General features: G+C 52.5%; 4 protein-coding genes across 6 annotated transcripts in view; 3 read left to right on the top strand and 1 right to left on the bottom strand.

Annotated features, from left to right (window-relative positions):
* Positions 1 to 25,314: 25,314 nt before the first annotated feature.
* On the top strand, positions 25,315 to 39,182 carry ARHGEF37 (Rho guanine nucleotide exchange factor 37). The gene is made up of 12 exons (XM_067305065.1): positions 25,315 to 25,641; positions 26,657 to 26,780; positions 27,502 to 27,649; positions 28,583 to 28,782; positions 29,922 to 30,052; positions 30,747 to 30,851; positions 33,288 to 33,398; positions 34,638 to 34,967; positions 36,071 to 36,199; positions 36,573 to 36,768; positions 37,258 to 37,430; positions 38,061 to 39,182. The coding sequence occupies exons 1-12, from the start codon at positions 25,315 to 25,317 to the stop codon at positions 38,268 to 38,270; spliced, it is 2,184 nt and encodes a 727-aa protein (XP_067161166.1). The 3' UTR covers positions 38,271 to 39,182.
* Positions 39,183 to 51,442: 12,260 nt separating this feature from the next.
* CD74 (CD74 molecule) lies at positions 51,443 to 59,134 on the top strand. Of its 2 annotated transcripts, XM_067305053.1 has the most exons (9): positions 51,443 to 51,568; positions 53,957 to 54,132; positions 54,390 to 54,481; positions 54,575 to 54,637; positions 54,894 to 54,989; positions 55,240 to 55,330; positions 56,424 to 56,612; positions 57,422 to 57,496; positions 57,963 to 59,134. In XM_067305053.1, the coding sequence occupies exons 1-9, from the start codon at positions 51,492 to 51,494 to the stop codon at positions 57,971 to 57,973; spliced, it is 870 nt and encodes a 289-aa protein (XP_067161154.1). In that variant the 5' UTR covers positions 51,443 to 51,491; the 3' UTR covers positions 57,974 to 59,134. The 2 variants fall into 2 exon arrangements, with proteins under 2 accessions (XP_067161154.1, XP_067161155.1); XM_067305054.1 differs by lacking the exon at positions 56,424 to 56,612 and having other exon boundaries at positions 51,445 to 51,568.
* Positions 59,135 to 60,372: 1,238 nt separating this feature from the next.
* Positions 60,373 to 83,622, bottom strand: TCOF1 (treacle ribosome biogenesis factor 1). 2 transcript variants are annotated; one of them, XM_067305050.1, is made up of 18 exons: positions 83,469 to 83,622; positions 82,934 to 82,989; positions 79,914 to 80,056; positions 78,328 to 78,431; positions 77,703 to 78,048; positions 76,740 to 76,834; positions 75,997 to 76,221; positions 75,120 to 75,389; positions 70,060 to 70,234; positions 69,744 to 69,892; positions 67,804 to 67,977; positions 67,032 to 67,281; positions 66,643 to 66,728; positions 65,662 to 65,890; positions 63,955 to 64,521; positions 62,067 to 62,170; positions 61,414 to 61,453; positions 60,373 to 60,954 (listed from the first exon to the last, which is right to left on the bottom strand). In XM_067305050.1, exons 1-17 carry the CDS (start codon positions 83,580 to 83,582, stop codon positions 61,418 to 61,420), a joined length of 3,123 nt encoding a protein of 1,040 aa, XP_067161151.1. In that variant the 5' UTR covers positions 83,583 to 83,622; the 3' UTR covers positions 60,373 to 60,954; positions 61,414 to 61,417. The 2 variants fall into 2 exon arrangements, with proteins under 2 accessions (XP_067161151.1, XP_067161153.1); XM_067305052.1 differs by having other exon boundaries at positions 66,643 to 66,725.
* Positions 83,623 to 111,838: 28,216 nt separating this feature from the next.
* The window catches only part of ARSI (arylsulfatase family member I), a 4,248-nt gene continuing 3,056 nt past the window's right edge, over positions 111,839 to 113,030 (top strand). The window contains exon 1 of the mRNA XM_067304891.1: positions 111,839 to 113,000. Coding sequence (XP_067160992.1) covers positions 112,681 to 113,000 — 320 coding nt within the window. The 5' untranslated portion in view covers positions 111,839 to 112,680. The remainder of the gene's footprint in view (positions 113,001 to 113,030) is intronic.

The following is a 113,030-nucleotide window of genomic DNA, read 5'->3' as shown; positions in this document are numbered from 1 at the left end:
CCATAGATTCCGATTACGTCAGTCCTCAATTTCTCCTTGCTAACCTAAACAGGCTGAGTTTTCTTGAGTCATTCGCAAAAGGCTTTCCAATCCTTTAGTCATCCTCACAGATTTTCTCTGGACTCTCTCCTTTGTCATGATCAGTCTTGAGCTGTGCAACCCCAAACCAGGAAATACTGCGCAAATTTGAGGGCCTGTATTTAAGAGTTAGCATAAATGGTCCCATTCCTATTGAAAGCGGTGAGCTGTGATTTCTTACGCAACTGAACCTGGTCTTTTCATAAGTGGGTAGATCTCCTTTAGAGCCTCTCTGGAGCAGGACTGCAAATGCTATGGTGTCTCTAAAGTGTCCATCTGGGATTTAGAAACATTAAATAATGCTCTGGAGTCAAAGTCACCACGCTGACACACATCTCACGCCACTTTTTATATGACCCAAATGGGATTGTATCCGTGCCTGGCTGACAATGTTTCCAGGCTTGTATCAAATCCAAAAAACCACTACCTACACAAATGTTAGTTGTCTGTTCTTTTTCCCTATAAACAATGAATTCACAATAGCATGTGTCTCTCTCGTCCTCCTGCTGCTCCAAGGCCCTGCAGTGTCTAAGGCACAGCAGCACGATGGGATGGGCTGAGGGCTAAGTGGAGTTTTCCCTAGCTTTTGTGAATGCACAACATCTGCTTCATTATCCTTCCCTGCTAGGTCTGACATGATTTGATTTATCCTTCTAACCTTCAGCCTTGGTCTATTCGGTTTGTAATGTGCAGCACTAGAAATCCTGGACAGGCCTCACACAGTTCTCCTGGGAGTTTTCCAAGCCAGATGTGAATCTACAAGGAGTCTAAGGGGGCTCTAGCCCCCCTCATTAGGACCACACAGCACAATAGGCAGAGTCACCTGAAATGGCCACAGCTCCTCAGCTCTGCGGCCCCCGCATTCATGTGGCAGTTACACCCAGCTCCTCTTCAAAAGTTTGCTTTGATTCAGCAACTTGTGTTCCAGAACCTGTGTTTCTTGCTGCCTTTTAAAAATGATCTTTCCTCCTTTGTCCTCTCACTGCGAGTTTTTTCTTTGCAGGAACACAAAACTGTGAATTCCCAGTGACTCATCATCACTCACTGTCAGAGTGGTTTCTTCTGCTGTGCAAGCCTACACTTGGGAAATGATTCAGTCCTCAAGAGAAAGAAAGCACCTACAGTAATGAAGCTAATGTATGTAGAAGGGAAGCCCACAACAGATGCCAGCTCAGGATGTCTACTTTTAATGGGGGCAGTCAGAGAAGCTGCTTTCCAGCTTACCTGCGGCACTCGAAACAACGGCAATGATGAAAAGTTTGTTTTTAATATCTGGTCTATGCGCTGATTTGTTTAGATAGTTAACTGTTTTGGAGAAAAGTGAGATCTGGGTAAGGACACTCTATGTCAGTAGAAAGTTGTTCATATAAAAGTATAGGAATCCTCTTAACATAACAGCATCTACACGGTGATAAAGACTTTTATTGCACTCACCATGTTGCTTTCTGACTCGGTAAAGTTACTGTGGTACAAACACTTTCTGTCTGCACAAGTGTAAAAAATTCCTGGCTTGTGTCCATGTGGCTGTTACACAGAGAGGGAAGTCTGTGATTTGCCTGTATGGTGGACTCTGTTAGCCACAAGAGGACTCCATAGTAGGAGCAATGAAGAGGGGGGGACTGACAGTCAGCAGTGCCCTGAACTGTGAATTTCAAGTCCAAATTCCCCATTTGTTTCAGGGAATTCAGATCCAAGGTTTTACTACAGGTCCCTCCACATCTCTAATGAAATTGAAATGGAGAGGATTCAAAACCAGTCACATCCCAGACTATGCTAGGTTCCCCAGAATAAAAAGGATAGTCAAAGAGCAAGTTAACCTCCATCTCATTCCTACCTCGATACTGTAAAGGAGCATTTGTGCAAGCAAGCATATCTGCATTCATGTCACTCAAAGTGAATGTGGATCTTGTGTGGAGGAGCTCAGATACATATGAACGCTCTAAATACAAAACCTTTATGTCCTCAGTTGCCCTCACATTACTGTTAATCGTGATGTGCAAACAGCTTAGGACTGATGTGCACTTAGAGCCCTTTGGGGTTTAGTTGTTGTTAATGGTTGCTTTGGATGGGATTTGAGCAGTTTGGAAGGTTTGGGCTTGAGTCACGTATCCTTGGAGGAACTGGAAAAACAGGTCTGCAGCTCTTGGCCAATAAACACACCATGCATGGGTATGCAGGAGAGCAGGATCTCCTGGGCTATGCAATGCTGCCACCTCCTGCCTGCTGCGGGACATCTCTGTGTCCACGGGACACTGCCAGTGCCTGGGGCCTGGGGACATCACTCAGGGTGGCATCTGGCTGAGCCAAGCCTTGTACAAAACACACCAAGGCACACATCTTCCCCCAAATGTCTGCAGTCTAATTGGGCATTGTGCAAAAGAAATGATCAGCAATCTGTGGACAGGTGTTTGATATTTTTGTCCTGGTCATTTTAAACACGCACCCGCTATTAGGTTCTGCAACAGGGATAGGAACTGAGAGATGCAAAGGAGGATCAGTCAAGGGACTGGGAAGGGGAGCAGGACAAATTGGAGAATAGCAGAGAGATGGGAGAAATGAGCCAGCATAAACCAGGATAAAACCAGAACATGGAACAGAAGAAAGACCTACCAGCACAGCCATAGTTCATCCATCACCCCTGGCCAGGAGCAATGATGGTTCTTGTGAACACTCTCCTGCACTGGGACCAGGAGTGTGGGGAAAACCTCCACCCCATCTCCAGCACTGGCTGCTCCAGGTGACCTGCCTATTCCTAGTGATTACGCGATAGGTGGAGGAGTGGCTGAAGAGCCCTGGGTGCCAGCATCCCACCGCACATGGCACTGAGATGGCCTCAACCCATTTCCTGTTTCCTCACTCCTCTGTGGTTGCAGACTACATCTGTTCATGGGCTGGGCTGCCCTTTTTGGAGACCACCTTTCAGATTTAAGTCTTGGCTACTCCAGAGCTCTGTTTATGTCTCTACAGTAACAAGGAGGGGGTTATTTATTTTGACAAAGAGGAAAGGCACATGCATATTTCTGGGTGGGCAGAATTTCAACCTAGTGAATGAACAGCACTACTCAGAGCATGAGGCTGGAGGAGACTCGTAGACTGAAAGATCTTAGATGTCCATCAGACGTATGGGCCTATCCAGCCCAGAATCCATCTCTGTCTTAAAGCCATTCAGATGCAGAGCTGGGTCTAATCTGGTGTTTTGCCCCCTGTTGTATCAGGACGAATCCAAAGTCTGCCTGTGTAAGATCTTTTGCTCTCTTTTCATTTTGGCCTACAGATCTGTGCTATCTTCTTCATTATCCCAGAGGAAACCTGCAATACCACAGTGTAGTAAAATTCCCCTCTCAGCCCCTCTCAGAAAACCAAATCCTATGCCACCAAGTTTGTGTTTTGACTTGCTGAACAATGAAGATACTGACAGTCCAAAAGCACTCCTGGCCCTGTAAAAATCCTACCACAGCCTCTGTGTTGAGGTTTGTGTCCTGAATCTTTAGGAAAACACAGAAGTTGGTGAAGACAAACAGAAACAATATCAAGATCTGCATGAGCACAAAAGCCACAGAGGTACTGATCAGATTTTAAATGATACAAATTAACAACACTGCAAATATAAGTTAGGAGAATTTTAGGCTGTGGTTTCACAACAGCTGGCCTGATCTAATGGTTCACTGCTGGTGAAACAGGGTAGGCTCACTTCTGTGTCTTTTTCCCTTCCTACTCACCCTGCTCCTCATGCCTAGTTCTGTCTGCTCATGAGACCCTCTGCGGGTCAGTTCGACTCACCCAATCTTTAGAAAATTGTCCAAATGTTTTCTGTGGGTGTTTTCTCTGGGTTAGTATTCTGCTAGACTAGTGACTTGAACTGGCTCAAGGAGCTCCAGAGAGCTCCAGGGACAGTGGAAGGGTTGTCCCCTTTTGGCAATGGCATGTTGTCAGCCAAAACATCAGACAGGAGTGTTCACACTGGAAAACTGAAGAAACACCCACTGCTGTCCAGAAAGGTGCTCTGCAAACACTCAGGAGAGAACACCGGAATTGTGAAAAGGCGGGGTGAACCTGGCTGCTAGAGCATCCTGCAAGCAATTCATTAGCTCCAGTTCTTTATTATTTTTCGTGTCTTTCAGGGACACTAAAGCAATGAAAACATGTTTATGCATCACTTGATAAAATGAAAGGAATAAATCCCCTTTCTTCTCTTTCCCAAAGCTAGACCAGAAGTCTCCAGTGTTATTAGCCTTCCTTGATCGCAGCATTGGTCATCTTTTATTTCTTCCTGCTTTGCAACTGAGCATCCCCAAACCTCTTAATTTGATCCCAGCAAGGGAGGGGAGTGTTTGCAGCTTAATAAAACAGCTGTTTGATGCAGCACTGATGGAGCAGTATCCTCTTTGCATGCCTGTAACAGTGCCAGCAAATATGTGTGGCTGTGAAGTTGGAGCATGAGAGAACTGCTTATCCTCCTGGAGAGCAGAGATTTCCCAGGCTCCTGTCAAAAGGCTCCTGGGGAGGGAGGAAACTTGAAATGACAAGCTAAGCAAAGCCATGGTTGGAAAAGTCAAAGGGCATCCAGTGTCTCTCCTCCAGAGCAGTCAGCTCATGTTCAGTTCAAGTCATAATTTCATAGTGTCTCCAGAGTGGGGCTGCCATCTCCCAGGGCTTTCCTTGCACTGGTGTGGGTAGGACCTAGGAATGCAGGGAAATGCCCCTCCTGAGTGCTGCTGGAGTACCAGTCGCAAAGGGCAAAGTTACGTGTTGCATCTAAGCTGAGCTGACAGGTCCATTGCCCTGCCCAGCTGTAAAGCCCTTTTCATTCCTTTTCAACAGCTCTGGCAGATTAGGCCCCACTCTGAGCTGATTCAACTTCCTAACCTGGCAGAAGACAATTCACTTGTTTCGCTGGGCTAGTTTTCTGATGCTGTAAGGAATCAAGTTATCTCATGGCAGGATCCAACAAAAACTGAAGCTGATGCAAAGGAAAAAGAGGAGTGGGATCACTTCATCTTGGCAGCCAAAAATCTGCAGAAATAAAACTGGTGTCCTCTGTCTTCTGACTCCTCCTTCCAGCCATCTAGCATCAACCCCTCTCCAGGGAGGCATGTTCACCCTATGTGCCCTGTGTTGCCAACAAGGAGTGAGGCCCTCTTCTCTCCAACCCAGGGTCCAATCTGCTCTCTGAAGTGTTTATTTTCTCAGAGATATAGGGAGCCTAAGGCAATTCGCCCCCAAATTTCCATGTAGGCAGGCAAAATCTTGGTGCAGATGAACAAATTGAGACATCATCAACAGGTTTCACTAAGTCCTGGGCAGCCAAAGTCATCTTAGTATTTCTTAGCTCTTTGGAAGTAAGAGCAAGTAGGTTTCTGGCACAGCTGAGGGATTTATGTATAAAATCAGATCTGGATTACACGTTTGTAGACACAGCAGATGATTGCTTGTCTCAGGGCACCCATTCTGCTCTAGCATCTCCTCATGCTGCCCCTGCCCATGCTGTTGTCAGCAGCGTGCCCTTCACACAAGGGTATATGCCCTCCCTTCTGAGTGCTGGGCTACAGCTTTGCTCTGACCTTAGCTGACTCTCGACTGGGCTATTTTTAGCAGGGCTTATGGCGTTTGGGAAAATGACTAGGGAAGAGCAGCTTGTGCCAGCAGGAGCCAAATCGGGCTTGTGTTGGCGAGGCCATGGGACCCTGCCTGAGGTATCTCTATTCCTCTGTGCAACCGATCACCTCCAAATGCCGGGCTCCTGAAGCTACTGGCCGTCAGAGCAGCGCTCAGCACCAGCTCCTGCAGAGCCGATTTGTCACTGCCAGTGGATCTGTCCTCAGTCGCCCTGCACAGTGCGAGTCTCTGCTGCCTTTGGAGAACATTGCCATGTCTCAGACAGCTCAAGAGGAAGACAGTGAAGAGGAAGAAGACTTGGGGGACATCTTTCCCTCTCCATCACCTTCCTAGTGAACCAGAACTTCCCCCTCTCCTTCACCCCCAAATCAACCCCAGTCTCCATGTCCCCCTTCAGACGATCCTGTCTGGGCCTGCTGAGGACACCTCACAAGAAGGCTTTGCCACCCTGCTGCCCGTGCAGGCGCCTCTCGCAGATGGGTGCTGCGGGCTCAGCAGGCATGGGATGGTGTGGCTGGACTGCAGCTAGTGTCCAGGCACGGGACTTCCAGTGGCTTTGCTGAGGATGTAGATCCAGGACACATACACCTGACTAACAGCCCCAAAGCTTGTCTCCACAGCAGAGTTGCAGCGGGATCAGGAGGTGTCTGGTCCCTCCGCATTCCTTGGGCGATGGCCTGCTACACATGCCAAGAGCATCCACAGGAATGACAGAAGTGGTCCTGTCCTCCCTTGCCAGGGACCACTTGTTCCTGCCCTCGTGCTGCTCCCTCCCTTGTGCTGGCACCGCCGGTCATGGGGATGTGGGGAGCCAGTGCAGGGAACTGGTCCAGATTGAAAATAACTCTGTTTTTCCGGAGCAGTCTGACACAGGCTGTGTTTGCCAGGCTGGCTCTCAGCACAATGCATCAATGCCAGTGTTGGCACAAGGGAAGAGGCGCCATTATTTTTGGCAACAGTGCCTGCTTCAAGTGTTAGTAACCTTCAGAAAATTCACTTCCCTTTTAGTCCAAGGTTACTTCCCAGCATAGACAAGCCCTTTATTGCATCGTAAAAAGATATGAAGAGCCACATGCCTGTTATTTCATCTATGGCAGTGTCCAGTGGCAGAGGTTTAGGGAAAGGATAGGAGACAAAGGGCAAGGCTAGGGAGAGCCTTCCCACCTTCTGGCAAACCCTTGCATTTGACCACATCTAGAGTCCCAGTGCAGACTTACCTTCCTCCTATGCTCATCCTCCGACAGGGAAAGCCTGTCACCCATCCTGATCATGCATGCCAGAGGAGACCAAAGCATCACAGTACCGTTGTGGACACTGCCCCTTTCAGTTGTGTTTTGGGTCAGGGACAAAGTGAGTAGCAGGTGGCTAGTGCAGATCCCCTGCCACCCCAGCAACATGAGGAATGGGCAGCCATGAGCAAGATAACAGCAGCTGCATTTGTGACAAACAAGATAAAGCTATCAGGTGCTTTTCAGAGCAGAAGCCAAAGCCTCACAGCTTCTTTCCCTTCCTGCCAGGTGGGAAAACACAAGCATTGTGATAAAACCCAGCCCAGGAGCATTTATGTTACTGCAGCATCAGCTGAGGAGCTTTTGGTTATTGCGGGAACAGGAGAAGCAATGTTGTCTCAGATACAAGACAGTGAGGCCTGGTAAAGCCCTATGTGTCCAGGATCAATAATGCTTAGTTGGGTTTTAATTTTCCTGAGGAAAATGAGGTTGCCAAAATTGGCATGAGGAACAAAACTGAGACTGAGCAATTGCAGTTCCATAGCACTGTGGCATGGTTCTGTCAGGTTGAATAAAGCCCAGAACAGGGCTGGGTTAATGAGACAGAGAGCATTAGTGCTCAAATCCCATTTTTGCAGTGCTTGAGTATAACCAAAGGTATCTGGGTCCAGGGAGAACATGTCCATGAACTGCCAGTACCATTTCCAATCTTTGCAAGAAGTTGGATGGGAAATTCAGCAGTCTGGGACGTTCTTGGCTGTTTGAAGTGCGGTGATGCAGAATATCTGCTGCAACATCAGTGCAAAAGCCTGGATGGCAAGATGTGGCTGGCCGCTTAATGCAGGCTTTGGCTGTACAGTGTGGACACTGCTGCTCTCCCATGGCAGGAGCCAACCTGAGCACAATTTGTCCCAGCAGGTCCCCATAACCCTCTTATTTGGGCAGTCTGGATTTCTTTGCACGTTTTGGGAGAAATGATACTGAGCTGCAAGCACTGATTAAATGCCACCCAGCTCTCCAGGCCCCTTTGGACCAGCAATGTTCCCCTCTGCCTCCCATCCCTTGAATCTTAAAACACTTTCCAGAATGTCTCTGCATGAAGAGTTAGCACTCCAGCAGATTGCAGAGGGACCAAAATGAGGACTGCTGAGTCTGATGATTTTATCACTAGCAGCACATCATGCGGTGTTTTTTATTAACTCCTCCTGATAGGTCAGAGCATGGAGTCAGTCCTATGGAGTCAAGACATTACAGTTATTTTTGTTTTTTTAAAGCAAGCTGCTTCCTCCCAAGATTGAAAAGAAAAATGTGATTGAGAGAACCCTGGAGAGCCTGGAAAGCAAGGTGCAGCAGAAGGGAGTCCCTGTCCTTCAAGTGGGCTGTTTGTAAAAATCTCTGTGATTCTTAAATATGATATTTCTTAGGCTAACCTCCTGATTTCTAAATCCTAAGGAAGATCAAGAGACCACAGAAGCTTGCTCAGTGCTTCACACACCTTCAACAGCACTAGGATTATTGTAAGGATTATTGTAAGATCTTCCCCTAATCCTGGGCTGTAACTGTTAGTCTAGCCCAGGGAGGAGTTTATGTGGTCACTGCAACATGAGATCTTGTGCTTGTGCAGTAAATGCACTCCTGGATGTCAGAAAGATTTCAAGAGCAGATTTACTTTTCGTTTGGCCCCTGTTCTCCAAGAATGAGAAAAGCCACATAAGAAGACACCACAGGCTGACCCAGGAGTGGCCTGAAACTGTGTCTACTGGCTGTGCCACACAGCCTCAGGGGCTCAGAGACTACCACAGCCCTGCCTTGGGATGAAGCTGCTGAGGCCACCAGTGCTTGCGTTGATGTACCCAGGCCAGCCCCATCCCACCTGGCTTTCTCTTAGGAATGCCAGAAACACCAAACTGCAAATCCCCCTTCACAGGCTTGTTTTGAGATGAACAAGCTAAACCTAACTATTCCCAGCTTAGCCACACGGAGCAGTTCAGCCATGGATGGACAGCACACTGGTCTGATCCTTCCATACTAGGGCTAAATGCTGTGTCCCTCTGCCGTGGCAATCCCATGCCCTCTGCCAGAAGCAGGGTGGACATCAGTTCCCTGACCTTCCATGACCAGAGTCCCAGGGTAGTGGCTAGTTCAACTTCACTCCTGTTACCGTGTTCCTGGTGTGGAGCATCCCAGCACAGTCAGCGATGACTCCAGGTAACAACAACAGCTTCTGTCTCCCACTCCCCAGCCCAGGCAATCCCAGAGACTGTAGATATGCCAGGATCACAGGGGCAAACACACCACTGTCTGGGGATGACTGTATTGCACCACTCAGCTGGGATGAGATTCTGCTTCTCCAGCAAGTCCAGTCTCCAGGCAGGAAAAGTTTTTTGAGTAGTGAGGGCTTACAGCTCTCTTTCCTGCATACATGGAGTTTATAGGAGTACAAGAAATACTTTGGGCTGCTTTTCATTAGAAAAATCCATGTCTCTGTATGGGAACACAAAGGCATCAGCAATGGAAAGGATTCATACTCTGCAGAAAGAGCTTTGATATCTGGAAACCTCCATTGCTTGGGTGGCCATCCAGAGAACAGTGACCAAGTCCTGAGTTACACTGATGCTAGAAGGAAAAATTGCTCCGTCACACCCATGGCAGTGAGGACGTCTGGCACATTTGAGAGGGGAACTGGTGCATCTGAAGAGCCCTCTCAGCCCAGGAATCAGGCACACTGGCTGGAGACTGCACTGATTCTTAGTCTAATCATCTTGCAGGGTTTCCTTTGTCATGAGCAGACCAGCTCCTGAGGGATGTTGAGTGCTGGCACGTCTCCTGGATGCCACGTACAAGGGCATGGCACAGCAATGGGACACTACTGGGAGAAGAGTGGCAGGATTTGGACACAGGCTGGAACACCTGTGGCTCCAGCCCCTTTATGAGCTCCTCCCAGGGAGAGGATCCAGCTGTGTCTTGTCCCTTCCAACAGTCAGGCCTGAACATCTTCTCTACTCAGTGGAGTAGCTTTTCATACCATTCAAAAGCTGATTCTTATTGAAGCTGATTCTTATTCTTTAGTGGTGCCGAGCGACACTTCCATCTTAACATGAGGAAAAACTTTTTCACTGTGAGGGTGACAGAGCACTGGAACAGGTTGCCCCGAGAGGTGGTGGAGTCTCCTTCTCTGGAGATATTCAAAAGCCGCCTGGATGCAATCCTGTGCAATGTGCTCTAGGTGACCCTGCTTGAGCAGGGGGGTTGGACTAGATGATCTCCAGAGGTCCCTTCCAACCTCAGTGATTCTGTGATTCTGTGATTGAGATCAGAAGAACATAGGCGGAAAGATGCTGTTTGATTATGCTTGAATTTTTTCTCTCCCCTCCTCCAAAGATCATCACGAGCTCCAGTTCATTAGTGTTTGTAAAAAGCTCAGGGTGGAAAGTGCCAGATAAGGCGAAAGGCACATCACATGTTATTGTTGCCGCAGTAGAGGAAATATCACTAGAAAATCAATCTGCCCCTTGATGTGCAAAGCCCTATTCCACATCTCTGGAGCAGCAGTCACACCATGTGGGTACCACTTTATAGTCTGAGGAGCTGAGCGAGCAGATGAAAAGGATGCAGGCTGTCCCACTTTGATGCTTTTCAGAGAGAGCTCTTTCAAGAGCTCCTTTATTGATGAGCCTTCAGCTAATTTTAACACCAATGAACAGCAGCTTAACACAGCTCAGGGGAGCAGGGGCCATGGTTTTCAAAAGCAGGTGTCCGTATTAGACACTCAAGTCAACATTTAGGCAGCCACAGAAGTGGCTATGTGGGATCTTGCATGCAGCCCTAAGCTTGCTGTGCCCATATTCCAAACCAGCCGGACACATGGCAGCTCTAATCCCAGAGCTCATTGGCGCTGAGACCCTGTGGGGACATCTTAACTCTGGCTCTGTGACACAGTAATACAGCTTTTGGCCACTGTGTCTTCTGGCAATACTCTGAATTACTGTCTGCTGCTCCGAGGCACAGAGACAGTCATTTGACAGTCCTGGAAAGTGGCTGGATGCCTTGAAGAACTGGGCACTTTGTGGAGGTCCTCATTTCAGACTAGGAAGCAGCACCAGCTAGGGGCAATCCTCGCCCCCGCCCTGCAAGAGTGCAGCTCTGGCGTGAGCAGCACAGCCCCCTCCCTTCTGCCAGAGGGAAGTGGATGCTAGCTAGGACAGGTCTGTGCTGCAGAGCACAAGGGCACATCCGTCAGTGCTGGACCCTCCTCAGAGTTGGCTAGCCAGTCAGCTGCAACACAGTTTCATGGTGGGAACACAGCTCTGCTAGTTGCTGCTCTGTGTCTGGTCTTGTTTTCGTTGAGACTGAGTGAAATGACAGGCATTTTTATTTATCACTGCATGAGGCTCCAGGTACTGGGTGCAGACTTCTCATGTTCATGCTCTTTGCTGTAGCTGTTTCCTTCGATTCTCCAAGGCCATGTTTGTGTGGTGGTGACTGACACCTGATATAGGAATGTCACACAGCAAGGATCAGTTCACCCTGATTACAGGTGCTTCTGGTCTGATCCACAGCACAGTAGTAGCTGGGAACAGATTAAAATCTAGGTGTGACTCAGACACAAGACTTGTCACCTCTCTCCCAAGTGATGCAGTTCCTATGCTGTCACAAGATCTCTTCAGATCTGACTTCCACCTAGATGCAGGAGTCCTCCAGAGTTTCTAAACGAGAAAGAAGGAATGCAGTGGCTGATCAGTGACTCCCCAGAGCAAACCACCTGCTGCACAGACTGAAGCAGCAAGACTGCTTAGGACTGACACTGCATCTTCCTTCTGAGAAAAGTAATTTGGGTCAATCTGAAGCATCTCCAGAAAATTCAGAAATGTGGGACCTGCTTCCCCTCTGGAGGGAGGGAGAAGAGAAAAGCTCAGAAGCCATAGGGGAAGAAATGAGTGTTTGACATTCACCCAAGGGTGGACCTGCCGCGGCCTCTGGGTGCAGCAGGTGCCAGCGTTCTTTTGCCCTGTGTCACCACTGGCCGAAAGATGTGAAATGTATCCAGGGCATCCCTTGGGATGAACAGCAGCAATGCACAAAGTCAAAACAAAAACCAGGGTTCCTACCAGGAGCTGTCTGTCAGCCTCCATTCTGGGTATCCCCAGCCCTTTCGGTGCTGCTGTACCAGAATGATTTCTTGTGGCAGACTGGAGCAGATGGACCAAAACCAATCATTCCCCCTGGTTACACAGGCACCTCCCTTAGGCACAAGTAGCTACAAGAGTGAGCTGCACTGAAATTGGTGTGTTCAGTATTTGGAGCACATGAAGCCCTGTCAGTCACATCTTTGAAAAATTATCCTGAAAACAAATGATCCTAAAAATGGAAGTTTCTCCTTCTTCTACCTCTGCTGGCCCCTCTCCCAAACAGCACAGAAGACAGGCCAGGGACAGATCCTTCTATTAAAACTGGCAGAGTCACATCTCTGTACCCAACAGCTTGTACCCAACTGCTGAGAACTGGTGCATTGCGGGAAACTCCAGACAAATGAAACCATCTCTCTGCATGCTCTTATTCTGAGGTTTGTTTTATGACCCTTGGGGAACTGGAGATTATGTTCTGAGATCTTGAAACTCAGATTTACCTTACTGAGTTCAGCAGGGTAGGACCGCAGAGACAGACCATATCCTCAGACCCCTGTGACAGCAGGCAAGCAGAAGACACTGGAGTTAGCAGCCACTTCAGGATAGCCAGCTCTTGTCACATATGAGCTGATTAAAACTATTGCAAGCCTCAAGTGGTGCAGCAGACACATGAACCCAGAAGTGCAGGCTGGTGACAGAGTCTGTATTAAATACTAGGAAAAGAACTTTTTAAAAACCATTTTTGTGACAAGAATGTGGATTGTGGTTTCTGCGAATTCCCAGACTCTTTCCCCCTCCTCTATCCCAAGGACATCACAAGATGACAGTTAACAGCAGAAGTATTTGCTTTTGTTAGACTCTATGTTGCCTGAAAATCCACAGGAAATAGCACAGAGGGATACTCCCTTTCGTGAGGCATTCCAAAAAAACACTTCAAGAAAAATAATGAGCTCCAGTTGATTATTATCAATTATTCTGTTAAAACCAAAGGGAATGAAAACATCTTGTCCTCTTGGAGTACAAGTGTCGCACTGATGGTCTAGGGTGCAGCCCAAGTAGGGCTGAGCTCACACAATGTGGAACGGCCTAACTGCAGCAAATGTGACTAGAAACACCCAGATACTTCCCCAACACCAGGAAGCTGGTGTGCAATATTCCCGGGAAGTTGCCTAGCGTGTGACTTCATCTCATTGCAGCAGTTTGACGAAATGTAAAAGCTACTGTGACAGCTCATCCAGACTAACATCCTGGCTCCAGTTGTGGCCAGCCACAAACATTTACAGAGGAACAGAGTAAGGGCATAGCAGTGCTTCCCAAATATAGTCTCCCAGCTTCCAACAGTCCTCCAGCTGTAAGGAAGAGATGGTGGTTCTTTGTATTTAATAGCCCAGTAGATTTTTCTTCCATTAATTCATCCAGTCCCTGTTTAAATGCTTTGCCTCTGTCACATCCTGTGGCGAGGCGTTCCACAGTTTAACTGCACCTTGCACAGAGAACCACTTCCTTTTCTGTGTTTTGAACCTGCCTCCAGCTAGTTGTATTTGATGCCCATACTCCTGTGTTGAAAGAGATAGAGAGTAGTCACTCCCTCCACACCCTTACATGCCACCCAAGAGCGGGCAGGTCTGTACCATACTTCAGTCATCCCTTTTCCCAGCCCTTGTCCATTGAGTCATTCCTCACACGGAGGCTATTCCACAGCTGTGATCATTTTTGCTAGCATTCTTTGAACCTCTTCCATATCCATTTTGGGATGGAGGAAATGAGAGGAGCCAAAACTGCACCCAGCATCCTAAACGTAGGAGCATTGCTGACATATGCAGTGGCACACTATTTCCTGTCTTGTTCTTTCCTCATTCTTGACATTCAATTTTCTACTTTGTCTGCTCCAGACATTTCTGAAGCAGTGCCTAACCCTACCCCCAACACCTCATTCTTGAGAGGAGCAGACAGATCAGAGACCATCACTGTTTTATCAAAGTTAGGACTGTTTTACCATGTCTGGTTGTTCTGCATTTGCCTGCCTGGAGTTTTGTTTGCTGCCTTCCTGTCCCCTGCCCAGCATGAGTCCTCCTGAAGCTCTTTGCAGCCTGCCCTCATCTCTTCTACTCTGAATGGTTCAGTGCTGTTGGCAAACATGGTCACTTCACTATTCCCCTCCTTTTCCAGATCATTTCTGGATATACTGAGTGGTACATGCCCCAGGACTCCACTGGTAACGTCCCTTCACTGCAAAGACAGACCAGTTAGTTCAACTCTCTTTTCTGTCTGTAACAAGTTATCTGTCCATGCAAGGGATGCAGTGGGATTTCCTCTCATCCCATGACAGCACAGTTTTTCTAAGGGCCTTTGGTAGACTGCCTTGCTGAATGTCTCTTTGGAAATCCCAGTAGACCACATGCACCAGATCTCCTTTCCCCATATCCTTGTTGGATCCTTCTAAGGATTCCAGTAGTTTTCTGTCATAGGAATTTCCTTCACAATAATGACACTGCTTCTTACTAATATCTTCTATTTACCCAAGTGTCCCCTAATACTATTTGGAATAATTTCAACTGACTTGCCTGGTGCAGATAGCAAGCTCATGGACCTGATCTCCCGAACTCCTGAAACCTTCTTTAAAAATTGACATCATATCTGCTGTTAAGTACCCACTTGCCTGCAAATGGCTTCCTATTTCCTCTGCCACTTTTCATTTCTTGCTGACAACTTCATCAATCTAAGGTTGCTCTTCTTTTTTGAAATCAAGCATGTTTTTGCCTTCATTGCCTGCAATGATGGGGCTCTGGGAATTCCTCTTAATCAGTGGCTTTCCAACAGTAACTGATTAGGCCAGGCTCTGTGCACTGCTCATGGCTGAATCAGCAATTGCTCTTCCTCTTGTGTACTGCTGACTACCTGCTCCTTCAAACAGTCATTTTCAATGCCTAAAAATATGATCTCAGCACTGTCTGCCAATGTGACATTCACCAGCTGCTACGGGAGAGCTGAGGGTTCCCATTATCATCGCGTTTCCTCCCTGTGTAGGCTCTGATCCCTCACACCACACTCACTGCCATCACGCAGATGGTGTGGTCAGTAAGACCAACCCAGTACTGTGCTTATCCTGTTTGGGCCTGAAATTTCTAACCACAGTGTTTCTATAATGACTTGTTGACACAGGTAAATTGTTAATGTGATTTGACTCCAAGGTCTCTTTAGCACATAGCATCAATCCTCCAGTAATGGAGGCAGCAGTGCAAGAGAAAGGAGTTGCTGCTTACACCCCTTACAGAGAAGATTTCAGCTGCAGTCAGGAACATGAGCCTAAGCATGAGGCGCTCTTCCAGGCTGGGAGCCAATAAAACCTATCAACTTGCAGTCCAGTCTGTTCTAGACACTCCTCTCATCCCTGTTTGTGCTGAAAGTTGGCTGTTTAAAGCCTAGAGCTTTTCTCAAACTGTCACTTCCAAGCAAACTCCTCACTAGGTTCTCTGGCACTTCCTTAATGTCTCAGCACGGCTGGGGACAGCATGCAAGTGGGAGGCTCTGAGAACGCAGCGCGGCGGTATGAACGCACCTCTGCGCCCAAAGAACACGTGGTACAGAAGCCACCAGCCGCCAGGAGAAAAGAGAAATGGAGAAAGCTTCCTTGTGCTGGTTGTTCAAAGTGTGTCAGCTCTCAGGTTACGTACTTATGAAAGCTGCGTGAGCAGTTTCTTTTTACTGGTTAAGGAAACTGCATGTTTTCCTCCAAGTATGTCCTGTAGCAACTAGGATAATGAACAGAAAGAAAACGTATCCCTCTTTTTAGATCAGGACATGTAGGCTACCTCCTACAATGCTTGATGGCAGACAGGTACATCCTTTGCCAAATACCCCCTTTCCCCAAAATCTGACATTCTGGGCCTCCTATTAGCTTTGGGGCGGCTTGCACAACTGGAGAGCTCCTACGAGGTTGTCCTGTGAGCAATACCAAGGCACTGGTGCCAGTCTGCCTCAGGCACAGTCCCATGCTGGCAGAAACTGTGTACAGTATGAGTTTTCTTCTCCTTCTCGGCCCAGGCAGAAGCCTTGGGGATACTGGAGACTCCTGCATGGCTATCCACCATCATGGCCTCGCTCTCCTGAGGATGAGACCTGCAGCCAGCACTGCTATGTAGTCTGGTGAGCCAACAGAGGTGGAAGAGCCAGAGCTGGGATCTCATCTACACAGATTAATAATGGAGACATCCCCTCTGACGCTGCAGTCATCCTGCGGCTAGAGGGAAGGAGATGAAATAATTGCTACTGACGCACAGTGGAGCTCTTCTCCACTTGCCTGGCGGAGCATGCCCATGTCAGGGACTAGCTGCTTTGACAGGAAACCCCACATTGTCGGAGCTGGGATAATGTGACATGTATGAAGGGAGGCTGAGCTTTACGGGAACCCCCAGGTCCAGGACTCTTGCAGCTCTGGGGAAGCTGCAGGCAGGGTAGCGCCAGGTCAGACTAGGAGACTCCCCTCTCTCAGCTGCCAGACCGCAATGCCACCAGCATGTGAGACTCTTGGCCATCATTTTATGTTCTGTGGTATTAGCTGCTATTTGTTTTTCACAGCAGATTCTTCCCTAGTAAAACATCTGATGCTCCCTTCCTCCTTGCTAAGATGTGAGGAGGTGGGTAGAAGAAGACACACTGACTGCACTGTGAGCTGGTCCTCTGCCTCCCTCAACCTCTTCCACCCCCTCTGGGTTTGCTCTCCCCCATCTCTCTGTCTCCTCAGCCTTGGCATGCAGCAGCCCCACTAGCACTGTCCTGTCATGGATCTGCCGTGAGACCTCCCTTAACGCCAGGCAGCTATCCACCTCCAGCTCCCACCTCTCAGCAGCCTGTAGCAGAAATGCCCAGTTCTCCCTGGCTGTTTATCTTCCTCATGAAATGAAGGGGAAACCCAGGTGTCAGATTATTCCCCTGGAAGGACTCTTGGCCATGGGCTTCCCCACCCCATTGCAATTCCTTCAATGTCTCCTGACCAGGGAGCAGTCGTTTTGGTGACTCCAGAAAAAACACTCTTGCAGGAATTTGCCTGGAGGAGCAGATCCTGGTGGGATTCCAGAGGTAACTAATACTGAAGTGGAAGGTGAGTCTCTAGGGGAAGTGCCTCGACTTATCTTCTCGCGCCCTCACCTTGTGCAGGAGAGCAACTGCACCCTGGGGTGGAGGGTGCCTGCAGCAGGGCACGTGGGTGCGTGGGCGTGTGGGTGGCCTGGGGTGAATGCATGGTGTGCTGTTGGGAGGAGGTGGTGATCATGTGGAGCTCCACCTCTGCGGGGTGGGCGGTTAAAATGACTCAGGCAGGGAGAAGGCACTGGTTTAATTGGTGTAAATGACTAAGCAGTATAAATGACCAGAGTTTTCTGAACTCTTCTTACCTTTCTCATGTCTCTGTAGGATCAGAGGCAAATAGAAGCTGTGTTTTGTTGTTCAAGAAGTTACTGTAGAGGCCAAGAAAAGTAGCAGGTATCTTCCCTAGTTCTCACATTTACAGGAATTCTGTCTCTGGGATTTTAGACTATGCATGTGTCCAGACCCACAGCCATTTCAGTAGCTGGTATCACTGTCCTGCCTAGCAAGGGGTATTGCCCGGCACTTTATGAATTTTATGGGTCTGACCTCCTGATATCTCTCCACTCAGAGCAAAAGTGCAGTGGTCCTCGCTGGGATGGAACGCCTGTCTTATGAGACATGTCTCGCTAGGACCATGGTTGCTGCCAGTGTCCCATGCCAGAGCATATCGGTGACCCAGACGAAAGGCCGGTTGGAACTGGGCTGGGTCCTGAGACATCTGTCCTTCCTCCTAGAGCTGCAAGGTGCAGCAAAGGCCCCTCTGTCCATGGGGGACCTCTCCTCTGCCTGGAGCCATGTAGATTGTACACAGTTCTGTGTGCTTCCCAGCCCCCAGCTTTCCAGCCCCGCTCATGAGACTAGGCCAGAGGAAGATGCTATGCGCTATCCTGCAAACACGTCTGCACACAGGTATGGAGACACTAGAAACCTTGATGGGCAGGGGCGGGGGTTCTTGCAAACCATGGCCCTTATGTAATAATCAGTTTGCCAATTAGCTAATTGTGCTCTCCAGCAGACTGTTATCCTTTACCAGCAGCGATACCAGAGAAAGCAGCCACCACCATCTCCTCACCAATGAGAGGAAGGAAAGAAAATAAATAGCAATATTGTTTAGTTCATTGAACAAGAGATTAAACAGGGATCCCAGCAGAACATTGATCTGCCCTGATCCCAAGAGAGTGAACAACACTCTGTCTGAACGGAAAAGCAGACACCTCAGTGTTCGCTGGACTCTAACCTGCATCTGGCTTTTTCCTCAAGCCATCATTCACCACCAGCTGGCCCAGCTGATAACAGGGCTTGGGCCAGATGAGCGAAGGGCCCTGAGTCACCAGCCCTGGGAGAGTGCTTGGAGATCTCGGGGTAGGAAAAGCAACACAAAGCCAGCAGGGTCTTAGTGGGGAGAGGAGAGGACCCCAGAGACTGGGAGACGTGAAGCTTATAGCCCTAAAACATGGATACAGGAGACATGAGCTGCTGTAGCCTTGGAGGGGCAGAGAGGGGCTGAAGCCTTGCTCCTCCACGAAGGAGGTCTGTTTTTCCTTCACCTTTCTAAGAAGGGTCAGTCTTTCCATCAGCATTATCTGCTGTGGGGAGGGAAAAGCCCACGGAAAGGAAGGTGAGGAAGAACGGGAGCAAGAAGAATGGCTGCTGTATGGTGGGAGCAGCACCACCTCCCACGTGGGGCCGCACGGACCGGCTGCCCAGCACCTGCCCCAGCAACTCCACTCATGCATCCCACGGGCAGGTCGCCCGGGAGGAGGCAGGAGGGGCAGCGGCAGAGGTCTGCACGAAGAGAATGGCTACCTGAAGTTTTAATTTGACTTCATGTCTCTTTTCACGGCAGGGAGGGATGGGGGAAAGGGCTTGTGCTGTAACAAAGTGACACCATGGAGGTGACAGCACAATTAGAGAGGAGATTGGCCAAAACAGTGAAAGTGATGTTCTGCCACGTCTTACACTGTTCACCAAAGAGACCATTATGCAGTGAAAAGAGGGAATATATCACACGGCTAAGCCAAATGCAAGCATAGAGGCCATAAATAAACCCCTTAGAAATAAAGAGCTGACACTTAATTTATTCTGCTTGGATCAAATTCTATCTGCTTATTTTTAGCATCTCCTCTGCCTTGTGGTGGAAGCAGTGCCCCCATAGCAATGAGACTGGAGCCTGCAGCTCCTTGCAGACCAGTGGAGCTGTAGCGATTTCTGCCTGTTTAGGACCAGGCTCTCAGTATAGCCCTGATAAAGTAGGTGGGAGTAATTATCACAGGTGGGTATGTACAACCCCCCTTCCCTCCCACGGTGGACTTAAGCATGGGTTACACTAGCTGACAGAAGAAGATGGAGAAATTGGAATGACATCTATGTGGATTTTCAGGAGTTGCATATACTGATGACCATCTCTGATATGAAGAACTTACATTTCACTGGCTTTTTCCTCCTTTTCCTAGCACCTTAGCTCAAATGCTCTTGCTTTACACAGCGCTATAGCCAGTACAGCACACAAAAGCAATGGTGTTTGAGGCAAAGTCCACTTCCTAATGCTGCAGCGTGGGAGGAAGTTTTGCAATTAGGATGCACCTGCAAGCACATTCTTGAGCAGCTATTTTTTTTACACGTTTTCATTTCTAACATGAATGGCTGATAGCGGTGTGTGGTCATAAAGTCCTTTTAAGAGGGGAAAGAAATCCAAAGAACAATAATAATGGAAATGATTAAATAAAGGAAACATAACTTGGCTGTGCAAACATGTAGCTCTAAGAAGAACCACCCCCCCCAACAATTATGAGGCAAATCCAGAACTGTTGCACTTTGCATGGCTGGAAGTTGTGTTTATTTTCTGAGCAAGCTCTGACTAACTCAAAGCATATCTGATGTGTTCCCAGAGAGCCCCCTGATGGCTTTAGCTTTCATCTATATGGTTTGATCCTCTAGGTTTTGAGCATTTGGGAGAATCCCTGTGCTCTGGACTGTTCACAGAAAACAGCTTCTCAGGGACAGAGCAGAAGTCTGGGGTGAGACGGAGGAAGGCGGCAAGCAGGTCCTTGGCAGGGGTGGCACTGTTTCCTCAGCCAGCTCCCAGGCGCGCTCCGGGCAGCCTGCGCATTCCTGGGTGAGCTCAGCTCTCGCAGCAGAGACACGTCAGCCTCCCGCATGGAAAATCTGCCTCTCTCATGCTGATGCTTTTATTGCGATACCTATTTTGAGCCAGAGCCCAGTGCCATCCATGAGAAGTTTCTCCAGCCTTTGGACTGGGCCTGTGGCAAGACCGTCACACAAGAAATGTCATGGGGGGACCGTGTCTTGCCAGCAGCTTGGGTTTTTTTTGAAAAACTGCCAGAAGACAGCTCACGGAGCCCTTTTTCTACAAGCTAAGCAGTGGTGGATCTTAACAAGGCTGGATCGTCACATAAAGGCATCTCAAGTAAGTCTGGGAGAAGCTTCCTGCGAGAACAGTTTTGCAATGAAGTTACACAAATAAAGGTCTGTTGCGAAAAAAGCAGTCCTGCCTTCCTCTCGCCCTCCTCAACGGCCACATGGTCCCATGCACCTCCCTGGCTGTGCCATTACTTGACGGTTTTCGTTTTTGCAGGGCCCGAGGTCTGGCTGACCACAGGGCTACGCTGTTGCCAACGCCAAGGGTAACAGCAGACAGGACCACCGCATTTGGTCACTCTAGCCTGGCTTAACCTGAGTATAAAATCTCAGCCTGCAATGCAAACAATTGTGCTTGACCAGCCCACACCTATTTATTTGCTTTTCTCTTGTAACTCGAGCTCGACAGTGGCAGCCAGCCTGCTCTCACGCTTTGCTGACTTTGGTGTCCCTGGAGAGCCCTGGGATAGCGACAGTGCTGTGGCACTGCCCATGCCTGGACCCCCAAACTGCCCCGGGAGAGCCGCAGCCGCAGCAGCCCCACCGCCGTGGCTGGTGGCCGGAGCCGGGTGGAAGGAGCGCAGGACCAGCAAGCGGGAGGGAGGCGAGTGGGGGCAGGAAGGAAACTACTCAGACCAGGGCGAAAGGAGGCTTTAGCTGTTCCTCCGGAGGACTCGACAGGAAGGCTGTCTTGCAAGAAAATCACCGAAGCCTTTTAAAATCCAGATTTGAATTAAAAATGTGCCTGAGGCAACGCCCCTGCCGGGGCGGAGCGGGCGACCTGGAGCTCCTTCCCGCCCGGCGCTGCGGGCTTCATTAGCCCCGGCAGGGCCAGGCAAGCGCTCGGAGAAGGAGCTCTTGCCCCGACGTGAGGCCTGAAGTGATGCTGATGGGCACAAAGAAGCGGTGATGCAGGCAGCGTGCTCCGATGGGAGACGGCTACACTGGTGCTCCAGGGATGCTGAGGCCGGGGAGCGGTAAGAACATCTGCCTGCGGATGGAGCCGGGACACTTCTGACGTCTCTGCAGTGCCAGGCCGAAGGCAACGCGCTCAGGCTTTTCGCTGCTTGGGAAAATACCTGGGCAAGGCTTGACTCGCTGCTGCCAGAAAGGAAAATATCGGTGTCCCCAAAGGCCCCGGCCAGGTAAACCCCTCGCTGCTGGCCACGTGCGGATTGCTTGCACCCCCCGGCCTGGGCTGCCGCGGGGCTCGCTGGGTGCGGGGCCTCCCGCCAGCACACGCCGCTTGCGCGATACCGAGTGGCTGCATCTGTGCAACCGGTGCCGGCTCGCTCCGGCGCTCCTCCCTGCCGCGCCGGCGCGGTGCAGCGCGGCTCTGCTCATCCCTCGGGCAGGAGCTCTCCGCGATGGGTACGGAGCGGGCTCGGAGGTCGCACGACGTGCAGTCAAGCACATGCCAAGCAGTAAAACAATTCTCAGTCTCTCCAACACATCCCTCCCTAAGTCCGTGCGGCACAGGCCAGCCTGGGAAAGTGCTTCCCACCGTTTTCCTATGGCGGCTTCACGCCCGGCCGCCAGCCCTGCCCGGGGACCTCGCTGCCGCTCAGCTGCTTCCCCACGCACCTGACTTTCCGTGCGCCCTGTCTTTTCACACCCCTTGCAGGAGGCTGCTGTACTCCTATTTCTGCATTTCTGCCCTGCTTAGTCATCCTTAAAAGTACCTGCTTCCCGTAGCATCTCCCTTATCGTAGGTATGTGTGAGGGCGACGTGCTTTTGGCCGAGTCTGGCGGCTCCAGCCCCTCCTTGCCTCGCTGGAGACGTTATGGAGAAGCCGGCAGGGAAGGCAGCGGGCATGTCCCTGGGGAAGTCCAGCACCGGGGCGGGAGCCAGCGAGGGACACACGTGCGTCCCCCCCCGAGCTCTCCTGTCCCCCAGGGCCAGACCCCGCACCTCTGCCTGGAGGCCGGGCTGGCACGAGGCGGCCGCACCGGAGGCAGAGCCGGAGGGAAACGCCGTGCTTGAAAGCTCTTCCTGACATTTAGAGAGGTTTGGGTCTAGGTTTCAGGCGCTGTTTGTGACCTGCACGAGTCACTAAAACGCCCAGAGTCCTTTTGGCTGTGCCACTCTCTGGACACTACGGGTCAGCCTGGAAAAATCCAGGGCGCCGCTGTCACCTCCCTGCGGCCGGAGCGGGGACGAGTCCCCCGAGGAGCTGCGAGAGCTGGTTGTAAATCAGGCTCCGTACTCTCCACAGCTTGTTTATAGGGATGCAAACACCTCACAAGCCAAAAAAAAAGATCACACCAAAAAGCCCAGTGGAGTAATGTGTTTAACCACTTCCTCAGTTAAATCTGCTTTTTTGATTCTGTTCGCTCGGGACCCTCGTCTGTGCCGAGTGCGCAGGGCACGATGGCAGAGGAGAGCAGCCGCCCCGGGCGCCGGGCACGTCCGCCCGTGGGGCGATGGGGGGAGACGCCCGGCTGTCAGGGGCGCGTGAGGCTGGAGCCGGCGTGGGGGAGCGAGCCGGGATGGGAACACGCCGGAGGCATAGCCAGGCCGTAAAAAGACATAGCGGACCAGGCTGGCCCTCCGCGTTTACTTACGGTGGGAGAGAGGCCGCGCTTCCTCTGCTCCCCAGCCGGAGCTGGTGCACAGCGGGGGCCACAAGGACGGGCTGGACCCGCCGGCTGCAGCATCCGAGGGCAGAGCAGCATCCAGCTGGGGCAGGGGGGGCCGGACGCAGCCGCAGCGCCGGGGGCCCCGCTGCTGTTGCAGCCGGCCGCAGCAATGGCCCTGCCACCTGCTTTTTCCCTGTCATCAGGTTTGGTTGCCTTGGGAGGCAGTGAGAAACCTGCTCCTAGCCTGGCACAGCGGCTGGCCTGCTGCCAGCGCACTGGCTGCCCGGGCTGGGCTTGCGCAGGCAGCGCAGCGGCAGCGGCGGCGGCAGCTCGCCCCCGCGGCCGCGTCCCCGTCCCCGTCCCCGTCCCCGTCCCCGCGCCCGGCAGGATGGCAGGGGCCGAGGGCAGCCGCCGCTGTGGCGCAGCAGGTTGATCATTAACTTCCTCCGCCGCTGCCGCCCGGCGAAGCTCCCCGGAGCCGGCTCCGGCCTCCCTGGCAGGTGAGAGCTGCCCGGCGGCTATTTCGGGGGGGCCGGGGCCGCGCGGGGGTGGCCGAGGGGCCGGGGCGGCGGGCAGGGAGCCGGCAGCCGGCCTGGCTGGGCAGACGGGGATGCTGCGGGCCGCCGGCAGGGAGGAGAGTCCGGGAACGGCGCGTGCCGCTGCGGCCGGCGCTGCTGCCCGCGATGGGCAGCGGGGCAGAGCTGCTCGCGGCCGGGCGCACGGCGGGTGTCAGCCCCGGCGCGGCTGCGTGGGCCCCGGTGCTGCTCTCCCTGCCCGGTCCGAGCCTGCCCAGGACTGCTGTTTTTTTACCGTTTTGCTCAGTTCCCTGGTTTCTGCGACGTTTCAGGCGTGGGGGGGTGGTGAGCTCGGCCTCTCGGTTATTAGGCTGATTCCTGAAGCGGAGGCTGTGGCTTGTCCCGCGGGACCTCGCTCCTGGCATCCCGCCGCGGGAGCCCAGGGCTGCGGACCCCTAACGAGGCGCCTCGCTTTAAGTGGTTTGACTTTACTGCTGGTTAGCTTTGGCCAGGCAGGAGGCTGAGGGCACGTGCAAAGCTAGCTTTGCCTTGCAGCTGGTGCTGCTCCCTCTCTTCTACCTTGCCAAGACCTCCTGGCCCTACCTTCGTTCTCTACCTCCTCCGCATCCCTCTCTCCTACGGAGGACACCCGGCCGGCATCCCTCCCCCTCGGGCCCGGGGCTTTCATCCTCCTCGCCAAGTCTGTGGGATTTGGGTCCAGCAGAGCTGTGCGTGGAAAGCCGGGGCTGGCGTGGGCTGTGCTCTGTTTCTCTCTCTCAAGGCCTCCCGCCTTGGACTGCCAGGGCAGAGTGCTATCTTTGCTGCTTTGAGCACTGCTCCGTCCTCTTCAGCACCAACATGAGCAAGGGATATTTCCAGGAAGGAAAGGAAATGAATTAGCTTAGGTTTTTCATGTTCTCCTCGTGCAAACAGCAAATCAGAACAGGCTCAGCTGTGAAAAGCGAGTGCGTTGTGGATCAGTGGCCGCCAGTGTCTCTGATAAAGGTGCCCACAGCTGCTCCCGTTTCTTTTTTTCCCCACCCATCTTTTTTTTGTCAGCTCTCCCTACCACAGAAACGCCTGTTGTTCACACACTGGAAAGATACTCTTTGTACTTTGAATGGGACTTTTAAACACCAGGCAATAATCCAGGCGCTGAAAGCCAAGTTAGAAAGAGCAACAGCGACCAGCCCAAGCACAGCAGAAGAGGAGCAGGGAGCGGTGGGAGGCAAAGCCTCTCCTCCTCTGCTGCCCTGCAGTGGAAGCGTTCCCGGCGCAGAGGCGGCTCCCAGGCAGCGCTGCTCCCTTTTCCCGTGCGCCTTTGGGTCCGGTGCCCGTGCACGGGGCTGAGCTGCCCTCGCGCAAGTCCTGCTGCGTGTGCAGCCGGTGGAATTTGTGTATCCGTGTTCAGCGCGTCCCCGCCTGCCTATCATAGGCACGTGTCCGCCCTCTAGAACAAGCTGGCAGTAAAGGACTTGGAGCAATCAGCATTTTATGACCGTGTCCATACTGTAGCGGTAACTGCTAAGCCGTGCTTGTAAATCACTGGTGCTGGATGGCCTGTGCATCTCCCAGAGCAAGCGTGCATCGTGGAGACCCTGCACGCGTGATGCCCCTGCTGGGCCCGGGGTCCTGCCCCCCTGCCCCACGCAACAGTGACACAACGCATGGCGTTGCCTCCTTCGGGAAGGCTGCAGAGCGGGCATGGGGCGGGAGAAGGCGATCCCAGAGCGCAGGTCCCAGAGGCTGCCCGTATTGCACAAAGCTGCGGAGGTGATTCAGTCGCAGACTCATCCTAACCCTGCCCTTCCAGGGCTGCCTGCCGGCATGGCAAGCTCCCACGCGGGTGAGTCGTGCGCGGCGGCGGCGGCAGAGCCTGAATGCTCCATCTCTGAAGAGGTGCTCCCCGACGAGAGGATGGAGCACAGCCAGAGGCTGGCCGTGGAGGAGCTCATCACCACGGAGGCCAGCTACGTTCACAACCTCCAGCTGTGCGTGTCGGACGTCCGAGCACACCTCCAGGAGAAGCAGGTAGAGAGAGACTCTCATCTGCTAGTGCGGAGGCTGGGGGGGGCCCTGCTGCCTGGGTCTGAGGAGAGGGGGACTGTGCCATCTTCCACCTCCTTTGCCGGGCAGTCCGGTTATCCTATACAACAGCGCAGCCTTTCCAAGGAGAGGTGTCTGCTCCTAAGAGACTGGCATCTTAGCTCCAGCCCCCTAAAATCCACCTCAGTGGGGATGGTTACCCCAAGGGACATCCACCCTCCTATGGCATGAGGGTCTGGTCCCTAAAGAGATCCAGTACAGCTGCACTTGGGTGGGTTTTTTTAAACCATTGGGGTTTTCAACTTTATGGCACCCAGATGTTCACGGCTGTGCTCCTGGATGGGCTGAGAGAGGGCTGGAAGGGGCAGGCCTGGGCGACCGTGCCTGTATCGTATCTCAGAACCTTTCCCTACTGGTTTGGCAAAAACCAGATGCTTTGGGGAAAGCTATTGATTCCCACCACACAATGTTTCTTTGCTGGTAACTGTAATGCTGGACTAAGATATGAGAGGGACCAAGTCCCCTTTCCAAACTGGGCTGAGCTGCTGAGAACCGTTCAGCAATGGTTAGGTGAGTCTGTAGGGTTAGGTGAATCTCTCCAGAGCTGTGAAACACTCAAATCCTCGGCAGCGCCCGGGCTGAGGATTGCTGGGAAAACAGTATGTACTCACCCTGTTCTTCCGTCTTCCCCAGCTCCCATGACCAGCCACAGTCCTGGGTTGTACAGACACTTGGTCTGACCCAGTACGGTTGTCCTAATACTTTTACCTCTACTTCTGTAGCATTAGAAAGGCCTCATTATCCTGCACAGGAGCAGAGCCAGGTCTCAGTATCTCCAAATGCCTCCTGAAATGGAGTCTTGCTCCCAGCCAGCTCCTCAGGTAACATGGGAGGCAGGTGGAAGGACACTAGGACATGAGGGTGTGAGTGACTCCAGGAAGCATGTTCCACCTCCTTCTAATTTATGAGGCTTTTTCTGGGGTATCTTTATTCCTTTTAGCTGCCTGATCTTGACCTGGAAGGACTCTTCTCGAACACTGATGACATCCTCCAAGTCTCCAGACGGTTCCTGGAAGGCCTCGAGGCCACGGCTAACCAGGAGTCCGAGCAGCTGCTCTGCATCAGTAAGTGGAGCAGTGCCAAGAACCGACTGATGCCAGTGGCTCCTTAGCAGAGGCATCCCTTCGCTTGGCCTTGCTGCTGCCCCAGCACTGCACACGGCAGGGCTCCTGCTGGGGCTCCAGCGCCGTGCCCAAGGTAGCAGCCTCCAGCCCACAGACTGCGCATCCTCCCGCATCTCCCCAGCTCCCAGGCCGGAGGGAAAGCACGGCTGGCCTTGTGCGCACCGCTGTCTCCAGGAAACCACTCAGACACTAGCCCTGCGGGACTCTCACACAGCGAGGCATGAGACAAACCTGCCCAGCCTGTGGAAAGTAAGGTTTAGCGGGCATAGCGTCAGGCCCAGTTTAGCTGGAGGTGCCTGAGGGACTGCAGAGCTTGCTGCCCTGGCATGTTTGGTTGGCACTGCGCTGCCTGCTTCAATTCCTGTCTGCTCTATTTCCCCATTTCCAGCAGGGTGGGGAGAAGCCTCCAAATTGCCCATGCTTGCCTGCTGGGGAGAGCAGAGCCCTCCATCTCTGCTCTGTCCTTCAGAGACAACAGGGCCCACCTCAGCTGGGCAGCCCGGCATGGCGAGTGAAGGACGAGAAGCTGCTCCATCACTCACCAGGCCCATCCTGCCCTGCCTTCTCCCCCAGGCCAGGACCACACTGGCGCCATGTGCTGTGGGAAGGCTCCTTCCCATATGAATGGACTGAGTTTTGCAGCCTCACTCTCCTTCCCCAGGTGCCCTATTCCAGGAATTCAAGGAGGAGATGGAGACGGTCTATAAGATCTACTGCGCTAGCTACGAGCATGCCCTCCTACTGGTGGAAAGCTACCGGAAGGATCCGAGGCTGCAAGAAGAGATTTTGGAGACCCTGAAAACAATAGTGTAGGTACCTAATGCTGAGACCACCTGGCTCCAACTCTGTTTTACACACTGGGCTTGTCCTTCTCTAGACAAGCTGACTGCATGGGTGCATGCCCCCAGGCACCTGGCCGAATCAGATATCGTGGCCATCACTTCACAGTGATGGCAGTGTAGCTCCTAGCAGCCTGCCCTGCTCCATATCCATCCTCTGAGCTGCCTGCCAAAGCAGCACGACAGACTGGCAGTTTTTTACGGTGGACCCCAAAGCAAGGAATGGGGTGGCAACCACAGCCCTGCCTCCTCCTCACCCCCAGCAGGCAGCAAGGAAAGCATCGCTCACAAGCCACAGAGGCTGTGCCCATGGTGGGAAGTGTTCCCCAGCTTGATGAGAGCAAAGGGCTGGCTCCTGGGGACCCATCGGACCCCTGCTGTCCTATTAGCTGAGTCACAAACGGGTGATTTGAGCCAGGAGAAGCAGGAATGGCAGCGGGAGAACTGCTGGGATTTCCTGCTCTCTGTTTCTGGGCACCGCAAATGCGACTCCCAGACGACATGGGAAGGAGAGGACTCGGGGTGCCTGCGCTCTGCTCGCAGCCTCCCTCCCCGCTGCCCCCCGAGCAAGCGCCAGTCCCAAGGCTGTTAGCTGAACAAACGCAGCACTGTTCGGTGAGGCGGGCGCCCACGCCGGGGCTGGCACTGCCTTTCGGGGGCTGGCAGGGATGGCACCTCCCTGCCAGCGCTGCCCCAGAGGCGCTGACACCATGGCTGCGCAGATGGCCAAAAGCAGGGATTCATAGCCAGAAATCCCCATCACAGCCCTGGACACGGCATCATAGCTGGAGAGAGGCTGGTACCTCACCCAGAAGCTTGCAGAGAAGTTGGGAGAAGCAGAGAAATGCCAGGGCAGGAGAAGCATCCTCCACACCACCCCCATGCTATTCCTCTCTCCCTCAGGCCTCACACGGGGGCATCAGACCTCAGCTTCTTCCTGGTGATACCAGTCCAGCGGATCACCAGGTACCCGCTGCTGCTGCAGAAGATCCTGGAGAACACCCCTGCCAGTGCCAGCGCCTACCTGGCCCTGCGGAGCGCACTCAGCGCCATGGCCGAGGTCAACACCAACATCAACGAGTACAAACGGCGCAAAGAAGTAGGTGAGCGGGCAGGTGGGCAGGGTGCAGACAGGAGGACCCAGTGCCTGGGAAGCCCCAGAGCGACTCCGGTTGTCTCCCTTCAGTGTCACACTAATTCCTGTTTAAGTCAGTTTCAAGATCTTCCGTTCCCCCTTCCTCCGTCTGCCTGGTCCGGTGGAACTGCAAACCCTCCAGACAGGGAATGCCTCTGAGCAATTCCTGGCACTGCCTCTGACCTTGGACAGGGTTGCAAGGCACAGCTCTCCTACTCCTAATGCAAATGTCATTCTGGGAAAGAAGCAAATGCTGCAGTAGCAGGGTGGCATGGAGGGGGGGGGGCTGAAAATAAAACTGGTTTGTCTGCATTCCCAGAGCTGAGGAGTCAGGAGGAACAGTCCTGCCCTTGGGACAGGAGAAATCAGGCTCTCCACAAACAGGAGTTTGCTCTTCTTTTTGGTTTTAACAGTTTTCCTGTGATTAACTGATCCTTCTTTGATGTGGGTTACGCTTACTCTGTTGATCATGATTTCTAAACTCTTGGCCTCAGCGCTGTTCGCAGCCTCACTGTTTCTCTGTTTTGGCTGTTCAGGCTGCCGAGGATTCTGCGTTTAGGTTTATTCAGCCGCTTCTCTTGTTTTGCCACGCCAGCTTCCTTACTGTCCTTCACAGCACTTAGGCACCGAGGTCATTCACGCTGCGAGGCAGGGGCTCGCTAAGAGTCACGTATCTGCCTGGCAGAGAAAAGTGTGCGAAACCTGGCAGACAGCCAGGAAACATGTGCTGCCTGCACATGTGCGTGTCAAAGTCAGCGTGCCCCACACACGCATGCTGCAGCACACGCAGCGGGAGTCCCGAGTGAGCCAGATTTGCTGCACTCTGTGTCTGATCTGTATTTGCAAGGGGCTGCGGCCAGGATTTCTGGACACCAGGAGCAGAACCCAAGAGCCCTGCTGTCATATAAATGACGGGCAAAAAATCCTTAGGGTCAGGAAGATGCTTAATGGGGAAAGAAGTAGTGTGAGCAGGCTCTTTGCCTTTCTCCTATGGGGACAGTGCTGTGCATGTGGGGATCTCATGGATTCCCGTGGCCCCGAGAGGGGTTCCTCTCCCCTCACCGGCTTCTTTTCCTCCCCACCTTCTGTGCCCTGCACCTGAGGCAGCAACCAAATACAACAAGGCCGAGCACCTGACACTGCGGGACCGCTTTGCTCGCCTCAACACGCACTCCATCGCCAAGAAGACCACGCGGCTGAGTCGGCTCTTCATGCACGAGACTGGCATTGCGTCCAAGGTAGGGAGCTTGATCTCATCTGGCCACCCCACAGCCCATACCATGGGCCACTCCTGCTCCCCTCACATGGTCTTTCCTCTGGCGTGTTACTGCTGCCTCCCACACCCTGGAGACACCTTGCAAGGAAAACGGAGCTGAGCTGAGTGGAGGCCACGCAGCCAACGCTGACACCCAGTGGTCCATGCTGTCATATGGCAGCACGTTCCCATTTTCAAGCAATCTAGCAATGGCTCACGGTCCCTGATTTCAAGGACTGGTGGGGTAGTGGGGGCTCAGGTGTGGACCTTGCTCCCTTTCTTCCTGTTTTGGTGAGTGCTGGGGGCATTACGGGGGAACACGTTGGCCCCCAAAGGCCCTACAGGATCCTTGGGCATCCCAACAAAAGGAGACAAACCTGGTGAAGTGGACCATTTCTTGAGGCTATGCCTGGGGTATTTTCCCAAGCTCCACATGCCCTTTTAATGCCCTATTTCTGCATGCATCCCAAATACCCTCAGTCTTGGCCCTTTTGAAGTCAAAGTCCTGAAGCCTCTCAGGTTCTCCCCCTCCCTGTCCCCCAGCACTGAGTCTCAAGCAGGCACCTGGCTTCATTTTACGTTATCATCCAGTGAGGGGCATTGCCCCCACCCAAACTATTCTCTGGCCTGTCTGTGGCTCCCCGAGTCTGTGGGATAACTTGGCCCTTGCCTTGCAGACAGAGGACAAGGAATATGATGACCTGGAAGAGAAGTTCCAGTGTGTGGCATCCAGCGTGACCGCACTGAAGGAGAATGTGGTGTCCTATCTGAAACATTTAGAGGTAAAAACCTGACCACTTGCAGGGCAGTGGCCCCATCCAGGCCTCAGGACCCATTTTGTGGGGTTGCAGAATACTTTCAAGCCCCCATGAGATCAATAGCAGTTGGCAGTGTTCAGGGGCTTGCTTCTCACAGCTAAAACGTATCCCTGTGCCCAGGACTTGCACAACATCCGAGGATCACTCAAGTCCAGGGGAGATTGAAACAAAGCCTGGACTTCATCCACACAGTCTGCACTGGGTGTCACATGAGAAGAATCAGTTCTTAAATCAGTCATTATTTTAAGGCACTAAATAGTCAGACAGCTAAAAAGGCTAATTGTTGTTTGGTCTGGGAAATTCTCATATTAACAGGTATTATAAGGCAGAGATGTCCCCTGATCAGGCCTGATGCAATGAGCTTTCCTCCTGAGATGATCTGAGTCAGTAACTGCTACAATTTTCTCATGGAAATCCCAAAAGACATCTGGGGGAATGAAACCATGAGTGATGACAAAACTTGCAAATCCTGGACAGCATATTATCAGGACAGTCTCACCAAACTGCTGAGGGTTCAGATAGCAGCAATTCAATGGCTGGGAAAACTTGAGTCGTGAAAAGCACTGAGAAGGCATCTCCATGTTGGATTGGAAGGAGGAAGAGGTGGCTGAAAGACTCCCTGTAATCCAAAGAATGGGTAAAATAGGATAAGAATTAGGAAAAAAAAAAAACAAGAAACATACATGACAATGGCAGCCTGGATCTACTGTTTGCCAGTGAGATGTGGCGTCATTTAGGGGAACAGGGGATATCTGTTACTTGGGACATTGGGTGCTCCCGGAGACCTGTCTGCCACTGCCCCCTTGAGGAGCTGCATCTCTGTAAGCCAGCTCCTTGTTTTCAGCCAGGACATTAAGTGTCGATAAATAGACACAGCAGCCTAAATAATAAGCTGTGGTTAGGAGTCATGCTGGGGCTTGGATGCAGCTTCAGAGGAGCTGCTTGCAGGAGAAGATGCCTGCAGTGTTCATGCCCTGTCTCTTTCCTCCGAAATCCTCTTGTAGCTGTCCCAGGAAGCTTATAAAGATGTGTTCCCGTGGGAGATAGAAGGCCTGACCTCTCAGTGCACCAGCTGGGAGTTCTGCCCTTGCTGTCATTCATCTGGTGCCTCCACTGCAAGCAGAGGCAACTCTGGGTTCATACAACATTAGTATGGTCACCTCTGCTTGTGCAGCAGCCTCTGTAGGGCTAGGGAGCAACACACAGGTGTGCTCAGAGCTGCTGCCCTTGGTCAAAGGGTCAGTCCCTTTCCACCTTTTATATTTCTGGCCTAAAGATGACCACAGGCGGAAAAAAGACAGGATTTAGGATATAAATAGGGCATTTCTTGGGAAAGACCCTTGGCAACTGTGGTTGGTAGTAATCAAGGACAGAAACTGCTCCTGTTGCTCCATGCCTGGCTTCAGGAGTGCTGCTCCAAGCGGGAAGCAAAGCTGAGCCCAGGGAGGAGGAAGAGGCTGGGCTTCCTCTGGCACTGCCAGCAGGTAGGGGATCTTGGAGCTCTGCGTGCTCTTCTCTGGGTCTAGAGGTTGTGGGTAAAAATCCTGGCCGATCCTCATCAGGAGGTGAATGAAAGCTGTTACCCATCGGTTTAACATTACAGCAAAGCCTCTTAGAGCAGAGAAAGGTCTCTACCAGCCTCTTTTTCTCCAGGGTGCTTTCCTTTCCGACCAGTCTCATTCTGCATGCAGACAGAGATAGGGAAGTTTTTGTACGGTAAATAAATACTTCTCAGGGCTGCTGGAGCACCAAACACAAATGTCAAAGCACCAGGGAACATCAAACCTCTCCAAGCCTTCTGCTGCTGGGAGGCAGTGCTGGCCCAGGAAACTTGGCCACAGCTTGAGGTCAATCTATACCAGACAAGGGCAGGCTCCTTGCAGCCACAGGACAGCCTTGGCCACCTTGCCAGGGAGGATTACTTTAGCAAGCCAGTGCATGACCTCTGCTTGAGGAGAGAGATCTGGATGAGCTCCCCACCTTGCTGACAAGTAGCCAGGAGCATTGGTCCCACTGGGCTGCTAGCGTAGAGCTACCAGGCTTGGCACATTGGTTTGTCTTGGGGGAACACAGGAATCGGTTATTAAAAGTTAGCCAGTGTGTTGGGCAGCTGAAATTTTTTGATTCAGGAAAAAGAAAGAAGTGATGATTATTTGAGTGTCAGGGCATCTGACACTCAAAAGAAAGGAAGTCCCAACAGGGCTGCCAGAAATGAGCAGGTCCCATTCCAGTATCTGCAGTGGCAGAAGCCTGGGAGAGCCTTGCACCACCAGCCCAGAGTGCCAGCTTCCCCAGGGCACCTTCCCAGGAAGGGTGCCCCAGACCCCATCTCCCCAGCAGCACCGTACCAGGACAGTTTCTACAATTCTTAGGCCCAATTTCTTTCTTTGTTTCCTTCAGGTGTTCCTGTTGTCCACCCCACACAAGCATGAGCTGCAGATTGATGAGGGAACTGCCCAGCAATACCGCCACTTTGCAGAATGCCTCCATCGCAGTGTCCTCCCAGAGTTTGTGAGTGCCCCTTCCCCTCCTTGAGGTCTCCTCAAGGATCACTGCCAAGCATTGCTCTCGCACCTTCTGTCAGGGCACAGCAAAGGCCAGCTGTTTCCCGAGAACAGGAGAGCCAAGGGTAACGACCGCACAGGCAGTGCCTCAGTGGCAGGCACAGTCCCACAGGGTGGCAGGAAGAGCCAGCTGCTGGTCACAGGGTTTATCAGCAGCCCCAGACATGGCAAGCAACAAACCAGGTCCAGAGTCCATCCAGGGAGTGTGGTCAGGAGCAAAAGGAGATAGGGAGAGGGCAGGAGGCAAGCTACCACATCCATCCAAGGGGTCCATCCAAGGATCAGATCCAGGGTTAGAGATAGACACAGCTGCAACATAGCTCAAAAAGAGACTGAAAGTCCAGAGCTGAGCTTAAATGAAGCTCCTGGGCCATGGGCAGGGGGTGTGGGTGGAGGCCCCAGGTGAGACTGGTCAGGGCTATTAAGGCCTATTAGTGCACTCAGGCCCTGATACACTGATGGTCACCATGGGATGGTGGGAAAATCAAGTGTACTGTTTATTTGACTCAAACAATGTATTTGCAGCCATGTTTGAGCCAAACCTACCCATGCTTTGTGGGCATCCGGGGTCGTCTTTGGGAACCTGGAGCCCCCCACCTGTTTCCTTCCACAGCCCCTGCTTTATTCTCCAGGACTCCCTCTTAGGTGGTGTCTGCCATCAGACGCAGTTATGGTAAACACAGTCAAGGAGGTTTTCTGAGCAGTGAGGAGTGTGTGCAGGATAGCTAGACCACCAGACATGAGTGCCAATATAGCCAGGGAGTGCCAGTCCTTCCCATGCCTCTCTGCCATACCGAGAGGGTAGCTATGTGGACTAAAAGCACAGCTCATAAGCTGAGGACCTCCATCAAACTAAGATGTTATGGTCTGCTAGGAGACTTGCTGCACCAATCCCCCCGAGCCTGTGGGACATCGCACGTGAGGGCAGTCCTACCCGTTCATTTGCTGGGTCAGCATGAAGCCCAAGTTCTGAATCATGGCACACATGACTCTACCAAGAGTTTACTTTGGCTGGGAGCTGGTATCCCATATGCCTCCAGGGAAAGATGCCTCAGATGCCCCCCACTCCACACATGCCCTTCAACATGTCCCTGACCTTCCTGTCATGGTAACCCAGTGCCCATGCAGACAGCTGGGCCTGTCTGGGGGCGGTTTCAAGTAAAGATTTGGGTCTGTCATCCCACAGAGGCGACGGCTGGACAGGCTGGTCTGCCAGCCCCTCTGCAGCCTCTCAGACATGCTGGTGGGGCCACAGCAGCTGGTCAAGAAGCGCCTGGACAAGCTGCTGGACTACGAGGAGATCCAAGAGCGTAAGAGCGAGGTGGGCAGTGTGACGTACGACGAGGAGGCAGCCATGAACACCTACCTCGCTATCAACGCTCTGCTCATGGCTGAACTCCCACGGTTCAACCAGGTGGCTCTGCAGCTGCTGGGACAAATACTGTGCTCCCTCACTGTCCTTCAACGGGACTTGGCCACACAGGTCTTGCAAGAGGCAGAAAAGGAGCTAGAGCAGGTGAGAGTGACCCCTTGGTTTGTGTGCCCAAACTGGTGTGCAAGATTGAGCCAGATCACAGCCTGCCTTTTTCAGGCTTGAGACATTTCTCAGACATCAGGGCACTGTGGAAGATTTCCTGTATCCTGAGCCTCCCCTTGCAGACACACAGCTCTATGGTCTAGCATTTGTAAGTGATCTCTCCTCCCCTTTGACCAGGAAAGGCCAAATTTCCATTTCTTCATTGGCAGGGATTGTCCTGTTTTCTCTTTGAGGAGTACCACATGTATTTTAGTGATGGGGTGCCCGAGAGATCAGTGTTAACTCTGAGCTCCAGTGAGCTCTGTGTCAGGCAGGTAGGGAAGAAAAAGACACTTCCTGGCCCAAGGAATGAACATCACTCAAACCACAATCTCCTGGGAGGCGTCTCTCAGGACGCCTCGCTACACAGACACTTTCTAAGCTTGATGTTTGCAAACATGAGGATAATAGTTCAGGTCCTTGCCTGACCTGTGACCAAATGAGAACATCATGCAACCACATAAAGATATCCTCTCACATATTGTAAGTATCTAGTCATGAGGGCTGGATTCCTCCTGCTCGGTTTGAGATCCTTACGATGCAGATGTCTACTCCTGAGCTAGATCCCCCTGTCTTCCTTTACAGTCAGCTGGACTATGAGGGACTAATTCTTCTGCCCTGTTTTAGATGCAGGCTTTAGGAGGAGACAGATCCATTCCGTGTTTCACTGACTGAACCAGCCAGGTCTCCCCAGCTCTAAAGGGAGCCCAGGACACCTGGCTTAAGTTGATAATCCCACTCATGTTGTGGGAAGGGCTGCAGGATCCATGGCCAGGACAGCAGGACCCAGCAACTGCTCATGTGGGCTGGGTCCAGCCCAAGAGCTGTTCCTTTGACTGCCCTGCTCCAGAGCACGTGGCTCAAAGTCAGAGAGGGGCAACTTTTGTAGCCAAAAGGGACTGGATCTTAGATGCAAAGTGCATCTTTAGAGGCAAGGCTCGTTCTTTTGCTTTCTCACCCCTTTTCTTCCTGCTCTTTCTCTTTTGACCCTATTCACAGCTCTTCCCTAAGGACCTCTCTAATCTCAGGGTCTGTCTTCACAGATGCCCCATAGCCACATGCCTCTGCCTAGTTTCTGGAAGATGATGGAAGACACTTTGCAGCAGTCTGGAGCTCAGCTCCGTACCTTCTGCCAGAAGTTTGAAACGGTCATGCCAAGCCCTGTGTCACAGGTAAGAGCTGGAAAGGGGGTTTCTCGCAGGCCAGCTAGATGAAGAGGCAGGACTGAGGTCTCCTAGCACAGGAGAACATATCCTTGGAGGGGAGGCTGGCTCGGAGATAGGGACATGGAGGGGTTTGCCACAGCTATAGTATTGCCTCTGACCTTTGACAGTGGCTGGCAGGGAATAATGGTGAACCAGGCATGAAGCACCCTTAACTCTTCTAGTTCTGGAAACTTGTCTCCAAACCCTGAGGATAGTTAGCATGAAGGAGTTTCTACTCCAAAAGCCCACTGGGATGTGATCCCTCAGAAAGGAATACATGGAGGGCTTCAGTCTCCTGTGTTTCCAATCAAGTGCTCCTTTGTCTCTTGCTCTCCATTAGCCTCTGAACCCTGCTGAGGAGCGGAAGGTCCTTTCCCTTGTGAGCAGACACGGCCCAGACAAACTTTACCAAGTGACAAGCAACATCAGTGGCAACAAAGATTTGGACCTGACCTTGCAAAGGGGACAGATTGTAGCTCTGCTGCAAAGTGCGGACACTAAGGGGAACACGAGCAGATGGCTGGTGGATGCTGGAGGTACTGTGAGGGCTTCAGGGAGGCTTTGCCTGCCTCAGCATGAGGGTCAGAAACAAAACCTGAACTACATATTCATCTTGGAGTCTATGGATGGGTTTGGATGAAACAGCAGGCCATTTCCCTCTGGGTCTTCCCTCTACAGGGTTTGCTCAGTTAAAACCCACCTCTGCTTTGCCAACTACACCTGTAGATGTTAGATTGCCATTGGTTGTTAGATGCCATTAGATGCTCAGGTTTCCCCATTCACTCCCTGTGGGAGTGCTTGTGAAGAATTATGGCTGGGAAAGGGGAATCCCCTGCACACAGAAACACCTTGAAACCCCTTTGCTGGGTTTTGCTGCTGGATGTCCCCTAACAAAGGAGTGGTTTGAACAGGGCTCCTGTGCCTTGCTAGGCAGTAGCCAAGTTAGCATTCCTCTCTCCTCCAACCAACCCTAAATGTGCCAGGCAGCTGGGACCCCATGAACCGTGTGTGTGCCTGTCCTCCAGGTCCCCGAGGGTTTGTCCCTGCTGGAAAACTCCAGCCCTATTGTCCAGTACAAAGCCAGCAGCCTGGGATGCAGGTGACAGCCCTGGAGTGTGGGACGGAGAGGAGGCGACATTCATATGCACTACCTGAAGCTCCCAAGCCTCAGGTATCCACGTTCACCCCAGCTTTCCAGGTGAGAATGTGAGACACCCCAAGGTTCATTCCTAGCAGCCCTGTCAGCTCAAATGCTAGTCCCTGTGTGTGCAGAGTATGGGTGGATGTATGGACCTGTTTTTCCAGCACACGCGTGGTCGTACATGTGCTGCTGTGTGCTCCACCCATGCCTAGCAGAGAAGTGTGGCACCAGCCTGGCTCAGTGCCCTGCAAGGCTGGTATTTGCCCTGCTGGGAGCTGGTGCTGACGGAATGGGAGGAACCATCCTGAAGCACAAGGGCACTTTGGAGAGTGCTGCAGGGAGTGAGGGATGGGCCTTTCCGTCTCCTGCTGGGACGAAAGGGGGGATCAGCAAAGGGCAGCAATTTGCGGGTGTCAGAAACACCATGCTGCCTGTGTGCTGTGCCATTTCCATGTCTGTCTGGCTAGAAGGGTCAGTAAATCGCTCCAGGGAATTGTGCTTAGTGACACAAGCAGTCACCAGTCTCCCTGCATTGATGGCAATACTGTGCTGTCCTCCTGGAAATGACCTCAGTGAGTGAGACCTTACATGTCTCCTCTAGCTCCTGCCCTGCTGTGCATGCCCTTTCCCCCTTTGACTCCTATTTCCAGTAAGGGCTTCCTCTCCTTCTTCTCCTGCCTTTCCCAGGTGGTTGCAGGTTTCTCCTTCGCAGCCAGGAGTCCCCAGGAGGTCAGCATCCAAGCCGGGCAGCCAGTGTTGCTGCTGGAACCACACGACAAGAAGGGAAGCAAGGAGTGGAGCCTGGTAGATGTGAATGGCCAGAAGGGCTATGTGCCCTCCAGTTACCTGGTGACAGTCCCTGTGCAGGAACCCCTGGGCTGGAGCTTACCTGTGTGACCACCACCAACCCAGCACCCAAGGGCATGGGCTTCATGCTGGTCTCAGAAGAGAGCCATCCGCTTGGCACCCAAGTTGCTCACCGTGGGAAACGCTGGAGAGGGAGGCAGCGTGGCAGGGCCCCGGACAGGGAAGGCAATGGGAAGCAGCTGGCAGAATATTGCCCAGAGGACGCGGCTGCAAGGGGCGGAGGTCGGGAGATGCGTTTTGTGCTGACACACGCAAGGGCAGGAAGGCGCGAGGCTGTGATGTCCCATATGTGTTGGCTTACTGTTAGGCACCACGAAGGAAAGGCTCATGAGGAAGAGAAGGCAGGTGGGCTGCCGTTTTTGCAGGGATTTATAAAAATTCCTATTGGTGAGAAAAGTGTCCCTGGGACAAGGAGGCAGAATCTGTCCCCAATTAGATCAGGTCCAAGCTGCAAAGGGGGTCTTTAGCCTGGCACAGAGCTACTGGGGCTCCTGGAAATGTGCCTTTAGGGCAGTGCCCACAGACAACCCCCTCATCCAAAAGGGAGACGCTGGCGTGAGTGCAGAGAGACGAGGAGCCCTAGAGACACAGCTCCCTGCTCCTTACAGGGGAAGGGTGTCTGCATGGGCACCATCCATGAAGCGCCACTTCGGCCCCTTTGGCAGCACAACCTTCACGTCTCACAGAAAGGGCACGGCAGCATCAGGCTGCATTCACCCAAATTATCAGTGATGCCTAGTGGGCAGAGCATTGGGCTGAGATTCCCGAGGCTTGGGTTCCTCTCCTGGCTCTCCTGGCGACCATGCGCCACCCCTGGCCTCAGTTTCCCCCTCCATACAGTGAGGCTAATGCTACTGATGTCTTTGTTAAGCACTTTGCACTCTCGTGATGAGAAGCACTCTGTACGTGACAGGTACAACTGACCAATGTTATTTAATGTGACTAATGTGCTGACGTTGTAATATATCTCCACCCACGCAGACAGCTCGGTGCTGCGGAGTTTCGGCTCCCCACTCTCGCCTGGTGCCGGGTCGGTGGGGCTCTGGGGCGGGCAGGGCACCGGCGCATTGCCGGGCTGCACGGGCAGCTCTGCATGGCCCTGGCGCGGCGGCAGCACGGCCACGAGATGGCAGAGCCCCCCTGCACACCGCCGCACGCCTGGGCCTGCTGGGCCACCTGCATCCCAGTTAGCAGTGAACTGGGGGCACTGGGGGCACTGGTTTCCAGGCCACCCTACTCTGCTCGGGGGACAGCAGGGGGGGGTTTCGCTGCTGCGTGCCCAGCAGCGGTGGATTTTGCTCGTCCGTGGCCAGCAGGGCCCGGAGGGTGGCGTGGGGACACCCCGAGGTGTCACGGCTGGCAGTGTCCCAGGGCACAGTCCGGGTCCCCGCCGGGCTCTCACAAGTACGTTGCACAGCCGGAGCGGTGACGGAGGCCCTGTGATTCAGCAGACGGGGTGGCGCAGGGCTTTGGGGGCTTGGGAAAGCTCGCTGAGTCGCAGGAGAGCAGCCAAGGCGAGGGCAGAGCGAACAGCCAGGCAGGACTGCACCATCGCCGCTGAGATGGGACTCCCCAGGCACCTTGGAGCCGGCGTCGTTTCGGGCTGCCACTGGCCCATTCTGCGGTGAATCCCCTAGCTCCCCTCTGAACCCACGGATGCTTTTGGTCCCCACGACATCCTGCGGCAGGGAGTCCTCCATTTCGTTGCGTGTGCTAGGATCTCACCGCTACGCGAACGTGTCTTTGGCAAGGGACTGCGAAAGCGACGGCAGGAGGGGCGTCCTGACGGGCGGCCGAGACCCCTTGTCCTCATGCACATATGAGGGGTGAAGCTAAAGGCAGCATAAGGTTAGGTCAGAGACGTCACACTCCCTCCCACCACTACCTGAGGTGTCCCCACCCCGTGCCTCAGTTTCCCCATAGCTTGCTCTGGTGCTCTCGGTGGGGTCCCGGGCAGCTCCGAGAAGGGAAGGGCCACCCCGAGGTGCTCCTGGGGCAGCGATCCAGGGCAGTCCGCACAGCTTCTAGCAGAACAAGCAAAGGAGAGGGCATGCTGGAAAAACCAAAGGGAACCTTTGTGGTAAGTGCCAAGAGCCGTGGCTTTTGCCCCGGGGATGTGAAGAGGTGGAGGTCACTGGGTGAGAGAGAGTGTTTCTAACAATCCTCAGAAGATCACATCTCCTTATACTTCACATATAAACATCATTGTGCCTGATGGAAGTAATCCATTTCTAGTTCAAAAGCTCGTTTCTGTGTTACTAATAGAAAAGCACATTTGTGAATGGTATCAAGCCTTGATAAATGAACCTAAGAACCATACAAAAATTTAGCTTTCTCTGCAGTAGGATTTTATTAATGGAAATGACTATTTTCCAAAGGAAGTAACATAAGACTGGTAAAAACTATCCTTCAGCAGCACTAACTACCACAACTGAGGTGTCTACAGGTTATCTTAATGGAGTAATCAACACTCAACAGCTCGAAATTTTTATTTTTTGGCTTTTTGCCTGGTTTGTCTGCAGAAGCAATTGAAGTAATTTAAATGTATGGACTATTAGCACATATTCTTTGTATCAGTTACTCAATTGTTCACGTAACAGTTCAGACAGGTCGATCAGAGAGGCCTATGCTATGCTCCCCCTGCCCCACACCACCAACATAGTACTGCCAAAACTACAACAGCTGAAAATTATTACTACATAATAAGCACTAATATGAAAACAAATGAAAATCTCAAAATGGTTTGGCATATCATCTTACCATCATTTTTTTCAAAGAGATCCATAACTTCTTTTTCTGGTAAGTTCATGCAACGTTCAGCAACGAGCGGCTGGGCAACTGGAGTTCACTGACAGAGGCTTGAGAGTCGATGGGATGTTGACTGAGAGGTTTCTCTCTTTTCACTCCTGATTTTCTAAAGCTTGTTATTCTGTCACGCTGCAAAGCTATCCATTTAAAAATAAGCCCGTACAAGTAGAAACGCAGGAAAGCAGATATGTTAACTCAATTGCATGGCAGTAATACAAACTGTTCTTAAAGTTAATACAAGCAGCAGCATTAAAACTCAGAAACTGTACTGTAAGCAAAAATATTTTTACATACAGAGATTACATTTCATAGAAAGACATCATTTCAGGTAGATTCGTGACAAGTATGTAACTATCTTTCAGGCTCAAAAGTATACCAATTATGTCAAATTCTTTTCAAGATCTTGAGTTGATCTTCTCACACTACTCCCTAACGGTCCTTGTAGTGAATAAATACGGTACCACAAAGATAATGTCAAGCTCTCCTTAACATGAAGAGCTGCAGGTCTTTGAGGATATTATATAATGCTGTAAAGGCGGTACCCAAACTTATCCAATATATATCAAATGCAATTTTTTTCACTTATATTAAAATACTCTCTTGGCAATCATTAAAAAGGGCATTTAAGATCAATTTCACTATAATCTGTTTCAAGTATGCCTTATTAAAAACAAATTTGTTTAATCAGATTGTGATGGCAAGATCACTTTCAAGCCATAAATGAAGCTTAGACATGGTTACTCTATACAATTTCTTCATCTCAGACAGACAAGTGATGATTAACTAGATAGCCAGTGAGTAGCCAGCATAGCTTAACTATCACGTCTAGAAAGCCAAAGTCAGTAATTTCACTACAATCAATTTTGAAACAATTAAATAGTGTACAGTTTACAAAAAATACTTGGCAACAAGTTTCAAAGTATTCAAAATTATCAAGTTAGTGCTACTGAATACAGACTTGTTGTTTGACATACAGTACATGGTTATTAGCCAAAATAGTTCCATTTGAATCATTTAGCAACTGACTTTGAAAAACAACTGCAGATCCTTTACTGTCAAAAAAAAGAAATAACATTCCTAACAGTTTGAACATATCTACAGTGTTTACTCAAATATTTCTGCAGTTAAAGAAGCTTCTCCAGATTGAGATCATTACTTTTCTTTAACTGAAGTTACAAATGAAGTTCTTTAAGTATAGAAACTCAAAAATTTTCTGAAGTCTAATTCTTAATATCCTTGTAAGAACACGTCACATTGTTCACAGCACTTGGAGTCAAACAGCATACAGTGCGGGGTTACCATTACAAAACAAGATGTCATGAAGACCTCACCACATCATCTGCCAAAGATTTTATTTGAATATTCTATTAAAAAAAAAAGAAAAAAGGCAGTTACCTATTGTTTCAAAACAATAGTCTACGTTTTATACATTCTATCACTAAAAATCACTTACAATTTCAGTAACTGTTCTGTTTTCCCCAACCACTTCCTTGTAAACAAAAACAACAACAAAACCACTAAACACTCATTCCTACCTCCAGTCCCTGTGCCAGAACAAAATGATGTGGGAAAAAAGATGAACCCACTTCTTTCAGCAGCAGTGATGTGTCAAGGTGCTCAAACTAGGACATTAAATCCCAGAAAAACCTTCCAGTTTATACATTATCAGGATAAAGACCGGCACTAAATTCTGATTGCACAGTCTGTCAAGCTCAACATATTATATTAAACCTGAGAGACTCTCAAAATGACCCAAAGCAAAAAATATTGAATCAGGAGTTCTAATACAGACTGCCTCCACATTTTTTGTGTGCATGCATAAACTTCGACCTAAGAACTGTCTTATAGAAAACCATTTCTAGCACAAATTCTCTCTCTGCAGCCTGGTCTTACTTCCTGTCAATCAGGGAATAAATGCTAGCTATCAAATCCGGCTCCACTCCTTAAAAAATAGTGACCCTGCCTATGGAAGAAGCCCCTTTGCTCCCATGGGCCCAGCACCACTGCCCACCCCTTAATTTCGGATAGAGGGGGAAGGGAACCAAAAGACCTCTGCTGCCTTCACCTGGAAGCTCCCTTTCTCCAAAACGATTTTAGCTGTCAGCTCCCTCTGATCTGGAGCCATTTTAAGTCTATCATCAGCTGAAAATCAGCCCCCTAGCCTTCTTCCCAACGACTTACTTAAGTTTAGCTTCTTTGCCAGGTACTAAAAATGTATATTCCGTTATACATAGCTGCACACCCTCTCCCACAAAGTCCTGTTCAGTACTGTACTTGATGTAGTGAAATAAATTAAGTTATGGAAAAGAGACATACTGCCATCAGCACACTATGAGAGTTCTTTGATGAATTTTATGTAGCAAATTGAAGAAGTGATTTTGATTCATCTACCTAACTTAATTGTAACTTGGTGAATCATAAGTTGTGAAGCTGAACCAAAAAAATCTCCATACCAAACTCTTCACATGCTTTCTGTAGAAACGCAGTGACAATTTCACACTTGTACAAAAACCAAGGATTTTCTTACAGAAGTCCCAAAGACTCCCTTAATCTTATCTGTACAGTAAAGAGAACTGGGATGAGGCACAAGCAAGGTTACTTTCCAAGTACCTAAAGAGATTGCTAGCCTCAGCTGAACAAATTGCACATTCTAAACTAAAGCCAGGAAAATTTAACAAGATTATTCTTTTACATTATGGATGAAGCCTTGCCCCGATTACAGTCTTGTTCTTCCCTTGGAAGAAGATAGCAAGAACTGATACACCTGGCTGTCCACTCACTCACTCCGCCTCGAGAGACTCTATCTTCTTGGAGAGAGACTCTATTTCACTTAAGTTTTATACAGAATTTGTGTAGAGCATGTCCAAAATAGATCTACTTTCCCAGTCAACACATTCACTCAATTATATAATCAGAGGGTAGTCACTTTATCTCAGGCCAGGGTCATCTTTCAGAAGGTATCTAATTCAAACAGTGTACTGCTATTCAAATCCATGCTCTCGTTGGGCTGTAATGATTTCCTCAAGACATAAAAGCAGGTATGACTGCATGAGAACTCAAGTATTACTCTAATATATTTTCTCACTAAATGTAACAAAAAAAAATTAAGTCTACTCTAGTGATTCTAGAATGACTGAAGAGAACACACAGTGGAAATAGTTGGCCTGCTCAATGCAATTTTGAGCTCATTTCACGCTTGATTTTTAAAATTGGATAGTTATTACATAACAAAGTGCTGTCCTCTGCTAGAAGGGAATTCAGATTTGTGTCCATGGCTTCAAATAGAAGCACTTTCCTGTGTCCGCACACTACACACAAGATTTTTTCAACGACTTCTCTGTGGGCATCTTCAACTAGCTTTCCTTGCTAGTTTAGCTGTAAGAAGTTTGTTTATATTATCACTGTGCAAGAAAGTATGAGTTTGTTTGCAATAAGACCATAAAACAAAGTAAAACATCATGTTTGATTATGTTTGGTTAAGATATACATGGTCACTTTTAATATAAGCAGATCTTAACTTACTCAGTATTCTGGCTTTCTGTCATCCTCGTAAATAACTGGCACTTTCAGCAGCTTTTTTATGCCTCATACATGACCAATTTAATATTAAGATATTACTTGCTATTGAACAGTTGGTGAGCTGCCTAGGTGTTGCTATGAAAACACATTAGGCTGATTTTTTTGTCCCCACTTCTCATCATAATGAAAACAAGACATAAGTAGTCATGCCTCCCTTAGCATAAAAATAATGCAGTGTGTGTGTGTGTAAACTTCCTACCAATCCATTAAGTGAGCTTGAACGAGCTGAGACCTGGCATGTTGTAATCTTTGCTAGAAGTATTTTTCTATGACGTGTGTTGATTGCCTAATAAAAATTTCAGGTTCAGGTTAAAGCTCTAATGATGTATGAAACTACATAGGGCTTGGAATCTTCTAACTTGATAATGTGACAAGTGATTATTATTAATTTGGAACTTAGGCACAGAGGTGCATCGAATCTCTTGGCTTTACTGATATGACAGTATATGGGGAATGTGCTTAAAAGATTTGGCCTCCTGAAGAAGACAGTAACAAACCAAAATCAAAATGCTAGGAATAGAAACGATTTTCACAAATCCTAGAAAAGCAGTATTGTAGCCGCCTAGGCAGTGTTTAAGGTTGCTATTGTCTATTGCATTAGAAAACACATATATCATGGGACACAATCTACTAAATCTTACCTCCAAGCAATTTCTGAACAGAATTTGCGGCTTCAATATATTTTAAAAGAATGTGCATGCCTTAAACTTCCAAATTCCAAGTTTAAGATGAAAACAGAAAAGCACTGGATGTCATCGCTCCTTCCTCATGCAGTAGTATTTTAACAGGCTCCAACATAAAACATCACTTGATGAGAGAACTGCAGCATTTTTCAATAGTTTCAGCACCTATGTTGTCCCATGTAAATGAGTGATGGCTTTAAAAAGGCTTAATTAGGAAAGCATTTTCTGAGCAGAATCATGAAAGGTTCAGGCTTGTAATGGTGAATTACAGTAACCGTGTGAAGTAGTGTGGATTTGGGAATGTGATGTTTCCCTCTACTGGCTGACCCACAGAGACTCAGAGAGTATTACATGGGGAAGCATGCAACAATAATATTTTTTAAAGCAGCCTATGCTTAGGACTGAAGTAAGAGGATTCTAATTACAGTCTCTCGCACAGGAAGGATTAAGTCCCTTGCCTGCATCACAAAATAGCTTTCTCTTAAAAAGTGACTAAAATCACATCAGTCAGGTTTGGGAAAGTGAAAGGGTGCTAAACCCATTAATATTTTAAGCCACTTCATGTCTACTAATAACATTGCCACTAAGTATTAGCAGTACATTACAAAGAGCATGCAATCAAGTTCCTGAATATTGCAAGGAAGACATTTACCCAGGGCAGGACCCATGATCCGTATAGCCTTCTGAACGACATTTAAAACTGGCTTATCTTTCAGACTAACTTTTGAGAGTTTAAGTGCTCAGTTAATGTCAAAGGAGAATTTCTGGGCATAGAAGCTCATTCTGTGAGGTAGCCCAGAACCATACAAACTCTAAAGGCAGCCTGAGCGGGTAATCGAGCTCAGCTTCCTGATCAGTCACAGTATGTAAAATAACAGGAAAAAGTGCTTAGCATCTGTTTACGTTACTCATATTTGTATTCTAATTAATAAGAGCTCTCACGTACACTTCGTCTAATTTAAGACTGCCTTGTATATGAGAGCCTCTTACTGTCAAAGCACTTGTGTAGCTTAGGCTGTTCTTTCAAGTGTTGAAAAGACTTCTGTGTTTATTCTTCCTTCCTTCCTTAAATGATGCCATTTTGCCTCTATCATGTCTACTGTCAGAGGACGCAGGTCCTTCACCCTTCTAGCTACAGATAAATAGCTCGGCGGGAGACCTCTTCTTATGTCTTAAATTGTAAGTTCTTACAGTAAATCAGTCTTAGCTGACACGCTGGCTCACCCGAGATGCAGAGAGGCTGAAGGTCCCCACCAGGGCTCGAGGTTCAGCCGCATCCGCTGCACGGTCCTTGCGTCACTGCTGCCCTGCAGGGCATTCCTGCCCCGCCAGCCGCGCCGTGTGGGCTCGCCGCGCCGTTAACAGCAACACTGCTTTTGGTTTTCTGCTGAACTGACTTCTTTGGAACGACCCCCTGCATTGCATCGGCGTGAAACCCCCCAGGGCGGAAATGGCGAATGAGGAATAGAAACAGGGCAGCCAGACAGTTCCCTTTTCAGAGGGGGCTACACAGCGTGCGCCCCGGGGGCCGGGTAGGTGGGAGGTGGAGGGGAAGATCACCTGGGCCTTCCAGAGAGAGAGGCTTGCCTGGATGGCTAGCACGGACGTAGTTCTGGGCCTCGGTGGGATTTTGGCCAAAGCCTGCTTGACGGCACACATGAGGAAGTGGGTGACTGCTCAGCACAGGGCATCTGGGCTCTCTGCCTGCTCTGCTGAGCGAATTCGGGGAAACTGCTGCCCTCTGTGCCTCATCATGGGCGCCCTTTCTCTCAAACGCTCGGTTAACGAAGAGTTTCACGTTTGCTGCCTCTTCCTGCTGCCCTTCAAAGTCGGCTGTCTGGTCTCGTGCAGCCACGGGAGCGATCCACTGGCCTGCAAAAATAACCCACCGCAACAGTGGTGATTCCTCCCCAGCTGGATGAGTTTGCACTTGGCCGTACTGATGCAACGGAGGAAGGATGTGTGGGTGGTGGGTGTGCATGGCTGGCAGTGAAAGGTTGGTGCTGTTTAACCTAACCCTCCCCTGAAGAAAGACCTGCCCTGCCAGAGGGCACAGCGGTGCTCCTGAGCTGCTTGGGGTGCAGCATCCCAGCCCCAGCCCTGCGCTCCCCGCCGCTGACCCCCGTGTCCTTGTGTGTCCCCACAGAGGGAGAGGAACCCTTGCTCCAAGCTGTCCAAAGCAACTTTAGCTGTGGTGTGTCGCTGCAGGGTTTGGGTTTTGTTGCAAGAGCAATACCCGCAGCATGATGAAACCCAAACGCGCACTGCCTGAGGGTAAGATCGAAAAATAAATCACGGCAACACAGTTCTATGTGCCCCAGATAGCTGCCTGGTGGCAGCTGGTGCTTTGCTGCCCTGTCACGAAGTGGGACATCACTCTGCAGCAGACTCTGCCTTAGCAGTAGGGAAAGGTCTGAACCAAACTCCTTGCCTCTGTCCTGCAAAAAAAGGAAGTTTGAGTTTTGTCCTGGAATCATCAAGCAAAGTCTATTTCTGGGCTTGCTGAGAATGGGCGAATGGTGTAAGGCACAAGGTGGGAACGGATCTGCTGGTAAATCTTGTGGCTTTGTGGTTATACTTGGATTTGCTCTGCAATCGCTTTGCAGCAGAGCCCCTCGAGGAGAGCTGATCCCATCCTGCAGAATAGGACGTCGTGTTGCAGGCAGCGAGAAATACGTGTTTCTTCAGCTGCGCACTGGGAACTGTGGGCTGAGGACTGCGAAACGGAGGCTTTGCTTGGTAACAAATGACATCACGTGGATGCCCGCAGGGTTATTTCCAACTCCACGCCTGAAATAATAGCTCTGTCTGCTTGGGTCAAGGTCTCCGTGTAACAGGCAAGTCTGAACGAAGTCTCCCTAAGACTGTACTCCTTCTCTCAGATATTAAGGTGGTTCGGTTCCCCCTCAAAAAGACAGCCAGTTCCCCAGCCTCCTATAATCAAGATTTACCATATTATCAAGAGTTTCATGGGTAGGACAAAATGTGCCTGTCCTGACTCCTGCGCATCTGAAGCCTGGGGGGCAACAGTGTGGTGATGAACATACATTTGGGGCCAATTTATGGATGCCTCTGAACAGGGCCATGAGGGGGAAGGCTCTGTTTCTGCTTCTTCAGAGGAACAGGCCCTCCGAGACCCCAGCTGGAGCCCTTGCGTGTGCTGCAGAGGTGCAGGGACTTGGTTTCCACCCCAGCCGTCTGGGTCCAAGTACTACCCTGAGGAGGTGGAAGAAACAGCTGGGAAAAAGGAGGGCTGAAAGCTGCTATGAAAGGAAAACTTCTTTGGAAAACTGATTTACAGACCTAAAACGCATCAAACGTCACTGCCCTGTGCTGAAAGGTGTAGTGTGATGTACTGGAAAAGTTGATAGAAAAGAGATGTCTGAATCCAGAGCAAACAGTTGATTCTGTGGTGAAAATCCCTGAGCTGGGCTTGATTACGGGGGTGACCCCCACATAGGAGCAGCCCTGCTGCCTCCTTCGGCTCGTGTAGGGATGAGCATGAGTCTTCTCCCCCTGCCCCCATAGCCAAATTTGCAGAATTGGACACATTTCCAGATAAATCACTGTCGGTTTCATTTGCTGAGTTCCTATTAAGACTTTCCGTAGTTCCCCTTTCGGACTGAGGTCAGTCACGGAAACGTGCCTGGCTCTCGCTGGGCTCTGGGGGTCCTTTCCAGCCGCCTGCTCGGAGAGGTCAGCTGCGACCATGCATCCATGAGAAGTGACTTGTCTTCAAAATAGCCTCTGGGGCTGCCCGCAAGGCAGGGTGCTGGCGGGGACGGGCGTTTGCAGCCGAGCTCGGAGTGCGGCAGCTGCGAAGCTCTGTCCCCCCCGGGGCCGAGCGGGGACGTCTCCGCACCACCACGGTTCCTCGCTTGCGTGTTGACGCCGTGCTGCGACGCGGTGCGGGGCCAGCCTGAACGCGCCGCACACGCTGTCCACGGGAGCAAGACCCGGGCAGGATGCGCTCCGCAGATCTCCAGTGCTCAGGGGCGGAGCGGGGACGCGGAGGTGCAGCTGCACGTGGGAAAAGGCTAACAGATATCCACATCGTCCGTGGACACCTGCAGCAGGTGGTCTTGCTCACGCAGATGGTTCTGGGCATCCCCAGGGCTTCCCCGGTGCGTCGCTCCAGTCGTGCTGGTCTGGGTGTGCAGCGCTGGGCCCATGCCTCCCGCCGTGCCAGGCGTGCCGCTCCCCTCCGCCAGCGCTCCCAGGGCAGGCTCCAGGCAGGAGCCGGCCTGAGGAGCCTGAGCACGGGCCAGGCTGGACTGGCATCTCCTCCAGAAACAGCAGCTCCCGAGGGATTCTGCCTGAGTCTCCGTAAATGCTTTTTCATTTTTCCTTAAACCTGATTTCTCAGCTGACTGGATGCCTGGAAAAAACTCAATACTGAGGTTAGGTAAGAGAAGCGAGGTGTTTCTGTAGCGCCAGCTCAAACGGCTGTTTTAGAAGTAAAAGGCTGCAAATACATATGACCTGCAGGCTGGGGACTAGCATGGGGGCTCCCCAGCTACCCTCGGTGAAGGCGTGCTCCTCGCCTGGTCTGGGGGAGATCATTCATACAGGAAAACGTGGGGAGTGGGCACCCAGGAAGGTCTCCGTGCCAGGCGCAGCCTCGACACCCAGGGCTGGGCAGAGCAAACGCGGAGGTTTGCCTGGCCATGGGGCGGTGGTGGCACTTCCAGGTGCATCCGGGAGGATGAGCCAGTCTGTATAGATTTGGCAGGGCAAGACCCAAGTGCTGGGAGTGAGCCTGGACCAGGTCACCTCATCTCCATCCCCGCGGCTTGGGGAATTTCAGGTCCCAGCCTGGCTGACAAGCATAGCAGGGGAATGGGGCTCCCTGAGGACAAAATGGGCAGGGGATGGAGAGCGCTCCGGCATTGCTGTGCTGCCTCTGGGATTGATCTAGGCAGATCAGGATAAGGCTGCACCCAAAACCAGAGCTGGGCTCATTATATTTAACTCAGCAGGAATCATTGCCTGATTTATGCCAGCTGGGTGAGGACACCTTGAAGGGCTTTCCAGGCATATGGCTCCCAGCCTTGGCACCCCTGTTCCCCCAGGGTGAGCGCAAGCTGGGGAGGGAGCAGCCGGGCTGCGTGCTGGAGCTGCCGCCAGCTTTGCAGCTCAATCCTTGCCAGCTAAAGAGCTCTAGAGCTGAGCTAGCAAAACTCATGTAACAGTTAAAGAAGTCTTCCTGCGCTCGTTCCAGCTCCCGAGTTAAAACTTTATGGGCTGCGAGCCGTGAGCGCGGAGCTTTGCCTAGTAACCAGTGACGCCAGCAAATGCCCGGGCAGGTGGTTTTTAATGTCACACCCAGACTATTGCTTCTGGCTGAACTGTGACCAAGGTCACGCTGGGTCCCAACGCTGGAGACGGCAGCGCCAGGCTCCTCTGCGCGCCGGGCAGTGGGGGGACCCTGGTGGCACCCCGTGAGGGAGGCGAGGGGGCAACCCGAGCGTGGGGCACCCAGCCCTGCGGGGAGCCCCAGCTGCATTTCTCCCACCACTGCTTAGCAAAACCCGGACGGCTGCCTCTTGGGGCTGCTTCTCCTCTCGTTTTTTCGAGGTGGAGGCAGGGCTGCCTGACGCGCTTGGGGCCCCAACCCTGGCCATGGCAAGCGATAAGTGCCCAAGAGGGCCTGAAAACACTTGACAGTCCTTTAAGTGTTACCCCTTCGTGCTGGTGAAACACGCCGCAGCAACATGTGGATTTTCCAGCCCGAGGGTGACCCCGAAGCCCTCGAGATGGGGGCCTCTTGAAGCGCAGCACGTTTGCACACAAAAAATAAAATAAAATAAAAATAAAGCAGCTTTTCCCTGGCACCAAAGGCAAGCGGGGAACAGGCCTTTGCACGGGGGGTCCTGCGCGGCGTACGGGAGCGCACCCTGCCGCCTGCCGCCTCCCGCATGCCACCCCCGCGCGGGGCACCGAGCCCCTCGCCCGCGGCCCTCGGGCCGCCCGGGGCCGCGGCGCCGGGGCAGAACGCGCGCCATCAGCGGAGCGGAGACCTGGCGCGCGGAGGTCTGCCTGGCAACAGGCGACGCGGCCCGCGGCAGCCAATGGGGCTTTTCCCTGGCGCCCCGGGGCGGTGGGGCCGGGGTATTTCCCGGCGCGGCGGCCCCGGTGCCCATTTCCCCGGCGGCGGCGGCGGTGCGGGCACGGCGGAGCCATGGCCGAGGACCAGCGGGACCTGATCTCCACCTCCGACCGCGGCAGCGCCGTGGTGCGCGTCGCCGAGCCCCAGAGGTGCGGGGGGAGGCACGTGTGTGGTTGTGGGGCCACGTGGGGCACAGCTGGGCCAAGGGGGACACGTCGTGGCTGTGGGGTGGAAGGGGGCAGGTTGGGCCAAATGGGGCATGGTTGGGCCAAGGGGCGCACGGTAGGTCTATGGGGTGGAAGGGGGCAGGTTGGGCCGAATGGGGCCTGGCTGGGCCAAGGGGCGCACGGTAGGTCTATGGGGTGGAAGGGGGCAGGTTGGGCCGAATGGGGCATGGTTGGGCCAAGGGGCGCACGGTAGGTCTATGGGGTGGAAGGGGGCAGGTTGGGCCGAATGGGGCCCGGCTGGGCCAAGGGGCGCACGGTAGGTCTATGGGGTGGAAGGGGGCAGGTTGGGCCGAATGGGGCATGGTTGGGCCAAGGGGCGCACGGTAGGTCTATGGGGTGGAAGGGGGCAGGTTGGGCCGAATGGGGCCCGGCTGGGCCAAGGGGCGCACGGTAGGTCTATGGGGTGGAAGGGGGCAGGTTGGGCCGAATGGGGCATGGTTGGGCCAAGGGGTGCACGGCGTGCCTATGGGGCTGCATGGGGCACAGTTGGGCTGAGCAGAGCATGGCGTGGCTATGGGGTGGAAGGAGGCAAGTTGGGCCAAGGAGGGCTTGGCGTGGCTGCGCAGCCAGATGCGGTCCAGTTGGGTCAAAGGGGGCTCGGTGTGGCTATGGGGCCGAGGGGACATGGCGTAGCTGCAGAGCACAGGGGTGGCCATGGGGTGGCCGTGGGCATGGCATGGACACGGGGACCCCCGGCGATGTAGGGCTGCTCCCCATTCCCGGTCATCCCCTATCTCCCAGGGTCATCTCTTATCTCCCAGCCACCTTCCTCCACCCTGGGGGGGAGGGGAGGGACAAGCACCCCAGCCAATCAGGCGCCTGGGAACTGCTGACATCAGGAGTAGCCGGGCAGACGAGCCGGCGGCAAGGCTGGATCCTGCAGCGGCGGAGCCAGCCCGAGGCTCCTCTGGGCGCTGCCTTTCCTGCCGCTTCCCTGGGGAAAGGCGGCTTCTGAGACCGCTCTGCCAGGGCAGAGAGCTTGAAAGCGCGTCAGAGAATCTGCCCCAAAGTGCTATTTTTAACTCTCTTATTTTCTGGAGGAAAAAAGCATCTATCAGTTCTGATTAATAGAACAGGCAAATCGAATGAGCCCATAGGACACACTGCTCAAAAAAAATCCTTGCACAGAAGAAAAGAGCAAGAGAAAGGGAGTCAGACTGCACGGACAGGGAGTAGGAGGGGACCGTAAGGATTTTCCCATTGCTCTGGCATCAGGTGCTCCTGAGCCACTGCCAAGTGCTGCTGCTGCCACCTGTGGAGCTGCGTAGGCCCCTCCCAAGCGAACCGATCTGTTCCCCCACCCCTGCCAGGTTGAATTTGGCTCCTGAGAGCCTGGTGCTTCCTTCCTCTGTTTGCATTTCTTCGGCACCTGTTTGCAATTTGTAGTCTCGCTGCCAGCAGGCTCAGGTCAAAGACCTGCCAGCGCCTGCGTGGCCAGCCCCACTCGTGTGCTTGGGACCTTGCCGCTGCCGGCGGCATGCGAAGAAGTGCCAAGTCTGCCTTGGCACCTGTGTGTGTTGCTGGCCAGGTACCTGCTTCACCCTTATGTAGCCGCGGGACCTCTTTTGCATGAGTTTTGCTTTGGATGGCAGTGGGGTGCCTTGTTCATGTGCCTTCTCTTTACTTTTTAAAAGTACGTACAAGCCGGCATCCCTTGGGATATGTCCTCTGCCTGTGGGGACCCACGGTCTTTCCCAGCTGGTTGCACCCTGTGCTGAGGGGCTCCAGCAGAAGGGGGTGCCCCAGCTGGGCTGTTGTCCCCACAGCCGTGTGACGTGTCCTGAAACCCCCTTGCAGCACGCTGGCACTCAGCCTGTGGCCGCTGCCGTGCTCCTGTGCCCATGCGCTTCTGGCTGCCCCCTCTGTGCGTGTCCCACCTACGCCAAGCAGGTTTCAGTTCCCCTGAATGTGCAGAAGTAACCTTAACACTGAAATTTCACTTCTGCATGCTGCCGGCAGCCAGCGCCTGCTCCCCCACTGGCCTGCCGGAGCTGGTGGTGCTTAAAAAGTGCCTTTGTTTGGCTGCAGAGTTGACAGAGGTTATTTAGGGTGGTCCATAGGCTAGCGTGAGGATTTCGTGGGGCAGAGATTGAAGAGTACAAGTGTGTTTCCTACAGCCTGTGGCGCCACCTCCTCGGGGTGTTAATTGGAAATCCCCGTGCTTGGGTTATTGACGTAAAGGTTGGGCGAAGCACCGGGAACGCAGTTCCCACATCTCTGCCTCAGCACCCTTACGGCAGAGTTTAGTGAACATTTCCAGCTTCCAGGAGACCAGAGTGGGGCCTGAGCTCCCTCCCTCATGTCTTGCAGATCTGCGTTTGGCCGCAAAGCCGCCTTCTCTGCGCTGTCCATCCTGGTGGCCCTGCTGATCGCCAGCCAGGCCGTGACCGTCTACTTTGTCTACCAGCAGAGCGGGCAGATCAACAAGCTGACCAAGACCTCACAGACCCTGCAGCTGGAGTCGCTGCAGAGGAAGCTGCCCCCAAGTCAGTAGCTCACGTGGTGGTGGTGGGAGGTGGCCAGGGAAATGCAGCAGGTCTTGCTTGACCACCAAAACCACGGGCAGCAGAGGGAGATACCTAGGAGCGGGCCTGGCTTTCTGGGCAGTGGCAGCTCCCCAGGGCTGTTGGGGACCTTCCCCCGGTGGAGTTGTCTTGCAGAACATGACTGTGCAGGAGAGGGTTGGGGGAGAGGGGGATGGTCCCTTTTCTTGATCCCCCTCCCGTTGCTTCTTTCTCGGCAGGTGCCAAGCCAATGAACAAGATGCGGATGGCCATGGTGAACATGCCCCTGGTCATGAGGAACCTGCCGCTTGCCCCCTCTTCGGAAGGGATGGTAAGAGGTGCCCACCCCTGCCTTGCACTGGCTGCTGCCTCATGGCCTGCTGCCAGGCCTTGGACTGACTCTTCCCATTTGAATTTTCTTTAGCCTATGGAGGCCATGGGGCCCCTCAGCAACAAAACGGAGGACCAAGTCAAACACCTGCTGCTGGTAAGGTTCTCATTGTGTCCTCTGGTGTGCAGGCACCCCACAGCTACCCTCTGTGCTGCCGAAGGCAGTGGGACCCCATGCTTTGAGCTGTCCCTTGGCTGGATGGGCATCACTGGGGGTTCCCCTCCTGCACCCTTGGGGTCTCAGAGCTGGTGGGAGCTCCTGGACTCCTGTAATATCACTCTGGTTGATGAGAGCTTCATCCCATCCCTCCTTCTTTCTTTGCCCTGTCTCGCTCTGGTGGTCACCTCTGCAGCAAGCAGACCCAAAGAAAATGTTCCCAGAGCTGAAGGACAACCTGATGGACAACCTGAAGCGCCTGAAGAAGTCAATGACTGATGCAGATTGGAAGGTCGGTGTGTGGCTGCTGTCCTGCCCTGCCCCTTTCAGAAGCACCCTGCTTTTCCCTTGGGATGGACTGGTGTGTCTGCACCTGGAAATGCAAAACCCTTATTGTGCCAGGCTTGCATTTCTCCCACCCCAAGGGAGGGGACGTGCACGTGGCTGTCGCTGCTCTGAGCTGGAGCTTGCAGCAGGGTACGCGTCCTCATCGTGCACGCTCCTTTCTCCTGATTACCTTGTGCTGTTTCCCCTTCTTGCAGTCCTTTGAATCCTGGATGCACAAGTGGCTGCTGTTTGAACTGGCCAAAACCCCCCAGAAAGATGAGAAGAAGGCGATCCCAGCGGAGAAAGGTATCACAGATGGGGGCTACTAAATTAAGGGAGGGTTAGGACTAACCCTTCAGTAACAATTGCATCCCAAGAGGGTACAGCACGAGAGCACCCCAGAGGCAACTGAGGCTCTGGCCCAGCAGCTAGGAACCTCTTCCTTCCTGGAAGGACCTCCTGGTGTCCAGCCAGGAGCCTCCATCTGGAGCTGTTAGGGCAGGGCATGGGTCCAGGGCAGCATCTGGGGCACTGCTGGGCTGGAGAGAGGAGTTCAGGCAACTGCTCTCCCCAGCTGTCAGGATTTCCACTTTTGCAGAGGTATTGAAATGCCAGCCTTAACAGCAAGGCTGACAGCAGTGCTGGTCTTCAGCGCCTTTGGTGCCTCTGATCTGCACCAATAAAGCCAAACTCATAGGGAAAGGAACAGCCCTTGGGGCTTTGTAGAGGAGCTGTTTGTTTGTTGGACTGAGGCTGAGGTCAACCAGGACTTCCTGAAGGAAAACCCACGGTCCCAGAAAGGGCCAGCCATGGAGGTGCTGCCTGTTATCTGCGAGCAGATACAGAAGTGTTGGAAAAGAGTGAACATCTGGAAAAACAGACCACCACTTCAAATCCTCTATCTTTGGTTAGAGGGAGAGCTTTTAAAAAAAAAAAAAAAAATCCCTGGGGTGGGGTTTGTTCTTCCTCCTTTTAAATTTTATTTAGCTGCTTCTGGATAAAAGCTCAGTGCCCAGAACTTCACATCAATTGGTTCCCTAGCCCTGGTCCGACCAACCCCACTTAACAAAATTCATGTTGATGTGGTCTCCATTAAGTAGAGTCGTTACTGTTTGCTATCATTAGGGTAAATGGGTTTTCCCAGGAGAAATCCCAATAAGGCAGCTGTTCCAATGAAGTTAGGATTTTGTTTGTTTCCAAAACAAGCATTTTCCAGTTGCTTCCCTGCTGGTGTAGCGTCAAGGGGCTGGCCCAGCGTTTCCGAAACCCTGTTGGGTGATGCATCCTTTGGCCAGTTGTTGGCAGGACCATCCTCTGGGCTGAGCGATGCTGTAAGGCTCCTGGGCAGTAGATGGCCCGAGGTGCTCATGGTGTATTCTGTTTGTTTTTATTGCCCTAGTGCAAACTAAGTGCCAGGTGGAGGCCAGTTTTGGTGGTGTCCATCTGGGTCGCTTCCGCCCCCAGTGCGATGAGAATGGAGACTACCTTCCCAAGCAGTGCGATGCCAGCACAGGCTACTGCTGGTGCTCCTACAAAAATGGCACCAGGATTGAGGGCACTGAGACTCGGGAAAAGCTGGATTGCCCTGGTAGGTCACCAGGGTGGGGAAGGAGGAGAGGAACAAGCAGCACCTCCAATCACGGTCCCTGGTTTCTCTTGAGCTCAGTAAGGAGCAGAACCAGCCAGGAGCTGAGAGGGTGCCCAGCACCACTTGAGCTGCTCAGTGCATTGCAGGATCAGGCAGTGCCCCATTAGGGAGAGCCTAGGTGCCCCAGGGTGAGGTGGCACAGGTGGCCAGCAAAGGAAGAGGTTCCCAGAGGCAGCAGCAACCTGCCACCTTTGTGCCTGTGGGGCCCACCCTGAGGACATGCCATGGGGGCTGGCCCTTCCCTGCCCCTTCAGCACCACCACACCATGCAGTGCCATTGTGTTACAGCCACTCTCTGAAGGGGACCCTGAAAAACATAGGAACGGGGGTTTTAGCCCTTGCCTAGTTGCAGCTGGAGCTAAGGCCCTGAGTCCTGCCCCTCCCATCTCTGGTTTGAGGTCTGAGGTTATCTGAAGTCCCAATGAAGCCCCTCAAAACAGAGTAGAAAGGCCCCTGCTTTTACAGGCAGGGGAAAACATTCAAGAGAGTCCTTGCTTTCCTCTTCCACTGCATTGCTCAACCTGCCCCTTGGCACGCACTCGATTCCACCATGTCAGCGTTCGGCTGAGCTTGAGCTGTGCTTCATGGCTTGGCCGTGCTGGCAAGGGAATCCTCGAAGGGCAGAAGGGCCCTTTGCAGTGACCGCAGTAGCAGCAATACAGGCCACCAGCATGGCAGCAGCAGAGAGGGTGGCACAGGGCAGCATGCCTTTGTTGTCCCAATGCCGAAGTACTTTGTGTCCTCTGCAGCTGTGCCCAGAACCATGGAGCCAGAGGAGATGATCTTTTCCGGGGTGGATTTTCTCAAGCTGGATGCTGAGAAAGGTGAGTGGCTCAGGACAGTCACGGTGGCAGGGTGGCCACCTCCAAGTCAGTCACCTGGACCCAGGGCAGGGTGGTGTTAGCTCAGTGGGCTGGGAGGAAACCCATGGGTCTTTGGGGGCAGAGGGGGTGCAATACAGGTCCAACCCCTCCAAGCGTCCCTGCATCAGCAGTATCACCAGTGGCAAGACTGGGGTTGCCAGGTCCATGCAGTGACCAGGACATGTGCTGTGTGCTGCGATACAGAACCAGCCCTGGGCTGGGTCCAGCCAAGGAGCAGCAGGGAGAAGCCTTGCTGGTGCTGCGTAGCGAGGCCAGGAAGCATGCATGGTCTCCTTCATGCGCCCTGAGTGGCAGCAGTGCCTGGCAGCTGCAGCCACAGGGAACAGGGCAGCTCCTGCTGAAACCCATGTCCTGTGTGCTGGGCCTGGAGCCATCTTACTAATTTCCTTCTCTCTTTTCCTCAAAGGAAACAAGTAGAAGAGGATGCCTGCAGATACCTTGTCCCATCTTCGGCATCCCCACTCACGTTTTTGCTCTATTTCATTTGTGCTTTTATATTGCTCTCCCAAAGACTATTAATAGCAGGTAATCCTGAGCACTTCTGCCCAGGCGTTAATTCTCTTCCCCTACTGCAAGGCATGAAAGTGGGTTGATCGTATGTTGTTTGCAGGCTGTCTCCTGCCCTGTGTTAGCACAATAGTAGGAGCATCCCCTTTGCTAGATACAAAATGTTCCCTTACAGGTATGTCTGGTAGAGCAGGCTGGAAAATTATTATTTCAACTGCATCAGACCCATAGTTTCCCCCTTTTGCTAATCAGGTATGAGCTGCTGAGTAAGGAGCTCCTGGGCAGTATTGTTTGAGGGGAGCCCAGTGGGGTCCCACTGTGGGGCTTGTTAGCTCTGCACTAGGGAGTCCCACTGACTCCTCTGCGTTTGGTGACTCCCCCAGCAGTTTCTCCACAAAGTGCCTTCTCTGCCCTCTCCAAGGTTCATAAGCAGGACTCTGCCCCAGACCCCAGAATGCCTCTCCTCTTCAGGAGCTCTTCAGGAAGATGCTGTTGGTGAGAACAGCTTTCCCACTCGCAACCAGTCCTGTAGCAATTTCCAGCACCCTGGCCACAGGCAAACAGCAACAGGGCCCAGGCAAGCGTAGGGATCACCCATGCTGAAGAATGAGCCGCTAATGCTTTGTTGTACTGAATGAACATTAAAAGACAGCAGCAAAATGGACAAGCTTCCACAAGCTTCTTAACTGAACCCTGTAGGTTGGAGTCATGTGTGACTACTAGATGTTAGACTACTGAAGCATCTTTCCTATTTTTTTTTGTAAACTTAAGTTTTGTAGGGATAGATGCTCACCTGCAGCTTTTCCCTTCAGCTCTGAGACCAGCCAAGTAGTGGGTACTAGCCAAAACAGGAACTAATGCTGGAGATAGAGGGTTTTTAATTTTTTTGAACATATCTTTCCTTTATAAATGGGCTCACAAGCAAATCATTTCAAATAAACTTTTGAATAAGAAAGCCTTGTAGCAATTCTGGCAGGGCAAGAGATGCAATCATTTTGCAGCTATCCCATCTTAAAAAAAATAAATAAAACCTCACAGGAAAAAAAATAAATAAAATATACTCCCTCCAGAGAGCTGCTTCTAATCAGATACTGTTCAGGCATCTGTGCCTTGTTCCTGTGCCTGTTTTCACTCATGCTTGCACAGTGAGGGAAGGTGCACAGGTGGCAGGGGTGCATGGTGCTGCCGGAGTGGCCACAGGGACACTGCAAGAGGATGTTGGGGGCAAGCTGCTGCTGCTCTCTCCCATCACGCAGGTGGGGACTGAGGGTACCAAGCATTCTCACCTTATGGAGGAAAAGCATCTTTCCCCCTGCCATGGAGGCTGGTGGAGCTGAAGGACCACCCAGTCATGGTGGCAGGTGCACAGGGGTTGCATCTCCAAGTGGCGGGGTGAGAACACCCCTGTGGCTTTGGCTCGCTACAAAGCCCTGGGGCCAACACTGACAGTGGTTCTGATCTTGCCTCATGCTTGAGCTCCAACACCAGGGCTGGCATTTAAGGCTCCCTGCTCTGTGCAGCCCCAAACATGCCAGGGCCTGCTTAGCTCGAGCACTGGGGCTCCAGGCAAAGATCTGTGCTCTGGTCCCCCTCTCCAGGAGCTTCAGGCCTGCTGAAACCCAAGGCCTCCCAGTAGGAGGATTTTAATCCTCTGCTCTCTAGCTTACAGTCCCTGCCCCAGACCACCCTCCTTCACCCCACTCTCACCTCCAGCTCCACAACAGCCACTGGACCTTGTATCTTGATGTGCTGAGGGCTGTGCTGGAAGGAGGAGCAGGAGGGTAGCCCTCCTATTTTCCTCACATCCTAACCACTAGGGCAGGGAACGAAGAGATGAAGCTAGGCACAAGGCCAGCACAAGCTGCAGGTAGCTGCCTGAGAGGCAAGCAGGCTGGAAATAGAGAATAGGCACTGTCGGAGGGCAACGCATTTAAACCTGGCCCAAACCAGGCTGCTCTCAGCACCTGCCCCCACAGCAGTGTAGCATTTTAGTAATAAAAAAACCCAAAGCAAAACAAACCCCCACAACTGCTGTGCCAGGAACATGCATTCAAAGCCCAGGAACACAGGCACAAAGCAACTACTTTTCCCCTGAGGGGGTCAAGCTGGTCCTAGAACCCAGCAGAAGCTGGGCTCTGCTCCTACATGCAACATCCTCCAGACATCGACAAGCCCTTCCTGCCCCAACCAGCCCTCCACGCTCCCCCCAGTGCCAGCCCTGCCTCCACTACAGCCAGGAGTGGTTCAAGGGCCAAACCCAGGCCTGAGGGCTTCTCACCCCTTCCCTTCAGAGCAGCTCAAGCAAAGTCTCACCGTTTCTCTTTTATTTTGTTTTCCATAAAAAACCCCCACAAAAAATTTTGTAGCCTTGGCTGAGAACAGCTGCTGGGCACAGCTGGGCAGCACAACTCCAGGGATGGGATAATCGTTGTTGTCAGTGTCAGAATAAAAAGTAAACCCAAGAGCTCTCTTCCATAGGTAGCAAAAAGACCGACACCACAAATCACAGAAAGAAGGGGAAAAAAAAAAAAGAGTAAAAGTTCCTCTTAAAAATATAGCTCTGTGAAGAGAGAGAAAAAGAGATGGCTGGGTGTCAACTAGGAGGAAAGCAGTTTATGCAAGCTGGCTCTTCTCTGGTCAAACTGCCTCCTTTAGTTCAGTTATAGTGCAACAGGCGAGCCGTCGGGAGGGGCGATAAAACACTTCTCCAGGCCCCAGCAGGACAGGAGGAGGCAGAAAGTTACACCACTCTGCTCTAAAAGTCACAGTTAAAAGAAGGAGTTATAAATTACTATTAAAAAAAAAAAAGTTGGAATTCTCCTGATGGGCTTCCTTTTCCTCTCTTCTGCTTGATCTTCACTCATAAATCCTTATTCACAGGGCCACGGTACCTTTGAGGAAAGGAGTTAAGAGTTAGGGAGAGGGAGGAAAGGAACGGCCTACAGCTGAGCAGAGTGGGAGCAGATTCATCTGGTCCACTTCCAGGTGGCTACAAAATCACCATCTAATCCACATTACTTTTCCAAGCTCCCTGTGGTCAGCGGGGACTGACAGACACTGTCAGAGGTCACTTATCTCTGCTGATGGCAGAGGACATCAACATCTAGGCTGGATATCCAGTTTGCAGCAGCTAAAGAGAACAACCACATCAACAGAAGCCAGCACACCGCTGATTGACTCTCCTTACACTGCTCCACTCCCTGTCCCTCTCACATAAGGCCAAGTTGATTCACACAGTGGTTGTTTAGCAGGTAGACTGTGTTCCTGGGGCTGGCCCAGGAGTACCGAATTTGGCAAAGGTTACTGCTGTTCAGAGAGGTACCAACTGACAGTTTCCACAGGCCATGTACCTTCTCACAACAATTCTTGAGACTCAGCTGTTTTCTTCTTCTGAAAAGAAAGGGGAGAAAAATAAATCAGTATCATCTGCACCCCAAACATGCAGAACCCAGCAGAGTCACAAGCCTTTAGAGGCTTCTTTGCTGCCATCTCCACAGGGACAAAGTCCATAACAAGGAACACATCTTATTTTCTCCCTCTGGCCCTTTCCTAGCCCTGGGAATGGGATGCAATAGCCTGCTCAGCCCCCAGGAGCTCCAGTTTCTGCTGAAAACACCACTAGATGAATAAGAGGTAGCAGGGGAAGAACCCTCACTCCTTGGGCAGGTTCTCTGCCAGCAAACCCAGCCACCGAGTGTGACCCTCCCAGTGAAAGGCTGCAAGAGCTCTGAAGGGATCTCTCCTGGGGGAAAATACAGGAACAAGCCCTTCTTCGAGCCTCCCCAATCCCAAACAACCCACAGTCAGGGAGCATCTTGAGAACAGGTCCACAACCATCTGCAGCCTCCTCTGTACTGCCCACAAGGCGAGGACACAGCTCCGTTCCTCTCTCCAGCCCCACATCTCTAAGGGACCAACCAGCTGCACTGCAGGGACGAGCCCCATAAGCACTACTCAGAATGGCTCTCCCCTGTGGTAGCCTGTTCCAGGGTCCTGCACATACCTTCTTCTTCTTCTTGTGAACTTCAGCAGAGCCATCTGCTATTGGTTCCCCTTCTGAAGATGCTTTTTTGCTCCTCTTCTTCTTTTCTTTTCCATTCTTTTTTTCTAGGCAAGGGAAAAGTAGTTAATTAAGAGAGCAAATCTGCTAAAGCCAGTGCCTGAGAAGCATTTAGCTTCACCTTACACTGGAGGAAACTCTTGGTTAGAAAGGGGGCATCCCCAGCAGGTCCTTGCCCACATTAAAGCTTTACAGAGCAGTAACTCTAGGTGACACCAGAGTCCTGCCACAAGGCAGCTGTCCTCAAGGCTGTTTCTCCAGTACCCTTGAGCCAGAGTGGTTTGATCTCACCACACATGCACAGTGTGGGCAGAATCAGACAGGATCCCCTTCTTCCCACCTCCCGCTGTCCAGCCACTCTGAGGAACCGCTGCAGTGCTACAGTAGCTGGGCACATGTAAGAAATCAGAGCAAGGGGAGCTACTGACACAGGATGGACACACGACTCAGCTCAGCACAACCGCTCCAAGAGGCTCCAGCTCACCTCTGTGCAACAGCCCGCACAAGGACTGATGGACAAGTCCGTGTCTCCTCCAAAATGAAGGGCTGCATCTCTGCAGAACAGAAACCCCAGCAGTTCTGGCCCACCCATTCCATCTTCTCTCTTTTATTTTGGGTAGCAAAAGCCTGCAAGAGCCAGCACAGAACCAGCTCTAATTTGCAAATGCAGTCTGCACTGCGAAGGAAAAAAATTTCCTTTGCATTAGGGCAGCAAACAGCATTACACAGAGGCGTGCAGGGGCAGCAAGCACTCTTAATTAGGAGCAGTGAGCAAGAGGCTGGTACTATCCTCCCCTTTCTCCTGGGGTTTGAAAGCAGCAGTAATAACCCTGAGTCAAATCCCTCAAATGCGTGGCTCACCGTGTTGCAACAGGAGGCACTGTGATCAGGCAGGGCCAGGGAAGGGGCTCTGTCGCCCTACGGGGAACAGGCTGACAGGACAGATGACAGCATGGATTTCAAGGCTGATCTTTTTTGAAGAGGCTGCCAGCAAGGAGCCATGTTCAGGCAGCTCTAACACAAAACCCTGTGCATATGAATGCTGGGCTTCATCTACCATGCCCACAGCTCGTCAGGACCAAGGAAGGAGATGGCAATCTTCTGCCTGCCTTCCCCAGCTACGCTGCAGCTTGGCTCTCCGCTAGCACGCGTTGCATTTGCCACGCAGGAGCCAGTACAGGCAACGGGTTTAGCACAGCCGTTCTGCACTGCAGACACAGAGCAGGGCATCATGCAGAGCCCCAGCGTTTCCCCAGAGCAGGCAGAAACCAGCCTCGAGGCTTCGTGGCTTGCAACTAGTGAGAACTGGCCCCAAGCACAGCACAGATGGTGGACAGTCCACATGTGGAGGGCAAACAGGCCTCAGGAGCCTTCACGTAGACATGCTCAAACCACTGCCTGCCCAGAGCCAGAGAGCCACTTCCAGCCACGGTAAAGGCCAGGAAAGGAGAAAGCCCTAGAGGAACAGGTCATGCCACTGAAGATGCACAGGGACATGAGCTTGTTCTGCAAGCAGCAAGGATCAGTAGGACAACAAGTATGAGCATTATGCAGTTCCCACTGTGCTGGGCACAGGACAGAGAGGGGCAGAGGAGTCAAGCTTGCTGCCTGCAACACAGCTTGGTGATGAGACTGCAGAAACACACCGAAGTGAGGGTTTGAAAATCTGCCACTGGCTTTGGGGGGGGCCAAGAGGGCAGCAGGCAAGCAGGAAGTTAATGGGAAAGCAGGTGCTGTTTACATGGCCCTGCACCTGAGGCTGAACATGCAACAGCAGCAAAAACCTATTGCAAATGCAGCCCTGAGTGATGGATAGTGCTCACATGCTTACTTTTATTGGATTTTTTCTTCTCCTTGCTCCCTGGTAGCTTCTCCAGGTCACCGGCCGCTTTCTTTTTTCTCTTTTTGGGCACTTCTTCACTAGCTTGCCCTTTCCGCTTCTTCTCTTTGGGCTGCCCAACAGCTCCATCCTCTCCTGGCAGTTTCCGCTTCTGAGAGGCTTTCTGCTTCTTGTTCTCTTTGTCTTTGCTCTTGGGTGTTTTCACAGCCTTGTCTGCCTTGGAGGAGGGTTTCTTCTTTTCCTTCTTTTCTTTTTTCTCCTTCTTTTTTTTCTTCTTCTCTTCCAACCCTCCCAGTGTTTGCACTGCAGGGATTTTGGCAGCAGTGGTAACCTCGCTTTCACTCCCTGAACTTGACTCCTCTGACTCTGGGATGGAGAGCAGCGTGTATGCCAACGGGGTCGCTTGCGTCCCTTTTGCCCCAACATCATTCTGCTTCACTGTTAGAGCTTTCTTGACTGGGGAAGCTTTGAGGTTGGCATGACTCGGTGCTGTCTTCCCTGCTGCCTTCTCTTTGCCAGAAGGTCCTGTGGCTTCCTGCCCTGGAGGGGGTTTGTCTTCTGCAGAAACAGTGATGAGAGAGATGACAAATTCAGGGAGTTTTAAACACACACACAACCCCCCCCCCCCAAAAAAAAAACCACACAGAACACACAGTTACCAGAGCGTTTAAAGAGGAGCATGCAGTTCTCCCCCAAAAGTAAAATCTGCTTGCTATCCCGTCTACAGCAGAGAAAGATGCCTTGGCCCTAACATTAAGTATCTGGGGAGGGAAGCGGGTGACAACAGGCAGAACAGCTTCGGCCACGTTCGAGAAAAACAGGGACTAGGCTAGTGGGAAATGAAGCATAAGAAGGGTGAGCATAGAGCAGTCCTTCCCCAGGATGTCAGGGACTTCAAGGCAGAGGTGGTATCCACATGACCATGTTTAACAGGCACCAATGGCTTATCTGCCAGCACCTGGGCCTTCCTGAAGCTATTTATACTTCACACCTACTCAGCAGCTTGTTCCACAACTTGATGATGTGCCTGCTGAAAGGCTAACCAACCCGTTTAAGCCTCAAGAGTGGGCCAGAGCTCAGAGCCCAGCCAGAGCTCATCTGGAGGTATCAGGGTTGCACCAGAGCAGAAACATCTTCCAGCTCTGAATTCTACAGTTCACCAACAACTGGGGAGGCAGAGGAATGGCAGGACATCTCATTTTGCTACAGGCCTTCCCATTCACTTCCTTTTCTCTGCCCTGCAGACATGCAACAGGAACAGAGCACAGAAAGACCACAGGGAGACTTGACACCAGCACTGTATAGCAGAGGAGGTTCTTAAGCCAGTGTTTAAAAGCTCACTAGGAGCCGTTGCTACTGCAGCACACTGACACCACGAGCACAGGTTGCAGGGAGAACCCTGTCTGCTCCCATTAGTTACAGTAATTACTGCAGCTACAGCAGGACTTGGAAGAGGCAAGGGCACGGGGCAAGAGCTGCAGGCCGGCCCTCGCAAGGTGGCTAGTGAAAGAGGGTGTGCGAGGAGAAGGCCATGTCATGGCTAGAGGAAGCCAGCAGACGGCAGCAGCGTTCCACGGCCAGGCTCTGCAGCAGAGACACACAGGGAATAGGCCCCGTTCCAGTGTCACACTCCTGCTCCCTTTCCAGCATGGCTTTGCTCCTGGCCAAGGAGATTTCTGGCCTTGCCAAAGGACCCACCTGCTTTGTGGACTGCAGGCACCTGCTCAGCATCTGTGTCGGAGTCACTGCTGTCACTGCTGGAGCTGTCGCCTGGGGCTGCTGTTACAGAAGCCTGGGCGAGGGGGTTAGCAGCAGGCACTGCTGCTTTCCCTTGCCCTGCTTTGCCTACAGGCAAGGAGGGAACCGTCTTTGGTATCTGAGGTGCTGTTGGGACCTTGGAGACGCCCAGATAGCCTGTGAGGAGGGACTGAAGAAAGCACAGTCACAGCAGGGCAGTCTCTTACGCACCAGACACACAGTTCTGTCCCTGCTATTGCCCCTATACTCCAAGCGAAGGGCCCACCTTCGGCCACCCATGGGCTGACCCAAGCACCGTTCAGCCAGCCACCAGCCCTGCGGAGAGGGCAGGGCAAGGCAGGGCTACCAGCAGAAGGGGTCGGCACCAACAGGCGCTGGCTGAGCTTACAACAGCAAGAGCTGATGGCGACAGGGTCGCTCCTTTGTTCTCGCCCAGTTAAGCAGACTTGGGGGAGGCTCCTGGCCATTAGCAAGCACCCACGCACAGCTAATGCACTGCAGATGTGCTGCACGCCCTGCACATTACTTACAAAGGGAGTTTAATGGCTTGGACAAGGGTTAAGTTACAAATAAAAGCAGGGGAAAAAACCCTGCTGCTATTGGCACTGCACGCCAGTTCTGGTTTAACTCTTGCAAGGCACTGCCTCCTCCCATCCTTTCGTTCAATAGCGGAAGGTACAAGCCCTGCACCTAAGGTCTGGCTGCCTAGGGAAGCGTTCCTAAGAGCCTGGATTCAAAAGCTTTTCTCTCCCCCACCACAAGGCCCTACTCTACAGTACTGCACTGTGGAGCCCCCGCTTCCATGCTGGCAAACTCACTGAGCACCCCGCTTGCTCTGGCTGGGAACGCAACCCTCTCTCTGTCCTGCTTTGGGGCCAGATGCAGGACCCGAGAGGATCCCAGCCTGCTCAGGCATAGTACCTGTGATGCTGTCCCTTCTTCCTCGCTGGACTCTGAGGAAGAGCTGTGGGCTGGCTCAGTCCCTCCTGGTTTCTGCAGCACACCTGCTGGAGGAGCAGAGTTCATCCTATCAGACCCAGCACTGCCTCTTGGGGCAGAATTCATCCACCCAGCACACAGGCATTGCTGCCCAGGGGACTTCTGCCTCCAAAGAAAGGGGAGCACTCTGCAGAGCTGGACAGCAGAAACCCCTTTCCAACCACTATGTGAAGGTGACACCTCCCATGGGGTAAAAAACGTCACCCCCACTCTGGCCAGGGTGCTGCCAGCCAGGCTAAGGCTGTGCACGAGCACCTAAGGCTGTGCACCTCTTGGCATGACACAGACAGCATATCCTCAGGAGAACTGACCAGGTTTGGGGAGCTGCTTGGGTCTCTCCTCCTCGTCGCTGTCGGAGGAACTACTGCTGTCCGAGGTCTCCTCTGCTTGGGTGGGCAGCGCGGCCTGGCTCAGCTTGGTGTCCTGGGCAGGCTGCAGACCTGGCTTCCTCAGCACGCCAGTGGGATTTCTCAGGACCGAAGCAGCCTGTGGAGCAGCAGTGTTGGTTGGAGGCACTTTGCCCGTGGGAGCTGTCCGCTTCAGGCATGGAGGAGGAAGGACCTAGGGAGAGGAAGAATGTATCTGAAAGGAGGAGTAACTGCTCATTCCCATGAACTATAGAAAGCAGCCCCAGATAGGTGGGCTTGGACCACCTGGGCTCTCCTTCAGCCACACCGCTCCAGTTCCTGTCCAGGTTAGCCCAGCACCTTCCATGCAGGGAGATGAGACTCCCAACTTCCCCTGACCCACAGACAAAGCAGGGAGCTGTGGCCTGGGAGGCAACTCCTGACTGTACAGCCCACTGCTATCGCCAAAGGAGGAGGGAAAAAGAGTCAGCCAGCTGGGAGGCAGGAACAGCAGCAAAGGTGACAGGGTTATCCCTCCCCTCATCTGCTTCACCTTATGAGAATATTGTTTAAAACAACTACTCCCCCTCTTCCACCCCCTCCCCAGGCCCCCACACATGCTCCCTCAGAGGGGGATACTTCACTAGCAGCCTGCACACCTCAGACACCCGCACACCCACCCTGTCTGCCCACTCTCCCCAGGGAGACTCCCCACAGATGCCTGCTCCGCCATTACCTCTCCCACAAGCACATCGCTCTCCGAGGAATCGCTGCTCGAGCTCTCGGATACTCTGCAAGCTGGTGGGACAGCAGGTGCTTTTATCCCCTTCCCCGAAGGCAGTGAGGCATTAGCCTTGGCAGCCGCTGTACTTACAACCTTGGTTGGTTTGATGTTCTGCTGTGACAGACTCTAAGGCAGATATGAAAAAGTCAGGACAGAGCACACCTTGAGAGGGAAAGCTGAAATGTGACACACTCACAGCCAGCCAGATACCTATCCACTGCAGCACCAGGAGGACAGCAAGATGTAAGTTGCAAATGCTATTTTGCCACATGGGGATTCAGGCTCCAGGATGACTCCTACACTCAGATATTGCACAAGGGTTAATTGGCTACACAGACAAAGCAGGGACACCAACCGTACGGCACATTTGTCCTCAGGTTCACAAGCAAGTCATGGATTAGATAGCAAGTTAACAAGAAGCAGTTGTGTTTCCTGACACTTGAAGTGTCCCATCAAACTAAATAAAGAGGGGTTAAAACCAGAAGAGCCAGGAGCAGGGATGAAGGAAAATCAGACACTGACATCAAGTCCAAGGCACAAATGCCAGCAGAGGAGGGAGCAGGAGCGATGGAGGAGTGCTCAGCCTCCTGGTTTGTATTACAAACAAGGCTACGTGAGCAGCCATCCCTCCCCAGATCTCTGACAAGCTGGGCCTTTGTGGGCTGACATTTCTCGCACACAACATCTGGCCTTCAGAAAGGAAAGCAATGCTCCATGATGCAGAGAGCCGCCAATCCAACATGCGCTTTCAGTCGTCTTGCACACAGCTCAAGTTACAGCAACTGCGTTATTTTATACAATCTCAGTATTACAAACAAGCTTTAATCAAGGACTGCTCAGGCTGGCTGCCTGCCCACCAGCTGGGGAGAAGGCAGCCTGTTGATCAACCACAGCATCAGGCCAACACGGGGAAGGGCTTCCTTGAATGCACATAATCCCCCTCTCCCAACAAGGGCGTTGACCAGAAAGGGGATGCATATGCGTGGGAAGAGAAGTGCACTTGGCCACTAAGCCCTGGGCTCAGAGCACCTGTCCCTTTAGCAATGGAGAAACCACCACCAAGTAGGAACAGCAGCCACACTCCCCAGTCAAGGCTTCCTCATGTGATTTCTTTCCTGGGTTCAAACCACAGTAGAGGTGCAGAGACATCAAGAGAATCAAGTGAGAGAGCTGGGATCGACTCCACAATACTCAGATCACCCCCACTGTGTGGGATCAGAGATCACTTGTGAGCAAGACCCAGCTGTCAGCTCCAGGGCTGAGATGGAGGTCAGGCTGAGCGCCACACTGAGCAGGGATCAGTGCAATGTAGTGCTCCTCACACCGACATGGGGTCACCTCCATTCTCTAAGGCAAGAGTCTGACTCCTTTTCTGGCTGAAAGGCAGCACAACCACTGTGTTACTCTTTAGAGCAAATCCCACCAGCCTCCTGTGGGTGATAGAGTGGGAGACCAGAGTTCTCCAGCTGTACCCCACACCAAGGAGGGGCTGGGAGAAGGCAGGGTACAGGTTGCCTTGGAGCTACCTAGCTCATGGAAGGACTGTCCATAACGATTTGGCTGCTTTTCCGGCCCATTTAATTTCTAGGGCTAGGGCAAAGGGGACAGAGTCCAGGAGCTCTGGGCTTGTGTGTTTAGTCATGTTCCTGTCAAAACAGTCGCACCTTCCCCTGCTCACACACAGCAAGCTTGCTGAGGCCGAAACATGCATCCAGAACTGGGGTCACTGAGACCCAGGAATGCTGCCAAGAAGCCTTGATCCAGCCAACAGGAGGAGTCTTCTCTCTATCATTCATCACCCACCCAACTATCATCTTGCAAGTCCTGAGATGAGTTATCTCATGAGTGTGGGGCAAACAGCGCCTGTGCCCAGCAGGTCAGCAACTCCTTACCTGTGAAGGGGGGATTATTTCCTCCTCTGAATCTGACTCCTCACTGGAATCATCACTACTCTCTGCAGGTGGAGGGGCTGCGGCTGGCACCGGGACTGGAGCTTGTGCCTTCTTCACACTTGCCGGCTTGGGCACAGCATTGGTTTTCACTGCAGGAGAAGCATGAGAGATTGTCACCGTAAGCAAGAGTTGCTCTCCTTGGCTGTCCAGAACAGGAACTATCACAACAGCCAGGGCAGCTCTGCAGGCAGGGCAGAGAAGGAAACCCAGGATGAAGAGGGCAAGAGTTCCTGACCACTACCAGAAGGGGCCTTACCAGCTGGTGGAGGCTGTTTCTGTGCCACGGGGGTCTCTTCTTCACTGTCAGATGAGTCACTGCTCCCACTCTCTGAGGTCTGGCTTTTCAAGGTGCCTCCCACTGCCTTTTCAGGCCCGCCAACTTTAGCAGCCTGGCTCAGGTTGGGAACGTGTCCAGGCTGTTCTGTTAATCTCTTAACAAAAAAAGAAATACAGACCCAGAAATGCAGTGTTACTATAGGTTTTGTTTAGGGGTTTAAGTGCAGTTTCAGCTCAAGCTAGGTTTTGTTTTGCCCCAACACAGCTGTGGCTAACACTCACTTCATCCTCAGCATATCAAGATTGGAAATGGCTTCAGTTACTGCCTGGACTGAGCTGCTGAAAATGCATACCACTGCATTTAGCAACGCGTCTTTGACAGGAAGCCCAAATGCATTTTATCTCACGAGTGTGCAGGGCTAACAGCACTCATAAATCTCGCTGCAACAAGACTTCAGGAGGAGCCTTCTAGCAGAGGGGCAGGCAGGTCAGCCAGGACAGCTGCTGCCTCAGGGCAGCTGGGAGCACAGTCCCTCTGTACCTCAGCCTCTCCAGCTCCCAGATCAAGCCCTCACCCACCAGTTACAGTAGCGCAGCAGACTGAGCTGGTGATACGTGCTGGCTCAGACCCCACTCCAGGGCTGGGAACAGCAGGCAGCCAGGAACGGGAACAGCTTAACCCAGGGCAGCAGGTTGGCCACAGAGTCAAGTCTTTCAAGTGACTGTCCTGGGCTACCTACCGCAGCTCAGCTAAGATGCAGCAAGTCAAAGCCCAAAGGGACTGAGTAAAGTCCCATGATATCAGGGAGCTAACAAACCCACTCCTCAAAGATTGTCATGGGGGTCAATACCTCATTTTCACCTCACCCAGCAGTACCTCAGGCAGCCTTGCAGTTCCTTAATGAAGCTGAGACGGGCTGGATAGTAGTCTGAAGGGAAGAGTAGCACCCCAACCCCCAAGCCCCCATTCCAAAGAAGCCTCTCATTTGAGCACAATCTCTTCCTAGCTTGGGGAATCAGTAGGAACCAGAAAGCCTTGTGCCAAAACATTTGCAAGATGCAAAGAAGGTATCAGAGCAGTTACTTCCTAGAGCTGCTGCAGAGCTCAGCGTAGAGACAGGCTGCCACAGGAGTTTGGGAATGTGAAAGGCAGGCAGAAACAGACCCAGGCGGAGGATATGACTGAACCCCTTGAAAATTAACCTGTCAACAGTCTAAAAGAGTTTGAAAACAATGAAAAAAAAAAAAAAAACCCTACAACTCACTTGGGCTGTGTCTTTCCACAGCACCTGCCAACACTGATATCCAAGACCCAAGACAGGCCATGAGCCACTGCCCCAAGAGGCTGCCGTGTCAGCACAAGGAAGCTGTGGTTATTGCAGCACTAGACACACAACTGCCAGGTAAGATCTCCTCTTCCTGGCCCCTCTCCCAGCTCAGACAGAGGGCTGCAGACATCCTTCCTGCATGCTTCTGTAAGCTAGCGGTGGCAGAGAGAGAAGGAGAGCTTGCTGGGAGTTCTGGTAACTTCACCACCCGCAGATATTCTTCAAGCTCAGTGCTCTGCACCCACTCAGTCTACTCCGCTCATCGTTCATCTCTGGGCTGTTCTGCCAGAGAGCAGCACCACACTTGCCAGGGCAGACAAGACCCGTCCAACCCACACGTGATGACAGCCCACTTCGGTGCTCTGTGTCAGAGCCCAGGGTCTCCTGCAAGAAGGGAAAATGGACTCTTGCCCTGTTGCACAGTCACTGCAATCCCCCTTTCCCAGCCCTGCAATGCTGCTAACCCAGTGACTCTCCTCCCACCTCAGATCCCTTTTCTCAGCCCACAGCAGAGGGCCAGGAGTATCTCAACATTGCTGGCCCATTTGGGGGCTGCTCCTGGCCAGCAGCTGAGAGCACCAGCCTAGCAGCCTCCCAGGAGGATGGATCTTATCGCGCTTCCTGGCACAGCTCCACTGAGGGCTGCCACTGGGGCAGTGTTTATCATTTCCAAGCCAAACACTAAACAGACAACAGCATCTGCATGTTTATCCCATTACAGAACAGCTCTCCGAACAAGCCAAGACTCCGCTTAGAGAAACAGAAACCTCCACAAGCACTTGGGGACGGGGGGGACTGCAAACCTCACTTGCCTGTTTTGTTTTGACACCAGTGAGTCACTATCTCCAGGAGAGAGGCCAGATTTGCAAAGGTGAAGAGAGAACTACGTGAAGCAGACAAGAATTGACATGGTCTACTTGAACATACCAGCCCCTCTCCCTCTCCTTCCCAAGCACTGGTACCCAAGGGAAGAGAGTCTACCGAGATCAACCCTACTCACTCACTTCCAAGACCTTCACTGCAACAGGACTGGTTTCTGCCTCTGCTCAGATGCATAGCATGAGGGCTGGTTTGTTTTCTACACTTCACAAAAGATTGGCAGAGAGCTGTGGAAGAACTGTACAGAGGCATCCTGACACAGAAAGAACACAATTGTACCCACGGAGAAACCACTGTAAGCTTTATACAGCTGGAGGACTCCTCAGACCTTCCCAGGTGGAGGCCAAGGTCCCTCCATCTATCTCATCTCGGTCCCCGCCAGATGGCCAACAGGTGCCACATCCTATGGCATGGCCCCAGACAGGCTGAATTACACCCAGGGAGTGGGGCAAGACAATCGGGGGTTTCTGAAATCTTAGAGCAACAGGTACATAGGGTAACTGAGGGGAGAAGGAAAATAACTCAAGAGGAAAACGTTTTTTCTTCTCCCTCCCCAGCCCCCAAAGCAGGAGCTGCCTGCGGATCAGTACTAGAATGATGACTCAGCTGCCACACAACCCATCTGCCACTCCGCCGGGTCCATTTGCATCATGCAATTCTGCATGACAAGAGAGGGGGGAAACAACGCCAAGCCACGTGCGCTGAGCAAATTATAACAATTACACTCCATTGCTGCCTGTGCACAGTGGAAGCGCTGCCAGCGTATCAGAACTGGGACTAATAGCTCAGCTGTGTCACGACACGGGGAAGGGAAGGATTGCCACCTGCACGGAGTGGGGACAGGATTCAGGGAGCAGGATAGAGGGAGAGACCCTCCATCTCTTGGGAGGTTTGGCCTCCCCTCGCTGGGCCCGCAGTCTGTGATAAAAACTTTCGGGCAAAGCTTCTACCAGTGCAGCCTGTACAAGTTTCCTTGGATGATCAAGAAACACAGAGGTTCCCAACATACACATGCATATGCATCTCATGCCCAACACTGGTGAGCAGAAACCGGAGCCTGCACATGGAGGGGTCTAGTGCCATTTTTAGTCCACAATGTCCAGGAAAGGGGAAGCAAAGCAGAATTAACAGTTCCAAAAGAGAAGCAGCTCACAGCATCTTTAAGGTCAGTCCAGACTGTTCCCCCACCACCATTCTCCAAAAAAACCATGCAAACACCTTGTCAACTTCTTTGACTAAATATTCCTGAGTCTTCAGGGGTAAACATACCAATTAAGCAGTTCAATTTAGGCATGATGTTCATTTTAATTGTGCTAATCCACCCCCACAGGGAAAGATGAAGCAGCTTCCAACGCTCTGTATCTGTTTGGATCTTGCACAGAAGCCAGAGGAAGTTGCAGGATACAGTAAGTCAGTGGTTAGCATATGCCCAAGAAGCAGATGGCGAGAATGAGCTAAGAAGAGTTTGACTGAGAGGACAGGACTGTGGACACAGAAAAGCCTAATGGTTGAACTTCAGGCTTCACTCATGGTCTCTGCCTGCAGGCTGCTAACACAGGGAGAAACAGCCTGTTTGGCAAAAATAGAGCTTCCTTGATCACAAGCTTTTCCCTGATGACTGTGGTAGGTGAAGGGTAATCACCAGTTTGAAGAGGGAAGATGATGAAGTGGTTAAATAGCCATCAGCAAGAGAGCTACCTGCTGCTGCCAGCTTCAAATCAATACTGGGGGAAACAAACCCACCCCAGCAGGCCCTTCACCTCCAACCCTGCTAAAACGGACGAGCCTTGTTAGTTTTACAGCGAGCACCCATGGCAGAGCTATCAGAATAGCTGCTCCTGCCACCCAGAGCTGAATCTTCACATATAATCATGCAGGAAGAGAGCAGCACAGAGCCAACTGTTAGAGATGCGCCCCCCTCCACCCACCTCAGCAGGCCAAGGCTATAAAGACAAAATGCAGAGCCTCTCCGACTCCTGCCTGTCAATACCAAAAGGACGTGTTGACAAAGAGCCTCCTTGCAAGGACACGTGAGGCTCTGCCCCCAGGTTCCCTGCCTCCCTAGCAAATAATAGCTGCCGTCTCGGCAACACCGCTTTCAGGCCACTTTCTGAAAGGCCCTGAAGCTCAGAGTCAATGCAGGAGGTCTCCATAAAACGGACCTGGGATTATCAAGGCCCTATTTCATCAACCAGAAGCACAGCAAGTCCCACCCTGCGCAGGTAGGGGGATGCTCTCAGGAAGGGATTTGTCTCCCAGCAGCTTGAGCCATCTAAGTCCAAGCCTAGTCCGGGTTCATGGCCCTTCTCCCAAGAAGGGCCTAAACATCCCCTCACAGGAGGGCCAAGCTGTCAGTGACCCCGGAGAGGAGCAAAGCACAAGTGGTGTGAAACCAGTTTGTGTCAAATAGATTAGGGCCCCCCACCCTCTTTCCCTATTTGCTACGCACAGACTATGCTGCTGTTGGCATACCACCCCTCATCTGATCTTTCCTGTTGCATCTTGCAACAGTTTTTACATCAGAGAAGAGCCAGACAAGCCCCAGCACAAGGCCAGATATTTGGTAACCCTCAACTGCCCCCAAGAAGTTCTTTGTCTCCATGCGGTGAGAGAAAGAGGTGAAAATAACAGGCAAACAAAGCCAAGTCTGAGTGAGAAGAGCTAGCCATGCTTGTTTCCAGGTAGGAAGAAAGACCCCTACCAGGAGAGATAAGATGCAAAGTACTACGTACTATCGGAGTTTCAAGGAGATTAGCAGTAGCATGTAATGGCTGAACTATTATTCTGTGCATATCTCATCTTTCAAGATTGAGTTGAATGGGGCATCACCAACCTTCTGGCTGACAGGCACAGGGAGATCCTCCTCTTCACTGTCTGAGGAGTCAGTGCTCTCCACTGGCTTCGTACTTTCAGCAGGCTTTGTGGGAACAGCAGTCCTTTCCAGCCTGGTTTTGCCCTGCTTTGGCACTGCTGGTTTTGGTGCTGGCTTCCCTTGGGCTGATGGAAGCGTTTTTGCTGGAGTTGCTTTGCTGGAGAGTGACGCTGCCGGTGTGGGTTTCACTGGGGATGGGATGGCCTGGGAGGATTTTGGAGGTGGCTTTGTCTGGACAAGACAAGAACAGCATGAAACAAGGTGAATCCCACAGTAGTACAATTCATATACTCAGACTGGAATCAAGGGAAGAGATTTCAGCACCCCCTGCAAAAGGCAAATGCTGAAGGAAGATTAGCAACTGGCAGGAAAGATAAGGCATTCTTTCATCCGGCTGTCTGGGAATAGTGTCCCAAGAGGGGAAAGCAAGACCAGACATTCCTTGTCAGCCTTCAGATATTACCAGTCACCTCCAGTGAGGCAAGTATAGCGCTCTGCACTCTCCACAGCAGGGAAACTAAGTTGCACTACAGCTTGCCAAATTAGACACTGTATATCACAATTTATAGCTGAGAGGCAAATTCAACCATGATGACTGGCCTCTTCAAGTGGGAAAGGAACTGCTGTTTTTATTACATTTAACAGCACTGATTGAATTTTAACTTCAAATCCTGTCCCTCCCCCCAAAAAAAGAAAGGCAAAGGCATTCCAGGGCCTTTAAACACTCCCCCTGCAAACACGACTTTGCTATCTGCTGCATCTGTTTAGAGATTTTTCCTTCACAATTCCTAGCTTTGGAGAGGAACGCAAGGAGAGACTGAGTCTCAGACAGACGCACTTGGGTTACTGATGCAGGTTCCTCATTTTCATTGTCTGATGAGTCGCTGCTCTCTGAAGCGTCATCAGGCTTTGCAGCCCCAAGAACCGTTGCTGATCCGAGCTTGGCCTGGTTTGGTGCCACTGCTGTTTGCTTTAATGCATTCTTCTTGGTGGACACTGGAGTGGGAGGCACGCTTTTCACAGGTGCTGCACTAACCTGCACTGCTTTGACAGCTGGTTTTGCCTGGGAACAGGGGAAAGAAAGGGATCAGGGTATCAGGTAACATCTTACATTTTTAGGAGGGAAGAAACTGGTTGAGGGCTGCAACTGTGTGGAGCCTGTTTTAAGCGAGGCCACTAGGCCAATTTGGCTAGGATAACAGGTAGGCTTGTTCAGACCCATGGGCTGTCGAACATCTGAAGCAAGTAGCTTCCTCTGGGGGACTGTCTGACCAGCCTGCATTCCTCCTGCATTTGCATTAACTGTGGAATTGCATGCCAGTCACCTCCTACAGACCAAAGACTTTCCCTCTGCTTCAGGCACCGGAAAGAACCGGGATGGAATGGTTGACCAGCAGGGATTGGTGGGGTTCTCAGTCACACAGTGTGTCTCCACAGCCTTGGGTTTGGGGATCCCACATACCCAGGGAAGAGAGTGTTGACAGACTGCAGCAGTGCTGGGCTCTCACTGCATTTTCCTCTCCTCTTCAAGGTTAGGGAAGTGATTCCCTAGAAAGAAGGGCCCTGGGTTGGAGAGGTTACCTGGACTGTTGGAGTTGTGAGCTCCTCCTCGGAGGATGTCTCATCACTCGATTCCTCACTGCTACTCTCAGCCACCCCAGCTGCCTGCTTCAGTTCTGAAACACAAGCGAGGAGATGTCACAGCTGCTGCCAGTTCTGAGTCCCCAAAGTGAGATGATAATGCAGCTTTTGAAGTCAGGAGAAAAAAAAAAAAAAAGCAGCAGAGAGAGACTAAGGAGATTTGCAGGGAAGAGGGCCTAGTCTCACTGAAAGTGCTGGTGGCCTGCTGGGAACAGCCTCTCCAGAAGAGAGAAAAACAAACAAACAAACAAACCACACACACACACACACACACACACACACACACACACTTGCCCACAAGCACCACTCCTCGTTGTGGGCAGAGACGAGAAAACCTTCCTGGCTAGTCTCAGACCTTAAGAGCAGATGCCCAGGCAGACACAGCTTCCTGCAGGAGCATCTAACCTGGCTGCATCTTATCTGAAAAGGAGACAAGGACTGAGCTTCTAGGTTCTATTCCTTCCCTCATCTCCAAAACAGCAAAAGGGATTTTCTTAAAGACTTCAAAAAAACAAAAACAAACATTCACTTTGCAATTGGGACCAAACACAGAATGCTGAAGTGCCCTTCCAGAAAGCAGAAAGCATCTACAGTATTAGCACTCCATCTTCTCCAAATACACCATCATCTCCAATGCTGTAGTGCAGGATGCTGCTGGAGATGCAGACAAACTCCTTAACCACAGCATTTAGCACCCTAAATGTGAGCAAGCATGCTGGATTCATCCCGTGGAGCTCCAGAGCTGCCTGCTTTGCAACATTCTTGCAGTCTTCCTGGGAGCATGTCGTGCTCTGAGCTTTCCAGCGAGGGAGCTGAAAGCAGCATACTGCTGGCACAGCTCAGACCCGATGCGCAGCAAAACCAGAGCGCACATGCTTTCACCCAGCCCTGCAGGCTCCTTACCCACTTTGGGGGCTGCTGAATTCACTGCTGGCGTTTCCTTTTCTTCTTCACTCTCTGACGAGCTGCTGCTGTCGGAGCTCTCCGGTGCATTGGTCGTTACTGGTGCTTTGCTCTGACCTACTTTGCCCAGGGCTGCTACCGCATGTCCCAGTTTCTCAGGACTGGCCAGCTTTTGCCCAGCCTTGGCCAGAGGTGCAGACACAGCTGGCGCACTGGGCTTCTGCTTATTTGAGACCACAGTTCTGTGCACAGCAGAGGCCACCACTGCCTTGTCTGCTGGAGCAGTGGTTTTATTAGGAGAATGCAGGGAGTTGGCAGCTTTGCCACTAACCACAGCTGGCTTCACCTACAGTAAACAAAAGAAGTTAGAAGAGCATAGATGAATAAAGGGCTAAACTGGATATGACATACCTTAAACAGCACTCTGGCAGTTGGGCAAGCCACACAACTCCTTATGGAGGTGCTTGGGGGACAGATAACCATGAGAAGGCTTACGCCAGCATAGGAGGGTCATTTAAATATGAATTCCACCCCAGCCCACAATACTACACGTGCCAAAGAGGCTGGGACAGCCCTGGCCTCAGAACACTATCAGCCCCCAAGGCCAAGACAAGCACGCTCTTACTGTAATTGCATCTTTTCCAGCTGGCGTCTCTTCTTCTGATGAGGAGTCGTCATCCTCACTGCTTTCTACATTCACTGCTGAGTTTGTGACCAGGGGAATGCTGGCTGCAGCACAGGAGAGAGCCACAGAGCAGTAATGCGAGAGATGCCTCCCATCAAGATGGTCTCTGGTCCATGGAAAGGCCCCAGCAGGCAGGGCAGGGTCCCATCTTTGCACCTGCCCCAACACCAGAGCCACTGCCCTTGCAACAGGCAGGCACTTTGCTCCTCCAACCCACCCTTCTCCCCACAATCAAGACAAACCTGCCAAGATTTACATGTTTCCAAGGGCTGGTCTGCAGCAGATGAGACTGAGCCAAAACATTTCAGACACGGTTTCTTATTAGACTATTCAAGCCAATGCCTCACACATTAGCTGCATCTGGGATCCATCCCCACCTTAGAGGGAACTGGTTTTCCAGACCAACTAGAAAGGCTTTCTTCCCTCATCTGTGAGGCCAGCCTTCCTTTGCTGGCCCAAGAGATGCCACAACTGATCAGATGAGGCTCCTCACTGGGCATCATTAGGCTCCCAATGCTTCATCCAAGTTAGGACACTCATCCCTTCTCCTCCGCCACCCCAATGAACCATAACTATTGATTCTACCACAACACAAAGACACCTTTTCACACATTCAACAAATCCAGAGAAAAGGGCTCCTTGCTGAGCTTTAATTCAGCAAGCCTCGCTTGAGATGAAGAACAACAGACTCTTGGATGGACTTTTGGGGATGGTAGCTTCGGGTGCAGACAGCAGGCTAGTGTGGGATATTGTCAAACTTGCTGTCCTAACTCATCAGTGATGGATGCTGAGGACAGGACAGACCCTAAGGGGCAGGACTGTACCAGTGCAAGTTAGCTGGAAATCTGGCAAGTGCTGAATCCAGGCAGTGATGTAGCTTTCAGGGCTGGAAGGGGTGATAGCAATAGAGGTGAGAGCACTTGCTTCAGGACTGATCCATACCCAGCAGTATACAGCTCTACTCAAGCCTGAGTAGCATCCCTGGGCTCAGCCTCCCCAGAGACATTAACTTACACTGCTCTCAGGGTGGGTTTCTGCCAGCGCCAGACTCTGACATGGGCCAATGGGGGCAAAAACACACACAGTTACAGGGCAGTGACTGGGGCAGCCACATCCATCTCAGAGGGGGAAACACTTCTCCAAGGAGCTATGCTCATCCACACCAATCCAACAGACTCTATGAGAGGAAGAAAGAAAATAATCTATAGGAGAGGAAGAGCAAGAGAGCAGGAGTGAAGACAAAGAGATACTCCTTTCCCCTATATCTTTGACTTTCTTTCCACAGAAGCAATCTAAACCTAGCTCCTAACACCAGAGCCCAATTCCACAGGCTTTTGTTAGCTTTAGCAAGCATCTCTGCTCCTCAGAAATTCTACAGGGACAGAGGTGCTCAATTAGTTGTTTTAGTTTTGTAGAAGCATCAGGGAAGAGCTATCACTTCACAAGCATTTTCTCTGGCCAAGCAGATTGGGCTGCTCTTACACAGTCCTACTCAGTCAAAATATCAGAAGATAAAAGGCTCCTACCCTTGACAACTTTTGTCTTCTCTTTCTCATCCTCTTCTTTCTCTGAGCTCTCAGAGCTGCTCACGGGATCAGGAACTCTGATCTTTTCTGGGATGGCTGCCTCCACATCACTCACCTTTCTTCTCCTGGAATTCGAGGGAGTTCTGAGGAAACAAATTTGGTAAGAGTAGAGAGGAGGTGTCAAAAAGGGGAACAGCTCCTGAAAAAAGAACAAATCTGAACACTCATTAATTCAGCCACTCTCAGGTCTGACACAAGTCTCAAGACAAGCACTGTCATTCCTCCGCAGCTCCTGAGAGGATGGGAGAGATCCATAGGTAACCTGCAAGATACATCTCTGTCCTCCTCAGGCAGCTCCTGAGAGCAATATATCCTTGCAACACTTGGAGGAGATACTGGATACAAACTCTACCTAGGACATAGAAAGAAAGCATCTTTCTCACATTAGCAGAGAAGTACAAACATATTTGGTCAGGCTGATGCTCACCACACAGCAAAGGCAACCTGCAGAACAAATTCAGTCTCCAGGAGACAGCTATAGCCAGACAGAGCAATCAACCGATGCTGCCTCAGGGTTAAAGCAGCGAGTCCCAGACAGGTCATGATATTCTGTGAAGCCATGACAAGTGAACATAAAGGCTGCCCAAGCCATTTGCGTTTGGGCACTTGAGCCAAAAGGAGATAAAAGTTAGGGTGCAAATATATTTACGAAAGGAAGTGGCTGGACCTAAAAAACATGCATTGAAAGATGGCAAAGAAAGGGCCAAAGACAAGCATTAATCATCTAAGCTGTTTATTTGGGTCAAAAGCACTAAGCTGGAAGAGGTGTTTTCCAGGCTCTGATTCCTACTTGTACCAGGAGAACATAAGATGTGGCTAAAGTTACTTTCAAATGAAAACACAAGTAATACTTTTGCTTTATTACCAGGGTATCAATGGCTGGTGCACGTCTGTGTACGGCTCACACACATACAATATTTTATGCCAGTAAAATGCCTTACACATATACAATTATTAAAAAAACACTTTTGTGCCAGGTTAGCTTATTTATTCACCTGACATAAAAATAAGGTTATTTAATGATTCGACCAGTAAAGATTGTTTACACTACGAGAGGGTTTCACTGGCATAGCTGTATCGGCAACTCTTTTGCAGGTAGGCTCAGCCAAAGGAACATTTGCTATTACAAGGCCTGCAACTACTCCAATAATCATTTCAACAAGACATAGGGCAAGTCATGCAGGCAGCTACTATATTCCAATGCCTTCCTGATTCGGTGGCAGCTGATGATACAGAGACTACTGTGAGAATTTACATTGCGTTTGACCGGGGCTCAGGGACGCAGCGCGCGGGAGCACAGCATTGCCCGCCCTCAGGCACTGGCCCTACAGCAGCCTGGAGCATATAACTGCTGCGTTACTCCAACCGCTCCCACTGTTTCTGGGGCTGAGCCAGTCCAGCTTTGCCACCTCACCCAGGCATCAGGCAGCTCTGTTTGTCTTCCCAGTGGACTCCAGGACTAAATGTAGCCCTATAGGGAAGCCATTCTTAAACAAAGGCAAGTCTCAACTGTTAAATTCACTTTTAAAGAGTTTAAGGAGAGCATCAAGGATGACCTCAGCTAGACAGAGAAGAGCTGCAGCACAGAATCTGGGGAAGGCATTTTCAGGCCAAGAGCCTGTGAAGTGAGAACAAGATGTGAGAATCACAGCTCACCCACATGAGAGCACTTCAGCTAAGCAGGGCGCTTCCTGGATAAACCAAACAGCTGGTCAATGCATCCCCCATTTTCACTCCAACTCAGATAAAACAATAAGGTGAGACAAGGAGCAAGAGGCAGACTTGTCAGGTGGAGCTACAACATAAGGGTGACACCAAAGAGGAGTTAAACATGATGCGAGTTCCTGTTGCCCTCCACAGTTTAAGAGTAATAGTGTCTGGAAGGGTGTGCAGCAGAGCCCAGGATGCCTGGCACACAGTACAGTCAGCATCAACACCCAAGAGAGCAATAAATTGTTAGAGGGAGGAACCGCAAGCCCCGTTCCACACTGTTACATCTTCACCTGGTTCCACAGCATCTCTCCCGCTCAGTTAAGAAAACTGTGGAGACACAAGAGCAAGAACAGGACAGCCCCAGGCTTAAAGCATTCTAGCAGAAAATACCTCTGGGGCAAACACCCACCCTCCAAGGCTACTAGCACAGCCAGGCTGAAGAGCATCTTCACTCAAGCGCTCCGCAGCACAGGCCGGACTCCTCAGGCACAGAAAGCCAGCTACACTGATTCCCTGCTAACCCGGCTCTGCGGCTTCAACCATGTCAGTCTCTGCAGCGCTGCACTTCTACATCAAAATAAAGCAAGCAGCACACAGAGTGGGTGCAAATATCATCTCACTCTGCAAATGTGAAAGCTCCACTGCTGCAGACATCCACAGGTGTAGGGTATTCAGCTGAATAACTAAGCGTGAAGTCATTGGAACTAAACATGAAAGCACATGTAAGGGCAGGCTGAAAGCAAAAGTACCTTCCTTTAGATCATAAGTTATGTGACCTATGCCAAGATCTAACATCCCTGTAACAGCTTTGACAGTTCTGATTCAGCAACTTCTGCTCATTCACATGTTCAGCCCACACTGGCCAGTGTCACATCCATGTAAAGCACATGGCTTTAAAAAAGAAAGTGAAATGAAACTGGGGAAGACTTTTTGCCAGTGAAATATGACTCTAACCCTAGTAATGCTCCAGTATCACCCCCAACAGGCAAGAATAGCATCAGCGTCTCAAAAATAGAGTAACAACTTAACCCCAAGCTGAAGAAATTTTAATTTAATTTTTCTTTAACATCTGAAATAAATCTATCTGAAAGCAGGCCTAGGGAGGAAAGTCCCCTGGGCATGCTTATTATTGAAAATACCCTGACAAAAGGAAATTCCAACAAATAAAGATCACAAGTGTAATACAGCTTGGTTGTGAATTCCACGGTCTGGAATCCATTTGACAGCAATTTCCTCCTCAGACTTACTTTTGCCAGTGGGTAAAGATCTCCTCCAGAGAGGTCGTCAGGGAAGGAAGCAATTTCTGTGAAAGCAAAGAGAACACGAATCAGTCGCCATGCCCGTTCCAGGATGTGGCCAGCGAACAGGACAACCGGGGACGGCAAAGGTCCCTCCAGGAGCCCAGAGCACGAAGGGGACGTTTCCTGCCCACGTGCGGGCGCTCCCAAGGAAGCCCTCCTCTCCCAGGGGTCTGTCCGCGCCGCAGCACTAAGGACCCGCCTCCGCCCCCCGCCGCCCCCCGCCGGAGCCGACATACACATAAATAAGTACATATATAACCGCGTACATAAGAGCACGTGTACACGGCGCATCTCTAGGCACAGGCCGCGGCGCTGCCCCAGGGAGGGGCCCGGGCCGCCCCGGCCCCCGGCGGTTGCGCGGGGGCGGCTCGCTGGACCTGGGGCCCTGCGGGGGCCGCCGCGGCCCACGCGGCCCCCGAGCCCGGGCCCGGGCCCGGAGCCGCCGCCGCCGCCGCCCCGGGCCGCCCGGCGCCGCCGTTACCTGGCCCAGCTGCGCCTGCAGCTCGCGGGCCGCCCGGGCGTAGCCGCCGCGCAGCAGGTGCTGGTGGATGAGGGCCAGCAGCTCCCGCTGCCCGCGGCCGCCCGCCGCCGCCATGGCGCCCCCGGCCCGCTCAGGGCGAGCCCCCGGGGCGCTCCCGGCCCGGCCACATGCCCGCGCGGCCCCGCTGACCCGCGCGCGTCACTTCCTCTTCCGCCGCGCCAGGCGCTTCTGGGAAATGTAGTGCGGCGCCGCGGCTGGGCGCCGAGCCCGGCCGGGGGAGTCGAACCGGGCCCCGAACCGGGCCGGGGGAGCAGAACCGGGCCCCGAAACGGACTTGGGGGGGCCGAAAGGGTCCAAACATGCCGGGGGAGCCGAACCAGGGGCCGAACCGGGCCGGAGGAGTCGAACCGGGCCCCGAACCGGGCCTGGGGAGCCGAACCAGGGGCCGAACCGGGCCGGGGGAGCCGAACCGGGCCCCGAACCGGGCCGGGGGAGCCGAACCGGGCCCCGAACCGGGCCCTGGGAGTTGAACCGGGCCCCGAACCGGGCCGGGGGAGCCGAACCAGGGGCCGAACCGGACTGGGGGAGTCGAACCGGGCCCCGAACTGGGCTGGGGGAGCTGAACGTGTCCAAACCAGGCCGGGGGAGCTGAACCAGGGACCGAACCGGGCTGGGGGAACCGAATCAGGAACCGACCTGGGCTGAGGGAGCCGAACCATCAGCTGAGCTGGGCACTGAGCCAAGCTGGGGGAGCCAAACCCAACTGGGACCTGAACTGGGCCGAGGGAGCTGAATTGGGAGCGGAGCCCACCAGGACAGGCAGGCCGGGAGCTGCACCAGGAGCTGCAGCGGGCCGGCCCGAGCGCCGAGTGGAACCAGGAATTGAACCGAGCTGGGCCAGGGCAGCCGAGCTGGGAACCACACTGGGCTGAAAGCTGAACCACAGCAGGGGAGCTGAACTGGGACCCAAAATCCAAGCTGTACCCAGGCCTGAACTGGGCCAGGCTAGGGGAGCCGTCCAGGAACCGAACCAGTACGGAGGAGCTGTACCTGGACGAACTTGGAATTGAACCAGGCTGGCGAAAATGCTCCCGGCAACCAAACTGACCTGGGCAGGGAGAGCTGCACCCAGGAATCGAACCAACCCGGCCAAGGGAGCCAAACTGGGACCTGAACGGGGCTGGGGGAACAGACCCAGAACCAAACTGGGCCGGGTGGAGGAGCCATGCCCAGGAACCAAACTGGGAACCAAATGAGGCCAGAGGAGCTGCGCCCAGGAGCCAGACCAAGCCGTGTCAGGTGGAGGAGCCATGCCCAGGAACCGAACCCAGAATCGAACTGTGCCAGGGAAACTGCACCTGGGGACCAAAGGGAACTGAACTGGGCTGGGTGGAGGACACAGCCGTGTCTGGGGGACGGAGCAGGCACTGCTGCTTCAAACACAGGCAAGCGGTGTCTGTGGAAGTCCTGCCACCTTCATGATGGCAATCTGTCCTCTTATACACAGTGCCCAGAGGTTATATCCAAGAGGAGTGGACAGAGCCTTAACTTTAACATATTCTCCTGCGGTCTTGCAAACCTGAATTACGCAGTGGTGCAACTGAGACTCGTGAAAATCTTGAAATCAGCTTAGTGATCATGAAATATTTGCAATACAGACTGATACTTGAATTTGCTGCTTGGCTGTTTTGTAGGGTGTGCATTTTGGACCTTTTCCATGAAGCAAGGAATGCTAAAAGTGCTGTTTGGGGGAAGGAGAAAAGGGAGAAAAGAAGGGCTGGAGCTGTTGCATCATTGTACAGCTCTGCAAGAAGATAAAGAGAAGCCACCAAATACTGCAGGACATTCACACATGCATACCACTGTTGTCTGTGCTCAGTGCCAGGGATTAGCACCCCTCCAAGGCTGACAGAATGGGTGAAGTTTCTGCATGAAGTGCATTAACACTTCAGCTGAAATTAATGGTGGTTTTAGTTAACACAGCAGCTGTGAAATGTAGTTGTCTCAGGAGTGCATTTGCGACCCATTCCACCACCCCGAATAGAGATTGGCCACCTTCAGCGAAGGGGACAGGCAGATGGTGGAAGGGGTGTGGACAGGGCAGTGATTATTGCAGCACTATCCACTAAATCTTTCTGAGCCCTGAGGGCAGAGGCTTTGCTCCCAGAGCACTGGGGAGCTGAACATCAAGACTGATTTAATGTTGAATGGACATGAAGCTGCTCTGAGGAGCTGCCCAGGCATTTTGGGGGCTAAAACAAGGAAACAACAGGAAGAGACGAACTGTCTCTGTTACGCAGAGAACTGTTGGTCAGAGACTGCACAGCAGAGGGGCTGCTCTGTTACCACTCCCTCCTTCCCCATGCTGATACTTTCCAGGAAAAATCTGGCTCCCTTCACTTTGGCAAAGGTTTATTTTTGGAAGGTTTAATAATGTCTATGGTGTGTCTGTCACTCACTCAAAATACAGAACCTTTATTTGTATTTATAGGCAAGATTAAATATAAAACTGGCTCTGCTCCAGCTGGCTCCTGCACCAAACTTCTTTGACACCAGCATCATCCACAGCAGTAAAGCCACTGGCCAGGTGGCAGTTTTACAGCTCCTGTAAATAAAAGACAGACCCGGCTAGTCATTTTTAAGAGTGCCCTCCCCCTACACAAATGGTCATTGATACTCAGAGTAAATGTGGATGCAGCATCTCTGTGAGGGCGACAGGCCTCTGAACCAGGACGGTGTTGCAGCAAGACTGCCTTTGCTCTGAAATGCCCCTTGCAAAGTGGCACAAGGCACGATCAGCTAGAAGCCTGGTGTGGAGACCCAATTCTCTTAACTGGAGAGGAAGAAGCAGGTAAGAAAAGCATCCCAGGGCAGCAAAGCACTGAAGTGAGTTTCCTGGGGAGGTGGTAGACCAGGACAGGCAAATGGTTGTCAGGACTGAGCCCATAGAGCTGGCACAGTCTCGGGCAGAGACTTGGAGAAGATGACTTCAAGGGCCTCTGAAAAGGAGGTTGGGATGGGATTCAGCCCCTGTGATTTTCAAAGGGCGCTGCCTGCTGCAGATATATTGTAGAACAGATTTTGACCTGCTTTGACATGGTGCCATCTGGAATGGTTTTATATCTCCAGCAACCTTTTTGTTTGTTTTGTTTATTAAAAAAAAAAAAAGTCCCCAAACCAAACCAACCCTTGTCTGCCACCATCCCTGCACACCCCGTAGAGTTCAGGAGTCTCACAATTGTAGGAGGTGTTGGCCAGGCCTTGGGCAGAAAGAGGCAGGGAGTTTCTCCTAGGCAATGAAGCTCTCCAGAAAATAGCACACCTTTAAAATGAGTCTGGTGTGTTGCAGGGAATTGTAATAGCAATGTTCAGATTATTTTGAATGGAGGTATTTGGGTGTGGAAGCACTGGCAGGAGAAGCGCTGGGAGAACGGCCAGGGTTGGTGGCACCCAGATGAGCCAGTCATCAAGATCACAGGACGTCTCCCTGCAGAGTCTGAGAGACAAAGGCAGGGAGCAGGTGTCGATAGCTCACCGAAGTGGGATGCTATGGAGAGACCCATCACCTTGTGATAGAGGGAGGACAAGGGAGGCCAGCAAGAGCCTGCAGGGCATTTTGTCAGGGCTCACGGTCTGCCTTGGAGGCGAGTTGAAGGTGTTCGGCAGGGCCAGATTTTCCAGAGCCCTGTGTTCTCTCTTCACATTGAGGGAATGATGCTTTTCAGCATGCTTGGGGGAGTTTGGTGCATAAGCTTCTCCTTGTGTCAGAGTTTCCAGAGTCCAACAAGCCCCTGTTGACCTGAGTTTTGAGGCCTCTCCTCTCCTAAGCCTCAGGACTCACGTGTGCTAGAGAGCATGAAAGATTCGGCTTTGAGAAATTTGAGTAGAACCTGAAGGGAAGAAGATAAGAGTTGAACATAAATGGGGAGCAAACACATTCAGGAGGGACTGCTCGCTAGGAAGGCAAATAGAGTATGTTAAAGCCCTGAGTGCCGATGCACAAATGGCTTTAAAAATGCCTCCATTTTTTTTTCCAAGTGGCTCTTTGCAGGTCTGCTACAGTTCAGGGTCACTTGAGTCCAAAGTTTCATACCCTCAAACCATGAATACCCTTAGAAAACCACAGATCAAGGCCTGGTAGTAACACAACCCACTTGAATGAACGAATCTGAAAAAAAATATATGCTGCACCACAATTACAGGTAGAGAAGGTATTTCAGGCATTTAGTAAACATGGCAAATAATAAATAGAGCTATTCAGTCAGCAAACAGCTGCATGATTATAAATAGGAAAATCTACCCCAGCCCAAAGCCAGCTGAGACCCAACAACATACAGTTATTAAGGAGTGATTTTTCTGTGCATTTTTGGAAGGAGGTTGAAAATATTTTGCCCACTCTTTATTTTAGGAAGGTGAAATGTCCCTGGTGGATTTCAAAAGCTAACCTCTCGAGCATGCATTTTCCATGCCAAGACACTGAGTCACGAAGAGATTGCAGGAAACTGTTTCGAATCCAGACAGGGGATAAAATGTCTGTGATTTAGTAGCCAGCTCAGCTCAGTCTGCTAATAACCACACCACCCGGTCCATGCCTTCAGCCTTACAAGCTGAGAACTTTGCTTGCTACCGCTTTCACATGCTATTTGGCTATTGCTTGGGCTAAAACTTGTCCACACCTATTCCGTTCTGAAAGACTGCCTGTGTCCAGGCCAAAACAGAGTTCAGAGAGCATGTTAGCTGGCTGGAAAATGCTGTCATTCCTCCTTTGTGCCATATGGAAGCTGACAGTCTCTAGGCATGTCTGTTGGACCCTTGGGCTTGCAGGGACATTTTTCTGCTCTCCCTTGTTTAAGCTGCAATCATCAGTTTAATGTGTTTGTCCATGTATAAGTTTCTGGCATTGGTGTGTTGTAACAGGGAAGGCCACATCTTCATCGTGTGAACTGGTTGGACCTATTCGTTTGGTGCCGCTAAGTGAGATGCAGTTTGCACGTGTGGGGCTGGTTCTGTCTTTTTAGGGGGTTGCACAATTACGCATTAAGCATCATGATTTTATCCTTAGAGAAGCTAGGGTGATCGTTAATGATCCTTAGAGATGCTAGGGTGGTATGCAGCATCTATGGGGTCTTGATCCCGGGGGAACCCCGGCTGTGTGCCTGAAGAAGTTTCTGCCTCCCGCTGCCTGTGGTTACACCACAGTGGTGGAGCAGAAACAACAGAAAAGGTGCTTTGCCTGCTTCTCGGCTGGTGCAGCTCCTCGCCTGACCCGTTTCATCGCCGCTGATTTCAGCCAAGGTATGAGCTGCAAACACGCTGCTCGTTCTGCCTCTGCTCTGGGACAGGATCCCCCAGCCAGGGAATGGGATGGGCGGCAGGGACAAGAACCTTGTCACCCGCAGCACATACTCTGATGAGTCTTATGATCAGAGCCCTGGCCTGGATTGTGAATCTGACCTATATGTTATTGCAAGGCAAGATCCAGCAGGGGTATCCTGCTGGCACATTGGGATTTTGTCCCGTTAGGGATTAATGACCTTTCCCTTTGCTCCAAGGGTGGCTCAATCCCATTACTAGCAGCAGAGCTGCCTGGGTTGGCTGAGATATGCTCCGTCACTGCCACTCCATATCAGCATAGCAGGGCCAGAGGGCAGCTGTTATCCCCTCCTGCTGTGAATCGCTCCCAGAGCTTCCCCTCCTCCCAGCTGCCTGAGGAACAGGCTTCGTGTCTTATGTCTGTTCACTGTTTGAAGGCTTTGGTATGTGCTCTGTGGAGTCAGAAATCTTGGTCCCTGCTGCCATGAAGTCGGCTGAAAGTGCAGGCTGTGTTTAGGAGGAGAATTTGCATGGCCCAGGTCAGAAAGGAAACTGAGCTGAATTCCCCCGCTCTGGCTGCCCCTGCCAGGAGGGCTTTGATCCATCTCTCCTGGATGGTGCCTTGAAGTGCCACACGGGCTGGCTCAGAGGAGACAGTCCCGCACAGCAAGTCGTTGCCCAGAGAGCAAAATGAGTCCCAAATTCCCATCGGCTCCTGGGTCCTTGAGATGAGATGAAGTGTGTTGCTGACAAAGGAAGGGCTTGATTTACTCAGCATCTCTAGGGTGGCTGCTCCATGGGACCTGCTACCTTGGCTGTTCTGGTGTCTTGGTCTTGCGGGTGCTCCCCGCCGGGGTAGCAGAGGAGGTGGGGATGGGTCCAGGCAGGGAGGAGTGCAAGAAAGACAGATGGAGACAAAAGGAGGAGGTCAGAGAAGTATAAGGGACAGTGAGGAGAGGAGGTGGGAGCTGAGAGGAGAAGCTAGACAGAGTGAAGAAAGGGGAAGTGGTGAAGGGAGATGTAGGGATGGAGGGAGGGGTTCTCATTTCCAAGGGAAAATGAGGCAGGAAAGGGAGGAAGCAATGGAAAATCAGAGGAGAGATGGAGAAGAGGGAACAGAGAAAAGCCAAGGAAAAATAAAGCCACAGCAGGCTAGCTTGGGGGAATTTGTTTGCTCATGCCCCTGATTTGACAGTCCTTGCTTGGCGTTGCTCAGCTCTGGGTGTATGGAGAGAGGGTTGCCAGGTGCTGTTCTGCGAGGCTTTGAGTCACCGAGGATATCTGCATCTCTCAGTAACGTGCCTGGGGGAGCACAACGTGGGCTGGAGGCAGGCCCTGGAGAGCAGCGAGGGCAAAACTGGGCACAGCAAGTGTCCCTGCCGTCTTCCTTTGCCCGGTGGACTGGGTTTGGACTTTAAAAGGAACTGCTTTAGAAACAGCCTTACTCAGGAATCCCTTTTCTTTCCCTTTTGTTTTGCTGTTCTCTCCCCCCTCCTCCTTTTCTTTGTCTGCTAATGCACAACAGATGGGAGGAAATGCCATTTTAAATGCCACAGCATCCTGATGAAATGTGATGGGTTATGGCAATCTCGGATGAATCATGGCATTGTGGCATGGCAGAGGGCCCTGCTGTGGCTCGCCCTCGCTCGGGCAGTTTTCTACCTCCAGTTTTACAAATACAGTTAAGGTCATTTAGGCATCCATGCCAGCCCGTTGGCAGGTCCTCTCCAGGGCCTGGGTGTTCAAGTCACATTAATTAACCAGACGCATTTGTGGAGTCAGAACTGAGCCCACAGTTGCTTTACTGGTGGTGAGACCAGCGGCTAGCTTTGAAACATCTGGTCCATACTGCCTTTGGGTACGTGGGGGTTATAAATTAGACTAAATTCCCAAGTTACATTTATAGGATTTCCTCATAAGGTGCAAGAGCTCTGTCCCCAGGAGGAACAGGTTCGAGAGAAACAAGCCCCGTGCAGCACAGTCCTCCCCGCCATCTCCAGCTTAGAGCTGGGCTGCTTTGGAAAGCCGGGCTCTGCCTGCAGGCCTGCCTGCTCCTCGGCCACACTGCAGAGACCCATCTGCAGAGCCAAGTCTGATGGTGGTTTCTGTGATGTGGCCACCCGCCGCTGGGGGTTTGCTTGAGATGATCGGATCATTTCACGTAAGCTATCAGGCAAGCATCAAATAATATTGACTCAATCACTAGCAGCCTGTTGCCAGATGAGAAACAGCAGCTCAGAAGTGAAAAAAAAACAAAAAACGCGCGCACACACACACACACACCCCAACAGCTCCATTACTGAAACCTGGAGTGACCCAGCCCTGTTAGTTTTAAACTAATTAATTGTGGAAAAAAGTCACCTCTAAGCCTGCAGAATATAAAGCAGTCTTTTAATTTAGGTGACTGAGAGAACAGATTTGAAAGCTTCAACTAGCAGCATTAAAATTTGGTTGCAATATGCTTAATTTTAGTAACCTAGATTGAAAACATCTCTCTCTGTATGTCTGCATGCCTGTATGTCTAATTCATGGCAGTTATTCCACACTGGCACTGAAAAGCTAGCAGCGTTAAGCCATTTCATTTCTCATTATTATACGATCTAATAGATGTTGATGCCCTGCTGTAGCGAGTGGAAGGGTTGTTATTATTAATTAACCCCCACCCCTCCCCTGCTTTCACCCAAGCTCTTGCTCTGGGCTAGTTTGTAAGCGTATCCTCGTTAAAAGGCCTGGCAGCTTCGTGGCGCAGCACGGCCAACACCAATAGTCACAACAGCACTGGTGTGTTTATTCGGATTTCAGCAGCTCTACCTGGACGAAGAGGCAAAGGGGGCTGTGTTTGCATTTGTGAAGCCAGAGGTTTGGGGTATTATTTTTCCCCCGTCGGGCGTCCTTTGCTGATTTAAGTTATGTCAGAAGCTGTGTGGCAGGAAAAGGAGGGGAAGGAGGGAGTGGGACCACGTGGCTGAGGCTGGAGAGGGAAGAACTGGCGCTGTGTGTTTTTGGGCAGGCGCTGGCAGCGCCGCGGCTGGGGGCTGTGCTCTCCCCACCGTGGCGCTCGCTCCGGGGTTGTGCTGCGGGCTTGTGCTGCGGGCTTGCGCCACGGCTTGCGGCCTTGTGAACCGTCCTGAGCTTTCTCACCTCAGTTCTGACCAAAGCAAAGCTCTTGGCTCTCGGTTAAGCGACACATATGAGTCTGAAAGAGGAGCGAAGTGGCTGAGGTGTCCCTTTTTCTTCAGCAACAGGCTGCCCCGTTAGCTCAGCCGTATCATATAACTTCGCCCTCGGATGGACGGCTCCTACCTCATGCTCCCACACGGACCAGGAGCATTTGCACCCCAGACCTGGGGTCTCTTCCCACAGTCCCTGACCATACCCAGCACTCGCAGCCAGTTGTCTTGCTTTGAAATCCCCCCATGAGTTGGGTCTAGGAAGGCAGGAGACAGAGGAGGACTTGACAGCACATAACTGCTTGGCAGACTGGTGTCGCCCGGAGACACCTACGCTGTGCCCCACAGCACTGCCCTTCACATAACTGTCTCTCCATCACCTGGACATGGGCCCTGGCATGAGCACAGCCATGTCCGGGTGATGGAGAGAGAGTTATGTGGAGGGCAGTTCTGAATTCAGGCAAAAAGAAGGAGGTAAGATTTCAGCCCTCTGTTTCCGAGTGTTTCTGCTTTGTACATTAGCTTCCCTTCCTAGTCCCTCTTGTGTGTCTGACCGTGGCTGTCAGGATGGCAAGGGAGCCATTAATCGGCTCTTGATGTATGTTTATTTCGTTTAGCACATCCTGAGTGCTGTGGTGAGAGCTTTAGAGATGTTCGTTATGGTGATTGCTTTCCCTGCTTATTAAGATGGAAAAAGCCGCAGTGGTTAAGGGAGGGCAAGTGGAGAGATGCCAGACGTGTTAGTGCTCCGAACAGTCACGGAGGGCCCGTTTTATTAGGTATTTTGCCTTGACTTCAAGAGGAGGAAGGCTGGGCTCCAGGGGGCTGTGAAGAGCTTGGCTTCCCCATGGCCTGCACCCCTTGACCAAGGTTGAAGATAGACTCTTGCAGCAACTGTCTCCTAATTCAGCTGGCCTCAGTCTGAAGGCAGTGGAGACCTGTGTGAGCACATCCAGCATGAGCCTTGCCTTGTACCAAGGTGTTGCCAGCACCCATAGCATGAGCAGACAAGGCCGGGGCAATGGTCCTGCTTACAGCTACATGATAGTCTCTTCCAGACTGTGAGTGCAGAGCTGGCCTGGCCTGCTGCCGAGCAAACACCCTGCCCCTGCCTGGGACAGGCAGCCATCACGGTGGGTTTCACCCAACCCAGGCAGATGCCTGCTGGTGCCTGCAATGACACCCCTCCCTCTGGGTTCATTTCGAGGTGGCTTTCCCTCACAGGCTGGGAGATTTCACTCTGAGTTGCTTCAACACGTGCATGGAGTTTCCAGGCACCTCCCAGTCCCATCAGCCATCCGACAACGTATCCGTGGCCACTGCTCCTTGTGGAAGCCAGCTCAAGCCCAGTGGTCAGTGGTGTATCCATCCCACTCATGCCAGCACAAGGAGGTCCTTCTCCTAACAGACAACCCAGTGAAGCGCCCTTGTTGCATTGTCTGACCACTGTGACTGCTGCCTGCTGGGCGTTGGAGTGGGCAGAACAGAGATCTTACGCTCCTGATACCCAAATCCGTCAGGTCCTAGGCTTCCTGGGCGGGCTGTGGAGCTCTCTGCCTCCACTCGGGTGGGATGCAGCCCCACACTGGCCCCAGCCACGTTCTCCGGATTGATGGAACTTTCAATGTTCCAGAAAAGCTCAAGTTTCATGCAGGAACACATACTCACACGTCTGCTCAGCCTGGCAGCCAGATCTGGCCTTTCCCCGCCGTTTCAGGGTCTCCTGCTCCCTCCTCGTAAGGGGGGCAGATGGGCTCGCTCTTACACCGCGGTGCGGTCGTGACTGCACCACAGGGCTCAGAGGTGCCTTGGCCCCACTGAGCGCCTGCTGTCGATTGCATGTAAACAGGCCACGTTGTGTTTAGGATATCGGCTCGTGAAATGGGAGTTTCACGGTCACCCTGTATGTGCCCAGTCCACCCTGGGGGCATGACTGATCCTGTCCCCTTCTCCCGCCCAATAACCCCAGTGCTTGGTCTACAGCCAGGCCCAAATGTGTGCTTGCATATAAGTGACATGGATGGTGGGAGAGGACTGGGCTTGGACCTGCTGTAGCAGGGATCCTACTGCTTTCTTGCTGTAGCAGGCAGCAAAAGGAAACCTCAGAAAACTGACAGTGTGGACAGACCGTCTGTGGGCAGTGGAGGCTGCCATGAAGGAGAGTGGGCTCCTGGAGCAATGGAAGTCCCTCTCCTTCCTGCCTTTCTGAGGGGATAGCACAGGGAGATAAGCCTGCTTATCCACATATGACGATAATACAAGGGAATTGCAAACAGATTCTTGCCTTATCTTGCTTGAGGATATTGCAGTAAAGGGATTTATTTTGGCTTTTCTGCCAAAAAATGTACACAGAGATTCCACCAAAGCACATATATATGTTTCTCTTGGAAACAGACAAAACTCTGGTATCCAAAAAGCCCAGCACTGTTATTAATCTCTGGGGTTTTATCCAAGTTTCATTAAAAATCTGGACATACTTGAAATGGCTTTCAGATAAAGTTGAATGAATCTCCCTCTGTCTTAGAGGCTTGGTGTGGCCTGATTTCCTTGCTGAGATTTGGGTGGGTTGGGAATTAGGTAGATTTCCTGCCACCTAAACTGGGAAGGAGGGAGCATCTTAAAACAACCTAATCTGAATGAATCGCAGGCACTTTCTTGACCTGTGACTTGCTGTGGGTGTAGCAGCTTACGTGGGGCAAACGTGGGCCATCCCTCCCAGGGGAAGGGCTTCTTTGGTCAGTGTTAAATCAGATGGGCAAGAAATTGCTATCAAGAGGCTTGACTCGTGCTGCACGCATGTGCTGTTTCAAGAGCCGGGGGAGAACTGTTTCTCCAGTGCTTTTCAAAGTGTGAAAAACCTCCCTGAACCCCCTCGGAGCAAAAAGCTAAAGCGGCAATGCTGGGGCAAGCACCAGGCTCAAGGCACTCCTCTGCCTTCCCTGGGGCCAAGGCCCTGGATGCGGCCAGCTCGTGGCCACAACAAGCCCGTGAGTCCTCATAGCCACAAGAGGGTGACAAAGTCCCATCCTGTTCTGTGGTGGCCCTGGGCAAACCCAGAGATGTCCCCAGCTAGCACAGGACAGCAGCCCACCTTGGAGACTGAGCCTGCCTGAGTAAATGGAGGCTCTTGGAAAATCCTTGCTGAAGTGCTAGATCTGAGAGAGTGCTGGCTGGAAATGGGATCCTAGTATTGAAAACTTAAGGACGTTTTTCCACCTGGCTTTAGTTAGTATCGGTGCTGGCATCAGCAAAATCTTCCTGTTGCCAAAAGAGGGGAGAACTCCCAAGACTGCTGTAGCAGGCAGGGAAAGAAAACCTCACCCTTGCTCCCCCTTGGCAGTCTAATGCGAAAGCCACATTTTAGAGTAATTCTAGAAAAATGGAGAGCGACTACTTAGTAACTGTCCTTTGTGCTAACACTGAGGGTTGTGTGGGTCAGCCCAGCGCCCTGCTCTGTACCTCCTGGCTGCCTGCTCCAAAAAATGCTGGGGCTTGGGGATATGGGTTTGGTGGAAGAGCCGCCCAAACTCAGGCAGGGCCAGGATGGGGGCACCCTCGGTGTCAGCGCCTTCTGAAGGATGGTGCAGGAGCACATGGCTCCCCGCCACCTCCTCAAGTCACCATGGGGATTTTGGGTGAAGGAGAGGTAATGGGACGCTGGCAGGAGGACCCGGCTGCCGATGAGGAGGAGGGCAGAGTCCACGGAGTACAGGGTGCGAAGGCAGCGGGGAGGAGGGGGCGCACCCCTCCACCTCGCCCAGCTCTCCTTCCAGCCCTGGGTGGAGGGAACCCTGCCTTGCGCATTGCAGTCTCTGTACGTGTGGGTATACATATGTTTTATAGGCATATGCAGGCTGCTCCTGTTTCCTGCGGGCACGAGGGCTGATCTGGTGTGCTCCGTTGCTGCGGAGCCTGGGAGCTGCTTTCCTGGTGCTGGGTTAGTAGCTGGGAGTGGTGCTGAGCAGAATAAAAGCGCCTTTCTCCAGCTGCCTGCCCTGCGTGGTGAGCCGGGCTGATGAGGAAAGAGTTTCCTGCGGAGGGAAGGATTCCTGTAGTAGGGCTGAGGGGAAGAGAGGGAGAAAGAGGAGGTTGGGGAGAGTGTAAGGGAACACAAGTGAAAGGGGAAGGAGGTGGCAGAAGGATCGAAAGGGAGACGTGGCCTGAGTGAGAAACAGCTTGTGACCAAGGGCAACCTCAAGAGAGAGGAGACAATGTTGTCTGACCGGGCCCTTCTGTTTGCACATTGCACATCCGTGCCCCCAACCTGCCCGTGGCAGAGGTAACTGCCATGTTCGGGCTGGAGGATGCTCCCGTGCATCGGTGCCATGCCCCTGCTGCCCTGGACATCCCCGCGGTGCCGGCAGGTGGCTCGTCTGGGGCACATCTGGCCAAGCCCAGGCAGAATTGTCCCGCTGCACAGGCCGCATCCTTATCAGTGCCCATGCGCTCAGGTTTCTTGTTGTGTTTTGGCCCCCCTGTGGGGGGTCCGTGGCAGCTCCCGGCCCCCGCGGCCCTCCCTGGAGGAAAGCAGTGGTCCCTGCTGCTGCTGCCTCTTCTCTTCCCTCTGCTGCCTGCTTGCAGCCTGGAGCATACCCGCACACCCTGATGTGAGCAGCGGACTCGGGGCTTCTTGCAAAATGATCTTTGCGATTCTGCTTCTAAAGGGACAACAGGCATTTCTAAACAACCGCCTGAGGTGCTGTGGAGACAGAAGATTAAAGTGTTTTGGGAGGCTTCCAAGACTTAGTTTCATCCTCCCCCCGTCCCAGGAGGCTGGGGCAGCGGGTGTGGGCTTGACGACATCTCCGGCGATGAGCTCCAGCCAGCTCCCTTGTAACTTCATCTGTCACTGGGATGGGAAAGCCTGTAACGCACCAGACAGGAGGGTGGCTTGTGCCAACCTCTGATCTTATCGGCTGATGAGTGAGGTCTGTTGGTTGGGGAGTTTGCTTTGTGTTTCTGGGAAGGATTGGCTGTCCGACCAGAGAGCCAGTCACTGTTTTCCCATAGACTGCGACTTGGTTTTAACCATCATTCTATTGCAAGAGTGTGTGTGTGCGTACCAGTGCATGTACTGCTATGGTATATTGGGATTTATATTTGCAAATCCCCTCATTCCCATCTGTTTCTTATGCTGTTATTGATAGAAGGAGGAGGGAAAAAAATACTTGAGTGGAACTGGGAACATGGCTCCCCTCACCGCGGATGGTCGTTGTATTTCGCTGCCTCCCATCCTCTTCACTGCCCGGCTGAATGCCGTTCAGTGAGCACGTAGCAAGGGGACAGGGACATGCGTGCACCCTGCAGTCATGCTTCATGCACACAGTCCACGGGTGCTGGATGTACTCAGTGAGAGCACGGAGGCAGAGGGAGCGAAGGCACGCTCTGAGTGCACGTGAAAACAGATGTGTGCATGGCCTGGGTGGGCTGGTGCGTTTGCTTAGATGCGGAGAGAGGCGATTACGTTGCTGGGTGCTCCTGAGGGTACCCGTGGGCCAGGGAGCGTGGGGGCCTGGGGTGCTGGCATGCAGCGTGTGCGGCTACGCAGGGTGATGTGAAAGGAGGGTGTGTGTCTGGGCAACATGGGCTCTGCTCTTGCAGCTGCAGCTTTTTCATTGAGCTTATACTCCAAGGAAATTTTTCTGTTTTCTCTTTAAATACTAGAAGTAATTAGATGCTGCTTATGAGTAATCATTTGGACTAAACAGTCTGGTTTCATTTAAAGTGGTCAGTATGAAATCCCTCCTGATTTATTAGGAAAAAATTTTTAAAAGACTCCTTCTCCTTCAGCCTCCCAGGAGTCCTGGTGGGGAAGAGGGCAGAGGTAGGGTTAAACCCCACCTTTCCTCACCCCATGCCTGGGATTGGCTGTAAAAACATCCCTTAGGGAGAAGGTAGAAAACATTGCCTCCCATCTGCAGGAAGGGCTGTGAAGATGAAAGAGGGGCTGGGCATGCTGCAAACAAGGGGAGCGTGGGACTCAAGGGGGGACAGCTGACCCCGCGCTTTCCTACAGTCCCAAAGCACCATGCAAGCGAACGTTTGCTGGCAGTTCCCAAGCCGAACCTTGAAAGCCTAAAGCCAATGTTAATGACCAAGTTGCAACATGCTGAATTTTACAGTCCTCAGTGAAAACTGCGACAGTAAATCTGCCTCTGGCTTCAGTCGTTAAGTTGCCCTCAATACCACAAAAATCCCTGCAAATTTCTTGTTGACTTTGGCTGTGGAAATGCTGCGCTCTGTTGCAGCACACAGTGTTAATGGCAAAGAGATTTTCGAGGCCTTGGACGCTGCGGCGCTGGTTTGGATGAGCCTTTGGTGGGAAGAGGATGGAAGGAACAGATTCCGTTTGGTGTGTTCAGCACATTTTATCAGCTTATCCGATACGTAGGCAGATGAAACAGTGCAAGTCAGGCAGGGTGAGAAGCTATTTCCCAACAGGGTGCAGCAGGCGTTTGGAGATAGGAGGAGCGTGGGAACTACAAGCGAGAGGAAGTTTGGGAGCTTGGACCATCCAGGCCAAGGAGCCCTAGCCAGACGCACGCGCCTGCAGCCGGGGAAGGAGGCCTGTCGGTGGGAAAGGCTCTGCGCCTGCCGTGCTGCTCGCAGAGACCTCCGAGGCAGGAACGAGTGTAGCAGGCAGAGCTCCCTGCCGCCCGTGCCCAGCTGGCCTCGGCAGCCTGCTGCCTCCCGTGCAGCCTGGGGCTGGCACGCCGGCAAGCGTGGGAGCAGCCAGCCGGCCCGGGACCGGCCCGGCGCCTCCTGCGAGTCTGCTTTCCGTTTGGGGCTGGGGCGAGGATGCGAGGTCCGTTCTGGGGTGGGAGCAGAGCCCAGAGGAGGACATTCGCTCAAATGAGCTGACCTCCTCCTCCTCCTCAGAGCGGGCTTGTATCTCACCGGTCCAAAAAGAGAAAAGCACAGCCTGAGACGTTCGTCAGAGTCGCTGATGTGGGCGAAGGGAGCAGCAACTTGCTGTTTCTCCCGGTGCAAGCCCTCGGCACGCTCGGAGATCCCGACGGGCAGACCCTGAGGAAGGGCCAACCCGCACAGCCGGGTGGGAGTCCTCAGCCCCTCAGCAGCCGCTTGAACATTGCTGAAGTTGTTACAGGGGCCAGAACACTGCGAGGTTCGAGGAAGGACTGGACTAACTCCGTGTCTGCCCTGTTTCTCGTGCTGTTCCCTGGGCACGCGGAGGGTGCTGTGCAGGGAACATCCTGACGCATCTGGGAGACGAGACGCTGAGGAGCTGGACCCGGGCTGACCTTGCGTAGCCGTTCCCAGGTTTTCTGTGCAGGCCCTCGGCTCCTGTCACCTAGCAACCGTGCATCTCATTGCATGGCAGGATTAAATAAATTGTATTTAGCAGAACCGTGAACCCTGCCTGGCCGTTCACCCGCTTGGGGTTGATGGCTCTGCAATTACCCAACTGCGGCCTGTCACGTGTAACCACGGCAGTTCAGCTAATTGTGAGGAGCATCTACACAATCCATGCTCGCACTTTGCCGTTCCCAAATCCACCCGTAATTCCAGGTGCGAGACGCTTCTGTGCATTGCTGTCTGTCTGTTCGAGAATTAACACGATGCGGTTGCTCTCCCTTTTTGCGGTCTGCCAGGGCGAGATCCAGATCCTGCTTTGACCTGGATCCTTGGGCTGATCTGTATCCCTTGTTTTCATTTATACCTCAGTGTTTATGGGAGCTGAATATGGGTTATACCTTTCCATTTATAGTTTTAACAAAGCATGATTGGATTTTGTTCCAGTCATTTTTTATCTTGACTAAAATGTCGGTTTTGAAGACCTATTATTAGCGATTTTGTATAGCTTCTGGATTACTGCAGATAATAATGAATCACCCTCTGCAGTATTGATATAGGTACTTTAAGCCTCCCAACAACCAGTCTGTAAGCTATGCTGGTGACTGAGTGCAGAAAACCCTCGATGGCAATGGGTGGGCTTAAAAAACGGGTACAGCACTCCAGATCCTGTGTCTGCAAAGTACATTTCTCTACCGTACTCCCATGCTGGGCCTTCCTCCTAGTCAGGAGTCCCAGCGCACATACGTGGGCTCGGCTCCAGCTCCCAGCGCCAGCTCGCGCTTTGCAGTCTTTTTCTTGCCCTGAGAAAGGCAAGCCGCGTGCGGCAGCCGCTGCGGCCAGCCGGCTCACCCCGGCACCGGGATCGGCAGCCGCCCGGCACGCCAAACGCTTTCCGTGGCACGCCGCCCTCGCAGCCTCGGAGAGCAAGGAGTCTTGCGCCGTTACCCTCTTCAGGAGGCCGGTTCTTCTCTTCTCCTCCCAGAAAGCAGCGCTGGCAGTGTGGTGTGATTTTGTTTCCAGCCCCTTCCGTCCACCCCCCCCCACCCAAAGGTGATTTGCTCTTCTGAAAATTAGGCGGTGGGAACCACTTCTAATCCTAACTAGAAGCTCAAATTTAGAACGAAGGTCTGGAAAAAGCAGAAATAACTCCTGGTATTCAGAATAAATGAGCTTCTGAAAGGGAGGTGTTTTTAGGAAAAGTGTTCTGGAAAACATACCTGAGGGCTATTAACGTTTTTTTTCCTACCTCTGTCCTTCCTGCCAGCTACATCAGTTCATCTAGAAGATGAATCCTTTCCCCTTAAATCCCCTTAAAAAGTGGCAGCTTTGCAGCTGGCTTCACCTACAGTCCCTGAGGCCTTGCGAATACATTCATTTTATTCCTTTCACCAGCTGCCTCCACACTGCAGCACCACTGGTGCCAAAAAGCCACCTAATCCTTGTCCCGCAGCTCCCTAGGGCAGACACTGGGGAAGATGCCGAAGAGGAGGAAACCTCTGTTCCCCACCTGGTGCCCACGTTTCCTTCCAAGGTCACCCAACGCCCGGTTACATTTCAGTTGCCTGATTTTTTCCTAGGGGACTGCTTTGACTTTGAACTGAAGCTCTTTCTGTGCTTGTCCTCCGGAAGGCCCTCACCAGTCCCTGTTAAAGTTGTGCTTTCCTTGTGGGCAACCGCATTTCTTTGCTGGATCTGGTGGTTTCGCTGTTGCCCGACAGGCAGCTGCTGGCTGCCTGCGCTTGAGTAAATAAAGCTCACCCAGATCCACTCAGCCCCGGAGGAGGCCACTCCAGGCCCTTCCACAGAAGTTATTTCCATGTATAAATCTCATCCTGCAAAATTTAGCTGCAAATGAAATATGCTGTCTCTGAAGAATTACTCCTCGAGTTTTCCATTTAAGTGAAATACTCCAGTGTGCTACTTAGTAAATTCAGCTGATGGAAACTTGTTTTTTTCTTATTATTTTGGTCTGTTTCCCATTCAGGAGGAAAGAATCCAATCGTCAAAGTTTAATCCTAGATTTCTTCGCTGACAGAGCTCATTGCACGGCTACAAAAGGAAGCTCTGACAGTCCCAGGACATGACTGTGACTAATGTAGCAACACAGTAATCCCAAGTCTCTCCATCCCTCGTTTTGGTTCAGAAACCTGACAGGTCTCTGGATTTAAACACAGACCTGGTTTGGCTCATGCTTGGGAAGCAACAGAAGCAACAAGGCTGATGTATGATAAAATCAGGGCAGCAGGGAATGCAAGTGTTAAGTATTTGAATCTCCATCTCTGCATATGTTGCCTTCCACCCCGATAAAATGACTGTGGGCAACCCCGGCCTTCGAAGAAACTTCAAAGCAGCCAGCATACCATCTCCTGTTAGAAATGAAGACTGATGAATAATAGAGTGGACCCACCCACTCTTGCTTTAATCTGTCATGTTCTATGGAAATTAAGCCTTTCTCTTACAAGAAGGCAATTTGTGCTCTTGGCATCTTCAGTTAGAAAGAGCTCTCATCTCTTTTGCTGGATTACTAATACCTTTTGTATTGAGTAATGCCATGTCTAAATGGGCTATTTACCTATTCTGAAATACTCCCCAACAAGCAATCTACAGAAGTGCGACCCTTTTGAGACAGCAGCAGCGTGCTCTGTCCCGCGGCACGCAGGAGCCGGCGCTGCGGGGACCCGTGCCCGGTGCTCGCCGCTGCCTGGGCAGGCGAGAGCCGGGGAAGGCCAGGGCTCCTGAGGGCATCTGGCCGGCTGGCTGCAGTCTCTGCTCTTTTCCTGCTCCATCAGCTTGGTCGTGGCCAGCCGTCCAGCCGTCCACCTTTGAAATGTCCCCCCCGAAACTTCTGCCTCCTGTCCTGCCTAAACAGAAAACAGCCTTCCGTGCTACAGGAGAAGCAGCCCCTCAGCACAAGCTCCCTGGGATGCTAAGGAAACACGTCCTGGGTAAACAGGCAGGCCTTTCGTCCTAATGGATTACAGGTGCACGCCTGGCCGGCGCAGGCAGGTGTGTTTTCCTTTCTCTGAACTGGGCCGGGGTTATAAACAAGCAGGGCAATCAGGTAATCCTGCTGTGCCCTGCCGCGAGGTCCCCAAGCGAGAAAGGGCTCCTTGTCTCAGGCAGGCACCTGAGCCAAGCTGGGGGATTGCAGGGTTTTATTCACCTAATTCCCCATGCCTTGGCTTGGGCTGGCAGCGAGCTGAGCCCCGAGCGCCAGGCAGAGCTCTGGGAAGGCATCCCACCCGCCGGGCCTTTGCATCTCCTGCCAGGCAAAACCCCGGCTGCCTTTGGGGAGGTTGCGCCTGAAAGGGGAGATGGAAACCAGGGGAAGGAGGGAGCTGCGAGGGGCCAGGGGGCTGCCAAGCCCTTGGTAAGGGGTGGCCAGGTCCCCTGCCGTGCTGCGGCGCAGGAGAGGAGTGGGTGCCCCAGGCAGGGTGCTAGCAGGAGGCTGATAGGCATGGGGAACCACGCAGCACGTGCACTCGCACCTGGACTGACAGCAGGAGATATTTCTTTTCCCAGAACAGAGAGAGAGGAGAGAGCAGAGAAGCTAACGTCACGGGCACAGCTCTAGAAAGAGGCACCCTGCCCTCTCGTACCTAGCAATAACAAGAGCGCTCTACTGAGTCCCTGGCCATCCGGCCAGGCTACCTGCCGGCCGCGGCGGCTCAGCAATGCAAGAGCCGAGGAGGAGGAGAGCCGGGCCGGGCTGCAGGGAGGCATCTGCTCTGGACTGGGAGAGGCTTTTGCCAGGCGAGTGCTGGGAAGAATTGCTCTTTCTTCCTGAGCCAGGGCAAGACTGGAGGCGATGCCAGTACCTTGCATACTTTGAGGAGTGAGGAGTTTCTGTGTATCCCATGATTAATCATGTCAGGAATGAAGGTAGGGGAGTCCAAAATCAATAGGCCGGCGGAGCCAATGTCAGGGTCATACGGCGGCACTGCCAAAAACCAACCATGCTAAATGCTTAAATCCTTCCTTCCGCCGCTTTGGGACCTTCTCTTCTGCTTCAAATAGAGCCCTTGCAGGCGAGGGAACTGCTGACGTTTTTTAGCCAAGGTTGGCCCTTCTGGAAGGCAGTGGGGAGGCAGAGCAGTATCTATCCAAAAAACTTTAACCGTGAGAGCCTGGTGGGACCAGACGCAGGGACCACTGAGAGCAAGCAGATTTAGCTTTCCAGGAAAAGCTACCCGAAGTAGCGAAGTTCCTCACCTCTGGTCCGTTCCTTGTTCAAAGCCAGACCCCAGCTGCTTCCCCTCCCTTCCCCGATGTCCTCCCTGAATCCTGCAGTGATTCATGTCCAAACGTGTCACCACTTCACGCCATCTGGGAACTCCCCAGCGAGACTGCGAGCCGTCATGTGAGCCCCAGGGCTCTGCTGGGAAGCTGCAGTGGGGAGCGCCTTGCGTCCAGGATTCCTGGATTTTGGGTCTCATGCTGAAAACTGAGGCCTGGGGCAGAACGAGGAGGGAGAGCACCCAGGCGAAGCAGAACGCATGCCATAAGGCATGGGAAGAAAGGAGCGGTGCCAAACCCACGGGCTCCTCTCCAGCTCGTCAGCTCTTCAAAGCAAACACGCCAGTCGATAGCGAAGAGGAGAAGGCGGCAAGCTGCATTTTACCGAGAGGTGGGGTAGGGCGAGGGGAGGAATATTATATCAAGGAACTGGAGCTGATGGACTGAAGTCTACTGAAGGAAGGGGAAGAAAGAAAACAAATGCAAGCAGGAATATATATAAGTCATTTCACAGGAGAATTTGCAGAATCATTGAAATGTATCATCAGTGACCAAAAATGGAAGAAAAACTCCGTAGCCTAAGAGAGGAACCGACTCTTATTTAGGGCTTTTATTTCTTATTTTCCTAGTGCCTGGGCGACCAGGAGAGGAGAGAGAAAGGGGACCAGCAGTGTTTTAATCAGGAACAAACCCTGGCCAAGCCCAACATGTGTTGTTAGAGGCTATGGTTTACATTAGAAAAGGCTTTAATATTGCTTTATGGCTTCTAAGTGCTTTTTTATGATGATGGTGATGATTTTCAACTGCACAAATGCCATGAACAGGGGCAGGGTGTTGAAAAAGGCCATTTGGCTCCAAGAACAACATCCAATGGTGCTGCTGAGTCCTTGTCAGAGGGACGCCTGATCCTCTCCAGCAGGGACTCCTTTCTGCCCCAATAACATGTTACCCCCCCATTGCTTTGGCGCTGAACGTCACAGACTGTTGCTGTAACAATATTTGTTGTTTTAACAATGATCAGGGTTGCATAAGCAGGAGCCGATGCAAACTTGCTGATTGCTCCTCCCCTGGCTCCAGCTTCCAAAGCGAATTATGGTGTTGTAAAAACCTCTGAGTTCCCACAAATCAAGCCCGATCCCTGTAGTCTGGTCTAGATCTTGCCGCAGTGGTGGCCACTAGAAAGTCATCTTCTGCCCACAGCTTCCACGCGGCAGGAGGCAGGAAGCCACCAGGCTCCCCTTCCCCAGCTGTGCTCGGGGTGGAAAACATGCAGTCTCGGAGCAGAGTGGGAAAACACGCGTCCTCAGAGGCTGATGGGGAGGAGGCAGATCCCCGCGCTGCCTTGCAGAAGAGCCGCTTACCCGCAGCACACGAGGGAGTGGAGACAGTCCCTGTGGGGCCTGGATGATAAGACGAGAGGAGCAAAGAGTGCTCACGGCAGTGAACAGACTGGGATAGGACCGCGATCAGCCCCAGTCCGTGCCACAGCCAAGAGGACAACCCCTGGGGCCTGTCTGAGGCTCCCAAAGTCAATGAAGAGTTGTCTTGGCGTCAGCACTGTCTTCTGCTGGGCTTGGGGACTGGGGATGTCCTTGGCTCCCCAGGGGCTTTGGCAGAAAAGGGTTCTCTGCAGAAGGGCAGTTATTCAAAACACTTTATCCCTCTCTCGAAGGGCTTGGAAATGCAGCCTCTTTATTTGCACCATTTTCCCAACAATTAAACATTTCTGAGATTTTTCTTTGTGAAGTGGTTCACTGGAGAGCTCTCTCTTCCGGCTCCTCCAGCCTCCTTCCCCGCTGCAGGAGCTGCTCCTGCTGAGCGCCAAGGGGGGGACCAAGGGGTGTCCTAGGAAAGCTGCACGCCCCTCTCCTGCCAAGGCACTGCGCTCCCGCTGTTGTGGCCGAGGGGGAAACAGTGTCCCGGGAATGCTGCACACCCCTCTCCTGCCAAGGCACCATGCTCCCGCCGTCGTGGAGCTGTGCAAATCATGTGGCCGTGTCGCCCTGTGATCCTTTTTTCCTCTAGACAAAATAACAAGCTCTCTCCTTTCTCGGGACTGTTTGCTTCTTTTCCAGACTTGCCTAGACTCTTTCATCACACCAATAAAAAAGTAAATGCATCACACGTTGGCCAGGGAGAGCGGAAACCCTTAAACATCTAAGAGACGAGAGCAACACGCTCTGTTTTTCAACGCCAGGCTAGGCCCCCAATGCCCTGTTAGGTCAAATGTCTTGCTCTGAAGAAGGAGAGAGGGGACTTATTAAAAGCCTTTCATATTTCTCATTTTGAGGTCCCGATTTGGCGGGCCGGAGGCTGTGGCGTGAGCCGGGAGTGGGGCTGCCGAGGGGGAAGGGCAGCGAGCCCGCAGCGTGCAAACAGATTGTGCAATATTTGCCCTGCACAGAGCTGCCATTGTAAAGCCTGGGAGTTCTGCTTTCAATAATTCCTGTGTTCATAATGCCTCATTGAGCAGGGAGAGAAAGGCAGTATTGAGGGCTGGAGGGGCTCCGGCCCCAGGAAGGGTTAAAAAATAAAGAAAGAAGAGAGAAAAAAAAAAAAAAGATTCGAGGCGTAGTTTTAAACTTTGCTGTGTGGCCCTTATGGTAAATCACAGCCACTGAGAAATATGCAGAGCCTTGTTTGCATAACCCGGTTTGCAGCAAACGCTTTCTGAGCCAAAACACAAGTGCAGCCGGAGCTGGGGGGGAGTGGTGGGGGGAAAAAGCAGGAAGGACCGTGATTATTTTCATTCTTGCCCCAGGCCACATAAAATTAATTAAAGAAAAGAGCTAATATTCAAATATTTGGTTAGAGAAACAGCTGTGCAAATGCGAGGAGCTGTGCCAGCTGCAGAGACATGGAGAGACCTGGCCCAGACATTGGTCAAGGTTCGCTGCCTCAAAGTTCATACCAGTGGCAGGAGAGCATCCATCACGCTTCTAAGTCCACTGTGCTAAAAAGCACCAAAAAGGAACATACCGGGCTTTGTCTGATGGCTTTACCCCTCGCTGCCTTTTGATTTCTCAGTGCAGGAGGGCTTGGTCCCTACTGGAAAGAGTCTGCAGGCACGTGGAAGTGCTCGGTTGGGACTGCAGGACGGTGCCTTTCCTCTCTTGCGAGCCACGTGCGCGGGTCGGGGAATACTTTGCCTCCCGAGCCGCTGCCAGCCCTGCCGGCAGCAGCCGGCTGCTTTGCCTGGTAGGGATTCCCATCATGTTGGAGTGGTAAAAATGCCTATCAATCAGGCCAAGAGGGAGATGCGACAACTTTTGTTAAACCACTTGATGCAGCAGGGAGGAGCAGGCACGCTTCTGTGTACACATGGCCGTCACCAGGGCAGATGCAGGACTGGGTCAAGCAGGTCTCTCTCCTGCCAGGAGTTCGGAGCGGCTCCATGGGACAGCGCAGAGAACAGCTGCCCGTGTGTGCGAGTGGGTGCTGAAACTGGGCGCCTGGGAAGTGGCAGATCGGGTGCCCCGGGACAGCTGTCGTGCCCCGCTCACACTGCCGGCTCGCTGAACAGACACAGCCAGGCCGGCTGCCAGAGGAAACCTCTGCGTTGTGCAACATGCCGGAGCACTCTCCAAGGAGGATCCTGGCTCTTGAGACATCTCAGAGCAAGGCTGGACAAGTGACTGCCTTGAATTAATAACAGTCAGGGGGGTTGCTCCAGGCCCTGAGCACTTTTTCCATTCCTAAGACCTTGTGATGCATTAATCACCCAGTGAGTGGCCTCACAGCCAGCTTAAATTGTCCTGACCCTGAAACTCGGGAGTTGTCATTTCTTCCTCTCCCTCCCTCACATTTCTTCCTCTCTCCCCTCCCTCCGAGCCTTACCCACCTCCCATCCCCTCTTCAAATGATTTCATCAAGGCTGGGTCGAGGGTACTGTTCTATCCTGTTCTCTCCTGAGGTCTAGAGAGCATTTTTCCCCTTACCACTCCCTGCTTTTCGCTTTTTTGTTGTTGCTGGGAGGAGAACCCAGGCTGTGCATCCTCCTTCTGCTGGGGCACGTCTGTGTGCTCCCAGGGACTAGCTGTCTGTCCCTGAACCTTCAAAGCAGGGTCACCGCCAACAAATTTGGTATTTATTCATCTTGTTTTTGTTAGAGGCTATACCTGGCTCATGCAATCAGTCAGCAAAGTTGATGCGGCCAGAAACCGGAGGCCCGTTGCATCAGGTAGGACAAGTAAGGCACCGCCAGATACCCAGCAGCTGGGGACCCTCCTAGAAACAACCAAAGTCAGAGCTGAAAAGTCCTACTGACAAGCCCGGCCTGTGTCGACCGCTGTCTGGCTGATCAGTGCCGGCGTGGGGAACTGTGACCATGGGCTGCCCATTGGTCCTTGCCCAGATTGCACCAAAGCCTCAGCACAGTCCTCGTGCTGCAGCAAGAAGACCCCCGCAGGCAGCAAGGCCCAGGCAGGGACTCGGGGCTCGCTGCCCGCCTGGCTGAGTTCCCGGTGCGTGGGTCTGCCCAGGCACCATCTCCCGCGCGGACTTGATCTCAGCTGGCTCTCCTGCAGCGGGAGCGGAGTTACAGCCCGCAGTGCTGGCCTTCGCCAGCGTGACTTTTAGCTCTTGGAAAACCTCCTTGTGCTGAGTTAACCCAGCCATTTCCTCCCTAGACCTGAGGCCAGCTTGGACCCACCAGTGATTTCCCTGAGGACGTGTTGGTCTGGCCAAGCACAGGTCTCCTTTATGCGCCAGCATATGCCAATGTCTCTGTGCTGTTGGGTCCTTCCCTTCCTTTGAACCCTCTGAGCTCTAGCCATCGACAGCAACTTCAATTCAGGGCAATTCTACTGGCCTCTGCCTCCACTGCTGAAGGTGTGAGCAGGATCCGACCCACCGTGTGGCTGTAGAGACCACTGCAGGAGCAAATCCATGCACCCGGGAAGTCCTCGGCTCTGGAGTTAGTGAACAGTTGCTGATCGCTTGTACCAGCTTCCAAGCAGTTCAGCTCCTGGATCACAACCCAGCCCAATACACTGTCCATTTTTTCTTGCTTCTTGCTCTCATTTCTTCTTCCTTTCTCTCCAGAAGCTGTCACAGACAGGGCACCGATCCATCACACTCTTCCTACATCTTTCACAGTCCTGGTCACCCATCCAGCTAGGCTTGCCCCTGACCTGGTTTTATTAGGGACTGAGTCACACTTTCGCAGTGAGGTGGCTGGGTTTTGTTCCTCAGAGGTGGTCTCTGGACTGCAGTCCTCTGCCCCTCTCCCCGATGCATTCCTGACCTCCTTCCATGCCTGCTTTTCCTCTCCTGCACGTCTCTCCCAGCCTACTGCTGTCTCCCCACAGGGCTGTCGCAGATGGGTTCACTCCTCCAGCCCCAAACAGCAGACGTAATTTATCAGCAGTCTGTGCTGGCTTAAACTCACTTCCTCTGCCACAGGCAGACTTACCAGTGCCTCTCAGCCCTGTCCCTCTCCTTTTCCCTGTCCCTCTCCTTTTTCTAGCTGGTGCTGGCATCTCTGTCTCAAGCCCCCAGTATGGGGAACCGATGCTTTTCAAGCCAGCTGCTGCTGAGCACCATAATCTGGCTGGGAGAGCTGCAGTTCAGCAGTTCAGTCTTCTGAATCTGCTCTGGGTTAAGAAGGGTTCAAATCAGGCAAGAGAAGGACCCATAGGTCCCAGCTCTTCTGGCCTTGTAAATGCCAATGAGCACCCTACAGTGAGGAAAATATCCGAGGAAAAGAGCCAGGCCCTTTCCATAACACCCACAGGGACATTCTCTAATCAGTAATTCAGCAGGTCCTATAAGAAATCCTCTCCCCAGTTTGGAGAGATTAGTGATGTCAGTGCATATAGAAAAACATTCAATAAAACCCTCTCATTAACTTTGAGCTCTGTTATAAACAAAGAGTATAAAATAGCCGCGTTTGCTGAATGGGAGAGGGCTAACTCTGGCGGGGAAGGCATGGTATTTGCATGTTTCCGAGAGACATTCACCCAAACCAACTATTATTTATTATTTGGAAAGAGCTGTGATTATATTCCCTGGCAATAACACTGCCTCTGGCCTGAGGTTTGCAGGGAGCGTTGCGAACGGGGACAGCGCATCAGGATGCTCAGCAAGGTCCCGCAGCTCCGAGTGGCTCCAGGGAGGCACGGAGAGGTCTGGGGTCTCCACAGACTGAAGGGGTCAGTGGAAAAAAGGGGGGGAACACACAGGACCCAGGAGTCTGGGACCACCTCTCCTTTCTGAACCACTACCCACCCCCCTTCACTTTCTTTCAGGTCCAGATTTTTCTGGGAGAAGGGAATTGTTCAAAAATAAAGAAGTCAGGGGAGAACTGAAAAAAGTGTTGGAGGCAGGAGAGTGGTGGAAAGGAGAGAGAGGGGAAGAGAGAAGAGGAGCAGGCTGAAGAAAAAAGTGATTAACCCCCGGGGATTAATCAAGCCTTTCTGAAGGGTTCGACCCAGCCCTGCACTGCTCTTCCAAATGAGCAGGGATTTCTGCCAGCAGAAAAAGCCAAGTCTCGTGTCTAGAAAACAGGCTATACATCTCTGCCTCCCCCTCAGGTTCACCCAGCACCCGAGTCCCTGGTAGTGGGGAGCCTTGTGGAGCCTCCATCCTTCCCACTTATCGGAGGTGCCTGGGATTTCGGCTGGGGAGGCTGACGAAGGACAGTGCAGAGATGTGGGAGCTCTGGAAGGCATCAGGGGATGGACGGGGTCTGGGGCAGAGAGCACCTAGGAGCCCAGTGGATGCAACCCCGGGGGAAGGGAGCCGGCAGTGGGGAGCCCAGGAAGGGGACCCAGGGGAGAAGGGACCCAGCAGAGGAGACCCAGGAGAGGGGAGCCGGCAGTGGGGAGCCTGGGGAGGGGGATCCAAGGGAGAGGAGCCCAGGAGAGGGGAGCCGGCAGTGGGGAGCCTGGGGAGGGGGATCCAAGGGAGAGGAGCCCAGGAGAGGGGAGCCCAGGGGAGGGGAGCTCAGGGGAGAGGAGCCAGCAGAGGGGACCCAGAGGAGGGGACGCAGAGGAGAGGAGCCCAGCGGAGGGGAGCCCAGGGAGGGGAATCCAGCAGAGGGGACCCTGGGGAGGGGGGACATGGCAGAAGAGAGCACAGAGGAGGGGAGCCTGGGGAGGGGGAACCCAGGGAGGACCCAGCAGAGGAGCCATCCAGCGCAGCTGCTCCACAGAGCCAGGCACTGCTAGAGGGGCTGCAGGCAGAGCCGTCCCAAAGCCCGCGCTGAGCCGCCGCCGCAGCAGCCCTGCGGTCCTAAAGCCGGGCGGCGGAGGGGATGAGCAGGCTGGAGGGGATATGTTTGGGCGCACGGTGTGTTGGGACCCCTCAGATCCCAAGCCCTACGCGTGTGAGGGACAGCCTGGCACCTCGAACATGCACCCGCATCTCCCAGGGCTCACCCCGCTCCCTCCCGCCTGTGCCAAGGGTGGGTGAGCATGTCTGATTTTATTCTAATGATATCCCCCCTCCCAGGCTGAGTCCTGCTCTAACAAAAGTTGAGGATGCATGCCAGTCATGATGGTTACCTAATGCCTTGTGGATGCTGGTCCTGCAAGAGAAATTACACAGGAGCATCTCTCTTATCTCTCCCCAAAGCTCCCCAGAAGCACAATTGCATAGCGGGGCAACCAGGGCACCAAACTAGCCCCCCGTTCTGCTACCCCCAAATTCAGATCAGTACCTCTGCATTGGCAGAGGCCTCTATTTCATGTCAAACCCTGCCCTGCCCTTGGCTGGCTGTGGCCACAGGCAGTACGAGTGGCCCCTCCCTGGCTCAGTTTCCCCACCTGGAAAATGGGCGCAGCAGTGCCTACCCCACTCTGTAACAGTCAGCATGCCTTTGGGTGGTTTTATTCAACATGGGAGGTGTCACGACATGTTTTTGCGGCTTCATCTTGTCTGTTTTATTTTTTGGATTGAGATCGTGGTAGCGTGGGCAGACGGTCCCAGGAATCCCTCCCGGGAGGCCCACCTGGGCACAGCCTGTCCTGCTCCCCTTCCAGGCAGGGCGGTGTGGGGCTGGTGGGGTGAGAGCGCTGGCCCATGGCTTTCCCGTTTGCAGCAAGCTGAGCCCCCCTCGGGTTGGGGAGAGCCCCTGTCGAGGGACCTCTCAGCACCAGCTGTGGATCCTGCTCTCCGCACGTCTCGGGAAAAGCGGGAGGGAAGCATGGAGCCGTGCTGCTGCTCCGAGGCAGAGGAATGCCACTCTTAGGACCCTGCAAGGTCTGGGTCTTCCCAGCTTTTTCCTTGAGTTGCTGAGCGAGCTGGGAGGAGCCGAGCCTGTGGCTCCCCATAAACCTGGCTGCTTAGCCCGCATCCCAGGCAGATGTTACAACTTTCTGCCTCCTCCGCCAGCGCGGCCGGAGGGAGCTTCCTCTGCCCTCTCCCCCGGCTCGGCTCTCACCAGCTCGCCTGCAGCGTGAGCAAAGCTGAGGAGGGAGTTTCCAGAGCTCTTTGCACAGTTGTGAAAGACTTCAGGGCTGACTGAAAGAGCCAGTTAAGAAAAAAAGGAAAGGAGGGAAGGAGAACGAGAGGGAAGACAAGGAAAGAAGGAAAAAATCATGGTGGTGTGGTCTTGCCAAGGAATTTTTTTGGAGCAAGCGGTGAGAAAAGAAGACGGCGGCTCTCCCCTGAAGGGTGAGGACGAGAACTCAGCACCTCTGGGCTTGAACTTTAGCACCCTCTTCCGCAGGAGTTTAAATAAAAAGATCATCTTATCCTGAGCAAGCCATTTGGACAGCCGAGCAGGCACAGAGCTGAACTGGAGGAAAAGCCAGCTACTTTCTCCAGCAAGGTTTTTATGTGGATCTTTAAAAAAAAAAGAAATAACAGCAACAAAAAGCCAGGAAACCAGAGAGTATTTCTAGCACTTGGGACACTCTGAAGTAGCTCTGGGACTGTTCTTAATAACACTGCAAGGAAACTCATTCTACAGTGAATATGTGTTTGATTGGATCGGCTTGATGGTTATTTTCTTTTGACTGAACGCAACCCAGCCCCAGCGGATTAAGCCGGCTCTTTGTGTGTGAGCGTGTCTTCATGGGAGCTGTTCCTGCAAAACTCACTGCAGGGATTTCAGAGAACATCCCCTAGGTTGGGGGGCTGTTTTGGAGGAGGGAGACACCTCCTGTTTCCTTTGCTCTGGGAAGATGCCGGGACAATAGCGCCCTTCGCAGGCTGCGCACCCTCGCTCCAGGATGGCTGTCTATGCCCTCACAGGTTTCTCACTAGTCAGTTTGCTCAGCTTTGGCTATTTATCCTGGGATTGGATGAAGCCCGGTTTGGTGGCAGATGTGGCTATGGACCCTATGGAGAAATTGCTGCTTCCTACCTTCAGCAGGCCACCTCACATCATCTTCATTCTGACTGATGACCAGGGATACCATGACGTTGGGTATCACGGCTCAGATATCCAAACACCAACTCTGGACAGGCTGGCAGCAGAAGGGGTTAAATTGGAGAACTATTATATCCAGCCCATCTGTACCCCATCCAGGAGCCAGCTGATAACCGGCAGGTAAGAAAGGACCTGGTTATGCCTTGCTCA

Source organism: Apteryx mantelli, chromosome 14 (assembly GCF_036417845.1).
Source record: "Apteryx mantelli isolate bAptMan1 chromosome 14, bAptMan1.hap1, whole genome shotgun sequence".
Taxonomy (NCBI): Eukaryota; Metazoa; Chordata; class Aves; order Apterygiformes; family Apterygidae; genus Apteryx; species Apteryx mantelli.
Note: the sequence above shows the minus strand (reverse complement) of the source record. Positions and strands in the feature narration are given on the sequence as shown.

What these genes read in the sequence shown, in the direction of transcription:
- TCOF1 (XM_067305050.1), bottom strand. Translation starts at nt 83,582, where the DNA reads ATGGCGGCGGCGGGCGGCCGCGGGCAGCGGGAGCTGCTGGCCCTCATC. An exon ending in CTGTGCCTGTCAGCCAGAAG is followed by an intron (nt 70,235 to 75,119) that starts GTTGGTGATGCC and finishes TTTTTTGTTAAG; the next exon opens with AGATTAACAGAACAGCCTGG. An exon ending in CAAGCAGCTCCCCAAACCTG is followed by an intron (nt 66,729 to 67,031) that starts GTCAGTTCTCCT and finishes CTGCTCCTCCAG; the next exon opens with CAGGTGTGCTGCAGAAACCA.
- CD74 (XM_067305053.1), top strand. Translation starts at nt 51,492, where the DNA reads ATGGCCGAGGACCAGCGGGACCTGATCTCCACCTCCGACCGCGGCAGC. An exon ending in CCCCCTCTTCGGAAGGGATG is followed by an intron (nt 54,482 to 54,574) that starts GTAAGAGGTGCC and finishes AATTTTCTTTAG; the next exon opens with CCTATGGAGGCCATGGGGCC. An exon ending in TGACTGATGCAGATTGGAAG is followed by an intron (nt 54,990 to 55,239) that starts GTCGGTGTGTGG and finishes CCCTTCTTGCAG; the next exon opens with TCCTTTGAATCCTGGATGCA.
- ARHGEF37 (XM_067305065.1), top strand. Translation starts at nt 25,315, where the DNA reads ATGGGGCGGGAGAAGGCGATCCCAGAGCGCAGGTCCCAGAGGCTGCCC. An exon ending in CAAACGGCGCAAAGAAGTAG is followed by an intron (nt 28,783 to 29,921) that starts GTGAGCGGGCAG and finishes CACCTGAGGCAG; the next exon opens with CAACCAAATACAACAAGGCC. An exon ending in CCTATCTGAAACATTTAGAG is followed by an intron (nt 30,852 to 33,287) that starts GTAAAAACCTGA and finishes TGTTTCCTTCAG; the next exon opens with GTGTTCCTGTTGTCCACCCC.